The sequence below is a fragment of the Rhinoderma darwinii genome, chromosome 11 (genome assembly GCF_050947455.1).
Source record: "Rhinoderma darwinii isolate aRhiDar2 chromosome 11, aRhiDar2.hap1, whole genome shotgun sequence".
Lineage (NCBI taxonomy): Eukaryota > Metazoa > Chordata > Amphibia > Anura > Rhinodermatidae > Rhinoderma > Rhinoderma darwinii.
Window position 1 is genome coordinate 75,310,314 of NC_134697.1, and position 119,438 is coordinate 75,429,751.

General features: G+C 42.8%; 1 protein-coding gene across 1 annotated transcript; it reads left to right on the forward strand.

Moving 5' to 3' along the window:
* Positions 1-45,923: 45,923 nt before the first annotated feature.
* On the forward strand, positions 45,924-118,908 carry CDHR1 (cadherin related family member 1). The gene is made up of 17 exons (XM_075841747.1): positions 45,924-46,054; positions 47,019-47,114; positions 49,368-49,513; positions 50,965-51,015; positions 51,143-51,232; positions 52,834-52,920; positions 54,757-54,873; positions 58,906-59,049; positions 59,244-59,322; positions 60,581-60,681; positions 63,276-63,479; positions 63,617-63,769; positions 65,250-65,414; positions 97,440-97,507; positions 106,589-106,817; positions 107,787-108,041; positions 114,661-118,908. The coding sequence occupies exons 1-17, from the start codon at positions 45,991-45,993 to the stop codon at positions 115,213-115,215; spliced, it is 2,604 nt and encodes an 867-aa protein (XP_075697862.1). The 5' UTR covers positions 45,924-45,990; the 3' UTR covers positions 115,216-118,908.
* Positions 118,909-119,438: the final 530 nt, after the last annotated feature.

Sequence of the window (119,438 nt, forward strand, 5' to 3'; positions counted from 1 at the left end):
ATAAAAAAGCATTTATGTTTCCAAGTAAATGTGTAATAAAGAATCGATTATTAAAGCCGGTATTGGCTTATGCTATTATGTTTTTTTCATAAATTTTTTAGTTGTGCTTCACCAAATTACAGGTCAGTTGCTCTTTTTAGCTTAGAACGTTTTCAGTATTAACTATTACTGTTAGTCTCCATCATGATTTTCCCACCGTACATATTGTATTCTGTAGTTTTCTATTGTATTACTATTAATGATCAGCAGGCGTTTTTATGTAGTGTCAAATGTGAAATTGCATCCCTAAACAAAATGTGAGAATTTATTACCTGGTATAACAGTTCCTACCCCTCCCCCCCCCCTCCTATATTTCTTAGTGACCAAAATGCAAAAAAAAAAAGATATCTTTACATTATTATTAACCTCCATTTAGGATTCTCTTTTGGCTTTGGCTTCTACACAGTGACTGGCAGAACAGAAAGCCCCCCAGATATTTGAGGTGGCTGTGTGTGTGGGGGGGGGGGGGGTTATTACAAACAAGCCTATTAAATGCATTTTTTTTGCATGTTGCTGCTGTTTTAATATTTAAAGGCTAAAAATGCAGTTACAATGATTATACTACAGAGGGGGGTAAAATCAAGCGTATAAGCAGCTTATGAACCAAAGCCCGGGAATCCTAAATCACAAGCTCAGACATGCTGTTTGTTTAGTGTAACAAGACTGATTTAGTTTAATAGACGATTTTATAAGCCTGTCCAGACAGGTTGAGGCATCTTTTTGCACTAGTTTCTTGTGAGTATGCAGTATATACTGCAAATTAAATCAGAATCTACAGAACTAAACTAATACTTTGAGGAAGGGGTTAGGTCCTGTTCACACATGTGTCGGGTCATTCCATTTCTCTGTTCCATTAGAGGAGCAGAAAAATAAATGCCGGACACAACGGTTCTGTTGCAACACGGACACCACCGGCGGCCGACGAAACCCATGACATTGACTTTAATGGGTTCTGTTGGGGTGTCAGTGGTTTTACCGCAAATAATAGTGCTGTCGGATCTATGACAGAGGCCCCCCCATGGAGCCTCCAATGCAGATTTGTACAGTGCCTTATTTACTTCCTAGTACTCAATATCTCACCTTCCTGTCAGACAACAAAAACAAGCAAAACTTGCTTTCCAAAACTGTTGCATATTGTATAAGATCAACTGCCAGATTCTAGCCGATAGGGACAAATTATAACTATACAGCTGCCCATACACCTGAGACAATGCTTGGTCAAGGCTGACTGCTATCTCCCCCACAAACTTGCATGCTTGGATCAGCTGTGCTTATATTTTTATTTCAATAGGGAAAGTGATATAAGCCTCTGCCAGATACTACTGGCAGCACTTATCTCCTAGGGGAGCAAAGAAAACGGCATGTTGAAATCCAACAAAGTCTGTTCTTTCTTTTCTTAGCCCGGGCATATGGGTTGTCAAAAATTAGAAAAACATGTCTGCTTTCTTCCAAAAACAACGCCACACCTGTGCACAGGTTGTGTTTGGTATAGCAGATAAGCCCCTATCACTTCAATAGAGTTGTGCTGCAATACCAGACAAAACAAATGGACTGTTGTAGCACAGTTTTTGAAAACAAAAAAACAGCCATGTTTTAGAAATTCTGGACATACCTTCCAAGTCCGCCCGCGCAGATTTCCTGACCTCTCCCCTTATTGATCTCCCAAAACTCAGAGGGAATTGTGCCACTATAAAAAAAACACAGCCTCACAATCATCTCTATCCCTGCCTCCCTCCATGCATCTCTATGATCAGTGCACGAAGGGAACAGAAAGCTGAATCATCAGTGTTTAGGTTCCTATCACAGTGACAGTGCTGGAGCCTGGAGAGCTGCGTGAACTACTGGAACCTTCTCAGCCCTAGACCACCATGAATGCAGACAGTAACCCCCCCCCCCTTCTGTTCTAGACCAAAAAGAATGCTGACATTACCTCCTTTACAGCCCTAGACCACCAGGGATGTATAGATTAATCCCTTCACTGCCATAAACCACCAGAGATGCAGACATTAATCCCTTCTCTGCACTAAACCGCGAGAGATACATATAATAACCCTTTTACTGTCTTAGACCATCAGAAATCATAGCAAAACCTCTTAGGTACACTAGACCACCGAGGATGTTGGCATAGACACTATAAAACTATTTACCTGGAAGTTATTTGGCACCTTGTATCTGGTTGCTGTATGGCTACTAATTTAAACTCTGTACAGCAATATTTATTTGATAATTGGATCGCCCTGCTTAGAGGGAACTGGCTACAATGGTTGAAAATTTCAGACATCTGAATGGGGTTATTTTTGCAGCATGTGCATGGATTTCTGCAAACATCATTCAGATGAATCAGACAGTCGCAGAAATTCCTGAGGTAAATCTGCCAGGTGTGAATATACCCTTAAGTACTAGTCACGCCATACCTCCCAACCATCCTAGATTCAGCGGGACAGTCCCAGATTTCGGGCCGTGTCACATTATCCTGCTTGGCCGGTAGTATGTCCCGGATTCCATGTGTCAACAGTATCTGCGTCAGTGACGTGAGTTCAGTTGACTGGAATGGTTCACTCGCATCACAGCATGCCCCGACCTTACTCTGACTGCTGCTGCCGCTGTGTCATTCCCTCCTTGGCTCTGTCTGCCCCCGCCCCACTCACTCGAAGAAAGGTCAGGTGACGTAAAGGTTTTTTTTTTCATCAAGGGCATTTATGATATATCCACAGGATATGTCATAAATCTCAGATAGATGTGGGTCCCACCTCTGGGTCCTAGATCTATCTCTAGAACGGAGCCCCCTAAACCCTGTTCTACCTCTTTGTGTTGTGGCTGAAGCTTGTGATTTCCCATAATGAAGAAGCAAACAGTGTAACTCGCTGTGCTACGATGTTTCCATAAGTCCCGTAGAACTGAATAGTAGTTACGGAAACAGCGTAACTTTCATGCTACGCTGCTTCCATAACTACTACTCCCTTCAATGGGAGTTGCGGAAACAGCGCAGCTCAGCGAGCTACGCTTTTTTCTTCTGCATGTTCAGAAATCAGTCGGAACACAAAGAGGTAGAATGGGGTTTAGGGGGCCCCGTTCTAGACATAGGTGTGGGTCCCAGAGATGGGACCTGCATCTATCTGCATCATATCTTGTGGATATGTCATAAATGTCCCTTTAAATACCCCTTTAAGTACGTAAGTCGGAACTACTTACTGCTGCGAGCAGTTCTTTTCAAAACTTACCAAAGTGTCAACTGTCATGCAGAATGACCGACGTAGTAGCAACATTATCAATACCGGCTAACATCACACGCCTCACCAATGTATGCCCGCAAATGATGTTCTAAATATCTAAATGGCCCTTGGCAGAAAAAAAGGTTCCTCACCCCTGCTCTAGGCACTAAAATTAAAAAACAGAGATCTGCGGAGCTTAATTACAGTTAGGTCCAGAATTAATTGGACAGTGACACAACCTTTATGATTTGGGCTCTGCATGCCACCACATTGAATTTGGAATTAAACAACTGAGATGCAATTGAAGTGTAGACTTTAAGGTTTAATTCAAGAACCTGAACAAAAATATCCTGTGAAACTTTTAGGAATTGTAAGCATTTTTCTACACAGCCTCCTCATTTCAGGGGCTCAAATGTAATTGGACAAATTCAAATTTACATAAATAAAATATATATTTTTTAATACTTTGTAGAGAATCCTTTGCAGGCAATGACTGCCTGAAGTCTGGAAGGAACCCATAGACATCACCAAACGCTGGGTTTCCTCCTTTGTGATGCTTTGCCAGGCCTTTACTGCAGCTGTCTTCAGTTGTTTCTTGTTTGTGTGTCTTTCTGCCTTGTTTTGTCTTAAGCAAGTGAAATGTGTCATGCCCATGACCGCGGGCCGCCAAGTTTGCTTACCTCCTGACGGCCGCAGCCATGGATCAGTGAGCGCTGTCCCTGTCTCCTCCTCAGGAGATGCCAGCACTCACTTCCGCTTTGCTCTGCTGTGTCCCGTAGGGTGCACGCTCGTGCACGCTCTTTAAGGGCCAGCGTGCGCACCTGAATTAAAGACCAAATTAGCCCATGAGCACTCTGGTCTATAAGAAGGGCTACGCCCCTTCCTGCATTGCCTGAGCGTTGTTGTCATTACCCTAGATTGTCTCTGAAAATGGTCTCCTAAGTTTCTTCCAGTTCCCAGTGTTTCCCGTTCCTGCTACCTGTAACCTATATCCCGTGTTATCCTGGTCCAAGTGCCATATTGAGTTGGAGTCGTGCTGTGCTGAGTACTACGCCTGTCCTGCTACACCTGACTGCTGCCTATTCCCATCCGAGCCTGTCTTGCCACTGTCTGAAGCTAACACAGGTACACCTATATGAACTATAGACTTTGACCTGTGTCCTGTTGGCCAGCTGCCATACCGTTAAGGCGGTACAGCCTAGTGGGTCCACGCAACCAACGTGACAAAATGCATGCTCGATCAGGTTGAGATCTGGTGATTCACTTGCCCATTGCAGAATATTCCACTTTTTTGCCTTAAAAAACTCCTGGGTTTCTTTCACAGTATATTTTGGGTCACTGTCCATCTGTACTGTGAAGCGACGTCCAATCAACCTTGCTGCATTTGATTGAATCTGAGCAGAAAATATATCCATGATCACTTCAGAATTCATCCGGCTGCTTCTGTATTCAGTCACATCATTAATAAACACCAGTGACCCAGTGCCTTTGGCAGCCATGCATGCCATGCCATCACACTCCCTCCACCATGTTTTATAGAGGATGGGGTGTGCTTTGGATCATGAGCCGTTCCTACGGGATCTGGCTGAGGTGAGTGGACGCGAGCGCTGGCGTCTCCTGAGGAGGAGGCTGGGGCCAGCGCTTGCCGACTCGTGGCTGCGGCTGTCAGGGGCAGATTGGAGCTGACAGCCCGCAGCAACGGACATTACAGTATCCCCCCTCTTACGCCCCCTCTTCTTGGCACCAGAGCAAGAGAGAAACTTCTTCAGAAGAGTAGGGGCATTGAGGTTCTCCTCTGGCTCCCAAGACCTCTCTTCAGGACCAAACCCCCTCCAATCCACCAAATAAAAAGTCTTTCCTTTCACTCTCTTGGTGTCCAAGATCTCCTTGACCTCAAAGATGTCCGAAGGGCCGCTGAAGGCAACCGCAGGGCTGGGAGTCTTGGAATAGCGGTTCAGGATCACTGGTTTCAGGAGGGAGACATGGAAGGAGTTGGGAATCCTCAGAGTAGGAGGCAGCCGAAGCTTTTAGGCGACAGGGTTGATCTGCTGCAGAACCTCGAACCTGGGGGCAAATTTACATGACGACACTCTCAGTCGGATATTCCTGGACGACAGCCAGACCTTAGTGTCAGTAAGAAACTGAGGAGGCTCTCTTCTCCTTGTGTCAGCCTTCCGTTTCATGCGGTCCACTGCCATTAGGATGGAGGATCGAGTCTGCTGCCAGATCTGTAAAAAGTCTCTAAACGTGGAGTCAGCTGCAGGAACCTCGTAAGTATCAGGCACCGGGAGAGTAGTTCGTGGGTGCTGGCCGTAGACAATGCAGAATGGTGTAATCCTGGTAGACTCGCTGGTGTGATTATTGTAGGAGAACTCTGCCCATGGGAGCAGCTGCACCCAGTCATCATGCTGCTTGGAGATGAAGTGGCGTAGGTAGTTCTCCAGAATCTGGTTGATCCTCTCGACCTGACTATTAGACTGAGGATGGTAGGCAGAGGAAAATTCCAACTTCACACCAAGAAGGCCGCAGAGGGCTCTCCAGAACCTCGATGTAAACTGAACCCCCTTGATCAGACACAATATGCTGCGGAAAGCCGTGCAGGCGGAAGATGTGTTGGATAAATAACTTGGGCAACTGAGGAGCAGAAGGAAGATCGGTCAGAGGAACGAAGTGGGCCATCTTCGAAAACCGGTCCACCACCACTGCACCCAGCAGAGAGAGGCAGGTCCGTGATAAAGTCCATAGCTATATGCTGCCAGGGAGCATTGGGCACAGGCAATGGCTGGAGCAGACCAGCAAGTCTGGAGTGGGTGGCCTTGTTGGCTGCACATACAGCACAGGAAGAAACGAAGTCCACAATATCCTTGGGCAGTGTGGGCCAACAAAAATGATGAGCAATCAAATCCCGGATCTTACATAACCCTGCGTGACCTGCCAGTCTAGAGTAGTGTCCCCAGCGGAGGATTCTTCTACAATCAGCCAGGCGCACAAAAGTCCTCCCTGGAGGAATGTCCCCAATTTGCAGGGTATTGTCCGAGACAATGCAAGATGGGTCAATAATGTTCTATGGACTCTCAATGGTGTCTTCTGTCTCGAAAGACCTGGACAAGGCATCGGCCCTCACATTCTTGTCGGGCGGGCAATAATGAAGCTCAAACTGAAACCTTGCAAAGAACAGTGACCACCTGGCCTGACGAGGGTTCAGCCGTTGGGCCGTCTGGAGGTAGGTCAGATTCTTGTGGTCCGTAAAAATCAAGATCAGATGAGCTGCGCCCTCTAGGAAATGTCTCCATTCCTCCAGAGCCAATTTGATGGCCAGTAACTCCCGATCCCCAATCGAGTAGTTGCATTCTGCGGAAGAGAAGAGCTTGGAAAAGTATCCACATACCCTTGACTTGCCCTTGGGACCTTTCTGGAACAGGAGTGCACCAGCACCGACAGAGGATGCGTCCACCTCCAACAAGAACTGCAGAGAGACATCCGGATGATGGAGGATAGAGGCTGACAAGAAGGCACTCTTCAGGCTATTGAATACGGACTCTGCCTCGGGAGTCCACGCCTTGGCGTTCATACCCTTCTTAGTAAGGTTAGAGATGGTAGAAGTCAGTGAGGAGAAGTTCGGAATAAACTGCCTGTAAAAATTAACAAATCCCAAAAAGCGCTGTATGGCCCTCAAGCCTTGAGGGTGTGGCCACTCCAGGGCAGATTTTACCTTTTCAGAATCCATCTCGAGACCACGATTCGAGACGATGTAGCCCAGGAACGGTAGAGCATCCTTGTCAAATACGCACTTTTCCAACTTGGGGTACAGGCGATTCTCCCTTAACCGTAGCAGAACCTGACAGACATGTCTCTGGTGCGTCATAGGATCTGGGTAGAAAATCAAGATGTCATCAAGGTAGACTACAACACAAACATAGAGGAGGTCACGGAAAATCTCATTCACAAACTCCTGCAAGACCGCGGGAGCATTACACAGGCCGAAGGGCATTACTAGATACTCATAGTGTCCATCACGGGTGTTAAATGCAGTCTTCCATTGATCACCCTGGTGAATCCGGACTAGGTTGTAAGCCCCACGCTGGTCTAGTTTAGTAAGAAAAATTTGCACCATGTATACGATCAAACAGTTCAGAGATCAGTGACAATGGATATTTATTCTTCACCGTGATCTGGTTGAGACCACGGTAGTCGATGCAAGGACGAAGAGAGCCATCTTTCTTTTTGACGAAGACGAACCCGGCTCCTGCCGGGGAGGAAGACTTTCGTATGAAGCCCCTTTCTACGTTCTCTTTTACATAGGAGGACATGGACAGAGTCTATGGCAAGGAGGGAGGATATACTCTATCACGGGGAAGGGATGCACCAGAAATCAGTTCAATAGGGCACTCATATGCCCGATGTGGGGGCAATGTCTCCACTTCCCTCTTGCTGAAGACGTCCGAAAAGGCAGCATAATGACCCGGTAATCCTGCCAATGACCGAGGCAGCGAAGGCTGAGCCGAACGAATCCGCACCAGGCAACGACCTTGACACTCACGGCCACACTGGAGAACCTCTCCAGAATTCCAGTCCAGAACTTGGGCATGCAGTCGGAGCTAAGGCAGGACCAGCAACACAGGGTTAACAGCTTTGGGCAGGACATAGAATGACAGAAGTTCGGAGTGAAGGGCTCCCACTTGGAGACTCAGCGGCTTGGTCACAGCTATAACTGGGTCTGGCAGAGGTAGTCCATTCACTGAGGCAACTCTCAATGGGCTCTCCAGAGGGGTGGTGGGTAATTGCAAAAGGTCCACCAGATCTATGCGGATGAAATTAGCAGCAGATCCAGAGTCCAGCTACGCAGAGACCTGATGCGTTTTCTCGTCGGACACTATGGTCACAGGTATGGACAATTTAGACGGAAGTCCATCTTTACCCAAGGTCATCACTCCAAGCAACCCTAGGTTTTTGGATTTTTGGGGGCACAGGCGCACAAGATGGCCATCGAGACCGCAATAAAGACAGGTGTCCAGATGTGCGTCTGCGTTGTCTCTCATGGGTAGATAACTTATACTGGTCCGTTATTTTCCAACTTCTTAGGAGGATCGACATCAGTGGACAGCAGGGGTTGCTGCAAATTAGGGACCAGACTAGGAAGGGCTCCGTCCCGTTGAACCTCTTGGAGATGTTCACGGTTCCGTATATCAATCCGGGCAGACAGCAGGATGAGGTCATCCAGGGAAGACGTCAGATCCCGGGCGGCAAGTTCGTCTTTAATTCTGGAAGATAGTCCATGCCAGAATGCAGCCACCAGGGCCTCATTGTTCCATAACACATCACCCACCAGGGTGCGGAAGTGGATGGCGTACTCACTCATGGAGGTGTCTCCTTGGCGCAGGTTAATCAAAGAGGCCGCTGCAGATGAGACCTGTCCAGGCTCCTCAAACACCATGCGAAAAGTCCGGAGGAAGGCAGGGAAGTCACGGGTCTCCGGTCCTTGTCCCTCCCAGATAGGGTTCGCCCATGCAAGAGCCTTGCCGGTGAGTAGAGAAATTATGAAAGCGACCCTGGCACCATCAGACGAAAATGTCCTAGCATACAGGCTGAAATGGATCTGGCTTTGATTAAGAAAACCACGACAGGTACTTGCTTCTCCATCATAGCGGTCAGGAAGTGGCAAAGAAACACGTGGGTCAATACTGCTAAGAGGTGTAGTCTGAGGTTCCACATTTCCAGGAGGTCTAGTAGGAGGAACGGCAGCTTGTGCCTCCTGCCGACGTGCAAGAATGTTTAAAGCCTGGAGGAGTTGGTCCTGTCGAGACCGAAGGTCCAGCATATCCGCTCGCATCTCCTGTGACGTCGTCATAGTCCTGAATCGACCAGTGGGGTCCATGGCCTGAGCGTACTGTCACGAAGGTTCTGTGGACCCACTGAGCCATACCGCCTTGGCGTGGCCAACAGGGAGCAGGTGAGGGTCTATAGTTCTATAGGTACCTGTGGCAGCTCAGACAGCAGCAGGGCAGGCTCGGCTGGGACTAGGTAGGAGGCGGATGTCAGGCGAGGTGAAGCAGGTCAGACGTGGATGCAGCAAGGCACGACTTTGGCACAGCTCAGTGCTAGACCAGGAAGGTATGGATTGCTAGAAACAGGAACTGGAAACAGGTATAGGTACAGGGGCAGGGACTGGAACAGGAAACACACTAGGAGGCCATCACATAGACAAACTAGGGAACACAACAACGCTCAGGCATAGAACTAGGGGGATGGACCTCTCTTATAGTCCAGGGTACACACGGGTCAAAGTTCATCAACGATATTCGGCTGAGGTGAGTGGACGCGAGCGCTGGCATCTCCTGAGGAGGAGGCTGGGGCCCGAGCTTGCCGACTCGTGGCTGCGGCTGTCAGGGGAGGTTGGAGCTGACAGCCCGCAGCCACGGATATTACAGGGCGAAAGTCATTGTCTTTAGGATACAGCCTCTGCTCTCTTTTTTAGTTTCCCCACAACAAGTAGGGTTTGTCCGCATGAGAGAGTGCAGGCATAACACTACCAGACTCATCAATTTGATCTATTTTGCTTCTATAAAGAAATTGCCTCTTGTCCTGATAGGAACAGATGCTGAAAAAGCATTCGATAGTCAGGTGGTCATTTATGCGAGCCACTCTCCACAAATTTGGTCTCCCTGATCTATTTATTAATACCATTTTCTCCCTCTATACACCACCTTCAGCTAAACTGAGATTGAATCGTACACTATCCCCCGCATTTACTATAACAACTGTTACACGGAAGGGTTGTCCCCTACACTATTGTTGTTACGATGCAAATCTTTAGCCAGAGGCTGGTCCAATTTAACGAAATCCAGGGTTTGAATAACGTCTAATAGTCACTAATCATACCCCCCCCCCACTAACTCTGAAGATTCTGTACCGTATATTTGCCAATTTCAGTTCAGGCGGCCAGAGATATGGCACGGTTTTGAATTCGCTGTAAAAGCAGAATGAGCCATACAGGAGCTTTAAATTGTTAGTGGTTTCCGGAAAAAAAAACCTGCTGTACGTAAATATAAAGAAACAAGCCTTTTTTTTTTTCACTCGCCGCCTTCCTAGAGCCATACCTTTTTTATTTTTATGTTTATGTCAATGAAGTGGTGTGTGGGGTTAATTTTTGCAGGAGGAGTTGTAGTTTTTATGGGCACCATTTAAAGTACCATATAAGGGATGAATTGGAAAAACTGTGATTCCTCCATGTTTTTTGGGGATTTAGTTTTTACTGTATCTGTCAGGGTTTATTAGCCTGTATATTGCTTGCAAAAACATTATTACTTTATATCAGTATATTCCACAAAGTACTCGAATGTAACAAAATGGAGCCTGCATCAGGAACACGCCAATGGAGACACCGCCCCTGGAATGCAAGAGGAGTGTACAGATGAACTTACAGCTGAATAGAGCCAATAGGGCTTAAGCACGTCCCACATCTCTAGGGAGGAGATTGTACCTCTTTGTTCAATAAAGTTTAATCTTACTTCCTGCTTCACTTTGGGAGGTTGTGTACCAACTTGTCTGCCTAGTATATTTCTTCCATGCATGCACTCAGTTTCCAATTTACAGAGGTGGCTATTCGGTGTGAAATAACAGGGAAAAGGAAGTTACCCTGACAATTACCCTGACATATGTATATATTTGCCTTTTCTCAAGGTAAAAGTAGATTTAAGTAAATATACACAGCCCAGGAACCAAGCTCATTACATATATACAGTGCCAGAACTAAATTCAATACATAAATATACAGCAACAGAACCAAGCTCAGTACATAAATACAGCACCAGAACAAATCTCAGTACATATATACAGCCCCAGTACCAAGCTCAGTACATTTATGCAATTCCAGAACCAAGCTCATTACATATACACCGTGTTCCAAATTATTATGCACATTGGATTTAAGTGTCATAAACATTTAACCCCTTCCCTCTTTAGCCACTTTTGACCTTCCTGACAGAGCCTCATTTTTCAAATCTGACATGTGTCACTTTATGTGGTAATAACTCCGGAATGCTTTCACCTATCCAAGCGATTCTGAGATTGTTTTCTCGTGACACATTGGACTTTATGTTACTGGCAAAATTTGCTCGATATGTTCAGTATTTAATTGTGAAAAACACCAAAAATTAGCGAAAAATTGCAAAAATTAGCATTTTTCTCAATTTAAATGTATCTGCTTGTAAGACAGGCAGTTATACCACACAAAATTGTTGCTAATTAACATCACCCATATGTCTACTTTAGATTGGCATCGTTTTTTGAACATCCTTTTATTTTTCTATGACATCACAAGGCTTAGAACTTTAGCAGCAATTTCTCACATTTTCAAGAAAATTTCAAAAGGCTATTTTTACAGGGGCCAGTTCAGTTGTGAAGTGGTTTTGAGGGCCTTATATATTAGAAACCCCAAAAAAGTCACCCCATTTTAAAAACTTCACCCCTCAAAGTATTCAAAACAGCATTTAGAAAATGTCTTAACCCTTTACACATTTCACAGGAATTAAAGCAAAGTAGAGGTGAAATTTACAAATTTCATGTTTTTCTGCAGAAATACATTTTTAATACAATTTTTTTTATAACACAGAAGGTTTTACCAGAGAAATGCAACTCAATATTTGTTGCCCAGTTTCTGCAGTTTTAGGAAATATCCCACATGTGGCCGTAGCGTGCTACTGGACTGAAGCACCGGCCTCAGAAGCAAAGGAGCACCTGGTGGATTTTGGGGCCTTATTTTTGTTATAATATATTTTAGGCACCATGTCAGGTTTGAAGGGCTCTTGCGGTGCCAAAACAGTCAAAATCCCCCAAAAGTGACCCCATCTGGGAAACTAGACACCTCAAGAAAATTATCTAGGGGTGTAGTGAGCATTTTGACCGCACAGGTTTTTTACAGAAATTATTGGAAGTAGGCCGTGAAAATTAAAATCAACATTTCTTCAAAGAAAATGTAGGTTTAGCGATTTTTTTTCTCATTTCCACAAGGACTAAAGGAGAAAAAGCACCGCAAAATTTGTAAAGCAATTTCTCCCGAGTAAAACAATACCTCACATGTGGTAATAAACGGTTGTTTGGAGACACGGCGTGGCTGAGAAGGGAAAGAGCGCTATTTGGCTTTTGGAGTTCACATTTAGCAGGAATGGTTTGCGGAGGCCATGTCACATTTACAAAGCCCCTGAGGTGACAAAACAGTGGAAACCCCAAACAAGTGACCCCATTTTGGAAACTATACCCCTTGAGGAAATTATCTAGGGGTATAGTGAGCATTTTGACCCCACAGGTTTTTTGCAGAAATTTTTGCAAGTAGGCTGTGAAAATGAAAATCTACATTTTTTCAAATAAAATGTAGGTTTAGCTAATTTTTTTTCATTTCCACAAGGACTAAAGGAGAAAAAGCACCATAAAATTTGTAAAGAAATTTCTCCCGAGTAAAACAATACCCCACATGTGGTAATAAACGGCTGTTTGGACACACGGCGAGGCTGAGAATGGAAAGAGCGCCATTTGGCTTTTGGAACTCAAATTTAGCAGGAATGGTTTGCGGAGGCCATGTCACATTTACAAAGCCCCTGAGGGGATAAAACAGTGGAAACCCCCCACAAGTGACCCCATTTTGGAAACTACACCCATTGAGGAAATTATCTAGGGGTATACTGAGCGTTTTGACCCCACACGTTTTTTGCAGAAATTATTGGAAGTAGGCCCTGAAAATAATAATCTACATTTTTTCAAAGAAAATGTAGGTTTAGCTAATTTTTTCTCATTTCCAGAAGGACTGAAGGAGAAAAAGCACCACAAAATTTGTAAAGCAATTTCTCCCGAGTAAAACAATACCCCACATGTGGTAATAAATGGCTGTTTGGACACACGGCAGGGCTTAGAAGGGAAAGAGCGCTATTTGGCTTTTTGAGATCACATTAAGCAGGAATGATTTGCGGAGGCCAGGTCACATTTGCAAAGCCCCTGAGGGGACAAAACAATGAAAACGCCCAAAAAGGGACTCCACTTAGGAAACTACACCTCTTGAGGAATGCATCTAGGGGTGTAGTGAGCTTTTTGACCCCACAGATGTTTCATAGAATTTATTAGAATTAGGCAGTGAAAATAAAAACAGTCCTTTTTCTTCAATAAGACGTAGCTTTAGCGCAAATTTTTTCATTTTCTCAACAAATAAAGGAAAAAAAGAACCCAACATTTGTAAAGCAATTTCTCCCGAGTACGGCAATACCCCATATGTGGTCATAAACTGCTGTTTGGGCAAACCGCAGGGCTCAGATGGGAAGGACCGCCATTTGGAGTGCAGATGTTGCTGGATTGGTTTCTGGGCACCTGTGGGCCCAAAACAGTGGAAACCCCCCAGAAGTGACCCCATTTTGGAAACTACACCCCTCAATGCATTTACCAAGGGATGTAGTAAGCATTTTAACCCTGCAGGTGTTTTGTAGAAATTAGTGTGCGCTCAATGTTGCAGAGTGAAAATGGGATTTTTTTCCATAGATATGCCAATATGTGCTGCCCGGCTTGTGCCACCATAACAAGACAGCTCTCTAATTATTATGCGGTGTTTCCCGGTTTTAGAAACACCCTACATGTGGCCCTAATCTTTTGTCTGGACATATGACAGGGCTCAGAAGTGAAGAGTACCATGCGGAGTGGAGGCCTAATTTGGCGATTTACAAAGTATTGGTTCACAACTGCAGAGGCTCAGATGTGAAATAATAAAAAGAAACCCCTGATAAGTGACCCCCACTATGGAACTGCACCCCTCAAGGCATTAATTAAGGGGTGTAGTGAGCATTTTCACCCCACAGGTCTTTTCCATAAATGAATGCGCTGCGGATGGTGCAAATTAAAAATTTATATTTTTCCCTAGATATGCCATTCAGTGGCAAATATGTAATGCCCAGCTTATGACGCTGGAGACACACACCCCAAAAATTGTTAAAAGGGTTCTCCCGGGTATGACGATGCCATATATGTTGAAGGAAACTGCTGTTTGGGGACGCTGTAGGGTTCAGGGCCGAGGGAGCACCATTTGGCTTTTGGAGAGCGGATTTTGCTTGATACTATATTTGTTTGAGTATTGCTGGTGTTTTATAATGTGGGGGTACATGTAAGCGGGGCGGAGTATATAAGGGGCATAGTCAGGTGGTATAAAAAAATAAAAATAATCCATAGATGTGTGTTACGCTGTGAAGCAATCCTTTCTGCACAGGCCGGTGTCGCACTGATATATGGCGTCCTTTATTATCCCCCTTTTGGTCCACACTCCGCGCCTTTGTAGTTTGGGGAATTTTGCTGGGAAGTGTTGTCCTGGTATAATACGGGCACCGTCGCTTCCAGTGGATATGTTTGGGCTCTCCCCTTCCTGGTTCCCTAATTTTAGGTCCTTGATAAATCGCCTCTTGAAACAGAAGAAATGTTCCCCTCGGGCACAACTGCATATTTTTTTATTTCCTGACTTATTGGAGCCATAACTAATTTTATTTTTCATAGACGTAGCGGTATGAGGGCTGGTTTGTTGCGGGACGAGCTGTAGTTATTATTGGTACCATTTTGGGGTACATGCAGCTTTTTGATCACCTTTTATCCTATTTTTTGGGATGCTAGGTAAACAAAAAAATGCAATTCTGGCACAGCTTTTTTTGTTTTTTTTTATACAGCGTTCACCACGCATTATAAACTACATGTTAACTTTATTCTGCGGGTCAGTACGATTCCGGCGATACCTAATTTATAGCACTTTTTTATGTTTTACAACTTTTTGCACAATAAAATTACTTTTGTAAAAAGAATGTATTTTTTCTGTCGCCAAGTTGTGAGAACCATAACTTTTTAATTTTTTTGTCGACGGAGTTGTATGAGGGCTTGTTTTTTGCGGGACGAGCTATAGTTTTTATAGGTACTATTTTTGGATACGTGCGACTTTTTGATCACTTTTTATTGTAATATTTGTAGGGCAAAGTGACCAAAAAACAGAAACTCTGGTAACGTTTTTTACGGGTTTTTTTTACGCTGTTCACCGCGTGCAATAAATAATATAATATTTTGATACCTCCGGTCGTTACGGTCATGGCGATACCAAATACATATGGTTTATTATTATTTTTCAATAATAAAGGACTTGATAAGAGTAAAAGGCGGATTGTGTGTTATTTGATTACTTGAAACTTTTATTGTTTTCAAACTTTTATTTTTTGCACTTTTTTTTACACTTTTTTATACTTTTTTTACACTTTTTCTCAAGTCCCACTAGGGGACTTGAAGGTCCAACGGTCAGATTATTTTTTTTCTAATACATTGCACTACCTATGTAGTGCAATGTATTAGATCTGTCAGTCATTCACTGACAGCAAGCCGTTTAGGCTTCGCCTCCCGGCGGGGCCTAAATCGGCTTTCGTAATGGCAGAGCAGGAGACCATTGTGTCTCCTGTTGCCATAACAGCAGTCGCCAGTCCCGATTGCCTATCAGGGCTGGCGATCTGCTAGTAACCGCTACGATGCAGCAATCGCTTTCGATTGCTGCATCGAAGGGGTTAATGGCAGGGATCGGAGCTAGCTCCGGTTCCTGCCGTTACAGGTGGATGTCAGCTGTACAGTACAGCTGACCTCCACCGCTGATGACGCCGGATCAGCTCCTGACCCGGCGCCATCTTGCCGGCAGCTACGGAAGCCGATCAGGCTCCGCCGCCGGGCGGATCTTGACCGGCTTCGGTGCTAGGCAGACCGGGAGGCCAGTATTAGGCCTCCGGTTGCCATTGCAGCCACCGGAACCCCGGCAATTTCATTGCTGGGGCTCCGATGAGCTGCAAACACCTTAAGTGCAGCGATCGCGTTTGAGTCATGTTTTTGGATGGAATCATGGGGAGAGAGCTGGTAGGCCCCTTTAGGGTCCCTGACGGTGTGAAAATAACCTCTGCAAAGTACGTAGAGTTTATGACTGACCACTTTCTTCCGTGGTACAAAAACAAGAACCGTGCCTTCCTTAGCAAAATTATCTTCATGCATGACAATGCACCATCTCATGCTGCAAAGAATACCTCTGTGTCATTGACTGCTATGGGCATAAAAGGAGAGAAACTCATGGTGTGGCCCCCAGGTTCCCCTGATCTCAACCCTATTGAGAACCTTTGAAGCATCCTCAAGCAAAATATATATGAGGGTGGGAGGCAGTTCACATCAAAACAGAAGCTCTGGGAGGCTATTCTGACATCCTGCAAAGATATTCAAGCAGAAACTGTCCAAATACTCACAAATTCAATGGATGCAAGAATTGTGAAGGTGATATCAAAGAAGGGGTCCTATGTTAACATGTAACTTGGCCTGTTAAGTTTTTTTTTATTGAAAGAGCTTTTGATTTCTGTAAATATGACCTCCTGATGCTGCAAATTCAACAAATTACCATTTTAGTTCTCTTTACAACCTTTAAAATGTTTTGATCTCTGTTGTGCATAATAATGTGAAACAGTGCATTTTGATTTTTTTACTTCTAAAAAAATCTGTTATCATTAGGAGATTTGTTCAATAAAATTTGCATTATACTCCAACGGTTGATGGCTTGAAGATTATACTGACTGTCATTTGCATCGACTATTTAGGAAAATCAGCGAAAAATAACATTTGCATAATAATTTGGAATGCGGTGTATACAGCACCAGAACCAAGCTCAGTACATATATAGAGCACTAGAACCAAGCTTAGTACATATATACAGCACCAGAACCAAGCACAGAACATATATACAGCACCAGCAAAAATACAGCTTAGTACCTATAAATGAAGATAAAATTCCCATGGTGCCCCACTCTGTGCCCCTGAATATAATAGTATCATGCACTGCGCCTCTGAATATAATAGCACCTTGCTCTGTCCCCATAAAGTAAATTGTGTCAAACACTGTAAAGTAAAACACCCCACACTAACAATTCCCTCTGTAAATAGAGACAGTCACAATGCCCCCTGTAACATCCACGGCCGCAGACCGCAGACTCCTCTCATCTTGCCGACGCCTTCCTTCAAGGAGATGCCAGCACATGTGGCCATCCTGCCCTGCAGTGACGACTAGGGTGCGCGCAAGCTCAGTCCCGGCCTTAAAGGGCCAGCACACACACATGTTTAGAATTGTATAATCACCCTGGACTGCACCTTCACTCAAAAATTACAACTTGTCCCGCAAAAAACAAGACCTTATACAGCTATGTCAATGCAAAAATAAAAAAGTTATAGCTCTTGGAATGCGACGAGGGAAAAACGTAAAAAATGGCTTGTCATTAAGGTCTAAAATAGGCCGGTCATTAAAGGAAATGTGTTGCTAGTTAGTTAAACAATTAGTGTGTAGGCGATTAAACATTGTTCTCATTTTTTTTATTTTTTTCACGAGTCAGGAAATATTATAAATTAGATTCTAATTTATAATATTTCCCAGTGCTGGTCACTAGATGGAGCAATTCCAAAAATTGCAGCATTGCATGTGGTAAAGCATGCTTTATGCTGCAAAATTGAGAAAAACTCACTCGCTCTAGTGAGCTCTCAGAATCCCCCCCTCCTTTATCCTGGCTAGTGGCGGGAGAAACGAGGGGATTGAACGGTCAAACCTCCTACACTAGGTGTCGCCATTTTTTGAGCTAACACACAGTGTAGTAGGTTTACATACAGTAGTAAACACACAGTAAAACACAGAATAGAGTAATACACAGAAATCACTTACCTGCTCCAGTCGCCGCCGCTCCCTCCGGTCCATCCGCTCCGTCTGCTGCCGCTGCTCCATGTGCATAAGTCCGGAAGCCGCAGACGGAAGTAGTAATCTTACTGTCCGGCCGCGACTTCCGGTCCACAGAAAAATGGCGCCGGACGGCGCACAGTTCAACTTTGACTGTGTGGGAGCGGTGCATGCGCCGTTCCCACACAGACGGCGTACACCATAGTGGATGGAACGGGCCCCGTTCGCATTCACTATGGGACTGTAGCTGCCGTACTCCATGTCAGTATGTGTCGTTAATCGACACATACAGAAATGGAGTAAAAAATGGCAGCCCCCATAGGGAAGAAAAAGTGTAAAAATAAAAAAAAGTAAAACACAAACACACAAATAAATATAAAAGTTTTTAATAAAAGACTAAAATTAAACTGATGTTAAAAAATTTTTTTTCGTGACACTGTTCCTTTAAGGGGTTAAAAACTGCAGGTGATGTTTGGCTTTCTTCTTCTTACATTGCTTTACTGCTTATTGCCTGTGTGCCTTATTTCAAATGCTATGATTTTCATATGACGCAATGTTATATCTTATATCTGCATGAACACTGCTTTACATGTTATGCATCTTTTGCTATTCAATAAAAAGAGAAAAAAAAATTATACCTTAATGTATACCGTATTGTTCAGACTATAAGACGCAGTTTTTAGCAAGAATAAATCTTGCTAAAAAGTCCCTGGGTCTTATAGTCCGCAGTCAAGGCACCCGGCATCGCCGGGCGCCATGACCACTTCATTACTTAACCCCGACCCATGACGTGCTGGCACATCATGGAGCTGCAGGGGGATGACGTATTGGGGTGGGCTCACGCACTGAGCCCACTACATAAACTGCAGGTGTCAGCTTCTGACACGCTGCTATAACGGCCAGGAACATCAATTTCGCTGTTCCTGGCAGTTTAAAGGGCTTGTGCCATAAAACACATGTATCCCCCATCCACAGGATAGGGGATAAATGTGTGATCGATAAGGAGAACGGGGACAGAATGTTACGAAGAGCGCTGCACGAGAAGCTGTGACTTCCGCGTTCTGTGTCCGGCAGCTTCATAGAGATCAATGGGATTCTTCTGCGCATGTGCGAGCGGCTCTCCATTGATCTCTATGGAGCTGCGGAACAGATAAGCCGGGCACAGAATCCAGAAGTCCAGGGTTTCAGCGGTTGGAACCCCAGCGATCTCACATGTAACCCCTATTCTGTGAATAGGGGATACATGTGTTTTATGGCAAGCCCCTTTAACTAGTTTAATGTCGTGGTTAATAGTGACTGCGGCATTTATAGGGGTTTTTCTATGAAGGACATTTATGACATATCCACAGGATATGTCATAAATGTCACGTAGATGCAGGTCCACCTCTGAGACACGCACATATCTCTATAACGGGGCCCCCTAAACCCCGTTCTAGCTTTCTGTGCTCTCCCGGCCACTTGATTACATGTGGAGTTTTTGAAACAGCGTAACTCGCGAATCTCGCTGTTTCCGTAACTCCCATAGAACTGAACAGTAGAACTGAACAGTAGTTACGGAAACATCGTAGCCTTTTCCCATTTTTCCCCAAGCACAATGTAAAAAATAAAATATTTTCGTCCCGCAACAAAATAAGCCCTCACACCGCTCAATCAATAAAAAAAATATTAAAAAAGTTTGGGCTCTCAGAATGTGGTGAAACAGAATAAATTATTTTTTAACAAATAATTTTTTTCCTATTTTCTGATGTCTAAAACCTGGGTGCGTCTTATGGTCAGGTGCGTCTTATAGTCCGAAAAATACGGTAGTTTCTTTGTGGTTTCCTGTTGTGTCCATAAAAACCCCATAATAAAAACATGCAAGAATTGTAATTCTCACTGTATCTTTAAGGGTAGTTCACACTGTGTTTTTTGGCGCAGATTTTGACATGAAATCTGCTTTAGAATCATTGCCAGGAAAAGCTCCAAATCGCCACCCATTGATTTCAAGGGGAGGCAGAAGCTTTTTTTCCCGGACGCTACGTGTGAACTAGGCCTAATAGTTTGTTACAGTGTAGTGTTATCAGCTTGGAGTCAAGCCAAATAGAATTTTGTGTTTCTACCCATACCTATCTGCTTTAACAAATTGCAGTTGTGTGTGCGTATAACTGTTTCAGGATGAGTTCCAACCTGTATGTAAACATAGAATGTTTCCTAATAATGACAGCAAGCAGAGATTTTGAAAATGGTGAGATATAGAGCATATTAGGAAATTGCATAACTTTTCATTGTACAATGATTACGCTTTCTTTACAGAAGACTGGACAACCCTTTTGAAGTTTGTCTTCAATATTTGCGTATGATCACACCATGACAAGCTGTGCATTTTTTTTAATTTTTTTTTAAATATTCGAGTGAATTACTCAGCAGTCATTTATAATTGCTCATTATACCATTTTAATTGGATGACTAGAGGACTGTTAATTTATTCATTTCTGGAAAGTGCGAAAAAGCTGCACCTTTTTAGTGTCATTTTTCAGCAGGAAAGTTTTAGATTGGTTTCCTTTTTAGTGATATTTTGTTGGCATGGAAACCACAATCTCTAGTATTCTAACTATCAAGATATCTATATCTTCAATCCCTAACATAAATCAATTCTCACACTCCAGTAAAAGCGTATATTTAGACAGACATCACTTCCGGTAGAATCTGAAATAATGTGATGTATAACAGGGAATGTAAACCACAGAGAGCGAGAGGACGATCACATCATTGACATAATTTGCTTTATTTTAAGTTAAAATCTGTGTAATGCAAAAATGTTAGGAATAATGCATCAATTTACAGTAAAATACAATATTGGGAGGTCTGTGCTCAGTATAAATGTCTCTGCTAAATCAAAGCATCTTCCGGATGCTTCCTTAACAATGAACTAGTAAGTGCTATCTAGATCACCCCGAACAGGCCCTGAAACAAACGTGTTTTACATGCTTGAAGGCTATGCACACCTTTGAAATCATATATATATATATATATATATATATATATATATATATATATATATATATATATATATATATATATATATACTACCGTTCAAAAGTTTGGGGTCACTTAGAAATTTCCTTATTTTTGCAAGAAAAGCACAGTTTTTTTCAATGAAGATAACTTTAAATTAATCAGAAATGCACTCTATACATTGTTAATGTGCTAAATAACTATTCTAGCTGCAAACGTCTGGTTTTTAATGCAATATCTACATAGGTGTATAGAGGCCCATTTCCAGCAACCATCACTCCAGTGTTCTAATGGTACATTGTGTTTGCTAACTGTGTTAGAAGGCTAATGGATGATTAGAAAACACTTGAAAACCCTTGTGCAATTATGTTAGCACCGCTGTAAACAGTTTTGCTGTTTAGAGGAGCTATAAAACTGACCTTCCTTTGAGCTAGTTGAGAATCTGGAGCATTACATTTGTGGGTTCGATTAAATTCTCAAAATGGCTAGAAAAAGAGAGCATTCATGTGAAACTCGAAAGTCTATTCTTGCTCTTAGAAATTAAGGCTATTCCATGCGAGAAATTGCCAAGAAACTGAAGATTTCCTACAACGGTGTGTACTACTCCATTCAGAGGACAGCACACACAGGCTCTAACCAGAGTAGAAAGAGAAGTGGGAGGCCCCGCTGCACAACTGAGCCACAAGACAAGTACATTAGAGTCTCTAGTTTGAGAAATAGACGCCTCACAGGTCCTCAAATGGCAGCTTCATTAAATAGTACCAGCAAAACGCCAGTGTCAACGTCTACAGTGAAGAGGCGACTCTGGGATGCTGGCCTTCAGGGCAGAGTGGCAAAGAAAAAGCCATATCTGAGACTGGCTAATAAAAGGAAAAGATTAATATGGGCAAAAGCACACGGACATTGGACAGAGGAAGATTGGAAAAAAGTGTTATGGACAGACGAATCGAAGTTTGAGGTGTTTGGATCACACAGAAGAACATTTGTGAGACGCAGAACAACTGAAAAGATGCTGGAAGAGTGCCTGACGCCATCTGTCAAGCATGGTGGAGGTAATGTGATGGTCTGGGGTTGCTTTGGTGCTGGTAAAGTGGGAGATTTGTACAAGGTAAAAGGGATTTTGAATAAGGAAGGCTATCAGTCCATTTTGCAACGCCATGCCATACCCTGTGGACAGCGCTTGATTGGAGCCAATTTCATCCTACAACAATACAATGACCCAAAGCACACCTCCAAATTATGCAAGAACTATTTAGGGAAGAAGCAGGCAGCTGGTATTCTATCTGTAATAGAGTGGCCAGCGCAGTCACCAGATCTCAACCCCATAGAGCTGTTGTGGGAGCAGCTTGACCGTATGGTACGCAAGAAGTGCCCATCAAGCCAATCCAACTTGTGGGAGGGGCTTCTAGAAGCATGGGGTGAAATTTCTCCCGATTACCTCAGCAAATTAACAGCTAGAATGCCAAATGTCTGCAATGCTGTAATTGCTGCAAATGGAGCATTCTTTGACGAAAGCAAAGTTTGAAGGAGAAAATTATTATTTGAAATAAAAATCATTATTTCTAACCTTGTCAAGTTCTTGACTATATTTTCTAGTCATTTTGCAACTCATTTGATAAATATAAGTGTGAGTTGGAAAACACAAAATGATCTGGGTGACCCCAAACTTTTGAACGGTAGTATATATATATATATATATGCAGTATATAAAAAATTTATCAGTGTGATTGGTGTTACTTTCAAAACACTTTTTATTAAAAATTATTTTTACTTTTTGAGATACAGCTGCTTTGTATTCTGTAAACAGAGCAGCTGTATCTTGCACTTAGACCAGAATTCGCCAGGTCTGCGGGAATGACGGGTTCAGTGAAAGCGGGAGACAGGCAGGATCCATCTGTAATCGATCACATCTAAGTTATGAACTTAAATGTGATCGATAGCAGGACCCGCTGATAGTGAACCCGTCAGATACAGGATTCAGCCAAAGATACAGCTGCTCGGTATATAGAACACAAAGCAGCTGTATCTCAAAAAGTAAAAATGTCTTCTAATAAAAAGTATTTTGAAATTCGCACAAAACACACTGATTTTTATTGAAAAAAATATAATGATTTCAAAGGGTACATAGCCTTTAAGAAAATGTATCCACGAGGGGCATGGCCAGCTATGGGAGAGTTAAGATGTGCCCTCCTGAGCTCCTCCATCAGCTTCATGCCAATCAGCTAAAATCCAGCCTATAACATGGGGAAGCCAAAAAAGCCAAGGCTAAACACACTACCCGTCCCTCCTCACCCCAGAGTGATATTGGGACATATTTTGGAAGGATGACTCCAATGCAGCTGAGGGCTCCGCTCCAGACCGAGGCACGACTCCAAGATAACCGTTCGACCCCCCTATCCTCACTACTCCAGCGCCCTGGCAGCTCTGACATGCCGACCGCAGCTGCCTCCTTACCATGCCAGGTAACACTGCCGAGGACGCCTTGATCCCTGCCTCACTCCCCGGGCGTTGGTGATGATGGGTTCCAGGCGCTGCAGACTGCCGCCATCCAAGATGGCCGCCGGGATCCTTCCATGCCCGACCTCGGTCCTGCACAGGTCGATACTGTGCATGGGGCGGCCTCCCCTCTTAAGGGACACCTGGATACAGCAGTGCTGGTCTCCCTGCACTCCTCGAACCCTTCCGAGGTTGCTGCTCCCTTCACTGCCACATGTGAAGGCCTTCCAAAATGGCCACCGGCACTCAGCCTCAGAGACGCAGATGCAGGAAGCCTACTCACTCAGCCCTGAAATGCCTGCATCGGTTGATCCAGGACCTGTTGTTTCTGGTCCTCCGGTCTAGTTTCCTCCACCAGCCGATGCACTGCAAGGCCTACCACGTCGGCTGGCTGCACAGTACTGTGCACGGGAGTCATGGAGCTCATACAATCCTACCCAATGCCGGGTCATCACGAGCGCCAACCCCGGTGCTCTTCTATCCTCAACAGGGCCCTATGTTATTGGGGGTCTCCCCTTTTTGGTCCTCTGGCTCCTCGTGGAGTAGCCCCTCTCATCTACCACCGACTACAACAGCCTCAATACGCCAAGGGTCTGCCCCCCTATTGGACTCTACCCTCACCATATGCCCGCAGCCACAGAGCCATTCTCCTCTCTGCCAGACCTCCCGCTCTGGACCTTTCCCAAAATCCAGACGATATCCCGGCTGTTTCCAGATTAAGTCAACCCAGGGTTGCGAACTGTCCGTAAATTTACGAACAGTCCGCAAAAAATGGGTGTTTTTTTCTGCCATCTGTAGCGTAAGGCAGAAAAAAGCACCATCCGGGTTTTTTCTATATTCCCCCGGAACTTTGCACTGCGCATGCGTCAAAATGTACATGCACAGTGCAAAGGCCGCAGGCCTGGCATATTTTCAGATTCCGTTTGACAGCGGAATCTGAAAATATGCTGCCAAGTGACGTCGGTGCCTGGAGTGGACCATTCCAGTCACCTGACCTTACGTCCGCGACATAAGGTCAGGTGACTCAGGTCAGGTAACTGGACTGGTCCACTCACTGGCCGTCACCGACCCCAGCCAGAAGAGGACCTCCGTCGCATGACCACCTCGGCTCCTCGGTGAGTCACGTTAGGCAGAGCTGAGAGTGGTAGCGGTAGGCTACCACTACCTCTCTCCACTCTGTTTGCTGTGTGGAGCTATTTACAAGGGGGAGCTGTGCAGCACTATTTACAAGGGGGGACTGTGTGGAGCTATCTACAATTGGGGCAGTGTGGAGATGTTTATAAGGGGGGCAGTGTGGTGCTATCTACAAGGGGGGCAGTGTGGAGCTATCTACAAAGGGGGCATGTGGAGCTGTTTACAAGGGAAGCAGTGTGGAGATATTTACAAGTGGGGCACTGTGGAGCTATTTAAAAGGGGGAGCTGTGCAGCTCTATTTACAAGGGGAGCACTGTTGTGCTATTTACAAGGGGGCAGTGTGGAGCTATTTACAAGGGTGGCTGTGTGGTGCAATTTACAACGGGCGGCAGTGTGGAGCTATTTACAAGGGGGCCTGTGTGGAGCTATTTATAAGGGGGCAGTGTGGGACTATTTACAAGGGGGGGGACTGTGTGGCGCTATCTACAAGGGGGGTTGTGTGGTGCTATCTAAAAGGTGGTGCTGTGTGTAGCGCTATGTACAGGGGACACAAAGGGGGCACGGTTACTGATGGGGCACTTTTATTGGGTCGAGCACTAAGTAATCATTATTAAAGTCTGGGAGACTGTGAATTATGAGTTTGTTTAGAGGATTGGGTATAGGTGTGGAGGGTGCTAGAAAAGCAAGAAGTCAACATGTCTGTGTGTCAAAATCTGCAGAGAAGAGTCGTGGCTGGAATAAGACGTCACAGTGGTCTGGGCCGGATGGAGAAAAAAAGGGAAAGCAAACAACTAATCAGAGAAAACATCACCTAAGTTAGTGGGGGAAAGCTGCAAGCGGAGCTGTGATTGTTGAGTCACTCCTAGTACACTGCACAGTGCACAGGCAATGATATTGTAATGTGGCCGTAAAAATTTTGATATGTCTGTGATTTTTAGCTCAGTTGTCCAGAAATTTCTGAAGTGGATGTTGGCAACCCTGAGTCAACCTGACTCCTCATCCATACCTGTCTGTGATCCACTTTCTTCTGGTGAGAATAGACCAGCCACTCTTTCTGATATACGCCTGATGGTTCAAATGCTACCCAGTAGGGCTGACATGACCTCCTTTGCCAAACAGATTGTGGAAGAATGTAAACTGGAGTTTACCCAGTTTCGACCTGAACTTTGCTCACTTTCTACGAGGGAGGACACCCTTGCCCATGAACTGGTAAATTACTCTACAAACTGTACGTCTTTGCAATCCACTATACAGCAACATTCTGCTGAATTGTTCACTCTACAACAATATCTCGATGATATCGAGAATCGTAATTGGAGGAACAACCTACATATTCAGGGTCTGCCTGAATCAATCCCCACGTCTACACTGTCTACCATCTTCAATAATTTATTGGGCCGCTCACCGAACACCCAAATATAAATTGATCGGGTCCACCGAGTCTTGACAAACATCGGCCAAGAGATGTTATATGCCGAATCAATTTTTATGCCATAAGGGACTCTATCTTGCAGAAAACTAGACAACAGCCCACCATATTTCATCAAGGTACGCAGATACGTATATTACCGGATTTGTCTAGGCACACCCTGGCACAAAGATTAGCTCTCAAACCCCTTTTGGAGGTGCTTCGGAACCGAGGCATCACCTACAGATGGGGCTTCCCCTTCACCTTAATGGTCAGACATGATGGTCAAACCTATACTCTTCGGTCTACGAATGATTTACTTGATTTCTTGCGGGACTTAAAGGGAATGTGTTGCCAGAAAAACATGTTTTTTTTTTAAAAATTAAACATTTAGTGTGTGGGTGATTAAACATTGTTCAAATTTTTTTTATTTTTTTCACGAGTCAGGAAATATTATAAATTATTTCTAATTTATAATACTACCCATTTTTGGTCACTAGATGGAGCTGTTCCCAAAATTGCAGCATTGCAACATTGGGTTAAAAGCCCTCGCTCTAGTGAGCTCTCAGCATCCCCCCTCCTTTATCCTGGCTAGTGCCGGGATAAACGAGGGGTTTGAAAGGTTTAACCTCCTACACTGTGTGTCGCCATTTTTTGAGGTAACCCACAGTGTAGTAGGTTTACATACAGTAGTAAACACACACAAACACTAACATACATTGAAATCTCTTACCTGCTCCTGCCGCCGCGGCTCCCTCCGGCCCGTCCGCTCCGTTTGCTGCCGCTGTTCCATGTGCACAAGTCCGGAAGCCGCGACCGGAAGTAGTAATATTACTGTCCGGCCGCGACTTCCGGTCCACAGGAAAATGGCGCCGGACGGCGCCAATTTCGAATAGGACTGTGTGGGAGCGGCGCATGCGCAGTTCCCACACAGACGCCGTACACGGCAGTCAATGGGACGGGAGCCGTTCGCAGTCCCTATGGGACTGTGGCTGCCGTATTCCATGTCTGTGTGTGTCGTTAATCGACACACACAGAAATGGAACAAAAAATGGCAGCCCCCATAGGGAAGAAAAAGTGTAAAAATAAGAAACAGTAAAACACAAACACACAAATGAATATAAACGTTTTTATTAAAGCACTAACATCTTTAACATATAAAAAAATTATTTGTGATGACACTGTTCCTTTAAACCTTCCTCACATTTCAATACAAGAATGGCCCTTGTTGCTATCTTCTGCAGACAGAGGATCTCAAGCAAGTCGCCCTTCCTACTTACCGCCGAATCCTATTGGGTGTCGCCCCAACGGGGCTCTAGAAGAAGGTCTAGACGCAGGCAGGAGCAGGACCCGACACCTCTTATGGAGACTACCCGTTCTGCATGATGGATTACAGTGCCCCTATAATCTTCCCTCTATTCTCAGTTCCATATATAATGTTCGCTGTTTATCATACTCTAGGGAGTGCAGATAGCTTTTATGCATATCTGTCACCTTCCCTCTGTAGGTACCGTACCTGTGCAGAGTGCAAAGGGTGCATCTTGGCCCTCCGCATACTTGTGCATAGTATGCACGGCAGTTTTTCTCTTACTGCCTTTTTTGTTGTTGTTTTTGTTTTTCTTTGATGCTGTGATTTCTATTTCTAGATTGTTCTCCTCCCCTCTTCCCTTCGTGGTTACCCTGGACTCCTATCCTTACTACTTCTTCCGGAAAACCTCAGTGAGTAGTTCTGTTTATATCCATGGCCGACATTACTATTGCCTCGTTCAATGCCAAGGGGCTGAATACTCCTGAAAAAGCGGGCGCGAATTCGATACCACTTTCACAAACGTAAGGTACACATTGCATGTTTTCAGGAAACACACTTCCAGGAAGGTCATTCCCCTACCATTAATCATAAATTCTACACACACTGGCATTTAAATAACAACCCACACTCCAGATCTTGTGGAGTTGCCACAGCTCTTCACAAGTCTCTCACTCACCAGGTCGTAAATTTTATAGCTGACACTGAAGCTCGAAACATAATCCTAGATCAAAATATTGGTGGACGTAAATTCACTGTGATCAATGCCTATGCTCCCAACCAAGGCCAGGTCCCTTTCCTTCTTAATCTCATAGACACTGCCCTTCCGGTTGTGCGGGGGACTGTGCTGTTATGCGGAGACTTTAATCTTACGTTGGATCGGACGGTGGATAACTCTACTGGTCACTCCAGTGTGGCATATAGTGCTATCAAAAGGGTGAATAGCGCTCTTTTACAGCTTCAGCTCTGTGACACTTGGCGCCTTCAACATCCCTCTGACAAAGACTATAGTTTTTATTCTCATCCGCATGGCACCTACAGTCGCCTGGACTACATCCTTCTTCAACACCATGCTTTTTCCTAGCTTGCTTCCATGTCCATTGGCAATATACTATGGTCCGATCATGCCCCTGTATATTGCACCCTATACCTTTCTTTCCTCACTAAAGGCCCCTGTTCCTGGAAACCTAATGAGTCCCTGCTCCTGGATTGGGTCTGCAACTCTGAATTATAACAAATGATTGCACATTTCACATCCGACCACGCCCATGATACTACATCTTATGTTGCAGTGGAAGGCCCTTAAATGCGTACTCAGAGGTGTCCTCATAAAACACAGAGCTCGTCTTAAAAGAAAAATGGCCCATTCTTTTAAAACTGCTCTTAGTTCCCATGAACTGGCTCACAAGCGTGCACTTTCTACTCCACTATTGCGGCAGTTACAAGATGCCCGACATCATTTGACTCGGCCCAAAAACGTGCTCTCCAAGTCTGTCATGGCAAGTTCTACGAATTTGGTAACAAAAGCGGACGCATGCTAGCCAGAGCCCTAAAAGCTCAGATGGCCCAATCTCATATACCGAACATTAAATCTTCATCTGGCCATGTTTATTCATAGGACTCCTGAGGTAGCAGACTGCTTTTATAAATTTTACTCTGACCTCTACAACCTTCTTCCCCCTGCCCATTCACCCTCTGTGAGCCAGGACTCTTTCACCTTTCTTTTCATCCACTTATAAAGGGAGATTTCCGAGGAAATGGATATGGATTTTACTTCTACGGAGATCCTTACTGTAACGTCTATGGCCGCGGTCCGTCGTTCTAACTTAACCCACAATGACCACGGCCATGGACATCCTGCTGCTGTGCTGCATAATCCCCCTGTGAGGCGCCAGCACTCACTTCAGGGTATCGAGACTGTCTCCCGTCTCTTCCACCGCTTTTCTGATACTCACCTAAGCGTTGTTGTTGTCTCCCAAAGTTTGTATTGCAAATGGTCTTCTAAGTGTCTTCTAATTCCCAGTGTTCCCCGTACCTGTATCCTGTATCCTGTTTCCCGTGCTATCCAGTACTATCCTGATCTACTGCCATGCTGAGCTGTTGTCGTGTTGTGCTGCATTCCACGCCTGTTTGCTATTCCACGCCTGACGTCTACCTGCCGCCTGGTCCCAGCCGAGCCTGCCTTGCTACTGTCTACATTGCCTCAGGTACACTTTCTGGACTATAGAATCTGGACCATACCTGTTTGGACAGCTGCCATCCCGCTACGCGGTACGGCCAAGTGGGTCCACACCCAGCATCGTGACACTTACAGTCATAAAAGACCTCCTGGGTGGGAAAGCAGTCCAGGACCGGATGGATACACTGCCAAATTTTATAAAACACTTGTTGACTGTCTGACGCCCCTTTTGTTCCAACCCTTTAATTTCATCTCACCTGAAGTCCTATTTCCACCTAGCTCCACTTTGGCCCATGTCGCTGTCCTCCCTAAACTGGGCAGGGATCCTCAACTTTGTTCCAGTTACCGTCCCATCTCATTACTCAAAGTGGACCTCAAAATCTATGCCAAATTGCTTGCTAACAGATTGAACAAACACTTACCTACCATGGTTCATCCACATCAAGTGGAATTTGTGCCCTTCGGGAGGCACGTGATAACACAGTTAAAACTTTGGATATTATCCATCATGCCCAGACTCAACGCATCCCTCTCATGATCCTGTCCCTAGATGCCGAAAAAGGCGTTTGACAGAATATCATGGCCCACCCTTCATCAAACTCTTCAACACATAGGACTAGGACCTTCCCTCATTAGTAAAATAATGGCCCTCTACCGTTCTCCTTCTGCCCAAATAAAAACTAACGGATCGCTTCCTGCACCCTTCACTATTCACAATGGCACCAGGCAAGGCTGCCCCTTGTCCCCATTGTTATATCTCCTCGTTATGGAACAATCATGGCCTCCATTTGGAACAGCCAAGATATTAAGGGTATTCTCATAGGCAGAATAGAATTTAAGTGCTCTGCATTTGCTGATGACTTACTGGTTTATCTCACGAACCCGCATATATCTCTTCCCTCGTTGATGTTCAAGCTGTGGAAGATGGTCCAAATTTAAGATTAACTGCCCTAAATCAGAGGCTTTGAATGTATCTCTTTCATCCTCAACAGTGTTACTCCTCAAAAGTAATTTCCCCTTTTCCTGGCCCACTAGGGGTCTAACGTATCTGGGTGCACGTATAAGCACTGACCTTTCACAATTGTTTACAAAATAACTTGACTCCCCTACTATTCAAATTTCACACAGATCTTGCATCCTGGCATAAAAAAGATTTCTCCTGGTTTGGCCGTATTAATATTATAAAAATGTCACTCCTCCCCAGATTGTTGTACCGCCTACCATCGATCCTTCTGCAGACGTTCCCTATCACCATCCCATCCTCTTTTTGGTTACGTATCCAATAATGCTTTGGATCCTTCATCTGGTCTTCGGGCCATTCCCGACTAGGCAGGACAATTCTTACTCGGTCCAGAGTAGGTGGGGATGGTTTGCCGGACTGTCGTCTCTATATTACCTTTCTTCGACACACGCTTGTGTTCTTGTGTTCTTGACTTTTTTCATAACCACGAATCCAAAATTTGGGTTTGTTTAGCCCAACATTTATGCACCCGTACCCTGTCTACCCTGCTGTGGACGTGGACCTTGACTAGGAACAGACCGACTCAAGCCTCATTTGTTGTCTCCCAAACTGTTTTGGCATTACGCTTTCCCGGGGTGGGGGTTCCCTAATAGACCCACTTGGCCCATTAACCCCTGTTACTGACAACCCAGAGTTTCCTGCAGGTGAGGCTCGACTTTCTTACCTAGGCAGGTCATCCACCAATCCTATGTGCTTTACTCAAGTCCTTTCCAACTGCTCCCGTTAACCGCAATCTTTCCAACTGATGTGCCCTCACCACGCCTCATGTTTGAATATAACCAATTAAAACACTTTTATAATGTAACCACCTTCACCGTACACTAACAGAATTTGAACGCTTGTGTGTTTCTACCCTGCCCCCTATATACACTTTCTCTATATAATATAAACTACTCCTTTCCCAATGATCTCAACATCTCCCATCCTTCTGTAAGGCTTGGGAAAAAGAATTCAACAAAACATTTACTGACGCGCAATGGAAACAGTGTTTTTTCCTTTCCCAAAAAGCCTCCATAGCTATACAGGCTCAGGAAACCAGTTAGAAGATTGTCTCTAGGTGGTATCAGGTCCCTACTGCCCTCCATAAATGGTATACCTCCATACCAGACAATTGTTGGTAATGTGGAGCTACAGGTGGCTACATGTCTCACATTGGGTGGAGTTGCCCCTCCTTGTGAAGCTTTTGGGCTGCTGTACTCAAAATCATGTCAGAAGTCACTGGGGTCTTGGTCCCCAACTCCCCCGAGGCGGCTCTTCCATTTAGGTTCCCTATGCCTTTACCCATTTATAAACGGTCCCTAACTAGACACCTCCCCCAGGCTGCAAAGTCAGTTATCCCACGCAAGTGGAAAACGATTGATCCTCCAACATTGGACTATTGGTTCCAGGAGGTTTCCTTGATAAAGAGAATGGAACACCTCATGTCGCATTCCCCAGCTGCTTCTACACGTTACATGTTCACATGGTCCCATTGGACTACGTTCCTCTCTTCTCACTTCTCCTCTCTTCTCCCACATATCTCAATGTAGTGACTTGAGACACCCTTCCTATGAACATTGGACTGAGACCGTGCTTGCTGCATGGTGTGGTCTTGCCAGCTTCAACCATGCCTCTGCCATGCGCATAACTGCTATTGCTTCTTTCTACTCATAATAATCCGGAACTGGAGTCCAGGCTCACCATGACCTATGCCTTACCATATCCCTCTTCCACCATTGTTGTCCTCCTTCCTTCTGTTTTCTCTTCCCCCTCCCTTATCTAACTGGGTGGAGCTTCGCTCCCTGTAATTACGCTTGTTAGATCCCGTCACACTTTATACTGTGTAGGAGAATGAGTGGTTATGTCTCTATTTCATTTTTATGCAATGCTTCTGTTCATTATGCTTCTCCACGCTGCTGATGTATATAGTCACTTGTCATAGGTTGTGATGCTCACCAACTTGTTGGGGCTTTGCCCTTATTTTTTATTTGAGTTTTTCTTGTGGGGGTATTTCCTCCAACTGTGTTTTATACTTGTTTGTCTGTTTTAAAACCATAACAAATCTTAAAAATGAAAAAAAAAAAAAAGAAAACTGATCCACCAGCGTTTAGAACCAAGAAGCAGCACTATTCTCGGCTCCCAGTCATCTCTTAGCTCTAAGGACCAATTTACATTACATTTAGCCGCAGGGTAAACTTCTTTTTAGTTTTTGGTTGTTTTTAGACAAAATATCCAAAAATCACAGACAGACAACATTTTTAATGAATTCATGAGGAGTGAGGATTTGACCCAAAAATGGTATCTCCTGCACCCCAAACACACATTTTTCGGTCTTAGCAAACAGTTTGTTTTCCCGAAGGGCCTGAAGCACCTTCCTGACATGCTCAATGTGGGAGGACCAGTCCTTGGAAAACACAAGTAAGTCATCAAGGTACACTACAAGAAATACCCCCAGGTAGTCTCTTAAAATCTCATTTATGAAATTCTTGAAGACCACGGGAGCATTACACAACCCAAAGGGCATAACGAGGTATTCGAAATGACCTTCGGGCGTGTTAAACGCAGTCTTCCACTCATCCCCCTCTTTGATGCGGATAAGGTTATAAGCCCCCCGTAGATCAAACTTAGAGAACCATTGGGCCCCCTGAACCTGATTGAAGAGATCAGGAATCAAAGGAAGGGGGTACTGGTTCCTAACAGTGACCTTATTCAAGTTCCGGTAGTCAATGCACGGCCTAAGACCACCATCCTTCTTACCTACCAAGAAGAAGCCAGCACCTACCGGAGAAGTAGAGGGGCAAATGTAACCCTTGGCCAGGCATTCCTGGATATACTCTCTCATGGCTTCACGTTCAGGACAAGAGAGATTAAATATCCTACCCTTAGGGAGCTTAGCTCCTGGTACCAAATCGATTGCGCAATCGTATTCTCTATGAGGAGGTAACACTTCGGAGGCCTCTTTAGAGAAAACATCAGCGAAGTCCTGAACAAACTCAGGTAGAGTGTACACCTCCTCAGGGAGAGAAATAGAATTAACAGAAAAACATGACGTCATGCATTCATTACCCCATTTGGTAAGATCCCCAGTATTCCAGTTAAACGTGGGATTATGCAATTGCAACCAGGGAAGGCCTAAAACCAAATCGGATGATAATCCCTGCATCACCAGTACAGAGCACTGCTCCAAATGCATGGATCCAACAAGGAGTTCAAAAACAGGGGTATGCTGTGTAAAATAACCATTAGCAAGAGGAGTGGAGTCGATACCCACTACTGGGACAGGTTTAGGCAAATCAATCAATGGCATAGATAGAGACATAGCAAATTCCACAGACATAATATTAGCAGAAGACCCTGAATCCACGATGATCACTTAGGTGCGGAAGTTTTCCAGCTGCTTATTCTTATGCCTAGGACAGTTGTTCACTTGATGCTTGTCATCCCCACAGTAGAAGCAGAGACCATTCTTCCTGCAGAACTCTCTACGCTGTTGGGGGGACACGGAGGCCCCGAGTTGCATAGGCACATCCGAGTCTTCCGTGGAAGAACGAAGCAACGGAACCTCGGGAGGCATCATGGGGGAGTCAGAGGAGAAGGCACAAAAACGTTCAAGTCGTCGTTCCCTGAGACTTCGGTCAAGTCGTACCGCTACAGCCATAACCTGATCTAGGGAGTCAGAAGAGGGATAGCTAACTAGCAGGTCTTTCAGGGCGTTCGACAGACCCAATCTAAACTGGCACCTCAAGGCAGGGTCTTTCCACCGAGAAGCAACACACCACTACCTAAAGTCAGAACAATACTCCTCAACAGGTCTCTTACCCTGACGTAAGGTCACCAGCTGACTCTCGGCGAAGGCAGTCTTGTCAGTCTCGTCATAAATGAGCCTGAGAGCAGAAAAGAAAAGATCAACGGAGGAAAGTTCAGGGGCGTCAGGTGCCAAGGAAAAGGCCCATTCTTGGGGCCCGTCCTGGAGCCGGGACATAATTATACCCACCCGCTGGCTCTCAGAACCTGAGGAGTGGGGCTTTAAGCGAAAATAGAGCCTACAACTCTCCCGAAAGGAGAAAAAACTCTTCCGGTCCCCTGAGAACCGGTCAGGCAACTTGAGGTGGGGTTCAAGAGGTGAGGTGGGGGGCACTACCATCATGCAGGTTGTCCCTCTGAGCCAGGGCTTGGACCTGTAGTGAGAGGCCCTGCATTTGCTGAGCCAGGGTCTCAAGGGGGTCCATAGTTGTGTCAGGGACCAGTGTAGACTAGGTATATGGGCCTATGATTATGTAATGACGGGGTAGGGAGACAGACAGGTGAGCCCTAATCTACCCGCCACTCAGTCCCTGCCTACGTGCAACGACCCGTCCTAAGCGACGGGGTACAACTGGGCGACGGTCCCTGCGCTCAGTAAGTGCACGACAGACAAACAGACAAGGGTACACAGAAGCTAGGGAAACGGGGCATCTGCCCGCGGAGACACCATGAGCAACGAGAGTAGTGAACGAGCCGAGTCAAACCAGGAGTGCACGAGGTACAAAACGCTGTGCAGGAGAGTGGTCAGTAAGCCAAGGTCAATAACAAGCAGAGGATCAGTAGTTCAAGCAGCAGCAGCAGAGCCAGGAAACAAGCAGAGCAGAATCACAGGCAAAGGAGGAACAGGAAAGGCAGGTATAAATAGACAGTGGGCGGGAGCTAGCTCCGTCTGGCCAGGCTGTGATAGGCTCTCCCACTCCTAAGCCTGCCATCCTGAGAGGTGGAAGATGGAGTCAGTCTCACAGACATAGGAGCAGGTGCAGACTGATTACCCACGGGCATCGACACAGAAGCTGTGTCTGGCAGATCCTTTACAGTCACATTTGCAAAGGACCTGCGGGACCAAATCAGTGGGAACCCCCAAAAGTGACCCCATTTGGGAAACTACACCCCTGAAGGGATTTATTGAGGGTTATAGTGAGCCTTTTGACCCAACAGTTTTTTTTGCAGAATTTAGTGTAATTATGCCATGAAATTGAAAATTATTTTTTTTCCGCTAAAACTTGGAAGTTTTAAGTTTTTATAAGGAATAAAGGAGAAAATGCACCCCAATATTTGAAAATACATTTCTCACAATTACAGCAATACCCCATATGTGGTAATAAACTGCTGTTTGGACACATGGCAGGGCTCAAGAGGGATGGAGCGTCATTTGGCTTTTGAAGCTCAAGTTTGCTGGAATTGTTTTTGGGTGTCATGTCGCATTTGCAAAGCCCCTGAGGGACCAAAACAGTGGAAGCCATCCAAAAGTGACCACATTTGGGAAACTAAAGCGCTCAAGGAATTTATCGAGGGTTATAGTGAGAATTTAGACCCCACAATTTTTTTTTTGCTGAATTTAGTGGAATTAGGATGTGAAAATTAATATCAACATTTCCTACAAAAAAATGTTGCATTTTTGCATTTCCACAAGGTTTAAAGGAGAAAAAGCACCCCAACATTTGTAAAACAATTTCTCCCGAGCATGGCAATACCCCCTTTGTGGTTATAAACTGCTGTCTGGACACACGGCAGGCCTCAGAAAGACAGGAGCGCTATTTGGCATGCAGATGTTGTTAATTAGATTTTTGGGTGTCATGTCGCATTTGCAAAAGTACAAAAGTACAGTGGAAGCCCACAAGAAGTGACCTCATTTTGAAACTACACCCCTCAAGGCATTTATCATTTGCATGGATACAGGGCTCAGAATTGAAGAGCACAATGCGCATTTAAGGCCTATTTTGGTGATTTTCACAGCATTGGCCCACAATTGCAAGGCTGTGAGGTCAAATAGTAAATCAAATTCCTAAGTAGTGACCCCTATTGTGGAAACTACACCCCATAAGGCATATTAAGGGGTGTAGTGAATATTTTGACCCCACATATTTTTTCATTAGAACTGAATGCACAGCGGATGGTGCAAAGTAAAAAATTTACATTTTCCACTGATATGCCATTTTAGTGCACAATATGTTGTGCCCAGTTTGTGCCACTAAAGACAAATACCTCATAAAATGTTAAGCAGGTTCTCCCCGGTTTGGCGATGCCATATATGTAGACGTAAACTGCTGTCTGGGCCCACTGCAGGGCTCTGAAGGGACGGAGTGCCATTTGGCTTTTGGAGTGCTGATTTTGCTTGGTAGTTCTGTTTGGGGTTTTGCTGGTATTTCAGTTTATAATGTGGGGGCAGGGCCGGACTTAGGATAAATAGCCCCCTTGTAGATAGGCCACTGTAGCTCCATGAAGGAGCAGAATACTCCTGTGGCCGGGGGTGCTTGATGTCTCTATCTATATATGTCCTAAGGACACAGATACCATTGAATGTGGCGTCGCTACCGCTATAGCAGCCACAAAGGCTGGTAGTGCTGCCGCCGGTCATGGGGGGGTGCCCTGGTGGGCAGCACAGTCGCCCTCATGCCCTCATGCAGGGGTGCCACTACGGCTGTTACAGTGGTAGCGACGCCACTGCGAGAAGAAGCGTCTGAGCGAAAAGGCCCTATGAAGGGGCATATGTAAACTGTGTGGAATACATCAGGGTATAATAAGGTGGTATAATAATGGGGTAAATAAATAATCCATAAATGTGTGGCCTGTATTGCACTGATAAATGGTGCCCAATCTTATCTACTTTTGGAACACACTCTGGAACTTCTTTATTTTTTCTCCACCAGAGCTGTGTGAGGGCTAATTTGTTGCGGGACAATCTGTAATTTTCATAGGTACCATTTTGGGGTACATGCGATTTTTTGATCACTTTTTATTCCATTATTTGGCAAGCAAAATGACCAAAAACAAGCAATTCTAACAATGTTTTTTATTCCTTTTTTTTTTACAGTGTTCACTGTGCGCTATATATGAAATTTTTTCTTTATTCTTCTGGTCGATACGATTACGGCGATACCAAATGTATATAGGTTTTTTTATGTATTGCAGCGTTTGCACAATAAAATATCTTTTTTTTCAAATCATTTTATTTTTTGTCACGGTATTCTGAGAGCCATTACTTTTTTAATTTTCATAAAAAAAAGCTGTGTAAGAGCTTGTTTGTTGCGGGACAGGTTGTAGTTTTTATTAGTACTATTTTGGGATACATGTGATTTTTTGAACACTGTTTTGTGATTCTGGCATTAATTTTTTCTGTTGTTTTTTTTGCGATGTTCACCGTGCGGGAAAAAGAAGATGATAGTTTTACAGTTTGGGTTGTTATGGACGCGGTGATACCAAATATGTTTACTTTTTTAACGTTTTAATTTTTTTCCTATAATAAATTACTTATTATGGAAAAAAAGGCACTGTTTGTTTTTTTTAACTTGAAACTTTTATTTTTACACATTTATTCAACTTTATTTTGTCAACCTTTTGTTTTGTCCTACTAGGGGACTTGAAGACCTGCACCTCTGATCTTTACTCTAAGGGTATGTTCACACGCTTAGGCCTCATGCACACGACCGTGCTTGTAATTACGACTCGTAATTACGAGCACGGCCGGGCACGGCCGGCCACGGGCAGCCGGCCGCTTTTCCTAGCTCCCATTATAAAGTATAGCAGCATGTTCTATTTTTTTAACGGCACGGGCACCTTCCCGTGAGAACACGGGAAGGTACTCGTGGCTAACAAGTCTATGGGCCCGTTATTGTGGGTCGTAATTACGACCCGCAATAACGGGTGTTTTTACGGTCGTGTGCATGAGGCCTTAGCAAAGAACTTCTGAAAATACGGAGCTGTTTTCAAGGGAAAACAGCGCCTGATTTTCAGAAGTTTTTTAAGCCACTCGCGATTTTCGCTGGGCTTTTCACGGCCGTTTTTGGAGCTGTTTTGAATAGAGTCTATGAAAAACGGCTCCAAAAACGTCACAAGAAGTGACCTGCACTTCTTTTTCGAGGGCATTTTTTTACGCGCCCGTTTTTCAAAACGGCCGCGTAAAAAAATGGCCCGTCGGAACAGAACGCTGTTTTTCACATTAACATCAATGGGCAGATGTTTGGACGCATTCTGCCTCCAATTTTTCGGCTGTTTTTCAGGCGTTTACGGACAGAAAAACAGCCGAAAATAGCCTGTGTGAACATTCCCTAATACATTGCACTACCTACGTAGTGCCATGCATTAGAGCTGTTAGTTATTCACTGACAGCAAGCCTATTAGGCTTGCCTCTAGGCAGGCCAGGAGTCTATTGTTAGGTCTCCAGTTGCCATAGCAACAATCGACAACCCTGCGATCACATCGCAGCGATGCCGATCGGCTTCAAACCACTAAGATGGCGTGATCGCTTTTGATCGCGACATCTAAGTGGTTAATGGCAGGGATTGGAGATAGATCCATTCCCTCCATTACAGCAGGTTGTCAGCTGTATCCTACAGCTGATACCCGCAGCTGATGTCGCAGGCTCATCTTGTTTCTGGGACCGGAAGCCTTTTAGGCCACGCCTCCGAGTGGGACCTTCCATACTTGCCAGACAGGAGGCCATTGTTAGGCCTCTGGTCTGCCAAAGCAGCTATCGGAACCCCGTGATTGCATTGCTGGTTCCGATCTGCTGGTAAATCCCAGTGCAGTGCTTACATTTGAGTGCTGCATTTAAGGGGTTAATCGGCCTGATCGGAGGCTAGGAATGCAACAGGGTGTCAGCTGTAATATACAGCTGACACCCGCTGGCGATGGTGTAGTCTCAGATTCTGGCCTTAAGACCTTGGCGACAGCAATGCAATGGTCGGTTAAATCAATGGCAATGCAAACGGAAGCTATAGTTTCCATTCGGCTTTTCGTTCATCTGTTCTCCGGAACCCGATGCTGATGTGTACAGGCCTCCTTACTTCTTCATAAGCAACAGAAAATATCTCTTCTTTCTGGCTGGGTGGGTGTGTTTTTAGTTCCCGGCCTAAAATCTGCAGCAGTTCCTGATGTGAAACTGCATGTTGTTAGTATCACTACGAATTGTGAGTGACTTTTTGAGGCTCCTATGAAGTCAGTGGAGAGAATGAGCATGTTGATCTGTTTTGTTTTTGTTTTTTTACAGATTTTCTTTAGAGCATGTGAGTGCGGTTGCAAAAATCTCAATCTCAAATGTTTTCACTGTTTGTGGTGTACAAATGATAGCTGACTGGCAGAAGCCCTGCCAGGTTTAGGAAATACCTTCTTAACCCCTTCCTGCCCCATCATGAACATGTATGTTGCGGGCGGGAAGCGGTTTGTGCAAATTGCCTTACTTACGGCACATTCAAGTGATGGCCGTGTATTACCCGGCCCCATAGACTTCTATGGGAGCCGAGTGGCTGGGAGAATGGCCGAAAATAGGGCATGTCCCATTTTTTGAGGGCCGGGTTTCCCGGGCCGTCAAAAAAACGGTTGTGTGAATTTGGGGTCTATTGTTCCTACTGCGGCCGTGTGATGGCTGTTTTTTGAACGGCCGTCACACGGCCGGGAAACCCTGTAGTGTGCATAAGTGCTAACTTGACTCTGATAACTTGCTACAGCGTGATATCACACAACAAAAGCCTTTGAAAAGCCATTGAAAAAGTCCAAGTTAAAGTTTCTTGCCACAGTGTATTTAATGCGTTGAGTTAAGTTAAATTACATTGCTACATTTGTACTACCCCATCCTCCTCCTGTGTTTACTCTTAACATCTCTTTACATCCCCTGTTGTGTAGGAGGATTACTGTGTGTGAATCAGTGTGATTTTTTTTTTTCCTGTGATCAACCCCATCTTACCACCCATCATCTGCCTGTGATCATTTCCGTGATCCCTTCACATCTTCACCCCCATCATCTCTCTGTGATTCTAATTTGTACGCTAGTAGGTAATTTTTAGTACATAACACCTAACAACATAAAAAGTGTATTTTGAGGACAATTTCATTGATTTATTTGTGGCCTAGACTAATTTGAATATCCAACAATTTATCACCCAAAACCCTGCCTCTATTTATTCTAAACCCCACAGGTGGTACCCAGCACATGCAGCATAGATGGTAAATTTTGAGGCCTTGTATTGAATATAGGGCTATTAAAGAAGCCGAGCATAAGGCACCCTGATGTGCCGCATGGCCAATTCATGTTTTGAAGCAGTGTCAACCCCAAGATGTCCCTAGTTTTGACCGTTGGCACAGACTTACACCCCCGACATGTGGATTTCTATTGATGAGTCCATAGTACATTTTAAAGGGAGGCTACAATGGGAAAGAATAGGCCATACATTTTTAAATCCTTGATAACCCCTTTGCTTCCAGAAGTACTGTGGCATGCGGCAGTTGGAAAAATAGGCGAAGCCTCCCTAGGTCACTGCTTGGGGCGAGAGCAGGGCATTATGCACCAGCAGCAACAACGTATTGCATGTCAAGAGGTATATCCACAGTTTGAGCACAGTACACGGCCATAGTAGCACACCTGTTCCACTATAAGGTACCAGTACTGAAACCCCCAAGCCAGAATATAATAGGTACATGGGAGGGGTTTATCTCTTGGATCAAGTGCTGCAGCCGTAGAGCGCCATGTGGAAATTGAGGGTGTGGTACAACAAACTGGCTGTGCACATCATACAGATCACACTGTACAATGAATACGTGCTACATCAATGAGTTCCAAGAGGTGGTAATCTAGGGCCCTAATAATTGGCCACCAGGAAGGGGATGGGGCAGTACTTCTCAAAGTGAGGTCACACGCATTGTACAAAGGGAACACTTTTCAAAAAGTCCCCTCCACTGGTATGAAGGGAAAAGGGAAGTATTCAAGAAAGGTGCAGAAACAAAAGATATTAAAAACGGGGGATACAAAAGGACACCATTTACCACAGTAAAACCCGCACCACATAACCTGGGCTGTGCATAAAGGAGTGTTTTAACGTATCCCTTGAATTTTAATTTTATTATTTAGTCAAACATCCTTTTCATAAAATACCCTGATGTACTCCGCACAGCTTATACATATGTCCCCAGAGTTCAACACCATGAAAGCCGCATGTCGTGCCTTTCCTGCACAGACAGCCACATATTAGGCACTGAAATGGTATAAATGTAGAAAATTGGCAAATTTTCGCCCTGCACCATTCACTGCACATTCAATTCACGAAGATAAATTTGAAGTCAAAATGCTCACTACACACTTAGATGTAGTTTCCAAAACTGGGTCACTTCTTGGGGGTTTAACTGTCCTAGTACCTCAGGGATTCTGCAAACGCAACATGGAACCCAAAAACCATTACAGCCTGTGTGCTTAGGCAGCAGATTACGGGTACTTGAGAGGTATTGCTGTATCTGGGAGAATCTGTGTAACAATTTGTGGGATGTTTTTCTCCTATCATTTTTTTTACCTAAAACTACATAATATTGTAAAAGTGGAACTTTTAATTTTTACTACCCAATTCTAGAAAATGCTATGAAAGACATGATGGGTCAAAGTGCTCACTACACCTCTAAATTGATACCTTGAAGGATGTCGTTTCTAAAATTGGGGCTTTTCTCTTATATTTTGGCACCTCTGCAAACCTCAAATGGTGCCTGAAAAAAATCCTAATAAAAAGTTGGCCTCAAAATCCACAAGATTCCCCTTCTTTTTTAAGGCCTGTGTTTGAGCCAAGTAATACACTATGGCCATATACTGTATCTGTGTTTTCTAAAAACTACAGAGCCAGGGTATTAAATATTTAGCTTCGTTTCTCTGTTAACACCTGCTGTGTTAAAAAAACAAAAAAAAGAATGAAAATTAAATATCTCAGACAAAAAAATGTACATTTTAATATATCCCATTCATTTTGTTCCAATTCCTGTGAAACGCCTTAAGGGTCGAAACGTCCTAAATGCTCTTTTGAATACTTTGCGGGGTGCAGAGTTTTAAATGCGGTGATTTGTAGGGGATTTTCAGCATATAGACCCATTAAAGCCACTTCATAACCTAATTGGTCCCTAAAAAAATATATTTTGGAAATTTTCTAGAGAATGTTAAAAAAATGCTATTAAACTTATAAGCCTTATAACGTAAGAAAAATAAAAAAGAAATAAAAAATGCCTACATAAGGAGACATATGGTAATCCTTATTTATTTGATAATACTGAACTTGATGGACATGTGTCTTTTTTCAACCATACTAACTATGTAACTAATCACTTGGATAACTAAAAGCATTTAAAAGTTATTATCACATATAACTCATGCTAGATTTATAAATGGGGCTGCGTTTTAAATTCCAAAATAGGCTGTGTCGTTAAGGGGTTAAAGTTGGTCAAGATTTGTAAAAGAGATTAGATAAAGAGGCATCGTACTTCTCCGAAAGAGGTGAATCGGAAACTAGAAGAAGTAGGCGATATTGGCTTGGTCAGAAAGATAACTGAACTTGATATTGATTCAGAAAACCTTGACATGGCTTGGGATCCCCATTATAATGTGTTGGAGCAGAAACACTTAAGGATGAAGGGGCTGTAATCGGCATGATTGCTGCAAGTGGCTTTGACTGAAAAGCAGGAGCCACAACTGGAGGACAAAAAAAGAGAGATCATAAGCTGATTTGGAAGTTCGGAAGATAGTGGCTAATGTACAGACACAAATCAGAGTGTGGCACTAGAGCAACAGGCAAACTCGGAGTCAGACAAAGCAGAAAGTCAAGGCGGGCTGCAAATTGGCAAGGTCAATATCCAGTCAGAGGTCAGAGCAGGCAAAAGGATGGTGGGGAACAAGCCGGTAACAGTAGTCCAAATGAACAAACACACCTCAGAACCTATTGCCCAGGCACTTTGGAACTCTACCGAGCAGATAATCTGAAGAGAAGTGGCCAGCGAATCCTCACGCCTTGTATGTTTGCTCACTTGTGAATAGCACTTGTCCATAATCACATTTCAATTGTTGATTTTCATGGTATTGAAAGTACCAAATCTGTGGGTTGTTCGTTCAAGCTTGGAAATGGTTTCAATATATGCATCATACAGATATAAATAAGTGCTGCACATGGAATAGATGCATCAAGACAAAATTGCAAATTGCTAAATTTAATTCACACAATAAGGCCCAGCGACCGCCTGGATTTTAGAACATGTTATGTTTTTTTCACACTCCCCATAATGCAGTAATACATCTGCCTTTAGAAGGCAGTTTTGCTATTGAGAAAACAAGCTAAGTCAGGCGAAAGTTGTAGTCAGGGGCGTAACTAGAAAGTGCTGGCCCCATACCACACGTGCCAGCTGAGTTGCAGTAAAACAAATCACAACTTCTGCGAAAAGATGAATGATCGGAGCATGACGGTAGTATCACACACTATTAGCTACATAAGTAGAAATTGCATGACGGGAGCATGGAAGACATCAAACGCCAAAATAATTCTGACCCCAGACCTCGAAATTAAATTGAACCACAATTTCAGGCCCTAGACCAGACCCCAAAATTATTTCAGACCACAGACCAGAATTCTTAATCAGATCTCTAAATAATTTTGGACCCCAGATCAGACCTCTATATTATTTCAGACCCCAGACCAAGACCTCTAAATTTATTCAGACCCTAGACAAGACCCCGGATTTATTCAGACCCCAGACAGGAACCCTAAATTTATTCAGACCCCAGGCCAGACCCCTATGTTAATTCAGACTCCAGACCCCTAAATTATTTCAGACCCCAGACCAGACCCTAAAGTTAATCTGACCCTAGATCAGACAAAAAAAAAAAAAGGAGTTATTTGCTTATAGTACCTCTCCTCGCTGCTGATTTATTTTGTTTTCCTGACACAGAACACAGGTCTTGACACCAGCCAGTGTCATGATGTTGTATGGGCCGCAGTACAAGATTTGAAGGGCCCCACAGGCGCCCCTGGACTAAGAGGTATGGTCACAACTGCAACCGCTGCGTCCCTATAGTTTAGGTGGCAGCCATATTGGTTGTGAATCCATCTTTGCCAGAAACACAACAACAAAAAAAACTAATATAATAAAATAAAAGAGCAAACGAACAGGTGGATTTAAGTGGGAATGTACTATAGGTTCATGTTAAAGTATTTAAAAATGGTTAAAGAGGCTCTGTCGCCACATTATAAGTGCCCTATCTCCTACATAAGGAGATGGGCGCTATAATGTAGGTGACAGCAGTGCTTTTTATTTAAAAAAAAAACGATCTGTTTTCACCACTTTATTAGCGTTTTTAGATTTATGCTAATGAGTTGCTTAATGCCCAAGTGGGCGTGTTTTTACTTTAGACCAAGTGGGCATTGTACAGGGGAGCGTATGATGCTGACCAATCAGTGACCAATCAGCATCATGCACTTCTCTCCATTCATTTAGGCAGCGCATAGGGATCCTTTTAGATCGCTATGCGCTGTCTTATACTAACACATTAACGATACTGAAGTGTTTAGACAGTGAATAGACATTCCACGGGATGTCTATTCACAATCTCTGCACTTCATTACTGTTTCTGTGGTAGTTACAGCAGAGGAAGCGTGATCTCGCGAGATTACGCTGTAGATGACATGTTACAACGAGATTACGCTTCCTCTGCTGTAACTACCACAGACAGAGTAACGAAGTGCAGAGATTGTGAATAGACATCCCGTGGAATGTCTATTCACTGTCTAAACACTTCAGTATCGATAATATGTTAGTATAAGACAGCACATAGCGATCTAAAAGGATCCCTATGCGCTGCCTAAATGAATGGAGAGGAGTGCATGACGCTGATTGGTCAGCGTCATACACTCCTCTGTACAACGCCCACTTGGTCTAAAGTAAAAACACGCCCACTTGGGCATTAAGCAACTCATAAGCATAAATCTAAAATTGCTAATAAAGTGGTTAAAACAGATCATTTTTGTAAAATAAAAAGCACTGCTGTCACCTACATTATAGCGCCCATCTCCTTATGTAGGAGAGAGGTCACTTATAATGTGGTGACAGAGCCTCTTTAAATAGTGTTAAATGGTCATTTATTATGTGTCATTCTTAAGAAAAAAAGAATGAAAATAAAATTATACATTTTTATTATTTTAGATTTAACTAATGCATGAAAACAAAACTTAAGTGAACGTTTTAGTTGAACTTTTCATATTTCCCCACTGTCCCAGCACAGATAAAAAATCGTTCTCAAAAGCGAATTTTTAAGTTTCCATTGTGTAAATGAACGAAATTTACACTGTTTCGAAATTTATCTGCAGTGAACTTTTCTCTATTTACTAGCTTCAGATGCAACATACATAACTATACTGGAATTCATAGGATTTTATTATGTAAGATCACATCCGTATACAGTCATTTATTATACAAACTCTGAATTGGGCAGTTTCTTTACTTTAAAAAGAAAAGATCCCTCAGCTCCTTGCAAGTTAATTGGTCTAATTAGATAGTAGGCAGGAGAAAAATAAGATGTGTCATCGGCTTAGCATCTTAGCATCTGTTACCTCCCCTTGCATAGAGAGTCCTTACATTGTCCTGAATGGCACCAACAACTGCAGATCTTTAAAATAAAATTATAACACACCGCAAGAAAGAAAGTGACAGTTCTGCGCTTGGCGATGAAGCATGTCTGGCACTTTGCAACATCTTCTGTTTTGTCTCTTCTTCAGATTTGCCTAGCAGGTAAGTGAAAATCACCTTATTTCCAACATGTAAGAGAAAGGCAGAGACGCTCACAGAACATGAAAGCTTATCCGTCTTTATTGACCCAACACATAGGATGGGATTTAGTCTTTTAGAATTGAAGGGCCTATTCTACAGGTCAGTTTATAAGGAAATTAGGGTTATAGGGAATTGATTCTGAAGTTAATATGCAATGCTGACCTGCAGGGCAACTGTAGGGAATACTTTCAGCTCTGGTTCATAATTTTCTGATGGCAAAAATGTAATTTGTTACCAACATAACAATGTATTAACACAACAAAATAACAATTGTTTTTAATAATTTGCTTTTACAATTGCCATGCAGCCTTTTCTGCTAATTCCGGCTATATGCTAAGTGCTGGCAATTTGCTTAGTGCTTTCTCATAAATAGTTTCTGCTTGGCATAAGAGAGGTTAAATCATTTTCACATTCGAATGAATTACAAACACAAGTGTTAAGAAGCAATGCTGTTAAAACATAATGAGAATTAATTCTCTGTTATTCAACAACGCATTTTAGGCTTTCTGGTCTGATATATTGTTTCCGGACAGGCTGAAAAGGGGTTAACACAGCTCTATATGCCATTGAATGTGTGACTGAGAAAATGAGAAGATGGGACCAATTTAATTTAACTTGGCTATGTGCAGTGTTGCCCTTTTTCCTTTTAGTTAGTATAACGTACTGTAGATTTGTGTGTGTATATTTATATATGTAACAATATTTTTTAAGCTACACATTCCAGTCATATTGACTCCTATGGTAGCCTCATCAACATTAGCATAGAGAAGCCAAATGGCCATTGGCCCTTCATTCTATCAATTTATGGGGTCCAAATTGCAGACTTCCACCAATATAGTGTTTTCACCTGTCTATATAGTGTGTCAGTAGTGATTGCATTGTGTGGGATTTACAAGTAGATCATGTGCATTTCTGTGTTCTGCAGTGCAAACCAATTTTGCCCCCTACTTTTTTGAAAATGGACCTGGAAGCAGCAATGGAAATATGGCTCTCTTGAGCCTTTCTGAAGACACACCAGTTGGTCAGTTCTGTGTTTTAACTATTTTCTTGTTGTTTGTGTTCATCATTATCTAAAGTAACCAATTGATGATGTGTGATAAAGTGACTGTGAAAATTAAGGATAGTCATCCCTTAGTACTGCACGCAAAATTACATATATATTATTATATGCTTGTGACTAATAAATTTTGACTCAAAACTTATATTTTCACTATTTGTTATTCCTGAGTTGTCAGAGGCTCAGTCTTAGGCTTTTGTCTTTGGCTATGTTGTACTTAGGTATTTCCAAATTTAATTTTTTGTTTATGATATGCTTAATACCTCTGCATTGACGTCTGTGGGTTCTGTAGCCGTACTGAATTGACGAACAGGGGTCATGGGACCACTGTTTTTACATTGGGTCCTAGAGATGGGACCTGCATATATCAGACATTTATGGCATATTCTATGGATAAATGTTTAAGATGGGAATACCCCTTTAATAAGAGGTGAAATATAAATTTGGGGCTAATTTATTACTTTATCTAAAAAAAAAAAAAAGTGTGTTTGGCCAGCTTAACTGCAGCCATTACAATTTTTGCTGACAATATGGTCCCCAATAAATTATTTGTTTTCTCAATGATGTACAGTAACCGTTTAACATGAGCTAAGTGCAAAATGCTGGTTTCTCTGTGTATGCAATTATTTTTGTTGTTGTTCAAAAGCCTATAGGTAAAATTACACACGTGATGTCATGCCCTGATTTGTCATTTATTGGTTCAACTTCTAATGATTGTATAGCAAAATTTTAAGTTTCCATTTTTTTATTTGATTTAATGAATATTCCACGAAAAACTGATAACCTGTATGAAACCTAGTGCAGGGCATGATGGGGCTGTGCATGTCATTTATTTTTAGGAGTCTTGCACCGACCTCAAAGGGCCTTCACTAGGCATAACACAGTGCATTAGCTTTTATCTGAAGTGTTAAGTGAATGGTTTCAATTTATACAGTTTTGCTCATGTAATAGATTCATCATTACATATGCTGTATGTAGTTTGCCAGCTCAATTCATTTACAGTGGCAGAATCTCATTCACACAATACGAGCACGTGGCATTTTGTGTCGTTTTTTTCAGACTCCTGAAAGGCAAGTCTGCAATTATGCAGTATCACATCCCCTGCGCATTAGAAGGCAGATTTGCCATTGGGGAAAGTAGGTAAACTGGGTGAAAATTTCTGTGTGAGTTGTATTGGAGGTCATATTGGTAGTCACTTTATTTACAGGGGATTTGCTTTTTTTTTTATATAGATCAGGTAATGCCCTGTAAAAGTACTATCAATTGGAATAAAATAGCACATTTCATGGTTAGTTCAACTCCAAGTATGGAATATTTATTCTAGGAAGAGATCACTAACCCCTCAATTTATAAACACTCATTGACAGTTATCACTGATCATGTTTGCACCTTTGGGCACAGAACGAATTTAGATGTGGTGATGCCATACAATTTAACTGTTTACCTTGTGAGATGGTTACTTTTATTCTTATATCCGAAAGTTCAGTATTGAGGATTAAAAGAGAAAAAGATGGCGCTTAGTGGGTTTGGATGAACATAAAATAAAGTTGAACTGCTCACCTGGTCTGGATGTGCTGAGCAGACACAACTCTGTGAAGAAGTGAATAGGCTGAAATGGTGCAAGCTGCTGCTTTCCCTGGTGAGGGGTCCGTGAGTAATGGCCGTAATCAGATGCAAACAGTAGGAAGAAAAAACAGGGCGATTGTAGCACTACTAAACATCACAAACGGACTTCCAAGTAAAGATGGCGGTATTTATTGGGAAATAACGGACAACATGTTTCAGACCAAATTATTGTAAACCACTTGCCAGAGGTAATGAGCCAAAGTTTGGGGGCCATACAGTGCAGCAAAATCAACAAACTTCATGTGTTCTAAATATTGTACGTTATAAAAGTTAGAGGTATATACTGTTTCTTCATGGAGTTCAAAAGGTAAGACTGAATAATTTGGAAATGTGATGGTCCTGTATTTTACTCGAATAGATTGATAGAAGAGGCACCTTTGTTAAAGGAGTTGTACCACTAAGGGCCCCCTCTTTTTCAACGATGATGGCAACCCAGAGGTCAGACTCCCACCTAACTTACATTTATACACTTTATACATCTGATTGACAGATTGTATAAGTATAAAAGACCAGACCACTCTCGGTTTTCATTATTTTATGACACTGTTTTACGACAATTCACTGGAAGTGAACAACTTTTTTTTGTTTCAGGCACATACATCTACACATTGAATGGCACTGATCCTGAAGGCTATCCAGTAATCTATGGTTTAACCTTTGAACCTGGATCAAAACGCTATTTTTCTATTGACCCTATCCATGGAAACGTCACAGTGATTGAAGAGCTGGACCGGGAGGTAACTTTCTGAGAAAAAATGAGCCGCAAATAATTAGGAATGACATAAACGGCATGTACACCCTTACAACTAATTTTTAATTGCTACAAGCAAACCCTGTGTAGTCTGGTCTTAGGCTGGGTTGACACGACCTATTTTCAGACGTAAACGAGGCGTATTATGTCTCGTTTTACGTCTGAAAATAGGGCTACAATACGTCGGCAAACATCTGCCCATTCATTTGAATGGGTTTGCCGACATACTGTGCAGACGACCTGTTATTTACGCGTCGTCGTTTGACAGCTGTCAAACGACGACGCGTAAAAATACAGCCTCGTCAAAAGAAGTGCAGGACACTTCTTTGGAAGTTTTTGGAGCTGTTTTCTCATAGACTCCAATGAAAACAGCTCCAAAAACGGACGTAAAAAACGCCGCAAAAACGGCCCGAAAAACGCCGCGAAAAATGCGAGTTGGTCAAAAAACGTCTGAAAAGCAGGGTCTGTTTTCCCTTGAAAACAGCTCTGGATTTTCAGACGTTTTTGGTCACTACGTGTGCACATACCCTAACAGTCATACTCCCTCCACCTGTCAATTACTTCTTGCTAACATTTATTCCATATGGGACAGATGGTAAGGAGTATAATTGCAGGTTCAGACTACACAGGAATAGTTTGTAGTCTGTTACCATGGAGATGCATAGTTTTGCTTAGCAGGTGTAAACACAAAAAGGTGGGATATTTGTTAATTATGACTATTTGCAAAGTTGCTTTATTTCTTTTTTATTTAGATGTGTTGGAGAATTAAAAAAATGGTTGCAAAGGTGGACATATCCTTCATACCTTTCCTGCATTATTGTAAAGCAACATAATGATTTTTGTATATTGTCACGGTGCCAAGATGGGACAGGCTTGGACTTTTCTACCCACTGTAATTGCAATAAATTAGGTACTGCACCACCTTGTGATTTTGTTTACAGGTACTTTTATTATTCCATTGAATAAAAAGGTGGCTGTTTTACTTTCCTTACCTAGATATTAGGCCTTGTTCACATCTGCGTTGGATCCTCCGTTAGGGTCCTCCAACGCAGATCCGGCCGAGATTACTGGAGATTAACGGAGACAATAGCACAGCATGCTGCACTATTATCGCCGGTAAAATCACGGACACTACGGTGGAAAACGGTGGAATCCATTAAAGTCAATTTGTGCCATAACCCGCAGGCGGTGTCCGTTGTGCAACGGAAGTGTTGCTTCTGTTATTCCCTTGTTCTGCTTCTCTGACGGAGCAGAACAATGGGACCCACTGACGTAGGTATGAACATAGCCTTACTGTAAGTGTTTGTTTACACTTTTGAAACAAGTGCTTAAAACGTTTCCATTCTAACATTGTATAGGTTTTTATTTTGTTGGGTGGTAAGTAGAACATATACCCTATATTTTTTATTGTTATTATATCTCTCTTGTTACTTACAGAAACAAGATGAGATTGAGGCAATTGTCAGCATATCAGATGGAATAAACAAGGTAACTGGTTTAAGGATTAAGGCTACATGTTTCCTCAAAAAATTAGTATACTGGATATGGGTTAAAATCACAAATCATTATTTACTCACCTTTCATGTTATACTTCATCTTTCTGAACTGATTGCAGGTATCTGAGCGAGTCAGAGTTCTGGTAACAGATGCCAATGATGAGAGCCCAGAATTCCAGAATACACCTTATATTGTGAATGTGCCTGAGGTATAGTACAACATAATTTACAATTTTCTTGGTGAGAAAGAGCTAATGGTTTTTATGCCGGTCTCATTGACTACAAATATGTGCTAGAGGTGTTCCCCAACCATTTGCTCTAAGTCTTTATGCATGTGGCTTCCTAATTGTTGGCAGTTGCAATTACTGTTGTGCGCCATTGACAAATGTAACACCGGTAAAGAAACTTGGTACCAGGGCCCAGAACCAGATCAGTGGCATCTTACATGTGGCTATGTCAGAATCATATAACTAGCACTTGCCACTTTAGTTGGCATTATGAGTTCACTGTATTCATGAAGAGACCGCTATCTGCGCCTCCTCCCTCTTGAGTGACAGCAACCATTGGATTTAACCCCTTAATGACCAGGCCCTTTTGCGCATTAATGACCAAAGATAATTTTTTGTTTTCTCACGGTCGCATTCTAAGAGTCGGAACTTTTTGTTCCATCAACATAGCCATATAAGGGCTATTTTTTTGCGTGACAAGTTGTATTTTTAAATTGCACCATTTTTGGGTGCATATAATATTTTGATTAACTTTTATGAACTTTATTTTAGGAAAATAAACAGCTGTTCCAGAATAGTTTTTCACGTTATAAATTTACGCCGTTCACTATGCTGCATAAATAGAATGTTACCTTTATTCTATTGGTCGGCACGATTACGGGGATATCAAATATGTAAAGGTTTTATGTTTTCCTACGTTTGCAAAATAACACTCTTTTAAAAAACAAAATTACTTGTTTTTACATCGCCGCATTTAAAGAGCCGTAACTTTTTTCTTTTTCCATCGATATAGCCATATGTGGGCTTGTTTTTTGCGGGACAAGGTGTAGTTTCAATTGGTAGTATTTTGGGGTACATGGGACTTATTGATTAACTTTTATTTAATTTTTTATGGGGGGAATGGGAGAAAAAAAAATTTTGCCATTGTTTTTTGCATTTTTTTTGGACACCGTTTACCCAGTGGTTTAAATAATGTGTTAACTTTATTGTTAGAGTTGTTATGATCATTATTTTTTTTTACACTCTTACTAAATAAAAACACTTTTTGGGGAAAATGGCCTAATAGGCAGTTGCTGAAGGCAGAGTTGGAGGCCTCTGTTAGCTGGCTGCCATGGAAACCGATCGGTGGCCCGCAATATCGTTGCGGGGCTGCCGATGGGGTGACAGAGGGAGCTCCCTTCCTCTGTCAAACACATTAGATGACGCTGTCGCTATTGACAGGGGCATCTAATGGGTTAAACTGCCGGTATCGGAGGGCGCTTCGATTCCGGAAGTTGGGGCAAGAGTCAGGCTGTGTATAACAGCTCTGCTCCTACCGCTGATCGCGTGGGCACACCGGCAGTACCCACGCGATCATAGCACTATGCAGGAACTAGCACCTGCTTGTGACGGATATATCCATCGCTCGTCGTTAAACGGTCAAGGTTATTCTGCGACACCTATTAGTTATTAGTGAGAAGGCATGAAAGGATGGGGGTGCTAAAGAGTGTCAGAAATGAATACTAGCTAGAGAAAAAAAAGCCTTTGTAGGGTTTTGTACCCCCACTGATAATATAGCATTTAATGTATTGTTTGTTTTGTAGGACACTCCTTCTGGAAGCAGCATTTTCCAAGTAGAAGCTGTAGACAAAGACGCGGGGTCTGGTGGAAGTATTATGTATTTAATACAGGTACAGATTACTTTTTTCATCAAAAGATTTTTCCTGTTTATTATTGCACTGATATGCACAAATTTGTATGATGTCACTAGCCTATAATACTGTATATTATTTATATGAAATAGAAAATTCTTTAAAATTTATTAAGCTTTTATTTACGGTAAATTTTCAATGGTCTAAACAAACATTTTTTATTATTTTACTTAAAATCTGGCCATACACATAAATTGTATGTTGGCCAAACCTGCCTATTCAGTGGGCCCGGCCGACCATCTAATGTGTATGTCCGCGTCACAACTCACCCTCAATGGCAGATGTTGAGGGGGAGAAGGATCGGACCTTTGAATTTTAACATTCCCGATCCTTTTGAGAAGTCTGGCAGCGGCATTCTTCCTTCTCCCTATGGAAAACACAGGTACGCTCGCCCGAGTCAAGCGTGCATTTGTATGGGGAAATTGGGAGTAATAGGAACTATTGTTCGGCTGATTATGTTTGCAGTTTCTTCTTTTAATGCAGTTCTTTTCTCTATTAAATGCTAGTATGAATGGAATAAATTATACACTTTACACTAAATAAGCTGGGCTGAGCTCTAACATTGCTATCTATACTATATACTTTACTATAATTTTCATGTTGTGGCTATACATACATATACATACATACAAATTGGAAGGTCGCTTTGTAAATATTCAATGAGTATATATTACAAAGTTAGAGCAAGTCTAATGATTAGTTTAGACCCATTTCTTTTAAGTGTAGAACTTACTGTATGTAAGTAATGCTGTGGTCATTGATTGGTATCTGTACAATTGCAGCAAGATCAATTTTTCAAACTACTGTTTTGACGGTTGAAATGTTCTCGTCTCTTGCTTTAATGAAAAGTGTGATAGCCTTTATCGGTGTCCCAAATTTCATGTCACACTACTGACTGAACTTGAGGCCTAAAATTTATAATAGGATATGAACATGCACCAAAGAGCTCCTTGACCACCTAAAGGCTTGAGGCCGTGTAACGAGACCCTCTTCAATAGATAATGCATCTTCAATAGTACTGGTCTCTCACGTGGGGCAGAAGGATTTTTGAACCCCCTCAGGCTCCAGTGAGACTGCAACCTCTGCACGAACTACTACTTTTTAACATAAAATTACTAATAAAACGATATATCCCCTTGCTCAACGTTGTTTCTTCTTCTATCCTATGTTGCCATCAGATAGGTCTACCTGACAAAGCCCCTTTAACTCATTATATCAATTATTTATGCCAAAGAAATGGTATACAAGGACAACTGTTTAAGCCTATGATACAGAATTCCTCTTCTTCAAATTAAAGCAATCTTTTCAAGTTCTGCAAGACATTTCAAAAATAGTTTGAAAGATACAGCCATTTTCAATGTCATTTAAAAAAAATTGAACATGTCGTACAAACAAAACTATAGCTACATGACCCCAACTTAAATGTAATGTTCAGTGCTGATCCTAGTTTCCTGTTCTTTTTGTATGATCCGGCAACTCGGGGGGATCTGTTAACCAGATCCATGTCCAGTCTGTGCACTTTACTTGGACCATCAACTACATTTTATCAAGTCTATAAAGAAATTAGACATTTAAATTAAACAAGAAACAGCCTTTTTTGAACAGGTTTTGTGTTTTTTCACCAATGGATTTCTGTTTTGAAGTGAACAACTGCAGATAAGCTGCTTGTAGCAAGGAAGATTAGAACTTCTTAATTGTACTTACAGTAAATGAAGCAGTGAGCTATGTTGAGTTATTTTCAGCAGTGGTGTCCTGATCGAATACAACACTCTAAATAAATCTCATCTATGACACATATAACACCTTTATTTTTAGAACCCACAAAGCGCCAAATTCACAGTGGATCGTCATAGCGGCATTCTTCGTATCAAAGCTGGCATGTCATTGGACTTTGAAAAATCAAGAACTCATTTTGCCACACTCCTAGCCAAGGTATGTGCTTAGTTTTATTAGAACAATTGGAGTTTTTTCTTTAAAGTATGTATTTATTACACAGACGCTTTTTGTTCTTTGTAGTTAGCCCATATTGAGAACGCATTGGTGTGCCTGACGTAAAGGTGGGGGGAAGGATTAGATTCCCCTAAGTTTGCAATTTTGCCCTTTAAATGGCATTTTATTTTTTAGCTTTAGATGATATATAAGAGTACTTTCCTGCTTCTTATGTTGTAAAGGTCCAACCCCCCTACTTCAGTAGAGAGCAATTGTCTCTATATAAATCGCATAGGCTTGACCTACGGATGTAGCCATCTTTATCTTGACTGTGATAACTTGCTGCAGCATGATATCACACAACAAAAGCCATTGAAAAGTCATTGAAAAAGTCAAGATAAAGGATCCTTCCACTGTGTATTTAACCCCTTAATAACCAGCCCATTTTGCACGTTAATGACCAAAGATTATTTTTTGTTTTCTCACGGTCGCATTCCAAGAGTCGTAACTTTTTTTTTATTCCGTCGACATAGCCATATAAGGAGTTGTATTTTTCAATTGCACCATTTTTGGATGCAGATAATATATCGATTACATTTTATTAACTTTATTTTAGGAGAGAATTGAAAATAAGCAGCTATTCCAGCATTGATTTTCACGTTATAAATTTACGCCGTTTACTATGCAGCGTAAATAACATGTTACCTTTATTCTGCGGGTCATCACGATTACGGGGATACCAACCATATAAAGGTTTTATATGTTTTCCTACGTTTGTACAATAAAAACCCTTTTAGAAAAAATTACTTGTTTTTGCATCACCGCATTCCAAGAGACGTAACTTTTTTATTTTTTTCTGTCAATGTGGCCGTATGGGGGCTTGATTTTTGCAAGGCAAGGTGTAATTTTCATTAGTACTATTTTGGGGTATATGGGACTTGCTAATTAACTTTTATTTTTTATGGGGGGGAATGGGAGAAAAAAAAATGTTGACATTGTTTTTTTGGACGCCGTTCGTCCAGCGGTTTAATTAATGTGTTCATTTTATTGTTCAAGTCATTACGATCGCGATTATACCATTTTTTGACACTTTTACTTAATAAAACCATTTTTTGGGGGGAAAAAAGTGGTTTTGTTTTATTTTTACTGTAATCTTACTTTTTGTTTTTTTTCATAAACTTTATTAAATTATTTAACTTTTTTTTTTTCACTGTATAACAGCCGTGCTGCTGCCGCTGATCGCGTGGGTGCACTGGCAGTACCCGCGTGATCAGAGGACGGATATATCCGTCCTTATGCGAGAACCAGCTCCTGCATAGGAAAGATATATCCGTCCTTCGTCGTAAAGGATTTAATGCGTTAAAAGTCAAGATAAAGAAGGCTACATCTGTATAATGGGCAATGTCGAGCAGGGGCATTTTGAAAATAAGATGATGAGTTTGGCCAAATAATATGCAAACCCAAAGGTAAAATTTTTTGCCAGTAAGGCCTCATGCACACGAACGTAAAAACGCCCGTAATTACGAGCCGTAATTACGGCCTGTAATTACGGGCCCATAGACTTCTATTGGCCACGGGTACCTTCCCTTTTGCTTACGGGAAGGTGCCCGTGCCGTTGAAAAATATGGGACATGTCCTATTTCAGGCTGTAACAACGGCACGGGCAGGCCTCAGAAGTCTATGGGGCTCCCGTAATTACGGGTGGCTACGTGTGTGCACCCATAATTATGGGAGCGTTGCTAGGCGACGTCAGGGGATAGTCACTTCCAGGGTGCTGAAACAGTTAAAGAGGCTCTGTCACCAGATTTTCAAACCCCTATCTCCTATTGCAGCAGATCGGCGCTGCAATGTAGATAACAGTAACATTTAGTTTTTTTCAAAAATGAGCATTTTTGGCCAAGTTATGACCATTTTTATATTTATGCAAATGAGCCTTTCTTAAGTACAACTGGGTGTGTTTAAAGTTATGTCCAAGTGGGCGTGTATTGTGTGTGTACATCTGGGCGTTTTTACTTGTTTTACTAGCTGGGCGTTGTGAATAGAAGTGTATGATGCTGACGAATCAGCATCATCCACTTCTCTTCATTACCACCCAGCTTCTGGCAGTGCACAGACACACATCGTGTCGTCGCGAGATCACGCTGTGACATCACTCACTTCCTCCCACAGGAACTTCATCGCGTCGGATGAGTGAGGACACGCTGTGTGTCTGTGAACTGCCAGAAGCTGGGTGGTAACGAAGAGAAGTGGATGATGCAGATTCGTCAGCATCATACACTTCCATTCACAACGCCCAGCTAGTAAAACAAGTAAAAACGCCCAGATGTACACACACACAAGACACGCCCACTTGGACATAACTTTAAACACGCCCAGTTGTACATAAGAAAGGCTCATTTGCATAAATATAAAAATGGTCATAACTTGGCCAAAAATGCTCGTTTTAAAAAAAAAAAAAAACGTTACTGTAATCTACATTGCAGCACCGATCTGCTGCAATAGGAGATAGGGGTTTGAAAATCTGGTGACAGAGCCTCTTTAACTGATTGGCAGTAACTCTATCAGCACCCGGGACAGTGACTAGCGCTTGAGTTAATAGTATTAAAAGTTAACTTACCTGCTTCTTCCTCCAGTCCGGCCCCCCGGGATGATGTTTCATCCGATGTGACCACTGCAGCCAATCACAGGCCAATCACAGGTTGCAGCAGTCACATGGACTGCCGCGTCATCCAGGGAGGTCGGACTGGATGTCAAAAGAGGGATGCGTCACAAAGACAACGGTACGTATAAACTCCTTTTACTTTCAATCGCTGCGGAAATTCTGCCCGAAAGGGCTGCCCCTTCTCTCTTTCCTGCAATGATAAAGAGAAGGGGCTGCCAATAAGTGCAGAGAAAACGGGTCCGTAAATATTTACGGGCACGGGTCCGTAAATACTGGTGGAATGTGGGTCGAATACGTGTGACAAAGGACCCATATTTACGCCAGTATTTACGGGAGGATAAAAATACGTTCGTGTGCATGACGCCTTAGTATGTATTAGGAAGTATGTTTAAACAGTTTACTGTTCAGTGAACCAAAGTGGAACTACATTTTAGGTGTCAGTCCCAAGATGTAACTCCACATCACAGCTCCCACCCCCTCACAATTCCTTGTACCCACAATCTATATAACTGAGTGGCTAGAATATAATAAGAGATAATAAAAGAATACTCATAGACAGGCTTCCGAAACTTGCACTATTGTTTTTCTCCCCTATCACATATTACATGTAAATTGACTATTGGTGTTAAATGTTGTGTATTAGAAGGGCAATAATTTCACAGGAGGGAAGATGTAGAACCAAAGCACCAAAACTTAATGTACTGTGAAAGGGATAAGAAAAGATTATACATAGAGAAATATCCCAGAAACATTTCAGAGTGTGAATTCCAAAGGGTGGTTAAGTCTGGAAGGCACTGAGGGAATATTGAGTTATACATATTCCAATTCCTTACTGTTCTGAGATTTTTGATTGGGACTGCAATGTAAATCACTGTGATGGGTTCATTGAAGATTTAGAAAAACAATGTTCTCTTCATTTAGAGAAGTTAGAATTGCTGCCCTACAAAACGTGCTCATTTTGTTTAGACCTGGGGTCTGGCTCACATTTGCATTAATTGTGTTCTTACCTCAAGACTTCATCTAGGCATTCCAGCTTCTGTTTTCCCATAGCACAAATTAAATTTGTAGGTTAATTGGTTTCCTTTGAAATTAGATTTGGTTTACCTGTGGTAGGGAAATTAGAATGAGGTGACTTCAGGTTCAAAACAGTAAAGGAGCCAAATTTTGCTAAATATTACTGTTCAGCACTATGTATTATAGTGAGATGATTGCGGCATTATCGTTTTTGTGCTATGTAAGGTTATATTATAAAAGAGTCTGCTATTTGGATAGCATTAACTTATGTTTAAATTAGCCATTTAAAACTGTTCAAGAGATTCCATACCTGTATGTTCTCTTTACATTGAATTAATACAGTGTATTGTGATTTGAAGGATGGTGGGGGAAAACTACGTGGCAAGTACCAAGTATTTACGTCAACTACAACAGTGACCATCAACGTTGAAGATGTACAAGACTCACCACCAGTGTTTGTAGGAACACCATACTATGGTTATGTCTATGAGGACACTATACTGGTAAGGTTTTTGTCACTGATCTTTCCTAGTCTTGAATTTAATGTGCTTTTATGTCTGTTTGTGTTTTTGAGCAGTGCACGTTATTATCAACCCAAACAATTCTGATGTTAACTAAATCATCAGGTACGCACATGTCATGAAAATTCGTGTAAATCTGATTTTCATAACTGAACGAATATTTATTATTTTACCAGGGATCGGAAGTACTTACTGTGATTGCTATTGATGGAGATAGAGGAAATCCCAACACTATAGAGTATTCACTTTTGGATGGTAAGCAAAAAGTTGATCAGCAATGGATAATAGATAAGGCCTATACAGCAATCCAAAGAACCCCTGCGGAATGTATCATGTCCCCTTCATTTGACCCGTTTAAATACTTACCAAGAAATTCACACTCCAGCGCTTGGGAACAACAATTCTCTTTGAACTGAGACCAGAAATGCTGGTAATATGTATGAATATGTGATATAGATAGGGAGGCCCACTGCCACCTTAAAAGCAGCTTTCTACTGCCTATTAGATAGTATGTAAGTGGCTGAACTAATGAATTGCATGGGTATCAATTACTGGAGGACTGTTAGAGAGCAACACAGTCAACTGCGCTATTGATTCCGTCCTAAACGACGGAACCCTGTCACAACGGTGACACATGGAAACCATTAGCTAGTGTACCGTCACGATTGAGTTCAATAGTGAAGGAAACAGAAGTTGAAGTTTCTGTTTGACTTTCCGCTGAGGGTTTAACCTGACGGAGACCTCCGACGGAACCCCTCAGCGGAAACAAATGCTGATGTCAACAGACCCTAAGATGAATAGGGCAGCTATGAAGAAAGTTTGGGTTGGCGTCGGTGGTGAACTTTTTTTTCCTTTATTTGTATTTCATTTTATAGTTATTTTTAGCTATGTATTTATTTCCGTTGCATAATATGTCCCCAAGAGGTCATAAAAGTCCATAGGAGCCCCAGTTACAGGAGAAAACAGCCCCTTGTGGTGACATTAGTCACTGGCAAAGCTTATCTGGATCTACTAAGACTCAGCAGCTATGCCATGCCATGGGGCACCCGGCGATTACGTAATCACTAGGAGCAATGCCGATGCCTGTATTCACTGCATAGTATTCACTAAGTTATATGTAAAATTCAACAGAAGCGGTTATAAACCGCTTCTATCTTCTCCTCAGGGTCTCCGACTGTCTCTGAAAGCCCGGCATCCGACCTGCTCTTGTAAGAATACAGTAGGAGCTTTAAAGCAGAAATGCCAAAAGATGTTGCTACAAACTCAGGACTGTTAATAGACTGTGGGCGGTCTTACACTGACATTGAATCTACTTTTATGTAAAGAATAATGAGCTAAAATAGTGAAGATTGATTTGGAGTCATAGTGAAGACAGGATGCGCTTAATAACTCTGTTTTCTGGTGGTGGACATTTTAAGCAAAAATGATAACAGGAAATTCAGCCATACCGGTTGTCAAGGTAAGTTTGTTAATATGTTCTATCGATAACACAAACTTTTTTGCCTTTTGACAGGAGCTGATGGAGCTTTTGATATAAACAATGTTACTGGTGCTGTTACCGTCATTAAAAATCCCAATGAACTGAAGAAAGAGGTATATGAGCTGAAGATACAGGTACAGTGTTTTTTTTCTAGACAACCTCGTATTTGAATTTCATCATACAGTCTAACATAATTTATTAGTGCGTGTGTCTCGGAACACAAACAATGGGATGTCAGAAAGGTAACATAAATTTGTTTTTAGAATTCTTCACTTTGAGTGCTGCCAACTTTTTCCTATTTGCTACAAAAATTTAATGTGAACAGTCCATTACTCTTAAAATATGGCTTATAATGTAAAAATAACTAACTACAATTTGTTAATTTAGAATGAAATTAGTTTCTTAACTGAATAATCTGTTAAAGGGTATGAATAGCTTAGAAAAAATATTTTCAAATACCCTATTAGGGTGTCCCTGTTTAGGACCCTCATTTATTTATACACTCAAGGGTGTCTAGAAGCAGCGATTCTAACAGTAGGGCTCAGTATGTTCATACATTACACTGACAGCCAATATATTACAGGGAGAAATGTTTATCACTTTATTTTCCAAACATTATGAAGTCCTTTTCAAAGTTGACTTTTAAGTTGACATTAAACTATTTAGTCAATACAATAAGTCATTACTTTTAGAAAACCATGTGTGCAACAATGATAGAGAAGCACGCCAATTGTTGAAGGGCAGGTCAAAAAACGTTGATATATATTTGTACATGTTATGCCCTTTTTCTCGAGAAACAGAACCACTCTTCTCTATGGGTTGTGTCTGGTATAGCAGCTCAGTCCCATTTTTTTGTAGAAACGGTCCCACTATTTTCCATTCCATGGACAAGAGTGATACTGTATCTGCAAAACAGGAAACCCTGTTTTCAAATGCTCAGCAACCTCTTTAAAACGGTTCTTTAGTTTAGACTTGCCGGCTAGAATTGTCAGCTAAACTATGGCCACCACACAACTAGATTATATAGAAATGGACAACTTTACTTTTATTCCAATTCATTTAAATTCATATTACTTCCTTCTCCACACTTAGTTTAGAATCTCACATTAAAGAAGTTCATAGTTTAAAATTAAATAAAATGCAAAGTAACTTAGCAAACACTGTGCAATACTCATCTTGTATTGTTTTTGAGTTGTACGCTTTCTTTTCAATGCATGCCTTATTCCATTAATACAGAAAAAAACCTTTATATTGCTCCATATAAAATTAGATACATATGAAGATACAGTTGGCCCCATAGAAGTCTATGTGTGACGTATTATGACAATGTATAACTCAGAAATGTTATTGAGCCATGACATGAAACCTAAAGCTCAATTCAGCAAAGTGTTGTGAGAGCTTGGGCGACAACTACACAATTAGAGCTCTGATGAGAGGTTACATGTTTGATACCAGAATCAGTGGCGTACCTTCAATGGAGGCACACCATGCAGCTGCTATAGGCCCCCTGGGTTGGGGGACCTGAGGACTTATGGCCTCACTACATCCATGTTATGCAATGCCCAGCCATGTTATACCACCCACCTGTCTGTGTGTGTGTGTGTGTGTGTGTGTGTGTGTGTGTGTGTGTCATGTTCTGCTGCCTGTCTGTCTCTGACTCTCAGTATTTGGCGACTTTCACAAAGACATAAAGACAGGCAGACAGCCTGTTCAACACGGATGTGGACAGAAATATCATAAGATTTAGGTGACCAATAACTTGAAAGGCTTTATCTAGGGGTATAGCGAGCAGACCATGTATACCCCTTCCTATGAAGGGAACAGTATTTCCCAATGGTAGTGGCCTCTTTTAGAAGAATAATGCGCCACTACAGGTATTGTTCCTAAATGGTTTGAGGAGCATGACAAAGAGTTTCAATTGTTAACATAGCCTCCAAATTGTCCAGATCTCAATCCGATCGGGCATCTGTGGGATGTACTGGAAAAACAAGTCCAATCCATGAAAAGCCCAACCTCGCAACTTACATGACTTAAATGATCTGCTGCTAATGTCTTGGTGCCAGATACCACAGGACACTTTAAGAGGCTTTTCGGAGTCCATGCCTTGACAGACTATTTTGGCGACACAAGGGGGACTACACAATATTATTTAGTTATAATGCTATGGCTGAAAGGTATATATTACTTAGAATCGTAATAATTCATTATGGTTTACCAATTTGGAAACCAAAATAGATTAGAAAAAAAAGAGTGTTTCAGTAAATATTTTTAAGTAGAAAAAAATTAACATCATTATGGTTCATTATTGTACTGTTCTTTAGCATATTCATTATATCTAATGAAACTATATGGAATATGAAATTATTATTTGTATGTTGGTTTTATATTAATTATTTACTGTTATTGTTGCTATTTTATTTGTTAGATTGAATTATGGATTCCCAGAAAAATTGTACTTTTATAAACATGAAAATATATCTTGGACATTGGTTGCACTTCAAACCTATATTAAAAGACCACTCCCATTACACGTGTATCTAAGATTGCTATTGTTATTGCAGCAACATCTTGCACCCATCTCTTTACCTTTCAGTAATCTAAATTCATATAGTATTCACTACATGGGATATGGAAGTAATAAGAAGGAATAATCTGTAACATGTTGTAAATTCTTCTCCCTAGAACTATATACATTAATTTCAATCTATGCTTGTTTATTTATTTTTAGGTGTCTGAACTTAGTCTTGTTGGTGATGTAGTGGGTCAAGCTTTTACAATTTTGACCATAAGAGTTGTTGATCTTAACAATCACCCCCCAACATTCTATGGGGAAAATGGGCCCCAGAATCAATTTGAACTCACCATGTATGAACATCCACCGGAGGGAGAGATACTGAGGGGACTTAAAATCACTGTCAATGATTCGGATCAGGTTAATATATTTACTTTAATCTTTTGTTTCTTTGTTTTTTCTTAATAGATAAATATGTGAGGTTTTTTTTTATACTTTCTTGTACTAATTGTCAAGTAATGAAAATCAATAGACTTTTTTTTTTTGTACAATTAAAGGGTGCAAATGCCAAATTCAACTTGCGTTTGGTTGGACCTGGAGGGATGTTTCGTGTAGTGCCACAAACTGTTTTAAATGAGGCTCAAGTGACAATAATTGTGGAAAACTCAGCAGGAATAGATTATGAAAAATTTCATTTGTTAACTTTTAAGGTATGTTTTAGAAGTTGTCTTTATTGTTTGTAATCTTGTAAACACTTCTCACAACAGAAATGAAAATTAAAACTATAGGTTACTAATAATAAACCTACACTGACGTATTGACCCATATGTTAAGAGCTAATCATCCAAAGAAGAAGAGAACCTGGTTAGACCTATAATAATGATAGTAAAAGCAAATTTTGTGATGCTTATATTGAAAGGTTGTCCTTAAAGAAGGCAGGTAGTCACCAAGCAGGAGCAGATCCAAAAGGTAGATGTTTACAAATCTAGAAGCTGTGAGGGTTCAACTAAATGTATTTTCTGGGATTATACGAGGGTGAGTCAAAAATTATCCGCACTCCGGTTATATTAAAACTTCTGTTGGCAGCACCGTCTTATCAACGCTTTCCGTACGAGATCGCTGTCTCCCCAGTCACTGCTGTGCAGATTTGAATGTACTTTGTCTGTTTATTTGTGACTGCGATGCGAGAAACAATGGCTGCCCCACTTGTGATTTGCACAAAAGAACAGCAGCGTGCAGTGATTCGTTTTTCGTGGTCTGAGGGTGTGTCTGGTGCAGATATTTATAGAAGATTTTGTGCACAGTGTTTTGTCACGAAAAAGTGTGTATGAATGGATAGAGAAGTTCAAGGAAGGTCGCACAAGTGTCAACCATGAAGAAGGATCCGGACGCCCGTCCACGTCTGATGACAACATTGAGCGTGAACGTGAACTGATTCTATTGGATAGACTATCTCCTGTTTGGTCCCCTGAAAGAAGTAATACGAGGAAGAAGATTCACGTCTGATGAAGATGGGAGGACAGCGGTGCATCCGTGGCTCACAGCTCAGCCTAAAACATTTTTTATGTGGGAATACGAAAGCTTATTGACAAATGGAGAAAGTGTATTGAAAAGCAGGGAGATTATGTTGAAAAATGATGTATTTGTCTTTTTCTGAAAGTTGATTAAAATAAATTCTACAGCCAGTGTGCGAATCATTTGTGACTCACCCTCGTATATTGATGGCCTATCCCTATACACCCTTCTCCAGGCATTTGCGGTGATAGTGTTTGCAAATTGGAGCACATTTTCTACACTTTTAAATCGTATAGTCCCCTACTTTATTATTTATGTTATTGTGGTGATTGGTTACAACTAAGTTTGCCTGAACATTGTACTGTTATAAATCAGCTTCCTTCCGCTTGTCCTTACTGCTTTTGGTCCCAGGTATCAATGATCACAGTTTTTTTTTAGGAATTCCTCTCATGTTACTGGTATGGATGTTACTTTGACTGTAACAAGGCAACACAATGTAGTAGAAAGTTTTGTCCAAACTATTTCTATGGGGGATTTTTCAGTTCAAGAAATATACCTTTATTTTAAAAACCTAGAAATTGTTTACCCCATCGGTCATGGCCATTGATGTTTCGCTTTTTCTAATTCTGTTTATCCTTAACTAGACATATTTGAGCTACTCATTTTTTCTTTTAGCTTCTTGCCATTGAGGTCAACACACCAGAGAAATTCAGTTCAACGGCTGATATAACTATCCACCTTCTTGATATCAATGACAATGTCCCAAGGTTCTCCTCTGAGTATTATGTTGCTAGAATACCTGAGAACTCCCCTGGGGGCTCCAATGTTGTAGCTGCAACAGTAAGTACTCTTATTGATTCTATAAAATGCATGTCTACAGTCCTGTTGAATAAATCCAAACTGCCTACATCTTTGTTAACTTCAATGCCTGTGTTGCACATATTGAAAACGGATTAGTTCTCTTTCAGATGATTGACTATGTCTTCTTGATAATATTATACTCTTCTTATATAATCTATACTAGCTGATCATTAATATTAATATAAATGCATCAAGGGTGTGTGGCTTTCAGATGCCTCCAATGATTTAAAGAGGGATACGATACCTGACAGATTAAAAGTTTGAGAAACAACAGTCTGCCGTTGGTCATCTTGACAATAATTCTTGTATAATTTTATAATTTTCAAATGACAGTCGGCCAGAATGGATAAAATCAGCCATTTAGACCGAGAATTGTCTTGTGTGTATGGGCAGCTTAGTGTATGCCCATTGGTGATAACTAATATTAAGGCCTCATGCACACGACCGTATTTTTTCCCACCCGTAAATACTGGTGTAAATACGGGTCCGGTGTCACACGTATTCCACCCGTTTTGCACCAGTATTTACGAACCCGTGCCCGTAAATATGGGTCTGGTGTCACACGTATTCCACCCGTATTTACGAGCACGTTTTTGGCGGCAAAATAGCACTGCACTAATCGGCAGCCCCTTCTCTCTATCAGTGCAGGATAGAGAGAAGGGACAGCCTTTTCTGTAATAAAAGTTAAAGAAATTCATACTTACCGGCCGTTGTCTTGGTGACGCGTCCCTCTCTTCACATCCAGCCCGACATCCCTGGATGACGCGGCAGTCCATGTGACCGCTGCAGCCTGTGATTGACCTGTGATTGGCTGCAGCGGTCACATGGCCTGAAACGTCATCCAGGACGTCGGGCCGGATGTCGAGAGGGACGCGTCACCAAGGCAACGGGCGGGAGACCGGACTGGAGGAAGCAGGAAGTTGTCGGTAAGTATGAACGTCTTTTATTTTTATTTTTTACAGGTTTATACTGATCGGTAGTCACTGTCCAGGGTGCTGAAAGAGTTACTGCCGATCAGTTAACTCTTTCAGCTCCCTGGACAGTGACTATTTACTGACGTCGCTTAGCAACGCTGCCGTAATGACGGGTGCACACGTAGCCACCCGTTATTACGAAAGCTCCATAGACTTCTATGGACTGTCCGTGCCGTTATTACGGCCTGAAATAGGACATGTTCTATCTTTTTCAACGGCACGGGCACCTTCCCGTGAGAAAACGGGAAGGCACCCGTCGCCAATAGAAGTCTATGAGCCCGTTATTACGGGTCGTGATTACGACCCGTAATAACGGGCGTTTTTACGGTCGTGTGCATGAGGCCTTAGACTGTCAAAAGATCTGTGCCTATAATAATCTACTATCTTTGGGCAGCTAAGTGCTAAAAGTACATTAGTAAGCTTTAGTTGTATTATTGCGAATGCAGCAATACATATGATTTCTAGTCTAAAGATAATTTACCCAAAAACTGGTATACTGGCAAGACTGTGATTTATCTGGAGGGAAAAAAATTGGTATCGTTGATGGTAATGTCCGTGTATTTAGTGGCATGGAATAAACTACCTGCAGAAAATAGACTGTCTCGTGGAAATCAAGACACTTGGGTATAAATATGCTAATTTTTTTTCCCCCCTGGGAGATAAACAGCTGCCAGTGGTGACAGGCAGCAGCTCATTTCCTTCTACCCACTGATATAAACATCCATGCTTGACTGATTCAAGTGGGCATGTCTATGGCGGGAGTCTGGTAAGATGGCTGTCCGTAGACCAGCTATCTCCTTACCATGTGTCACAGAGCGGGGTGTGGACCCACTGGGCCGTACTGCGTAGCGGGAAGGCAGCGGGCCAAACAGGTACAATACAATGTCTATTGTCCAGAAAGGGTACCTGAGGAAATTTAGACAGTAGCGGTGATTCAGGCTTAGGATGAGGATCCGGTAGCAGACAGACACCCGGAGGGAGTGACACAGTAGATGCAGCGGAAGACACAACTCGACTTCAACTCTAGATGGCACAGAGACACGGTAGCACGGGATACAGGGTACAGGCAGCAGGAACGGGTAACACTGGGAACTGGAAAAACTAGGAGACCATTTGCAAGACAAACTTTAGATAACACAACAACGCTCAGGCAATGATCAAGAGGGCAGAGCCCTTTTTATAGTGCAACAGTGCACGCACTGGCCCTTTAAGGCCATGCAAACACAGGCGCGCGCGCCCTGCGGGAGACAGTCTCTGAACCAGAAAGCGAGTGCCGGCGTCTCTCAGGAGTGTCACGAAGGGTCTGTGGACCCACTGGGCCGTACAGCCTTGACGGTATGGCAACTGGCCAACAGGGCGCAGGTCAATGTCTATAGTTCGTATAGGGTACCTGTCCTGTGGCAGCTCGGACAGTAGCAAGGCAGGCTTGGCTGGAAATAGGCAGCAGGCAGATGTCAGGCGTGGTGAAGCAGGACAGGCGTCGTATACAGCACGGCACGACTTTGGCTCAGCACAGTACTCGACCAGGATAGTACTGAATGCAGGGAACAGGAAAAGGAACAGGAACACACTAGGAGGCCATCACATAGACAAACTTAGGAAACAACAAAAACAACGCTCAGGCATCAAAGCAGGGGACCCCTCTTATAGTCCAGGGTACCCACAGCCTGATGTACATCGGGATCCGGCTGAGGTGAGTGGAAGCGAGTGCTGGCATCTCCTGATTAGGTGGCTAGGGCCAGCGCTTGCCGATTCATGTCAGGGGGAGATTGGAGCTGGCAGCCCGCAGCCACGGACATGACAAGGAGGGACATACCGCCGAGAATTCACACGTTCATGGCCGCGGCGGTCAGAACGACGGTCCGCGGCCATAGACGTTACACTATGGCTGATTTTTGTTTCAGGTATGAGTGTCCTGGTGGCTCAAAAATGGATGACTGTGGGAAAAACACCCATCATGCCATATTTATGGATTAATAATGGCACCGCTAGAAAACAACAATTTTATTTTTTTTGTAATTTTTTTTTTTATATATATATAAATTTATACACTACCGTTCAAGCGTTTGGGGTCACCCAGACAATTTTGTGTTTTCCATGAAAACTCACACTTATATTTATCAAATGAGTTGTAAAATGGCTAGAAAATATAGTCAAGACATTGACAAGGTTAGAAATAATGATTTTTATTTTAAATAATAATTTTCTCCTTCAAACTTTGCTTTCGTCAAAGAATGCTCCATTTGCAGCAATTACAGCATTGCAGACCTTTGGCATTCTAGCTGTTAATTTGCTGAGGTAATCAGAAGAAATTTCACCCCATGCTTCCAGAAGGCCCTCCCACAAGTTGGATTGGCTTGATGGGCACTTCTTGCGTACCATACGGTCAAGCTGCTCCCACAACAGCTCTATGGGGTTGAGATCTGGTGACTGCGCTGGCCACTCCATTACAGATAGAATACCAGCTGCCTGCTTCTTCCCTAAATAGTTCTTGCATAATTTGGAGGTGTGCTTTAGGTCATTGTCCTGTTGTAGGATGAAATTGGCTCCAATCAAGCGCTGTCCACAGGGTATGGCATGGCGTTGCAAAATGGAGTGATAGCCTTCCTTATTCAAAATCCCTTTTACCTTGTACAAATCTCTCACTTTACCAGCACCAAAGCAACCCCAGGCCATCCCATTACCTCCACCATGCTTGACAGATGGCGTCAGGCACACTTCCAGCATCTTTTCAGTTGTTCTGCGTCTCACAAATGTTCTTCTGTGTGATCCAAACACCTCAAACTTCGATTCGTCTGTCCATAACACTTTTTTCCAATCTTCCTCTGTCCAATGTCTGTGTGCTTTTGCCCATATTAATCTTTTCCTTTTATAAGAAATGGCTTTTTCTTTGCCAATCTGCCCTGAAGGCCAGCATCCCGGAGTCACCTCTTCACTGTAGACGTTAACACTGGCGTTTTGCGGGTACTATTTAATGAAGCTGCCAGTTGAGGACCTGTGAGGCGTCTATTTCTCAAACTAGAGACTCTAATGTACTTGTCTTGTTGCTCAGTTGTGCAGCGGGGCCTCCTACTTCTCTTTCTACTCTGGTTAGAGCCTGTTTGTGCTGTCCTCTGAAGGGAGTAGTACACACCATTGTAGGAAATCTTCAGTTTCTTGGCAATTTCTCGCATGGAATAGCCTTAATTTCTAAGAACAAGAATAGACTGTCGAGTTTCACATGAAAGCTCTCTTTTTCTAGCCATTTGGAGAGTTTAATCGAACCCACAAATGTAATGCTCCAGATTCTCAACTAGCTTAAAGGAAGGTCAGTTTTATAGCTCCTCTAAACAGCAAAACTGTTTATAGCGGTTCTAACATAATTGCAAAAGTGTTTTCAAGTGTTTTCTAATCATCCACTAGCCTTCTAACACAGTTAGCAAACACAATGTACCATTAGAACACTGGAGTGATGGTTGCTGGAAATGGGCCTCTCTACACCTATGTAGATATTGCATTAAAAACCAGACGTTTGCAGCTAGAATAGTCATTTAGCACATTAACAATGTATAGAGTGTATTTCTGATTAATTTAATGTTATCTTCATTGAAAAAAAGTGTGCTTTTCTTTAAAAAATAAGGAAATTTCTAAGTGACCCTAAATTTTTGAACGGTAGTGTACATTTCCCGCATTATTTGTTCAATAGCATTTTCTAGATTTTTTTTAAAAGTGTATTCTCCTGCATTTTGCAGCTGGTGTTGTGTTTGTTGTTGTTGTTGTTGTTATTACTATTATTGGAATTATTATTATTGTCATCATCATTATTATGATTATATTGTGTATTTGACAATACATTGTATATTTAGAAATATCTTGAAATTGAGATTTGCATTCTGAAATCATCCTTATAGCTTAAAAAATAATAGTCTGTGCCTAAGGCATTCCATCACTGCAGAGCCACTGTTCTTTAACCCCTTCCCGACATCCGCTTTATATATACGGCGCTGTCGGGCAGGGCTTCTCGCAGTAATATTACGTTGTGGTGATAGTGCGGGCTCAGGAGCTGAGCCCGCACCATCACCGCCAGGTGCCAGCTGTATGTTACAGCTGGCACCCTGAGGTAACGTCCAGGACCAGAGCTAGCATCCGATCTGGCCGATTAACCCCTCAGATGCTGCTTTCAATAGAGATCGCAGCATGTGAGGAGTTCTTAGCCACCGGCACACCAGCAACGTGATCGCTGGGTTGCAGGCAGCTGCAAAGGCAACCAGAGGACTAATACTGGCCTCCCGATCAGCAAGCAACGGAAGCCTCCTATGCCCCGCTCGCCGGCGGGGCCTAAAAGGCTTCCGGTATCATCGGCAAGATGGCGCCGGCTCAGCTTCCGGCTCAGCAGTGGGTGTCCGCTGTATGTTAAAGTGGACACCCTACTGTATCCGATTCCTGCCATTAACCCCTTCGATGCAGCGATCCAATGCGATCATTGCATCTTAATGGTTTGTAGCAAATCGGCAGCCTGCCATGCGATGCTATTATGGCAACAGGAGGCCTAACAATGGCCTTCTGTCTGCCATTACAGAAGCCGATTAGGCCCCGACCGGAGCTTGATCGGCTTGCTGTCAGTGAACAACTGACAGTTCTAATACATTGCACTACATAGGTAGTGCAATGTATTGGAACATCAATCAAACAGTTGCCCCTTCAAGTCCCCTAGTGGGACTAAAGAAAAGTGTAAAACAAAGTGTAAAAATAAAAGTTGTAAAAAAATAAATAAAAGTTTCAAGTAATAACCTAAAACACAATCGGCCTTTGTCCCTTATCAAGTCATTTATTATTGAACAAAAATAATAAAACCATACATATTTGGTATCTCCGCATCCATAACTACTTGAACTATAAAAATATTATGTTATTTGTCCCGCGCAGTGAATGCCGTAAAAAAAAAACTAAAACATAATGCCAGAATTGCTGTTTTTTTGGTCACTTTGTCTTCCAAAAATTGAAATAAAAAGTGATCAAAAAGTCGCATGTATCCAAGAAGGGTACCTATAAAAACTATAGCTTGTCTCACAAAAAACAAGCCCTCATACAGCTCCATCGATGAAAAAATTAAAAGGTTATGGCTCTTACAACTGGGCGTCAGAAAAAAGACATTCTTTGTACAAAAGTAATTTTATTGTGCAAAAAGTTGTAAAACATAAAAAAGTGCCATAAATTAGGTATCGCTGGAATCGTACTAACCCGCAGAATAAAGTTAACATGTAATTTATGACGCATGGTGAACACCGTATGAAAAAAACTAAAAAACTATCCCAGAATTACAGTTTTTTGATCACCTAGCTTCCCAGTGATCACATGTACCTCAAAATGGTACCAATGAAAACGACAGCTCGACACACAAAAAAACAACCCTCATACCACTACGTATATGAAAAAACAAAATAGGTTGAGGCTCCAATAAGTCAGGAAAGAAAAATATGCAGTTGTGTCGGCCCAAGAAGAACATTTCTTCTGTTTCAAGTGGCGATTTATCAAGGCCCTAAAATTAGGGAACCAGGAAGGGTAGGGCCCAAATATATCTGCTGGAAGTGAGGGAGTCCGTATATTACCAGGACAACACTTCACAGCTAAATTCCCCAAACTGCAAAGGTGCGAAGTGTGGACCAAAAAGGGGATAAGAAAGGACATTTATCAGTGTGACACTGGCCTGTGCAGAAAGGATTGTGTCACAGCGTAACACACATCTATGGATTATTTTATTGTTTACCCCATTATTATATCACCTGATGTACTCTGCCCAGCTCACATATGCCCCCACATTATAAACTGAAATGCCAGTAAAACTCCAAACAAAAGTACTATGTGAAATAATAAAAGAAAAAAGAAACCGCTGAGAAGTGACCCCATTTTGGAAACTAGTACCCCTCAAGACATTTATTAAGAGGTGTAGTGAACATTTTCACCCCAGAGGTCTTTTCCATAAATGATTGCGCTGTGGATGGTGCAAAGTAAATGTAGCGTCCATGACTGCGGGCCGTCGGGTATACTCACCTCCCGACGCCCGCAGCCATGGATCCGTGAGCGCTGGTCCCCATCTCCTTCCTAGGAGACACCAGCGCTCACTTCCGCTCCATTCGGCTGTGTACAGTAGGGTGCGCGCACACGCTCGTGCCCGGCCTTAAAGGGCCAGCGCGCGCAAATAGGAGGAAGTCATCATCATCAACTGCCACGATTTCCTGGTCTATAAGAAGGCCCCTGGCCTTCTAATCCTTGCCTGAGCGTTGTTAGTTTTCCCAGTCTGTCTTGCAAATGGTCCCTTAGTGTTTCCCGTTCCTGTTGTTACCCGTGCCTTGTTCCCCGTTTCTGTTTCCCGTGCTGTGCCTTAGTATCTAGTCGTGCCATGTCCTGTGTCATCTGCCACGTCCGGAGGAATCCGCCACGTCCTGTGTCATATACCACATCTGGAGGAATCCGCCACGTCCTGTGTCATCTGCCACGTCCGGAGGAATCCGCCACGTCCTGTGTCATCTGCCACGTTCGGAGGAATCCGCCACGTTCTGTGTCATCTGCCACGTCCGGAGGAATCCGCCACGTTCTGTGTCATCTGCCACGTCCGGAGGAATCCGCCACGCCCTGTCATCTGCCACATCCGGAGGAATCCGCCACGTTCTGTGTCATCTGCCACGTCCGGAGGAATCCGCCACGTTCTGTGTCATCTGCCACGTCTGGAGGAATCCGCCACATTTGGCGCTATCTGCTGCACCCATCTCCATCTGTGCCAGAACTGCGGCCACGGTCTGGACTATCCAGGTACCCTTGTGCGGGAAATTGTATTTCTGGGGTGTCCTGTTGTTTGGCCAGCTGCCTCCCCGCTACGGCAGTACGGCCTAGTGGGTCCACTAACCCGCTCCGTGACAGTAAAACTTAAAATTTTTCCCTAGATATACCATTTCAGTGGGAAATATTTTGTGCCCAGCTTGAGCCACTGGAGACACACACCCCAAAAATTGTTAAAAGGTTTCTCCCGGGTATGGCGATGCCATATATGTGGAAGTAAACTGCTGTTTGGGCACACTGTAGGGTTCAGAGGGAAGGTAGCACCATTTGGCTTTTGGAGCGTGGATTTTATGGTAGTAGTCACAATCACGCTATGCAGTGAAAGAAGCTGGGCTGGAACAATGAGTAGTGTATGACGCTGATTGGTCAGCATCATACACTTCTCTTCACAATGACCAGTTGGTAAAAAGTAAAAACACGCCCAGTTGTCTATTAAGAAACTAAGTAGCATAAATATAAAATTGTTCATAACTTTGTCAAAAATGATCGTTTTTCAAAATAAAAACCACTGTTGTAATCTACATTACAGCGCTGATCAGATTATGTAGGTGATGGGGCATTTATAATCTGGTGTTAGAGCCTCTTTAAAAAAACTCCTGGGTTGTCTTCGCAGTATGTTTTGGGTCATTGTGCATCTGTACTCTGAAGCGACGTCCAATCAACCTTGCTGCATTTGGTTGATTCTGAGCAGAAAGTATATCCCTGAACACTTCAGAATTCATCTGGCTGATTCTGTCTTCAGTCACATCATCAATAAACACTACTGTCCCAGTGCTTTTGGCAGCCATGCATGCCCATGACATCACACTGCCTCCACCATGTTTTACAGAGGATGTGGTGTGCTTTGGATCATGAGCCGTTCCAAGCCTTCTCCATACTTTTCCCTCCCATCATTCTGGTACAGGTTGATCGTAGTTTCATCTGTCCAAAGAATGCTGTTCCAGAACTGGGCTGGCTTCTTTATATGTTGTTTGGCAAAGTCTAATCTGACCTTTCTATTTTTGAGGCTGATTAATGGTTTGCAGCTTGTGATGAACCCTCTGTATTTGCTGTCATGAAGTCTTCTCTTTATGGTAGACTTAGATACTGATACACCAGGGGAGTGTTCTTCACTTGGGTAGATATTGTGAAGGGGTTTTTCTTCACCATGGAAAGCATTCTGCGATCATTCACTACTGTTGTCTTCTGTGGATGTCCAGGCCTTTTGGAGTTCACGAGATCACAAGTGTGCTTTTCAAGAATGTACAAAACTGTTGATTTGGCCACTCCTTACATTTGTGCTATCTCTTTGATGGATTTCTTCATTTTTTTTCAGCCTAACGATGGTCTGTTTCACTTGCATTGAGAGCTCCTTTGACCTCATTTTATGGGTTCACAGCAACAGCTTCCAAATGCAAATGCCGCAAATTGAATCAACTCCAGATCTTTTACCTGCTTAATTGATGATGGATTAATGAGGGAATAGCCCATGCAGCCCATTAAATAGCTTTTGAGATAATTGTCCAATTACCTTTGGTCTCTTGAAAAAGAGGCAGCTACATATTAAATAGCTGTAATTCCTAAACCCCTCCTCAAATTAGGATGTGAATACCCTGAAGTTAAAGCCGAGAGTCTGCACTTTGTGTCACTGCCCAACTAATTCTTACTGTACAAGGATGAGCTGTGTGGCACTGTATACAAGGGGGGAAGCTGTGTGGCACTACTTACAAGGGAGGGGGGCTGTGTGGCACTTTATACATGGGAGGGGGGCTGTGCGGCACTATATACAAGGGAGGTGGGGCTGTGTGGCACTAAATACAAGGGGGGGCTGGGTTGCACTATATACAAGGAGGGGGCTGTGTGGCGCTATCTACTAAGGGGGTCTGTTTGTGGGGCTATCTACAGGGAGCTGTGTGTGGAACTATCTGTAGGGGGCTGTGTGTGGCGCTATCTACAGGTGGCTGTGTGGCGCTAACTACACGGGGCTGTGTGTGGTGCCATCTACAAGGGATACTGTGGCGCTATATACAGGGGCACAAATGGGGCATTATTACTGTGGGGACACAAAGAGGGCACTATTACAGATGGAGCCCTTTTATTGTAGCAACCACTAAGGGATCATTCTTACCATCTGGGGCACTGTAGATTATTGGTTTGTTTAGAGGATGGTGTATAGGAGGGGAGGATGCTGGAAAAGCAAGAAACCAACATGTCTGTGTGTCAAATTCTGCAAAGACGAGTCGCGGCTGGAATAAATCGTCACAGTTGTCTGGGCCGGATGGAGAATAAAAGGGAAAGTGAATGACTCTGATCACAGAAGACATCACCTGTGAGGCACTGGATATAAATGTGCTGTAATCACTTATATCGTCTGCAGAGCTCCTATGTAGGAATCTGACACTATATGTTCACTACATGCAGGGCCGTCCTTTGGGGTGTGCGACATGTGCCAACGCACAGAACGCATTGCTCCAGCAGGTAGAAAGGGTACTACGCTGGCTCCCTTCCCCTGCTGGTTTTTCTCTAGCGCCCAGGGCCCGGCGACTCTGCAGCTGCCTTTCCGCCCGAGCGCTTCTTCTCTGCTCAGTGGTATAACTACCACTGCAGCAGCCAAAGCAGCTACAAGCGGCATCACTGGGCATGAGGGCGACCGTGCCGCCAGCCGGGACGGACCCCACCTTGCCTGGTGGCGCCACTAGCAGCCGCTGTGGCTGCCACAGTGGTAGCAATACCACATTCAATAGATATCAGATACCATTGATTCCTATGGCAGAGCAGAGAGGTATCTCCCTGCTCTGCCATTTACTAGGCTACAGGCCGTTTGGAGCAGGGACAGGATCCCTACGCAGGCCGGCATGATGATGTCACTGGATCACTCCAGCCTGCGCAAGGATTCTGTTGGCAATGTGGAGCAGCTCCGTTAGTCGTTTTTTATTTGTTTGGGTAGATGTAGGGGGCTTTATGGCACTCTCTACAAAGGAACGGTGAGGGGGCAGTATGGCACTGTCTACAAGGGGGAGGTGGGGGACTGAATTGCACTGTTGACAAGGTGAAGGTGGAGGGCTGTATGGAACTATCTACAAGGTGGAGGAGGGGCGCACTGTCTACAAGGGGGAGGTGGCTGGCACTGTCTTCAAGAGGGAGGTGGTGGGCACTGTCTGCAAGGGGGAAGTGGGGCTGTATGAAACTATTTAAGAGGGGGAGGTGGGAGGCTGTACGGCACTAGCTACAGTAGGGCTGTATGGCAGAATCTACAGGAGGCTGTATGGCACAATGCACAGTGTTAAGGATCTGGCAGGCACAGCGTCTGTATCCACGCCCATAGGTAATCAGCCTGCACCTGCTTCTATGTCTGTGAGACTGACTCCATCTTCCACCACTCAGGATGGCAGGCTTAGGAGTGGGAGAGCCTATCACAGCCTGGCCAGACGGAGCTAGCTCCCGCCCTCTGTCTATTTATACCTGCCTTTCCTGTTCCTCCTTGCTTGTGATTCTTGTTTTGTTTCCTGGCCCTGCTGCAGCTTCTTTAACCATTTGACCCTGCTTCATATCGACCCTGGCTTACTGACTACTCTCCTGCTCTGCATTTGGTACCTCGTACACTCCTGGTTTGACTCGGCTTGTTCACTACTCTCCTGCTCTGCGTTTGGAACCTCGTACACTCCTGGTTTGACTAGGCTCGTTCACCACTCTTGTTGCTCGCAGTGTTGCCGTGGGCAACTGCCCCTTTTCCCTTGCTTCTGTGTACCCTTGTCTGTTTGTCTGTCGGGCACTTATTGAGCGTAGGGACCGTCGCCCAGTTATACCCCGTCGCCTAGGGCGGGTCGTTGCAAGTAGGCAGGGACTGAGTGGCGGGTAGATTAGGGCTCACTTTTCTGTTTCCTTACCCCGTCATTACATAATCATAAGCCCATATACCTACTCTACCCTGGTCCCTCACACTACTATGGACCCCCTTGAGACCCTGGTTCAGCAACTGCAGGGTCCCTCCCTACAGGTCCAGGCCCTGGCTCAGAGGGTCAACCAGCCTGATGCTACCATGGTAGTGCCCCTCACCTCACCTCTTGAACCCCACCTTAAGTTGCCTGACCGGTTCTCAGGGGACCGGAAGACTTTTCTCTCCTTTCCGGAGAGTTGTAGGCTCAATTATCGTTTAAAGCCCCACTCTTCAGGTTCTGAGAGCCAGCGGGTGGGTATAATTATGTCCCGGCTCCAGGAAGGGCCCCAAGAATGGCCCTTCTCCTTGGCTCCTGACGCCCCTGAACTTTCCTCCGTTGATCTTTTCTTTTCTGCTCTCGGACTCATTTATGACAAGACTGACAAGACTGCCTTTGCCGAGAGTCAGCTGGTGACCTTACGTCAGGGTAAGAGACCTGTTGAGGAGTATTGCTCTGACTTTAGGAAGTGGTGCGTAGCGTCTCGGTGGAATGACCCTGCCTTAAGGTGCCAGTTTAGGTTGGGTCTGTCGAACGCCCTGAAAGAGCTGCTAGTTAGCTATCCCTCTTCTGACTCCTAAGACCAGGTTATGGCTTTAGCGGTATGACTTGACCGACGTCTCAGGGAACGAAAACGTGAACGTTTTTGTGTTTTCTCCTCTGACTCCCCCATGGTGCCTCCCAAGGTTCCGTTGCTTCGTTCTTCCACGGAAGACTCGGAGGTACCTATGCAACTCGGGGCCTCCGTGTCCCCCCAACAACGTAGAGAGTTCCGCAGGAAGAATGGTCTCTGCTTCTATTGTGGGGATGACAAGCATCAAGTGAACACCTGTCCTAGGCGTAAGAATAAGCAGCCGGAAAACTTCCGTGCCTAAGTGATCATCGGGGAGGTCACTTGGGCGCACAGGTATTTCCCGTGAATATGAAACGTAATAAAATCTTGCTTCCCTTTCAGGTCTCTTTTGGTGGTAGGTCTGCTACCGGCAGTGCCTTCGTGTATTCAGGGTCGTCTGCTAATATCATGTCTGTGGAATTTGCTATGTCTCTAGCTATGCCTTTGCTTGATTTGCCTAAACCTGTCCCGGTAGTGGGTATCGACTCCACTCCTCTTGCTAATGGTTATTTTACACAGTATACCCCTGTTTTTGAACTCATTGTGGGCTCCATGCATTTGGAGCAGTGCTCTGTACTGTTGATGCAGGGATTATCGTCCGATTTGGTTTTAGGCCTTCCCTGGTTGCAGTTGCATAATCCCACGTTTGACTGGAATACTGGGGATCTTACCAAATGGGGTAATGAATGCTTGACGTCATGTTTTTCTGTTAATTCTATTTCTCCCCCTGAGGAGGTGAACACGCTACCTGAGTTTGTTCAGGACTTTGCTGATGTTTTCTCTAAGGAGGCCTCCGAAGTGTTACCTCCTCATAGAGAATACGATTGCGCTATCGATTTGGTACCTGGAGCTAAGCTCCCAAAGGGTAGGATATTTAATCTCTCTTGTCCCGAACGTGAAGCCATGAGAGAGTATATCCAGGAATACCTGGCCAAGGGTTACATTCGCCCCTCTACGTCTCCGGTAGGTGCTGGCTTCTTCTTCGTAGGGAAGAAGGATGGTGGTCTTAGGCCATGCATTGACTACCGTAACTTGAATAAGGTCACTGTAAGGAACCAGTATCCCCTTCCTTTGATTCCTGATCTCTTTAATAAGGTTCAGGGGGCCCAATGGTTCTCTAAGTTTGATCTACGGGGGGCTTATAACCTTATCCGCATCAAAGAGGGGGATGAGTGGAAGACTGCGTTTAACACGCCCGAAGGTCATTTAGAATACCTCGTCATGCCCTTTGGGTTGTGTAATGCTCCAGCGGTTTTCCAGAATTTCATAAATGAGATTTTAAGAGATTACCTGGGGGTATTTCTTGTAGTGTACCTTGATGACATACTTGTGTTTTCCAAGGACTGGTCCTCCCACATTGAGCATGTTAGGAAGGTGCTCCAGGTCCTTCGGGAAAACAAACTGTTCCTCCTTGCTTGTGATTCTTGTTTTGTTTCCTGGCCCTGCTGCAGCTTCTTTAACCATTTGACCCTGCTTCATATCAACCCTGGCTTACTGACTACTCTCCTACTCTGCGTTTGGTACCTCGTACACTCCTGGTTTGACTCGGCTCGTTCACCACTCTTGTTGCTCGCGGTGTTGCCGTGGGCAACTGCCCCTTTTCCCTTGCTTCTGTGTACCCTTGTCTGTTTTTCTGTCGGGCACTTATTGAGCGTAGGGACCGTCGCCAAGTTGTACCCCGTCGCCTAGGGCGGGTCGTTGCAAGTAGGCAGGGACTGAGTGGCGGGTAGATTAGGGCTCACTTGTCTGTTTCCTTACCCCGTCATTACACACAGGAGGCTTTATGGCACAATCTACAGGGCGGCTATATTTACAAAAGAGGGGGCTATGTGTGGCACCCAGGGGAGAGGAGGGGACCACTAAGCGGACATTTTACTGTGTAGGGGCACTACAGGGGGCAATATACTGTGTGTGGTGCTTAGGGGGATTGTTCTGTGTGGGCCCTCTTAGAAGACAAAATACTGTGTCCTTAAAGGTGTTATAATATATAATATTATTACATATTATTATACTGTATGGGGCAGTTATGGGGACATTATGCTGTATGGGGGGCACTAAAAGGGCAATATACTGTGTGGGGGCACTTACAGGGAATTATACTATGTGGGGGCACTTCGGGCACATTATACTGTGTGGGGTTCACTAAAGGGGGCATTAAACTGTGGGGGCACTATAAATTGCATTATACTGTGTGGGGGCACTAAAAAGGGCATTATACTGTGGGGGGGCATTATACTTTTTTATGGGTAATTTTTTTTTATGATATGGCAGGGCGCCAAAAGAAAATTTTGCACGGGGCGCCATCTATCCTAGGGCCGGCCCTGACTACATGGTGGTAATATTGGTGTTTGTATAGAGAGGGGGGACATACGTTTTTGGACTTGCAACACTCCTGAACGAGCTAGAAATCAGCGATGCAGTTCTCTGCACACACCCTCTGAATTGACTGCATTATTTATACAATAATTCAGCATTTGGGACCCCACTTTTAAATTTACCTAGGGCCACACTTTGTATAAAACCGGTCCTGCATTGGTCCTCTGCATTGGACTTTTAAAACCGGCCCTGCAATACCCCTCTAGGCTTTCCCTGTCGTCAGGATCAATGGGGCCCCAGCGGTCAGGACTCTCCATTCGGAGTTTTAAGATTTATCCTCTGGATAGGCTCTAAAGCCTTCGTTTTTTATTAGCCCCTTCAATATGTTTCACATGTCAGATATTGTTTTCTGTAAAAAAAAAGACAATAAAAAAATCTATTAATACATATTTCATAGTTTCAAAAAAATATAAAACACTCCTTTTTAATATTAAATTATATTTAACAAATTGGAAACTAGGATTGTAACATATGTCATATGTCTGCATTTATATATTTGTCTTGTTTACATGAATAAATATGAGACACAACAAGAAAGGCAAGTGTTATAAGGACAAAGCGCAATCGGGAACAAGTAGAAGGACCAATAAAGGTGAGAACATACAAAGTGGTAGCGGCATTCAAACAAAACGATGCCTACCTGCGATGGCGAATGACTAATCGGTTGTGCCAGTGTTGCCAATGTTTTAATGCTGTCACCACATGTGGACGTGGTTTCACCTGCATGCGGCTGCCACTCCGTGTTTTCTTACATTAATGGGGGGGAAAAAAAGAGCTTTGATCCAGCGCTGATAACCTCTTCCCGACATTTGATGTATGGCTACTTCATAGCCTTTTAGGGGAAGTATGGAGGGGGCTCATGGAGTTTTAGTTGCACAGTAAAAACGAAGCGCAAAAAAACAATGGAGGAATTTCTGTTTTTGTTCATTTTCTACCCCACAAATAGTTGTTTTTTTTCAGTTTCCTAGTACATTGTATGGCACAATAAATGGTGCTATGAATAACTACAACTCATCCCGCAAAAATCAAGCCCTCATAGGACTATGTTGACGGAAAAATGAAAAAGTTATGGCTTTTGGAATGTGGGGAGGAAAAAACTAAAATGAAAATCTGAAAGTTGGTTACGACGGGAAGGGGTTAAAAGGAAACAATGTTTCCATTTTATTTGCAAACAAATTAAAATCTCAAGACGCAAGACGATAATGGTAGTTCGCCTATATGCCATGATTAAGGAGCTGTGTCTGAAATGCATAGAAGAACTACCATTACCAACCACCTCTTCTTGCAGCTTGAGATTTTCATTTGTTTGCAAATGAAATTGGAACATTGTTCCTTTTAAATATTATCGGCGCTGGATCAAAGTTCCTTTATTCTCCATGATACTTGCGGTGAACCGTCGCGGGAATCCGGGTGCAGTCTAAGCGGAGACACAGCACTGGTGAGCTGTAGGATTCCTCTTATTTTCCTTGTATATTAATGGGGGGTCCTGACTCTTTGGCAGTATGGGGCCAAGAAATTCCTGACGGTGGCCCTGGGTGTGGCACTATCTACATAGGCACTGTGGCACTATCTACAGGGGCATTGCAGCACTATCTATATAGCACGGTGGTGTTTTCATGGGGTTGGGGGGAAAAAACCCATACAAATTAAATTCATCCGTTTTTTTAACGGCAATGAAACATGGTTGGCAAACTGATGACAAACAGTGGTTAAAAATGGTCAGATGGCCAGGAAATGGATGAAAATTTGGAGACGCACTGATGTAAAACGGCAATAAAGAAATGAAAGTTAATCTTATTTTAACAGACTTTCTCTTTTTCATTGTTGTGTGACTGTATCCTTACAGCCCTCTTTACTTTCACTTCACAGCGATCCAGGCAGACAGAGAGGGAGGAAGACTAATTGTTACAGAGCTGCGACAGTGTGTATATATATATATATATATATACATATATATATATACATTTACATAATATATACATTATATATAACTTTATATATATATATATATATATATATATATATATATATATATATATATATATATATATATATATATATATATATGTATATATAATACCCAAAAATATTTTTTTCACATTTTTAGTGATTTGTCTGGCCGTAATAAAAAAAAACAAGGAATTACTTACATTATTCTAGAAAATGTATACCTCATAAGAAAAATAGTTGTGATATTCAAAGCAGTTGCAAAGATATTATCGTCTGAAGAAGCGTATATCAGAAATTAAAAATTTAACCTGGACGCAGATGCATCAATGACACTTGGTCATGAAATGGTTAATTTTGAAGTAACTATCTTTACATGGGGCAATAATGATTTAATCTTGAATGAGCTGTAGGCAATGTTTTTATCGCAGATTAGAGGATATACCTCCTAATCCCTGAAGCATAAGACAGAAATCCCTTTAGTGTCACTGTCTGGACAATGGCTCTACAGCTGCCAGAATACTCTTTAAGTAGATGTATTAGTTTATTTTCAGGTGAATAATTCTGCTTAACTGAAACTTAAAAATGTGTATGTTGTTTACCTATTATTTTTAGACTCCAAAACTCAAGTTTATATATGTCAATTTAGTTGACAAGGAACAGTAAAAGAGGCCAGAGTAAGGCTCTGTTAACATCTGCCTTGGAGGCTCCATTTGGAGCCTCCTCCTCAAATTCTATCAATTTTGACCAGAATAATAGTGCTGCATACAGCGCTATTCTTCCTGTTATAACGGTGGACACAGGGGCGTAGCTAGAAAAGACTGGGCCCCATAGCAAAGTTTTGACTTCCCCCCTCCCCTCGGTGCCACACAAAGTGCCCCCCTATAGATTCTGCCACACAGCGCCCGCTTGTAGATAGTACCCCCTGAAGATAGTGGCATACAGTCCACCCTGTAGATTGTGCTATACAGCTCCCACTGTAGATAGTGTCACAGCCACTTGTAGATATTGCCCCCTACCGCCCCCTTGTAGATTGTGCCATACATTCCCCCCTTGTAGATAGCGCCATACAGCCCCCCTTGTAGATAGTGCCATAAAGCCCCCTGTAGATAATGCCATACAGCCCTCCTGTAGATAGCACCATACAGCTTCCCCCTGTAGATAGGGCCATACAGCCCCCCTCCTGTAGATAGCACCATACAGCCCCCCTCCTGTAGAAAGCGTCATATAGCCCTCCTCTTGTAGATAGCGCCATACAGCCCCCTCCTGTAGATAGCGCCATACAGCCCCCCTCTTGTAGATAGCGCCATACAGTCCCAAACCCCCCCCCCCAAAAAAAAATATGGCCTGTAGCCTAGTTAAAGGGGTTGTCCCACAAAACACATGTATCCCCTGTCCAAAGGATAGGGGGATACATGTGTGATTGTTGGGGGTCCAACTGCTGGGACCCCCAGCGATAAGTTCCCCAAAGTGCTCCATGAAAAGCATGGGACATCCAGGGTCTGTGTCCGGCTTGTGTGTCCAGAAGCTCCATAGAAATGAATGGAGCATCAGCCACGCATGCGCACAAGCCCCCTGTAAATTATGCACACAGACCCCCTGTAGATGTTGCCACACAGACCCCTGTAGATGATGCCACACAGACCCCCTGTAGATAATGCCACATACCCTCCTGTAGATGATGCCACACACCTACCTGTAGATAATGCCACACACAGCCCCCTATAGTTAGTGCCACATACTCCCCCTGTTTATAGTGCAACATACTCCCCCGTATACCCGTATATAGTGGCACATACTCCCCCTGTATATAGTGCCACATACTTCCCCTGTAGATAGTGGCACATACTTCCCCTGTAGAGAGTGCCACATACTCCCCCTATAGATAGCCCACCCCCCTTCCTGTCACTGTAGATAATGCAATTGTGGCTCCCTCTATGAGTGGAATCCCCGGCCAGACATCGGCAATACTTTGGGCTGGGATTCCGGTGCTCCAGGAGGAGCCCCTGACTTAATTGTCCATATATGGACAGTGACGTCGTCAGTGGCTCCCTCCATGAGTGGAATTCCCTCGCATGCCTCGGCAATACTTTGGCCAGTGATTCCGCGGCAGGAGGTGCCCCTAACGTCACAACCCTTATACAGACAGTGAAGTCATCGGCTATGTCTGGAGCACCGGAATCCCCACCCAAAGCGTTGCTGATGCCCCGGCTGGGAATTCCGCTCATAGAGAGAGCCCTGACATTACTGTCCATACACTGTAGTAGCCATAACGGCTGCTAGCAACACCACCGGGCATGGGGGGCCTGTAGCGGCCGCTATGACTGCTACAGCGGTAGCTACGCTACTGGGAAGACACCACGATGGAACATGATGGACTCCATTGTAAATCAATGGGGCCCATGTCACATTGGGTGCGTGGACCCACTGGGCCGTACCGCCTTAACGGTATGGCAGCTGGCCAACAGGACACAGGTCAAAGTCTATAGTTCAAATAGGTGTACCTGTGGTAACTTCAGAAAGTAGCAAGACAGGCTCGGATGGGACTTTGGCAGCAGGCAGACACCAGACGTGATGTAACAGGACAGGCGTAGTACTCAGCACAGCACGACTCTATACGGCACTTGGTTCTAGATAGCACGGGACACAAGATACAGGTAGCAAGAACGGGAACCCTGGGAACTAGGAAGCACTAAGGGACCATTTGCTGAGACGAACATAGGTTAATGACAACAACACTCAGGCAATGCAGAAAGGGGCAGGGCCCTTCTTATAGTCCAGGGCGCTCATGGGCTAATTTGGTTCTTTAATTCAGGTGCGTGCGCTAGCAATTTAAGAGCGGCACAAGCATGCGTGCGCACCCTACGGGACATGGCCAACTGAGGCAGCAATGAGCTGATCTATGGCTGCGGCCGTCAGGAGGCGAGTAAAACTGATGGCCTGCGGCCATGGGCATTACAGTATTCCCCATCTTACGCCCCCTCCTCTTGGGGCCAGAGCAAGAGAGAAACTTCTTCAGGAGGTAGGAGCATTGAGGTTCTCCTCTGGCTCCCAGGACCTCTCTTCAGGACCAAACTCTCTACAATTCACCAAATAAAAGGTTCTTCCACCCACTCTCTTGGTGTCCAGGATCTCCATAGCCTCAAATGTTTCCGATGACCGCTGGGAGCCACTGCAGGACTAGGAATCTTGGAGTAGCGGTTCAGGACCACAGGCTTCAGAAGGGAGACATGGAAGGAGTTGGGGATCTTGAGGGTAGGAGGCAGCCGGAGTTTGTAGGAGACAGGGTTGATCTGTTGAAAGATCTCGCTCGAAGGGTCCGAGGAACCTGGGAGCAAACTTGTATGATGGCACCCTCAGCCGGATATTTCCGGAGGAAAGCCAGACCTTGGTACCTGGAGAAAATGGGGAGGTTCTCTTCTCCTTGTGTCTGACTTACGTTTCATGCGGTCCACCACCAGCAGAAGGGAAGGATTAGGTCTGCTGCCAGATCTGCAGGAAGCCCCTAAAAGCAGAATCAGCTGCGGGCACTTCGGACATAATGGACAACTGGAGAGGAATTTGTGGGTGTTGGCCGTAGACGATAAAGAACGGTGTATTTCTTGTGGACTCTCTTGGATGATTATTGTACAAGAACTCGGCGCAAGGAAGAAGCTGCACCCAGTCATCATGCTGCTTGAAGATGAAGTGTCGTAGGTAGTTATCCATGATTTGATTGATCCTCTCGACTTCACCATTGGACTGAGGATGGCAGGCTGAAGAAAATTCCAACTTTACATTGAGGAGTTTACAGAGGGCTCTCCAGAACCTTGAGGTGAACTGAACCCCCGATCAGACACGATATGCCGAGGCAAGCCGTGCAGGAGGAAGATATGTTGGATGAACAGGGCGGACAGTCTAGAAGCAGAAGGTAGACTGGTCAGCGGAACGAAATGAGCCATCTTGGAATTTTGGTCCACCACCACCCAGACCGTACTGCATCCCGCAGAGGGAGGCAGGTCCGTAACAAAGTCCATTTCTATATGCTGCCAGGGAGCATCGGCCAAAGACAGCGGCTGGAGAAGGCCAGCAGGTTTGGAGTGAGCAGCCTTGTTAGCTGCTCACACCGAGCAGCATGAAGCAAAGTCCATGATGTCTTTGGGCAGCGTGGGCCACCAGAAATGACAGGCAATCAGGTCTCGGGTCTTATGAGTACCCGCGTCCCCAGCGGAGGATTTACCCTCTGTCTGCCAGGTGCACAAAAGTCCTCCCCGGGGGATGTCTCTAACTTGCAGAGGGTTGACCGAGACAATGCAAGACGGGTCAATAATACTTTGTGAAAACTGCATGGTGTCCTCTGTCTCGAACGACCTGGACAAGGCATCGGCCCTCACATTCTTGTCGGACGGACGGTAGTGGAGCTCAAACTGAAACCGGGCAAAGAACAGCGACCACCTGGCATGACGAGGGTTCAGCCGTTGGGCCCTCTGGACATAGGTGAGATTCTTGTGGTCAGTGAATATCAAGATAGGATGAACTGCGCCCTCTAGTAGATGTCTCCACTTCTCCAGAGCCAATTTGATGGCCAGTAACTCCTGATGCCCAATCGAGTAGTTGTGTACTGCGGAATAGAAGAGTTTAGAGTAATAGCCACATACCATTGTCTTGCCCTTGGAACCTCTCTGGAACAGGAGTGCACCGGCACCAATAGTGGAGGCGTCCACCTCCAACGAAAACTGCCGAGATACATTTGCATGATGGAAGATAGAGGCTGATGTGAAGGCACTCTTCAGACTATTAAATGCGGATTCTGCTTCTGGAGTCCACACCTTCGCGTTCATGCCTTTCTTGGTGAAGGTGGAGATAGGAGATGTCAGTGAGGAGAAGTTTGGAATTAACTGTCTGTAGAAATTGGCGAATCCCAGGAAACGCTGTATGGACCTCAAGCCTTGAGGACGTGGCCATTCCAGGACGGCCTTTACTTCTCAGGATCCATCTGGAGGCCTTGATACGAGATGATGTAGCCCAGGAAGGGTAGAGCATCTCTCTCAAACATGCACTTCTCCAACTTGGCGTACAGGCTATTCTCCCTTGATCACAGCAAAACTTGACGGACATGTCTCTGATGAGTCATCGGATCTGTAGAAAAAATCAACATGTCATCAAGATAGGTCACAACACAAACATAGAGGAGGTCACGAACTCCTGGAAGACCACAAGAGCGTTACACAGACCGAAGGGCATTACTAGATATTCATAGTGTTCGTCACGGGAGTTAAATGCCATCTTCCATTCGTCACCCCGGCGAATCCGGATTAGGTTATAAGCCCCCCGCAGGTCCAGCTTAGAAAACTATTTCTGAAATCAATGGCAACGGATATCTATTTTTTACTGTGATCTGGTTGAGACCCTGGTAGTCGCAGAGAACCATCCTTTTTCTTGATGAGGAAGAACGCGGCTCCTGCCGGGGAGGAGGACTTCCATATGAAGCCCCCCTCCAGATTCTCCTTAACATAGGTGGACATGGACTGAGTCTTTGGCAAGGAGAGAGGATATACCCTACCATGGGGAAGGGATGCATCAGGAATCAGCTCGATGGAGCAGTCATACGCCCAGTGTGGGGGCAGCCTCTCTGCCTCCTTCTTGCGGAAGTCATCCAAGAATGTAGAATAATGACAAGGCAATCCGGCCAAGCACTGAGGCAGAGGAGGCTGGAGCAGATGAATCCATACCAGGCAGTGGTTGAGACACTCGGGACCCAACTGGAGGACCTTTCCAGAATTCCAGTCCAGGACTGGGGCATGAGGTCGGAGCCAGGGCAGGTCCAACAGCACAGGGTTGACAGCCTTAGCCAGGACAAAGAATGAGATGAGCTCGTAATGAAGGGCTCCCACTTGGAGCTTCAGTGCCTTGGATGCAGCTACAACCGGGTCTGGCAGAGGTAGTCCATTCACCGATGCAACCATCAAAGGCCTCTCCAGAGGGGTTGTGGGCAACTGGAGAAGATCCACCAGGTCTCTCCCAATGAAGTTAGCTGCGGAGCCCAGATAAGCAGGGACCCGGTGACACTATGGTCACGGGAATCGACAATTTAGAAGAAAGTCCTTCTCCACCCAGGGTTGTCTCTCCAACCAACCCTAGGCTCTGTGACTTTTGGGGGCACAGACGCACAAGATGGCCTCCGAGGCCGCAATACAGACAGAGTCCCGAAGTGCGTCTGCATTGTCTCTCCTGGGTAGACAGCTTGAAATGGTCTATCCACAAGGACTCCTTTGAAGGAACATCTGATGAAGACAGCAGGGGTTATTGCAAAGTAGGAGCCGGGCTAGGGGGTTCTTTCCCCTCGACGAGCCTCTTGGAACTGTTCTCGGATCCTTATGTCAATCCGGGCGGCCAGAAGGATAAGGTAATCCAGGGTGGATGGCAGATCTCGGGCGTCAAATTCGGCCTTAATCTCAGGGGACAGTCCCTGTCAGAATTTAGCCACCAAGGCCACGTTGTTCCACAACAACTCTCCCGCCAGGGTGCGGAAGTGGATGGCGTACTCGCCCACGGAAGTGTCTCCCTGGCGAAGGTTCAGCAAGGAGGCAGCTGCCGACGAGACTCGTCCAGGCTCCTCAAACACTGTGCGAAATGTCTGTAGGAACCCCTCGAAGTCACGAGTCCTTGTCTCTTCCAGATAGGGTTCGCCCATGCTAGGAACCTGCCAGTGAGGAAAGAGACGATGAAAGCGACCCGTGCGCCATCAGTAGAAAATGCCTTGGCATACAGACTGAAGTAGATCTGGCACTGGTTCAAAAATCCCCTGCAGGTCTTCGCGTCTCCACCATAGCGATGAGGTAGCGGCAGAAAAAATCGGGGATCAGCACTGCCAGGAGGTGTAGTTGGAGGGTCTGTACTGCCAGGAGGTTTAGTAGGAGGAATGGCAGCCTGCACGTCCAGCCGATGTGCAATAATGTTCAATGCCTGGAGGAGTTGGTCATGTCGAGACCGGAGGTCTAGCATATCCGCCCGCATCACTTGTGACGTCATCATGGTCTTGGATTGACCAGCAGGGTCCATGGCCTGAGCGTACTGTCACATTGGGTGCGTGGAAACAGTATGGAAGCTGGCCAACAGGACACATGTCAAAGTCTATAGTTCAAATAGGTGTATCTGTAGTAACTTCAGACAGTAGCCAGACAGGCTCGGATGGGACTTTGGCAGAAGGCAGAAACCGGGTGTGGTGTAACAGGACAGGCATAGTAATCAGCGCAGCAGGACTCCAGCTCTATACGGTACTTGGTTCTGGATAGCATGGGACACAGGATACAGGTAGCAGGAACGGGAACACTGTGAACTAGGAAACACTAGGGGACCATTTGCAGTTACGAACATAGGTAAACGACAACAACGCTCAGGCAATGCAGGAAGAGGCAGGGCCCTTCTAATAGTCCAGGGTGCTCATGGCTAATTTGGTTCCTTAATTCAGGTGCGCGCTGGCCCTTTAAGAGTGGGCACGAGCATGTGCGTGCACCCTACGGGACACAGCCAAGTGAAGCGGAAAGGAGCGCTGGCGTCTCCTAAGGAGGAGATGTGGGCCAGCGCTCACTGATCCATGGCTGCGGCCGTCAGGACGTGAGTAAACCTGACGGCCCGTGGCCATGGGCATTACAGCCCGTCTGGCGGTGGTAGTATCTGTTGTACAACGAATGCAGAACTGCATCATGGTTTCCGTTCTGAACATAAACCACGACGCAAATGTGAATGAAGCCTTAGTTATTATCTTTTCAACAAGGGCTGACACTGACAACAGAGGGCTTATTTGCCAGAACAGTATTAAAACTCCTAATTTGATGACAGCGAGATGCTAGCAATAGACCACCTCATTCATTGCTCTTCAGAAAATCTGTCATGCCAATTCATGCCAATCCATCAGTAATTGTGAGGCTTGGATTGAAACAACATACAATATACAATATTGAACACTATTTTTTTTTAAGCTAGCAGTGAGATCCTGTGTCTGCAGGGACCCCTGTAAAGCTATATGTCCACCCCTGCTTTTCAAAATACCTCCCCTAAAACAGGAGAGCTCATTAAAACTCTGGACATTTACAAGAGAAAGTAATATGCCAGTCTGCACGTTTTCCTATATTTTTGTTCGATTTCAAAAGAGTCTACCATCACTAGGTACATGCTGGGTGATGGTACAGGATGAATGCTATGGAACGCCACATGGTGCCCTATCTACAGGGACCGCCACAGGGGCACAGGGGGCTCTATCTACAGGGAATGCCATAGGGGGCTCTATCTACATGGAACGCAACAAGGGGCTCTATCTACAGGGAACGCCACAAGGGGCCCTATCTACAGGGACCGCCACAGGGGGCTCTATGTACAGTGAACGCCACAGAGGGCTCTATCTACAGGGAATGCCACAAGGGGCTCTATCTATAGGGAACGCCACCAGGGGCTCTATCGACAGGAAACACCACAGGGGGCCCTATCTACATGGAATGCCACATGGGGCCCTATCTACAGGGACCGCCACAGGGGCACAGGGGGCTCTATCTACAGGGAACGCCACAGGGGGCTCTATCTACAGGGAACGCCACAGGGGGCTCTATCTACAGGGAATGCCACAGGCGGCTCTATCTACAGGGAATGCCAGAGGGGGGCCTATCGACAGGGGGCACTATACGGAGAACGCTACAGTGGCTACTATACAGGGAACACTACAGTGAATGCCACAGGGGGCCCTGTCTGCAGGGCACGCTACAGGGGGCCCTGCCTGCAGATAACACCATACAGAACCCCCCCCTGTAGATAATGCCATACAGACCCCCCTGTAGATAACGCCATATAGCCCCCCCCAAAAAAAAACGGCCTATAGTTTGTCCTACAAAAGAGATGTATCCCCTATCCACACGATAGGGGATACATGTGTGATCGCTGGCAGCGATAAGGAGAACGGGGGACCGAAAGTCCCCCAAAGTTCTCCATGACAAACCTCGGACTTCCGGCGTCTGCGCAGTTCAATAAAAATGAAAGGAGCGCTGGTCACGCATGCGCACAAGCGCGACCGTTGCGCAAGTCATTTCTATGGAGCTGCAGACAATTCCCGGAAGTCCGAGGTTTGTCATGGAGAACTTCAGGGGACTTTCGGTTCCCCCTTCTCTTTATCGCTGGACGTCCCAGCGATCCCACATGTATCCCCTATCCTGTGGTTAGGGGATGCATGTCTTTTGTAGGAACAACCCCTTCAGTGGCGTCGCGCTGTGGCAGCCCCCTCCGGCCATGGCTCATGCTGCGGGCCTCGTAGCAGTCGCTACGGCTGCTATAGCGGTAATTACGCCACTGCCCTGTGCCCCTGTGGTGGTCCCTGTAGATAGGGCCCCATGTGGCGTTCCCTGCCACAAGGGGCTCTATCTACAGGAAATGCCACAGGGGGCCCTATCTACAGGGAACACCACAAGGGGCCCTATGTGGCGTTATCCTGTAGATAGGGCCCCCTGTGGCGTTCCCTGTAGTTAAGGGCCCCCTGAGGCATTCCCTGTAGATAAGGGCCCCTATATAGTCTCCTGTAGTTAGTTCCCTACATAGTCTTCTGTAGTTCTCGTTCCCTGTATAGTCCCCCCTATGTAGTGCCCTATAGGGACATACTAAAAAGAATGGAGAAAAAGAATGAAGAAAAAGAATGAACAGTATTAGTAATGGGCGAAAATATAGATATAGATATAATACGTTTTTTATGTTTCGAAAACATGGAATGGACAGATTTTCATTGTAGTTAATGAGAAAATTAAAACAAATTCCATAGCAACAGATGTGTAAAAATGTTTCCTGTGCTTGCTAGACCTGGAATGAACAGGATCTAGTGTATGTGTAGTTTATAGTAGAATGAACACATATTCCATAGAAACAGATGCGTAATAGTTTTCCTGTGCTTGATAGACCTGAAATGAATAGGATCTATGTGTAGTCTATAAGGGAATGAACACGTATTCCATAGAAACAGATGTGTAATTATTTTCCTGTGCTTGATAGACCTGGAATGAACAGGATCTATGTGTAGATAACCTTTATTTGCCGAAACCGTAATCCATAACAGCTTCAGTTTTTTCAAAACAGAAAATTTTTTTTTATCCCCATAAACTTAGGCCTTCAGGAATGATTTTGATTTCTCACTGTCACATTCTAAGAGCCATAATGATCATGATTGATCGCAGCATCTGTGGGGTTAAATGGCCAGTAACAGCGCGATCTCTGTTCCTGGCCGTTAGTCCCGGTTATCAGCTGTAATACACAGTTGACACCCACTTCATACGAAGCTGGCTGAGTTGGTGGGGACGCTCCAAATATCACCCCCACCATGACGCAATAGTACGTTGTGGTGCCGATAGGGGTTAATTTATTTATCGACTGAGCTGTGTGAGGGCTTGTTTATTTGTGGGTTAAGTCAAAGTTTTAATTTGTAATAATTTTGGAGTACATATGACTTTTTGATGACTTTTTATTTAGTTTTTTGGGAGATGAGATGAAGAAGAATCAGCAGTTCTAGAATTGTTTATTTGTCTACGCCGTTCACCATGCGTGATCATTTTATAGTTTGAGGCCTTACTGATGTGGACAAAAACATTTATGTGTACTTTTTTTATTTATATTTTATATTTCTATACATTTTATTTCACTTTTTTTTTTTTTGTACCACTAGCGAACTTGGCTATGTATGAGCCTTATCACTCATATAATACTCTGCAATGCTTCTATATTGCATTGTATTTTTCCTGTCAGCGTAACACTGACAGGCACCATTTTAGGCCCTGCTTCTCGCAGGCCTAATAGATGTACCTTGATTGCAGACCTCAGGGAGTTTATTAGGCCCCAGCCTGCTATGCCAACCTACGTGCAGCCCACAATCGCGTCATCGGGTGAGAGAGGGATACAAGAAGGTGACAAAGTGCGGGATCCGCAACATCTCAGGGGTTAAATTACCAGTATTCAATCCTGGACGTTAGAGCGGGGTGGCTGCTCTAAAATACAGCCAGCACCCGCAAGTGATGGAGCGGGCACAGGAGCCATCACTATGATATATATTTGCGCCATTTTACAGGAATTACTTAGTTCCCATGGTGCATATATACATCATGGGGTGCCGTGGCGTAGCTTAAGGGGTCACAGTGGTTGCAGTTGTGACCGAGCCCCTGAGCCAGTGGGGGGCCAGAGGCCCCCCTACCACACTGTGTAGTGCAGCCAAGTCTCTAACTTGGCTGGGGGGACCAACAGCGGTGGATTGTTGGGGAGACCAAGAGCAGAGGAAGTCGGCCGGGGGGGGACCAAGAGCGGAGGATTGCAGGACGTGAGTGGACTCTCTCCTAACTCTCAGAAAGTACCGCAGGGGACGGAGTCAGTGACGCTCGGACAATTCATGGCCAATCGAACGGCACTGACTCTGCCCCTGTCACTGGCTCCGCCCCCCCGTCTGCACTTTCTTGGAGTCAGAAGAGCCTGCCCACGTCCCGCCCACATTTCTGAAAACGTTGCCGGGGAGGGGCTCCGGGGGTGTCCCACTGCGATGGGACGATAGCTGGCCAGCATGTGGGCGGCGGTTGTGTTGTCCATGAGAGCCTGGGAGAAAGGGGTACATGATGTACATGATGTCCCTGTGTGCTAACCCGGTTGGTCCGAGCGTAGGGTGGTGGGACAATCAAGGGGAGCTTGCTCCACCTTCTCTTCATTGTTGTGACTGGAGAGGGTCTGCACAGCCTGCAATTTAATGGTAAGGAACTAGGAAGAAGACAAGTTGCTGCTTAAAGGGTCCCAAGATTAAAAGTTATCTCCTAACCATAGGATAGGTGATAACATGCTCATCAGTGGAAGTCCAACCGCTGGGACTCCCACTGATCATGAGAACCGGGGTCCCGTTCCTCCGAATGAATGCAGCGGCAGGTTCCACTTGCGCCCTGCGGTTCAATTCACTGGCTATGGGACTGCCGGAGATAGCCGAGTAAAGCACTCAGCCATCTCCGACAGTGCCATAAAAAATGAATGGAGCAGCGGGACCCCAGCGGTTGGACCCCACCGATCAGCATGTTATCACCTATTCTGTGGTTAGGAGATAACTTTTAATCTTGAAACAACCCCTTTAACCCTTTCATGACTAAGCCATTTTTTGTGTTTTCGTTTTTCACTCCCCGTCTTCCAAGAGCCACCCAGCAGACAGTAATCTTATACTGTATAAGATTACTGTCTGCTGGGGCCCTGTATCTAAGCTTAACACAGGGCAGGCTTAGATACAGGGTCCAACAGACAGTATCACACTTGGGCCCTATATCTAAGCCTACCGCATGTGTTACTAATGTTTTTTTTTGTGTGTTTGTGCTTTTTTTACTGGTTCGGATGTTGGACTACGTTGGATTCGAGGACTATTTTCAATAAAATGGTTAACAAGGGTTGTGTGTTTTTTTTATTTCAATAAAATATTTTTTTATGTCTTTGTATTTTCTTTTAAACTTTATTACTACCGCTTTTCTATTGGCCGTTGTCTGATTGACAGTGTCCACTACTAAGGCAGGGCTTAATGTTTGCTGGTGAAAAGGCTAACGCTAACCCCATTATTACCCCAGTACCCACCACCAGCAGGGGTGCCGGGAAGAGTCGGGTACGATCCAGTACCCGACCATCTGTAGTAATAGTCGGGCACTGGGGCGGCCACAGGCTTGCATTATTAGGCTGGGAAGGGCCAGAAACAGTGGGCCTTCCCATCCTGGTAATGCTTGCATGCTGCTGCTGTGTTGTATTGGCTGGTTATGAAAAGTGGGGGGAGGGCACAAAAAAATTATTAGAAAAAACGACGTGGGATCTCCCCCATTTTTCATAACCAGCCAGATACAACATAGCAGCAGCAGCCTAGCATTACCAGGGTGGGAGGGACACTGTTTCTGGCCTTTCCCAGCCTAATAATACCAGCCTGCGGCTGCCACAGTGCTGTCCATCCCTCGTTAACCATTTTATTAAGAATAAAAAAAACACCATTATCGAACTAGTCCTCGAATCTGAGGTAGTCCAACAACCAAACCTGTAAAAAAACACAAATACACCAAAAAAAAATTGTAACACATAAAAAAGCAAAACAATTCTTATACTTACCTTTCCTGGTCCAGCGCTGGAGCTGCAAAGTCAGCGAGCTGGGCCCTCTATCTAAACCTATCATGTGTGATACTGTCTGCTGTAGAACAAAATAGCCAAAGCACTCAAATATGCAAAATATTTTTGAAAATAATCTCTCGTTTGTTACAAGGTTTTCAATTATTTCAATTTTTCTTTTTGTTGTTTTCAAACAAATTATTTTGAAGATATGTATTATCTTGGTACAGTAGTAGTAGTAGTAGTACACGTTTAGGCTTATCCCAGGCCTTTGTCACAATCGCTTAACTGTTGTAGAATGTAATACTGTCTAGTTAAATTCGGCGTCTCCCAAACGCTCTATGTAGGCTCTCTGGGAGACGTCGAATTAACTACACAGTATTACATTCTACAACAGTTAAGCGATTGTGACAAAGGCCTGAGATTCTTTTCAAAAATATTTTGCATATTTGAGTGCTTGGGTTATTTTCTTCTACATATTTGGTGGGTTGATCCGACCTGAACCCTCTCAGAACCTCATATCTTAGCAAGGAGTCCAATCCTTTATTTGATTGATACTGTCTGCTGAGCCGCTCTATTTACGCCTATCATATGTGATACAGTCTGCGGAGCCACTGTATCTAATCCTATCCATGGCTATAGAGTCTTAGTGCTATAGCTATGCTGTCTCATATATATACATACATGCACACGCCCCTGGCTGCTAGTGCTGCATTGTTGGGTCACTTGGGAGACCCAGCGATAGACCTGAAAGTTGCAGGCTGTCGTCCATGAAAAGAAGTTGGGTGGACCCAAGAAGGACTTTTGCATTGGGGCCCATGGGCCTTTAGCTACGCCCCTGATAGCGTGGGAAGGGTTTAAAGGGTCTAAACATATATTGCTTATCTTACTGAACATTGAATTGATTAAGTTTGTCATGTGCACTATGGGGGAATTTGTGAAGCCCTCTAAGCGGTCACAATTTGCACCTATTTTTTTACTTTTCTATTTTCACGCCGCCTCTGCCACTTTTACATAAAGTGGGTGGGACTTAGTGGGAGTGGGCGGGCAACAGTGGCACAATAAATTTGCTATAATTTCCATTAGAAAAACATCATAAATTGTAGCGCAAATAAACTCCTACTAAGTGTAGATTTGCTTTTCTGGAGCACAGACAGCGTTTTTGATGAGGCACGCACTCTGCTCGCAAACTTCCTAGTGACTGGAAGTAACAAGGCTTTGCAGAATGCGAACCAACTGCAAAGTTTAAAAAATGTAATTTTTTTTTTTGCTCAAACAGGGGGGGGGGGGGGATAAAGAATATATAAGAAAAGCATTTCAGGTATTTTTATGTTTTTTTGTTCCCCGAACAGCCCCTTTAAGTCCTTAAGAAAAAATAATTAAGAAAAGGTTATGACAGACAGGTAAGTATTTTAAATATGAGTTGTTCGCTCGTAGGCTTCATACAATACATTGTACCTGCTGTGTATTTTAATTTTTTTTTTTTTTATAGCAGCATAAATGATTTGGAGCTTTTTCCTTATTTACTCAACCTGAATAGGAGCCACAAATGGATCTGCCCATTAGTGTGGGCAACAAGAAAACAGGCTTTTTGTCAGTATGGAGAATGAGGGTAGCAGTTCTTTTTTTAAAGAAATGGCGTACAATAGCTATAGAAAGTTTATTGAGAAAAGGTTTTAATTCATTTATTCTTCTGGTTTCCTGCAATGGTACGTATACTTTAACCTGTACGATGGTACAACCATGTTGTGGCTACTAGGTTAGCTGCTGACTCCTTCAGTAAATTATTGTTTTTTTCTGAGACGATCTTCTGCATCATTGCTTTTTTTCATATGTTAAACCTGCATAGAACATACCCTGTGGAGACAGAGTAATTTACTGCGGATTTATGTCTGCAAAGTTTTAGTCATAGATTCTTATAAATGTATTGGCTTATAAAATAACACAACACAAAAGGGGGGAAGAAAGGTCACATTATTAGGTTTCATTTATTGTACTTTTATACCAATTTTATACTAGAGAAATGGCAATAAACCAGACTTCGTAATACACAGATATCCTGGGATCTCCGTAGTGATAGCCACTCTTTGTAGCGGCTCTCAGTTTTAAAAGGTGGATCCCACCCTATATTAACTAAGAACGCCCTACTGGGGTATTTAAAACAACTTGTCTAAAGCAGAAAACCCCTTTTTATTAATACCTGACATTTAACTAATTAAGATAAGATCTGCAAGTAACAGGAGTTAATTATGTATTCTAGGCTACTGACCTGGACTCAGGACTTTGGGGTGAAATCAAGTATTCAATTTATGGTGCTGGATCAGATCCGTAAGTAAAATATTTTTCTTATAAATCTTATTAGTGAAATAACATTTAAGTGTGGTTTAACCTTGTATTAAAAGTATTACCTATTTTTATGTATTGGATTTACTTAATTCTTATACATCTTTATCAAAAGTTGTACTGGCTATGCATTACCAGTTGTGAAAAGGTATATTTTCTTTATATGAATAAGATCAAGTAAATACCTGGTCATTATGGTAAAACTTCCGTCTTTCTAGTTTATTCTTTAAACCCACTAGTGAGACAAGGTGCTGGGTACACATGTTGAATTTGGTTAAATGTAAGGGTATGTTCACACGACTTATTTTCAGGCTTATTTTGGAGAGTAAAAGCCTTGTATTATGCTTCGAAATACACTTGAATTAAGTCTGCAAACAATGTCCCATACACTATGCTGTTCAAATAAGGTGTATTTTTACGCTGCTGAATTAAAAAACACGTATGAAACTTCTTGGGGCATTTTTGGAGCCATTGACACTTCAAAAAAAAACCTCAAAGAAAGCCCATAAAATAAGCTTCAAATTAAAAAAAGCTTAATTTTCTGCTTTAAAAACGCCTTGAAATCAGAGGCTGTTTTCCCTTGAAAAAAAAAACAGCCTCGTAATTTTCAGGCAATTCTTTTTGTATGTGTGAACATACATTGAATGCCACATTTCAGTACTGTCTCGACATTGCTGTTTGGGCAGGAAAGGTCATTCATAGACCACTACTGCCCAGAAGAGTGCTCGCTAGTTTAGTATAACTTACCGATTATACGGATTTACTCTAGTCATTCTTGTTTATAACTAGAAAAGGAGTTCAGTATGGCATGTTGGAACAGATACAGGATATACTGGTGGCATAATATGGCTGCTATTATTTGGTGAACACTATGGCTAGCATATGGCACTGAGGTCTATGCTATTATGTGGACACTATGACTGGAACTATTATATGGGCACTATGGATTATATGGGTCCTAAAATGGTTTATTCTATTGTAAAGTTTTCATTATTGTCTGATCATATATCTAACATTAGTACTGGTACCCATGTGACAATTCAGTGTACTTCCTATTTGATTTTCCATTGGGTAAATAAATATGATTAACAGCCTTTATAGGCATCAATGATGTAGCCCAAAACTTGAAAGGAATGTATAAGAATAGTCCTGGAAGAAGTCAACTGCACACAAATCTGGATCTTTTGGCTTTATGGTATCAGTGGCTCCGGTATCCCTGCAATCTTCATTTGTATTTGTATTTTCAGCAGATACCTGTGTCGTACTTTGTTGTTTAAGTCTATTTGCATCTGTACTATAGGTAACTGTAATTTACATGGGCAAAATGTGTACTATTTTTGCCTACATAATTACGGAATGCTTACTTGATCTTAAATTTCTCGGGTGGAAGATGAGGCAGTGATTTAACTCAACACCTCATCTATCATCTGAAGCCTCACTCCATAACATACCTTTTCACACCCCTTAGAAAGTAATGTCACCCTCTGTGCCTATGCCTATAGTAGCAGTTATCAGTAACAAAACTATAAACAATAGTGAGTTTCCAATATCCCTGGGGTTTGAGGGTCCAAAAGACTCATATGCTGAATTAGAAAACGAAAGTGCTATAAATACAGCAGTATAACACAATACAGAGGTTTTGTGATCATAATAAGCGCACAATATTGTAGCAATGCTTATCATAGCCATGTACTGTATATCCATTCTATGCCGTGTGTATTCATGGCACCTGACATTTGGGTGTCAGATTTTGCATCAGGTTCTGAGCACTTTAGGCTACACCTCTGGTAGTGATGCCCGTGTATTGCACACTGTCCCCACACTAGAATCTCAAAGTGTCTACACAATAGTGTCACCTTGTAGAAAAGCACAGTTTTAGTGTCCATGCAGTAATGCGAGCAGTGCCCATTCAGTACCTGTTCCACGCTCCAACACTTCTGCCTCTACTGATAGCTGGGAAGTTGCATGTGAGCAATCTGGTAGAAGTGAATAAAGTAAGATCGCTCCATTCATCACGCCTTTGTGGAGTCCTGGAAGATCAGGTCAGTACTGTGGATCTTGGACTGTTCTCTCTCTAAATCCAAATAGTAATCTAAATAATCCAAATAGATCTAAATAGTGTAGATTTACATTCGAGATTTGCAGTTTTATCTGTTGAGCTGGAAGTGCAGGATGTCTTTCCTGACTTTTTGGGAGAATATACATTGGTTTTTTACGCACTTAAAGGGACTGTGTCCATGTTCCTGCGTTCCAGGGAATCAAGGTTCTGCTTACATCTGTGCTATGGATTCCTTTCATAACAGAAACCCCATCGTGTACAGCCTTCTATTCTATTCTTGACGGCAAAGAATGTTAGAATGCAGATGTGAACATAGCCTTAGGGACAGGTCCTACGATTATTATCAGTTATTTTTAACTTTAAAGCGTTGTAACATTTTGGAGAAAACATACTTTTAAAGGGGTTTTTCCAGTCATAAATTATGACCAATCCACAGCAGCGCGCATGCTCGCTGCTCCATTCAATGTCCTCTCACAGCGGTTGAGATATGGTGTTTTGGGACCCCCGTTCTCATGATTGGCGGGAGTACCAGCGGTGGGGCCCCCAGTGATCAGAAAATGATCACTTATCCTGTCGATAGATGATAAATTAGGATTCTGGGAAAATCCCTTTAACCCCTAGTGCAAAATCAGAAAGTGAGCCTTCAACCTACAATGTGCCATTTAAAATATTGATATCTTCTTATGTAACAAAGGAGCCTTTGGGCACCCTCAGGCAATCGGGCCCATGTGCAACTGCTACCCCTGGAACCACTTTAGTTGCACCCTGGGCTCCGGGATAAGTGTCCCCTGAAAAGTTTACCTTCAAGTTTCAATCAAAGAAAGATGGAGGGAAACAGCCCAGGGCCGACTCCAGGTTTATGTGTGCCCTTGGGCTACACAGATGTAATGGGCCTCTTTGCAGGGGTACTTACAGCTGCAGTAAAACGGTAGAAAATGTCAGTTTGTGCCCCCATATAGAAGTTAGGCCCCCTTTTATTTCACCATATAGAAGTTAGGCTCCCAGTTTGTGCCCCCATATATACAGTGCCCTCTGTAGATAATGCCAGAGTGCCCTCTGTAGATAGTGCCACACAGCCCCCTATAGACAGTGTAACACACAACACCCTGTATATAGTGCCACACACAACCCCTTGTAGATAGTACCACACACACCCCCTGTATATAGTGCCACACACACCCCCTGTAAATAGTGCCACATGCACACCCCTGTAGATAGTGCCACATGCGCACACCCTTTAGCTAGTGCCACATGTGCACCCCCTGTAGATAGCACCATTCGGGCTCACTATAGGAGTGGAATCCCCAGCCAGAGCTTTGCCGACACTCTTGCCAGGATTTCTCTCCTGGAGGAGTGTCTGACTTTACTGTCCATATATGGATAGTGAAGTCAGGGGCTCCCTCTAGGAGCTGAATCTCCGACCAGAGCATCGGCAACGCTCTGATCGGGGATTCCGCTCCTGGAGGATCCAGGACGGCATCGTAAAGCACCTGGCAGCCGAGTGGGCCCACCCAAGGGCAGTGGGCCCCCCCCCCCCCCCCGGGTGCTAATGCAGGCCTTGGAGCAGCCCATCAGATATTTCTCTCGTAGCATGGCACATAACGCTGGCACGACCTAATGTTGAAACTATATTTTTTGTAAAACACAGCTGCGCTTTAGAGTTGAACATAGTGGATTATGTTTGACAGACTTGTCACTAAGTCATGCTGCCTGGTTTAGCATAATCTTGGTGACAGCCTCCCTTTAAAGCAAGAGTGGAAATTAAGTTTCATTGTCCAACAAGAAAAAACACTAAAATATCTTCATTCCTGTGTACAAGATTTTTATACATTCACCTGCGCATGTGAAAATTACCATAACATCACTGTTAATAACACCCATAAGGAGAATTCATAGTGATGAAAACATGCTTTAGTTTTCTTACAAGCACATGTACCTCACTGCTATTCACTGGTGACTTACATGTATTTCTTACTAAAACCTTGGTACAAGCTGTTAATTGGATCAGAGTGGGGGAGGGCTGTCTACGCCGCTGGAATGCTGATAACTGAATATGACAGCTGCTCCAACTGCATACATAGAGGAGAAGAGCAAATAATTGTGGCAATTTATTCTGATTTTCCCACTTTTTAAAGGTGGCAAAACTAAATATAGACATGTTTTTTTTTTCTTTCGACATTGAACATTGTGTTAATGTAATTTAGTGTGCTCAGGAAGTCAGCAGGGGATGAAGCGTCTGCAAATTTCAGACTTATTCTGCATTTTCAAAATGTAACATTTAACTATTTGTTTTATCAAACCGAACAATGCCCCAAATTATACCAGTGGTCCTAGTGACCAATATAACAAACCAGAAAAAGAAACAAGTCACGACCAAGGCTGCTTTTATATTCTGATTCCATCTTCTTACGAGGGTTCATGTTATTTTACTGTGTACAGTTGTTGTTATGTGTTTTCTTTGTGTCTAATTGAGTGTAATAAAGATTGTTTGTAATTTTTCAATTACTTGGTCGTGACTTGTTTCTTTTTCTGGTTTATTTGTTTTATCAGTTGCATAAATGTCAAAACCAATAATACACACCCCCTCCGGTCTCTCTATGTTAGTTATCTGAGTGCACACGACTGTGCTTTTGTGTCCGCAATTTATCAGCATTTTTACGAATAAATTACGGACCCATTCATTTTTATGTGACTGAAGTAACATGCCTTTGTTTAAGTGGCTTATTCCTTTCTTTTTGTAACACAATCCCCAGAATGACCTGGGCTTGTGCATGCTAGAGAGGTCAGTCACTTTACAATAAGGAACTTTTTCTGAAATATTTACTTCCCTGGAAGACTGGATAACTTAAAATCATTTAAATTACATAAAATATCAAGCACCTTCCATGTTGTGTAATGTACTTGCCAATAAACGAGATGTCTGAGGGGGTGTGGCCTGGCTTGCATCGATACCCTTATCTCTGCACATGCTGTCTATTGGCTAAAATCAAAAAATGTGAGAAAATGTAAGAGAACAGCCTTTCGAAGATAGGGGACAAAGATGGATATGCTAGTCATATTTACTTCCGATAAATGGTTGATTTAGGGGAAATTACAAGCAGCAATATCTAACCTGTAAAGCCCTTTTGATGAAGAGAATGATGACTTGCATGTGTTTCCTTGGAGATAACCATGGTTAACAGAAGAAGACAATGATTTCAAGCACCATCCCCCTTTTAAAGCAACCAGCCTGGTCTTATAATTCAATTAGCATGACAGAGTGATATCAGCTGCTTTGTCCTCATTATACCTCACCTTTTGTTGTTTTTTTCCTTTAAACATTATTTTATCAGCACTATGGTGGCGCCATGCATTTTTTATTTTTCTCCCCTACAGCTTTGTCCTCATTAACACTTTCTCCAGAGCTAACGAGAAGATCACTGAAATTATATTAGCAGGTCATTTTTTGGCAGGGCTGAAATTCAGTGTTATTTTTTTTTTTGTGATTAAAGAGGCTTTGTCACCAGTTTAATACTTCTCTATCTCCTACCTAATCTAATAAACACTTTGATGCTGATAACTTCTGTATTGTTTTTTTTAAAACGTTTATTATTGACAACGTTCTGATAATTTTTAGATTCATGCAATTTTTTTCTAAATGCCCAACTGGGCATTTTTTTTTTCGTTTAACCAAGTGGGTGTTGTAAAGAAAAGCGTATGACGCTGACCAATCAGCATCATACACTTCTCTTTATTCATGCCCAGCTTTGTTTACAGCGTGACTTACTCCCGCAGTTCCTTCACCGGAGCGACGGGAGAATGACCAGACATCGCCTCTAGCCGTGCCAGGGCTACTGCTGAGAAGAATAAACGTCCTGGCATGGCTGGAGGCAATGTCTAGTCATTCTCCCGTCGCTTCGGTGAAGAACTGCGGGAGGAAGTTACACTGTGCTGTGAATAAAGCTAGGCTGGAATGAAGAGAAGTGTATGACGCTGATTGGTCATCATGATACACTTTTCTTTACAACGCTCACTAGGTTAAACGGAAAAAAAACGCCCTGTTGGGAATTTAGAAAAAATTTGCATAAATCTATAAATTGCAATTCATCTGATCACTCTTCATAACAATCTAGAGTTAATGCAAATTGCCACTATAAAAACTGAAGCAGCAAACTTTGTGAAAACCAAAATGTGTGTCAGTCTCAAAACCTTTGACCCTGTTGGCTTGCTCTATTTTGGGCTTGGTTGACTACGTGGCTTGTATAATAAGTGGAGTTATTAAACCGGAATTGAAAAGAGGAGTTAAAGTCCCAGTAAGTACTCTTCTTTTCTTTTACTTTTAGAATTGTTCACTGTTTTTTTGTAACTGGGATAATGGGTAGCAAGGTTGAAGGTTTTCTTCAGTGCACAGTTTGCCATATGTATGCGTGACTGGAGCCAGAGTTCCAGGGTGAATACCTCTGTGGCAGATGTGAGCATGTTGTTCACCTATTAGCTCGCATTAGAGATCTGGAGGAGCAAAATGCAACACTGAGGGCGATAGACAATCTTGAGTGGAGCATGCTGCTCACTGAGCACGCAGTTAGTGGGGTAGATATGGAGGGTGAAGACATAGGTCAGCAGGACTAGGCAAGTAGCTGGGTTAATGTAGTTAGGGTTTTACTAAGGACAGAAGTTGTCAAACCAACCTGATTTGTTTTTATGAAGAGGTGAGCAGAAGCCTAGACAGAGGGGCCGCTGTGGATATAGTGTTTTTGAACTTTGTAAAGGCATTTGACACTGTCCCTCATAGAGGTCTAATGGGTAAATTAAGGACTATAGGTTTAGAAAGTATAGTTTGTAATTGGATTGAAAATTGGCTAAGGGTGATATCGGGTGCTCGGTATCGCTGTTGTGGGTGAAATAATCTAGGCGGACACAGAAAGTAGTTTAATAGTTAAAACAGCGTGTTTATTTGAGGGAGACACAGAGGGGGCTCAGTACACATACCACTTGCTGTGATAAAGTCTATTGATTGATGATAAATACTTTGCTTTCTTTACTTTGCTTTGCACCCAGGATACCCCGTTTGTAAAAAAATTGGCTGACTCAATCCTCCAACTGCTTTATCCTACCAACTGTCATGCGACAACAGCGACGCCTCCTGTGCATGTAATGGTCCAAAAGGGGAAATTCTATGAGGGGAGATAGAAGGGAATAATGGGAGAGACCAGGAGGGTAATAGAGGGGAGTATAGGGATGATACAGGGGCCGATCACTTCATTTAAGAACAACTGTCTAAAGGCGGTACGGGTGGGAAAGACTGACATGATCTGACACTTGGTGGCAGATCACCACTCCCGTTCCGCCACATACCGTATCCAGAGAGTTGTGGTCAATGATTCCTACTCTAAATGGTCCCCGGTTATAACTGGTGTACCCCAGGGTTCAGTGCTGGGACAACTATTATTCAACTTATTTATTAATGAAATAGAGGATGCGATTAATAGCACTTTTTCTATTTTTGCTAGTGACACCAAGCTATGTAGTATTGTTCAGTCTATGGAAGATGTGCGTAAATTACAAGCTGATTTGGACACACTGAGTGTTTGGGCATCCAATCGGCAAATGAGGTTTAATGTAGATAAATGTAAAGTTATGCATCTGGGTACCAGCAATCTTCATGCATCATATGTCCTAGGGGGAGCTACACTGGGGGAATCACTTGTTGAGAAGGATCTGGGTGTACTTGTAGATCATAAACTAAATAAGAGCATGCAATGTCAATCAGCTGCTTCAAAGGCCAGCAAGATATTGTCATGTAATAAAAGAGTCATGTACTCGCGGGACAGGGATGTAATATTGCCACTTTACAAAGCATTAGTTAGGCCTCATCTAGAATATGCAGTTCAGTTCTGCGCTCCAGTTCATAGAAAGGATGCCCTGGAGTTGGAAAAAATACAAAGAAGAGCAACAAAGCTAATAAGGAGCATGGAGAATCTAAGTTATGAGGAAAGATTAAAATAATTAAACCTATTTAGCCTTCAAAAGAGACGACTAAGAGGGGACATGATTAACTTTTATAAATATATGAATGGCACATACGAAAAATATAGTGAAAACTTGTACCATGTAAAGCCCCCTCAAAAAACAAGGGGGCACACTCTCCGTCTGGAGAAAAAAAGGTTCAATCTGCAGAGGCGACAAGCCTTCTTTACTGTGAGAACTGTGAATCTATGGAATAGTCACCGCAGGAGCCGTCACAGCAGGGACAGTAGATGGATTTAAAAAAGGCTTAGATCATTTCCTAGAACAACAAAAAATATCAGCTCCGATGTCAATGTGTAGAATTTTTGTTTCATCCCTTCCCTTTTTCCCTTGGTTGAACTTGATGGACATGTGTCTTTTTTCCGTACTAACTATGTAACTATGTAAATGTAGAGTTTGGGAAATTAACTCCCCCTATTTGAACGCTATCGTATATTAGAATTTTATGTTACTGAGGCTTCGGCATTAAACAAATAATCTTTATTAAAACTATAAAGACTTTGTCCTCAGTATACTGATCTGCTATGTATACTATTTCCCTCTGGTCCCTCGCTGGTCTCATTGTCTTCCTTTTAATGCTTAAGAATGTCATAACAATAGAATTTATAAAACATATAAGATCACTATAATTTCTCAAAAACATTGTTTGCATTGCATATAATATATTTTATTGTTTCTGCCAGTAAAAAATTATTGTGTTCCATTGAGTTATTCAAAGTTCTAAAATTTTAACCAAAATAGGGACAAAAGATTTGGGAATGATTTCTTTCTTTACTAACCTGGCAACAGTTCCTTTTTTTGGGGGGAAGAAAAACAAGTGAACTGATCCATATGCAATGAGTGTGTGATAGCCCTTAGGTATCCTTGTTCCTAGGCAGACATTACTGCTCTCTGATTGAGAGTGAGCAAAATAATGCAGATAAATTGCTCTCCTGGATGAACAATGATTCTAGGAATCACAACTGGCAGATTAAATATGTTTTGGTATTTTTGTTCTCCAGCTTTCTTATTCATCCCTCAACTGGGATAATATATACACAACCTTGGGCCACCCTGGATGCTGAGGACAATTCAAAGTATAACTTTTATGTCAAAGCCGAGGACACTGAAGGGAAGTACAGCTTAGCTGAAGTGTTTGTCACGGTCTTAGACATTAACGACCATTGCCCAGAGTTCAATGAGAATATTCAGGAAAGAACTATGGTTATTGGCACCCCAGTAAAAATAGAGGTAAGCATTTATTTATTTTTTTAAGTGGATTTTCCTTTCTATTGTGTACATAATAAAATTTAAAGTGGCTCTTTTGGGTTTCCTATGCTACCCTATCTGAAGGTCACATATAATATAGGGGGAATTACTGAGATTGGGGATATACCGTTTTCTATGGATTAATTCAAGTAAAAAAAAAAAGCCTTTAAAAACTCTTGACGAGTCCTGCTTCTCCAGCCACACACTGCTGATTGACAGCTCTCCCTGTATACATACTCATACAGGAAAGCAGTCAATCACTCTGAGGTGGGGGAAGAAGGACTCACAGGTTTTCCCTAGCAACATTTAAACAACTTGTTACATTAATTTAATATAAAACAATGTGTCCTTGAGCTCAGCATCTCTTCCCATGCCCTACATTTAGGACCGTGGATCTTTGTTTTTTTGAGTCATTGAGGGTCCCCATTCCTACATGACATTGCCCACAATTCAATGAGACCGGAAAGGACTATGGTCCTTGTAACCCTATAAAAATGAGGATATGCTTTTCTTTTTTTAACCTGTATGGCTACATTTTCTAATGTATCTTATAATTATTTATGTGAGCCCAAATATTGAGAAAAATAAAGTACCCCTCTAAACAGCACTAGAGCTGCAGTTTTGTTTGCTTACATTTTTTTACCTATTTAGTTTCTGCCCCCAGAGCAGAGTTTCACTTTTAACTGTTAATACTGTTTTTATAAACATTCAGAAAACACTGTTAAAATAAATCTAAAACCATTATATTATGGTATTCTGCCTCGAACAAGAGACTACCTGGCTTGTGTTCACACTGCGTGAGAGGCTCTGTGCGTCGGATACGGCTATGTCTCATGGTTTCCGTTATCAACAGAAACCACAGCGCAAGTGTGATCAAAAGAGTCTACATGCTGTTTATATCCGCAGATATTTTTTATATTTTCCTACTAAAATCAATACTGTCCTTTCTAGGCAACAGACCAGGATGCAGAAGAACCAAACAATATTGTAAATTATTCCATTATGCAAGCTGATCCAGATAATGTATTTGAAATAGACCAAAACACTGGTGAAATAAAACTCAAGTCCTATATTAGATCTCTGGATGTAATTCAGAACATTACTCGTAACAAAAACTGCAAGTGGTCTGTGGTTGTACAGGCAAAGGACAGAGGTTCTCCATCATTCAGTACCACTGCAGTGGTCAAGATTGATGTCACTGAAGAGGTAAGTCCTGGATAGCATTATGTGTTTGATATACTGAACATTACCGTGAACTGCCAACCAACAGATACATGGTTGTTTTTATTGGAATTAAGTGAGCTATAATTATCTGTTAAATATGACTGCCATAGTTAAAGAGGCTCTGTCACCAGATTTTCAAACCCCTATCTCCTATTGCAGCAGATCGGCGCTGCAATGTAGATAACAGTAACGTTTTTGTTTTTTTTCAAAAACGAGCATTTTTGGCCAAGTTATGACCATTTTTATATTTATGCAAATGAGCCTTTCTTAAGTACAACTGGGCGTGTTTAAAGTTATGTCCAAGTGGGCGTGTATTGTGTGCGTACATCTGGGCGTTTTTACTTGTTTTACTAGCTGGGCGTTGTGAATAGAAGTGTATGATGCTGACGAATCAGCATCATCCACTTCTCTTCGTTACCACCCAGCTTCTGGCAGTTCAGACACACAGCGTGTCCTCGCTCATCCGACTCGATGAAGTTCCTGTGGGAGGAAGTGAGTGACGTCCCAGCGTGATCTCGCGAGGACACGCTGTGTGTCTGAACTGCCAGAAGCTGGGTGTTAACGAAGAGAAGTGGATGATGCTGATTCGTCAGCATCATACACTTCTATTCACAACGCCCAGCTAGTAAAACAAGTAAAAACGCCCAGATGTACGCACACAATACACTCCCACTTGGACATAACTTTAAACACGCCCAGTTGTACTTAAGAAAGGCTCATTTGCCTAAATATAAAAATGGTCATAACTTGGCCAAAAATGCTTGTTTTTGAAAAAAAAAACGTTACTGTTATCTACATTGCAGCGCCGATCTGCTGCAATAGGAGATAGGGGTTTGAAAATCTGGTGACAGAGCCTTTTTAATGTCACTTATCTCTAAAGTCTATAAAGGACTTCTTACTTAATAATTGGGGTTGAGAAATTCCTATGTAGTTCCAGCACATCTGATATCAACTGGAAAGATCCTTTTAAAAACAGAATCCCAATGCATTCGGGGGATAGATTCTCCTGTATGGCCACTTTTATAGGTATCAAGGATACTTGAAGGGGTTGCCTGACAAAAAATAACCCACTTTAAAATAGATGCCGACCTATCTATCTGGTGATTACAGTGGGTCCGGCAGCGGCCACTGAACAGAAAATGTAGCATTATATGGCAGCCATTCAAATTAATGGTTGACCATGTAATGCAGGGGTCAGCTGCCTTTTTCACTCCAGCTCTTGTAGAAACACAACTCCCAGTATGCCATGGCAGGTGCTGGGAGTTGTCGTTTCACAACAGCTAGAGTGACAAAGCTTGCTTACCCCTGATGTAAGGCATGAACAGGCTCTGTTTTATCTTATACAGGGGATTCATAAGCAGGGCGTCCCTCGTCTATGATGTCCATATCCCCTAATAGGATATATGGACAGGCTTTCTTGTCATGAAACAACCGCTAAAATGATTTCACTTAATTCCTATTAAAAACAACATAGTTTTGTGTGATCATGTATTTATTGCATTTATTCTGTTTTAAGAATTTGAATGAGAACTACAAAAGACATTCACTTTATTGATCAATCTTAGCAAGGTGAGAAATCCCAAGCTTTTAAGGCCAAGACCTGGGAAAAATTTATTTTTGTAGTCTACCTTTTGGTTAATTGTTACTATTGGTGTGGTGAACTTAGACCTGGGATTTCCTGAAAGCGGTTCCATTTAATAGAAATCACATTGACACTGCCTCTATGGTAAATGCACACTTCACCAGTTCTGAAATGTTTCCATGTCTGTACAGTCCGTGAGTACTGTCTTCCATCTTATTACTGTTGCTTATGACCACTTTCAGCTGATAGTTAACCACTTTGCGCAAGCACATTCTGTTTTTCTACAACATTTTTTTAAACTGCGTCCCTGATTTGTCAGTTCAGTCTAACATGTTGATAGTTGGATAATCCATACAAACGAAACGAGGTACGATTGATCGGACTTAATCTTAAAGGGGTTTTCCACCTTTGTGAAACTATGTTGCAAACCGTTTTAAATATGTATTAAACTAACTTTCTAATATACTCACCGATGCAAAGATGTTGATGTCTTCTATTCGTGAGAAGTGTCACAAGACTCCGCATGCATCTCAAGTTTTCTCTTCCGCTGACCTGTCGACCGGTTTTCTATGTTCTTCACTTGTGGACTTCTCTACGAACGGAAGTAGGCTGAACGTCTATTTAGTGAGCCAGCGAGTGCTCGTTTCAAAAAAGGTGTATTTGAATCACGCATGCGCACTAAATACATTGTGCATGCGCAAGTCACTAGCTTCTGTTTAGAAACTAGGGGCTGCTATTTCGAATGACCGGAAAAAACACACAGAGGTAAATAAACATCCTAAAGTCAACAATGTAGAGTAATGGTTAAAGATTTTTTTTTTTTAAAACTATATTAAGGGGCTTTTAATATAGAAAATAATAATTGATGCAAGGTTAAACAAAAATAATTATAGGTATCGAAAAACCCCTTTAAAGAGACTCTGTCACCAGATTATAAGAGCCCTATCTCCTACATAATCTGATCGGCGCTGTAATGTAGGTAACAACAGTGGTTTTTATTTTGAAAAAACATAATTTTTTACAAAGTTATGAACAATTTCAGATTTATGCTAATTAGTTTCTTAATAGACAACTGGGCGTGTTTTTACTTTTTACCAACTGGGCGTTGTAAAGAGGAGTGTATGACACTGACCAATCAGTGACCAATCAGCGTCATACACTTCTCATTGTTCCAGCCCGGCTTCTTTCACTGCACAATCACAATGTAACAATGGGCTGGAACAATGAGAAGTGTATGACGCTGATTGGTCACTGATTGGTCAGCGTCATACACTTCTCTTCACAATGCCCAGTTGGTAAAAAGTAAAAAAACGCCCAGTTGTCTATTAAGAAACTAATTAGCATAAATCTAAAATTGCTCATAACTACTGTTGTAATCTACATTACAGCGCCGATCAGATTATGTAGGAGATAGGGCACTTATAATCTGGTGACAGAGCCTCTTTAAGTTGTTGGCCCACTCAAGTCTTACTCCATGATTTAAACATATGTAGCAAAGCTCAATATGTAATTTAACTGTTTTGTGCGACATCTCATATCTTTGAAAATCATTTAAATTTGAAGGTCCAAAATTATGTTCTGATAAATTTCATGATAGGGGTTGGAGCTCCATTTTCTGTTATAGAGGTCCCAATCCATTGTGTACCTTCACACAGCCATAAAGATAAAGGAGTTCTATCTGCACAACCCCTGTCCATATTCCCAATTAGGGCATATGGACATCATTGAGGAGGGTCCCACACATTGGACCTCTCTCTATGAGCCCGAGTGGAGAGCTTCTAGATAGACCACTTCTCACTCTGGAGTACTCAATTTCAGTATGTGTTGCAGGGTCACCCATTTATTTGTATGGGCGCTATGTAATTTTACATTTTCATTGTAGGAGAAATGAGTGGCTGCCCAGAGATTTCTACACTAATAAGAGGGCTAGCGAAGCCTGACCTATAGGAATCAGTCTGGACAACCCACTTTAAAAATTTAATTCTGACTGTCTACAGCCATCCATATGATACATTTAAGAGCTTACTAAAGTAATATTTATTATTCATTTCAAAAGGAGCTGTATGCATTTGTACTTAGTTTCCTACATCTAGTGGTGGTTGCATGCATTCAAAATTGTATCACTTAGCTCTATGGCTATGTGGGGAGTTAGAACTCTATATAAGACAAATGTATCTCCAACCCCTATAATAACCTATAATGACTTATAATGGTGTTAATCAACAAACAATTGTGAGGATACGGTCCCACATAGCGGCGTCCGCATGCCACCAAAACCTCACTCACTTGTGGTGACCAATATTCGCACGATCTTGCCTGGAAAGTCAATTGGCCCGCCAAAATCGTGCGGTCATTGGCCACCACAAGGGAGCAGGATTTCGGGCGCATGCAGACGCCACTACGTAGCAAATGAAAAATGTGGTTCTCCTGAAGTGGGAATTTGTCTGTTATACCCTTTATATATATATATATATATATATATATATATACACACATATATATATATATATATACATATATATATACACATATATATGTGTATATATATATATATATATATGTATGTATATATATATATATATATATATATATATATATACATATATAAAGAATCACATGTAAACACGCAGTTGATGAAGAATCCTGCATGTTCTTTAAATCATTCGTATTATGTGCTTCCATTTGCTTTTTTCTGTTGGAGAATGTCATCAATTGGTGAACAGTATGTACCATATATCTTTCTCCTTGTCCCCCAGGCCCCCTTCACATCACGTTTGTGCCCTACGTTTAGCATGTACGTCGAAAAAGCTAAAGACATACATGCTGAATATGTCCACAGGGCTTCATTCGCCCGGCAAAGGCCAAAAGAGTATTCTTTTGGCCTCCGTCTGGCTATTATTTGTCAGTTTTTTAACTGTGTAATAGGGTAGTAAGCTACGCTATTCCATCCTGAGGGATCTCACAAAAAAAGGTATACTGCACAGTATAACTTTTTTGATCATGGGAGTTTATGGGGGACGGATGCCAAAAACTAGATGCGAATGTAGCACCCTAATTTATGATCCTTTTAACCCTTTGTAGAGTCTCTCTCAAGCATTACAAAAGTGCACCAATCATTGATGTATGAATAACACAGCAAAGCATGTGATCACTAATTAATATATCAAACATATCAAACAATAAATTATTTTATACAAGTGTAAAATATGTAAAAATGTGTTCAATATGTAAATATAACATAGAGAGCAATTATGCATAGTCAATCTAACTGTATACTTTAACAATAATTGCATTATGAAATGCAGTGATACGAAAAAAGAGTGTGCTACAATGCATAATTATCATAGAGGACATGCCCTTCACCCTTGACGTCCCTCTCGTCTGCGCATGTCCATCATGAACCGGTCAGATAATGCAAATTAGGATACTTTGATGTCTAGGCATATTTATCAATTATGGCGATCTCTCATTGTTCTTACAACTGATGCCCTTATTTTGGATATGCCCTAGCAAACCCATAGGGATACATCAATCGTATAGGAGAAAAATATCTATGTATACCTAAAGGCCTCATAGATGTTGTAATAACATTTTGTCATCAACAACTACATTTTAGGTTGCACTTTGGACCAATATCAGTCTAAATAAACCCAATGGGTATTTCTAGGTCTGGCAATTAAGGCCATATTCACATCATGCTTGAGATGTAAGTTTAGCGTGTTTGCCAGGAAAGCTCCCTACTTACACTTTAAACTAGTCCAAAAGAGTGTTGTCTGTCATTCTGGTATAAGTAGGTATACCAATTGTTTTTTTTAGGTATAGAATAGCATAGTAGTCTACAAAATTCCATACAACAGCATCCAGCAAAAAAAGTGCACTGCGCGGTATGCGTTTTTTTTAACATGCCTGACATATGGCATTGTATGGCATACGACATAGGTATCCGTTAAACGTATAAGTCATGAGCTTTTCAATAGCTTTTCATGACGTATACTTTAAATCTATCCCTTAATAGTCTATGAGTGACAGATGCCACTGTTAGTCATCCGTCACAACCGTCGGGAACTTTCCCCAGTATATACATGAAACGTGGGCCAAAAAACGTGATGTGAATGGGCCTAGAGCCTATTGTTCACTTCCTTTTCCCTTTTGCACTGTCTATGTGCCAGCAGCTAACATTTTTATTTTAGCTGTTAGACTATACTTCATACTATATCATTTTTGCAAATCATTGTTACCTTGTTTTCCTCTTTCCAACCACTCTTCCATTCCCCACATTACGTCTTCTCATGTTTGCCATTTCCAGATCAAATCAAGGGTAAAGTCCTATGTATTGGGTCTCAGAAAACGACCATGGATGATATTTGGAATTTGCTTGAGTACAGTCCTCTCCAGCATTTCTATAACTATGGTGATTTCCACCATCATGTACTGGAAAAGTGTGAAAAGATCAAAAATCCATCCTAGAGGCAGGGTCAAAAAAATTACAAGGGGCCCACCAAAGCTGGCCCTTAATTAACTGAACCAGATTTTATGTGCTTCCAAGATGCCAAATGACCACAATTACAGTTGGTCTGCATTAATGTATTGTAATAATATTTTATAATAGAACTTTCTTGTCTGTAAAAGAGTACAAGAAAACAAAAGGTAGACTCGTAGTAACGTACTGAGTACATCTTATTCATGTGTTAGCTTTCATGTTACATCCAGGAATTGTTTTTGGCTTCTTACATTACAGAGATAATGATTTTACAATTAGAAGTATTGTGTCCTCTAACCCCACTTGTAGCCTTTAAAGTAAACTTCAGAAATGTTAATGCGATTATTTAAATAGTTATTAAAAATACAAAATGATGTAGAAATTCAAGTTTTTCAATGAGTGTCATGATCTTAAACTATTCAGAATACTGAAAAAAGCACATACTAGAACTAGAAAAACTAGTTTACTGTGAGACCAAGTGGCAGACATACAGATAGGACAGTATGTATGTCACATGTTATCTTTGTACTCTTTTACAGACTCTTCTTCACAAGGGGCCTGTGGCTGCCTTTTTGATGCAAAGTAAAGATAACCCTATGAAAGCCTTAGGGGTGCTAGCTGGTGTCATGGCAATTATGGTGGTCATTACAGTGTTAATATCTACAGCCATGTTCTGGCGCAACAAAAAGTCTAATAAAGTTATGCCCATAAGGAGGATAATTAGACGACGAAGACCAGACCATCCTCCTAGAACAATTAGGACTGAATGGTTAAAGTTCAAGAGGTCCACAGGTTCTGCTGAGAAGTTCACCATGCAAGATGTGGAAGCGGATCTTCAAAACGACAATGGAAATAACAACAGCCAGTTTGCCACTTTTACACCAAATGCTCCCTCTCCTCCTCCACCCCCTCGCCTACTACCAAAAGCCAGTAAGACAGAGTGGAGTCTGCCTACTGTGTCCGGTTCTCTTACACCCCGGATTATTGATCAGCAAATGAAACAGAGAGTTCCAAGTGCTAGCGCTGCCCTCGTATCTGAACTCAAACTTATGCTGGAGAAGAAAAAGGCAGGAAGTTCAATATCTTTTTACTAGCTCATCCTAGCTCGGAAATGTGAAGGAAATCTTTTTGAATTATTTCTGTTAAGTTACACTATGAATCTACGTGCAGTGTGTAATGCCTGAAAGCCATGCCGTGATCTATCATGACATGTAAAGACGTATAAAGTACAAATATAGGAAGCTATATAACATACAATTCAACGCACACTATTCTAAAGGTAGCCTTACTTCTCATTTTCTCGGTCTAATTTGAAACCTTTCATGGTGGCTGTAAACTGCCAAAAGTGTGAACACTCAGGCCAGGATCACACACACAGTTTTGTTGCCGTTTTTGGATAATTTTTTTAAGCAAAAAACATGTGTGGACAAAAAGGGAAGGAGATGCATCAGTCTTTTCTTTATGAAAGTCAAGCGAGGTTGTGCTGTGCTCACAGATCTCGGTAGATGTTAAATGTTTACGGGGGCACGGATCCCTTGTTGGCTTCAGGCAAGGTAAATGTAGACATAGACAAAATGCAGTTTCACCTCAGACTCCTCAGTTAAAATATCACTTCTTTTATTTTAAACTTCCGTTAAAACATGTTCCAAGGGAGTATCATGAAATATGGTCTAGTGTAAGCTTAAATGTTTTAAACCTTCCGGGTTTTAGTCATTGGAATCCCATGATCATTAGTCTTGCTATAACTAAGAACTGGAAAGTTTTAAATGCATAGCTGTACACGGGACCATATTTCAGGATATTCAAGTCATGCTGGATGAAACTGCATTTTGTCTACTTTTTTTTTATACCTTTCCTTCCTCTCGGATCCACTTCTGGCTTTGTTTAAAAAAAACTGAGCAAAAACTTAAGCCAGAAAACGCTATCGAAACTGTGTGTGTGATCCTAGCCTTAGACTCTGTGCACACAAAGGTATTATGGGTCTGTTCATGGGTCGTATATTTAATAGCAATAATGGAATCGGATGTTGTTCTGTGATATCAAGCTTTTTAGAAGGGCTTTCTTGATCTCACTGCTTGGCTCTTAATATACAATATATAGACTGAGCGCCAACACGTCCATGTGCATGAGCCCTAGAGTCTGCATCTATAGAAAATGTTCTTATTTTATTTATGTTTATCTTGTTTTAAGACAGGCCATTCATTGCTCCCTGACTATATTGTCTTGGTTAATGCATTTTTGGCAAAACACTTAATTAGCTGTGTTCGTTATTTAAGGTGGTATGGCCGGAAAGTAACACAAAGGGTCCATTACTGCACTGTAAATTGTGGGTTCTGTAAAATATCTTCAGGAATATAAATGAAGACTTTAAAGATAAACATTTAACATAATAATGTAAATAACTGGGAAATATGGTTATACATTTGAAATATTCACTATGAGCATAGGACAGGTTTATACTACAGCAATACATTTACATGTGTTTTCAGTTCTTTAATCCTTTTGCAAAAAATTGTTAAAGATTGTATTTTACAGAATGAAAGACTTCTCATAACTGTCAAGAAAAATAAATACATAAACAATTAAGTATCTCAACAGCTCTGAAAACATATCAAACTTCATACCCACAGATGTGGAGGTGTAAATAAGATAAGCGTAAAATAATTTCTTCCATCAACCCAATCATTTTTTTTGGTATTGCTGCTGTACAGTTGAACTAAGCACTTGAGTAGCTCAAGACGGAGCTTGTGTAATAAAACCTGATTATTACGAAGGTTTTCATGTTACTTTTCTTTTAATGTTAATACTTAAAGGGGTGTTCAGGGAATAGGCAATATCTTTTTCTTTTTATTCGTAAATGTACAGACACTTTATGAAATCACTAAAAGCTCTTACCCTTCCCCATACCCAAACCCCAGAAACAATGCTGTTGCTGGTTCAGTATCGTCCAATGTGATGTCCTATTCAAGAGTCACATGATCTAATCACAAAGCCAATGGGTGAAGTGGTCACATGACTAGGTTACATGAACACTGGACGGGGTTCTACATTGGATGACACATTATCCACATTGTTTACATGCATCCACAGAGTTTTGGGAGCAGGGTTAGCATGGAATTTTTTTTAATCATTACCCATTGGTAAATGTCTTTTACTTAAAGCTACAGATGTATGTATTTAATAAGTAGCATATTACTGGAAAACCTTTTAAAGGCCATGATCGCCTTTGAACATCATTGTACATATAAGTCCTCTTCATAAAAAGTTGAATAACCTTTAATAACTTGCATTGATTGTGAGCTACAAACTATAATATAATCCAGAACTGTATTCACAATTCTGAAGACTTCAGAGCCAAAATCTACCAGCATTCCTTGCTGGCTCAATGTGCAGAGCTTCTTGTGGTGATTTGCATTCTGGGTAGTTTTTCTACTAGGCACTGCACAGTAATTTTTTTGGCCACATTAATAAGGGGGGGGGGGCGGTTGCCGCTTAAAAGGGTATTCCCATGACATAATCTTATGGCATATTGCTAGGATATTCCATAACATTATGATCAGTGAAACTCCAACCTCTGGGCCCTCGGTCAATCCAAAGAGCGAGGAAACAAAGTTCCTTTCGGCATTTCTCCTGCCCATCAACTGAATGAAGCTGTGTGCAGCGGGTGGCCAGGAGCATTGTTGCCAGGGGAATAACTGCGAAAAATCTGCATTGCTTAATTAGTGTTGCGGCCCTTTCATTCTAAGGATCAGTCGGGGTTCCAGCAGTCTGACCCCATTGGCATATCCTAGCGATTAGAGGGAAAACCCCTTTTAATCGTGTTGACAGCAGACATTGATGCAGTGTTATTGACTACTGTGGGTTTGAGCAAGTTTTACAGCAATCTTTTTAGAGCTCTCTGCATGCTATAGGTGTTCCATTTTTGTGTGAATTTTTCACAAGCAATTTTAGAGGAAAAAGTTCTAAAAAAAAAATGCAGCTATCAAATCCGCAGCATCCGCAGCCCTCTAAATTGCAGATTTTTGGGGACGTAAGTACATATCCTCAGCAGAAAATTTTCCGCCATGTATGAACATGGCCTAGAAGACAAACTTTTTAAAGACTCTTCACTTCTAAATTAATCTTACACAACTTTTTGACCTGTAAATGGCATGTACCAAGCATCTAATCACTCCACATCTTATAAGAACTGCGAAACTTCTTAATGCTATATACTGGACAGAAAAAATAACCGCTTCCATTAGAGAATGGGTCAATGAAGCATGTAAGATCAATAACTTTGAAACATTAAACTAGACCAAGGAAAAGATAAAAGAAAAATGAAAAAAGAAATTGTGATAAATATTTAAAGATCTGGGGCATTTGGATAGATTTTCAAAACTAATTAAATCAATACATTTCCTAGAATAATCAAACGAATTGGGTTGAACTGAAATTGTCATGCACTATAAAGACCTAAATGTTTAACAGCACTGAAAACTTTACATATTGGAATCACTTGATACATGCTATACTGCTGTTAAGACAACATGTTATATCTCTAGTATAATGTATTTATGGGGGTACTTGTTTGACTGTATTGGATACTATACTGGGACATATAACCCCAATTAGCTCAAGATCTATCACTCCTATGGAAATGTCAATGAAAGAAACATGCGTTCAGTAGAAGTTCTCAATGCTCCTCTACCCCGGAGCCACTTTGTTACTCCATTACATCCATACCCAAATTTCTACTATTAAATCCGTGTATACGATTTCCATGTAGGTGAATGCATATTTTATTTCAAAGATAACTTCTACATATATGTTGTGGAAATAATCTGTTATGTTATAACCAATAAACTTTCTAAATCCATTTAAAATGTGTTTCTTTGATTTTCCACCCATTCGCTGTACAATAATGTTCGAAGAAGGTGGCGTTAGATAAAAGGTTTGCTTTTTTTCCCCAGAAACCGCACAGCTCTTGTCCATGAGCTGTGTCTGGTACTGCAGCTCATCCCCATTCAAGATTATCGGTGCTTTTATTGTTTGCCAGTTCATCGGCTGATTGTTGCCCTGTTTACCCAGGCAATCAGCGCTCACATGAATGCTCGATTGCCCTATCACAAGTGGCGAAGTTCCTGGAAAAAAAATAAATTGGACCTTTTTTCTAATACCAGACAATTCCTTTAGGCCAAATGCACAAGTTGCGTGTTACGTGCGGTTTTGCCGATCGTATTTGCGTGCGGTAAATATTCAGCGTAATACAGTACGAGCAAAGTAAATGAGATTCCAGGTCATCTCATGTACACAATGCTTTTCTTTTCTGCACGTA

Bases quoted from the DNA above. Each gene is read 5' to 3' on its own strand.
- CDHR1 (XM_075841747.1), top strand. From the start codon at position 45,991: ATGAAGCATGTCTGGCACTTTGCAACATCTTCTGTTTTGTCTCTTCTT. The intron at 47,115-49,367 runs GTCAGTTCTGTG...TTTTTGTTTCAG, and splicing joins TTCTGAAGACACACCAGTTG to GCACATACATCTACACATTG. The intron at 97,508-106,588 runs GTAAGTAAAATA...TTTGTTCTCCAG, and splicing joins TATGGTGCTGGATCAGATCC to CTTTCTTATTCATCCCTCAA.